Raw genomic sequence first — 120,519 nt, forward strand, 5'->3', positions numbered from 1 at the left:
TGTATTAGTTAGCAGTCTAAGGCCCTGTTTACACCTGGCAATAACTCTGTATATGTGTCTATATTCCGATGCGGCGCTAGAGCAAAGAAATAGGATGGACATTTTCGTGAGGGGGCAAACAATGCAGTGTATATTTGTTTACCTGTTATCAAATAAGTTTAACACAGCTGTGGACGGAGGGTACATGGACCCCTGCCGGTTAATAACGAGCGAATTTGGTCTTTGCAAACGGAGATGATGTACGTGTTTGTTTGCATATTGAGCGGGGAAGTGAGATCTGATAACACGTGGTCACTCTGGACGCATGTGGAGACGCATGTTAATGCCGGGTGTAAACAGGGCCTAAATCCTGCTTAATTATCACTGTGAAACAAAAATCCATTAAAACACCATGAATTACTCTTTCATTTACCCCTGAAAAAATATGGCCCATTGTAAGGGGTAAAAAAACTCCTTAAAATGGACAAACACTATTTTTGATTTTTTGTTATCAGATCATTTTAACACTTGCAAACACAAACATGGTGAAAACTATTAGTTACGTTGCCTTTAGATGCTGAAAATAATCTGAATCAAGCTGATGACTGAAGGTGAAATGAATCAGCAGCTTCAACCACTAAAACAACCAGAAGAAGAACAAACATGTAACTCACCTCACAAATAGTCTCATCTCTCTGATCACAGAACAGCAGCTCTGACCTTTGGAACAAAAAAACTGGAGCAAAAGTTAAATATTAACAGACAGTATAAATCTTCATCTAGGAAATATAATGAAATAGATTTCCACATACTTAGATGTATGCAGTATTCACTTGATTTTTGAGCTTTCGGTCATCAAAGCATACAGATAATAGAGTATATGTGTGTGTGTGTGTGTATATATATATATATAAGTATGCAATATACAAACATCGTTCATTCAACAGTGAAAATTAGCCCTTAACAGAAGCAAGACAAACATTTGAACTCTCTTCATGATTTGAAGTGATCAGTGTATCAGATGGACCAGCAGAAGCAAAAAAGTGATTTTACTGAAAGTAAAGTATGTTAGTGAAGGTAAAACTTATCACAACAGGCAACCAGTAATATAAATGGGTTCAGTTCATTCTATAAGATGTTTGAAAGCAATTTTTGCACAATAGAAAAAGTTTTTTTTCAGACAGAATGAGTCATCTCACTATAAAGCACTTTTATTTCACTTGTGGCTCATTTTGAGAGCACAAACCACATCGTTCACACACACACAGCACTTGTACAATGTACAATTACAATTCTTGAACCTTTTGTGCTGCAGATTTAAGGCAAAACATGACTCTTCTATCTCTTTGTGAGCTGGAAACAAATATGTCTGACAGCCCAGTGACACATTGGTCAAGTCAAGTGCTGGAAGGTAAAAAAAGTGCATCTGTCAGTCTTTTAGTGACTTTTTAAAGTCTAATGTATTATTGACATTTGGGCTGGCTTTGTGAGGCTGATGAGACATCTCTCTGTGCAACAATCAGAAAACACTTTCATTTTCATTAAACATTACATCACTGATTACATTAAACACTGAAACAACCAGTAATATTTCTGATCTTAACAGCAAGGTAAAATACATAAAATACATACATAAAAAACAATTTTAACACATAAAATCTCCCTTGTTACAAATTAAAAAGACAGTGTATTCAACTCATTTTGGAGAAGACCGTCACCTGTAATTACTACTTCCACAAAATGTGCAGCCTCATAGTGATTCACTTAAATGATGTGAACTGTGATCATTTTCATACTGTCTATTAATCAGAAACTCAAAGCTAAAGGGTGAGGGATATAAACACAATTTAAGACCCGTAAAACAAAAAAGGAAATGAAATTTCCAGCCAAGTTTTTTCCAGCACTAACACAGTCTCCCACAAAGATTATAACTAATTTTAAAACACTAAACAAACAAATTGTTCCTCTGTTCAATACATGGCTGCTTTGCCTCCAAGAGAAAAATGTACACAATGGAAATGTTTCCTGTTTGAACATCAAACGGTTGTGTTACAGCAACAGTTCAGCTGTAAACTGTACATTAGTTTCTATAATAGGCAGATGCATAGAGGTGTTTAAAATAACGTGTAAAACAAGTTAGTAGCTACAGGGCTACAGTATCATGAGTTGATTCAGAGTGTCTCTTATCATAGGATCGTTAAAAACTTCACATTAATCCCTTCTGTTTTCCATCATAACTGATATTAACACACAACTGTATTGTTGATATTGTATTCATGCTGTATTATGGCCTTCTTTTTGCAGACACGTGAACCTGGCAATTTTAGTTTAGATTGCTAGAAGCACTGGTAGGGACATAAATTCAGTTGACCGTTGACAGTATAGGACATATCCCGACCATCCGCATGCAGATATACACCCTTGGCTGCTCGTATGGATGCAGTGAAAGTCTGCTTATGTAAGCTGACAAAATAAAGCAGAGGACTGAGTGTGAAATTCAACAGCAGGATAGAGGGGCTCAGTGAACGTTGTTTTGAAGGTATGTAGGCGAGTCCAACTGTCAGAGGAAACTCTGTAGAAGGACAGAGTGCCAGCTGGCCAGTCCAGATAAACTCCCACCTGACTGGAGCGTGAGCAGAGTGAAGCTACACTGATACTCTTGTTGTTGTGCATAACATAACAACCCTCCTCAGAGGCAAACATACACCAAGACTTGTCGTTTTGACCCAGCTTGCAATCATTCCCATCCCCTTTTCTACCAATGGTTCTGTATGTTACCCCAATCTTAAATGGTTCCACCACCTCGATCTCCCAGTAGCAGCGCTTATCTAGACCCTGCTCACAAAGCACTTGTGGGCAGAGATCAAACCTCTCTGAGTGATTGCGATATGACTGCTCCTCTTCCATCCAGGTCACCTTTCTGTTCCCCTCAGAGAGATGGAGGTTCTTGTGGGCTGTGTTGGGGTCCAAAGTGAGCTCGCAGGCATCTGGAGGGAAAAAAACGCATAATTTCAGGAGCCAGTGGGATTTACTACAGATTACAGTTCATGTCATCATGATTTAACATACAAAACCTATGATTAGTCCATAAAAGATGACACCATTTAATAGATTAAACTACCCAATAGTACATATTGCAGTTGAAATTAGATCCAGCTCCACCAACTACAACAGTGAAATCCTACCTCCACATTAATGCATCAGTAACAACAATAAAGTAATATAATGTACAGCAATTATTACATGTGGGCTGTTTGTCTACATCCTTTCGAAACTTATCGCACATTTTGCTTATAATACCTCCGTACTCTTAGTAAAGTAAGATTTAACAAACCCCTAAACATTGTGGGCTAAACGTTACGGCTTGACAGAGGAGCACGTCCATAAGTGAGTTGAAGGGTCACAACTAGCTCAGACTAACAGCACAGAGGAGCAAATGCTGTAGATGTTTTTAAACAGCAGAGATTACAACTAGAACGTTGAAAAAATGACCCAAAGAAAGTGTTTTTGAGATTTATAGATATAGACGAAACCAAGTTACAATGATGTAAGTAGCCATGCTGCCACGCTTGTTGTTGTCTTAGAATAAGGCAAAATTAAAGGAACAGGCTTAATGTTTTTCAGAAATACAGATGAAATAAACACTGAATGAAAGATTTCATCAAATTACAGAAGCTAGTGGACAAGAGGATAGCCTGGATATGACTTGACTTCAGCTCTCTATATCGCGAACAGGGCAACACAAGTCATTAGGTAATGTCAACGTCAGCTAATGTTAGCTCATCATTTTAACTATCCAAATTAGAAATTAAACTTTTCACCTTGTTTTTTTTTTGCTGATGTTAGCATAACTTTGTTATTAGCCACATTAGCCATTTGCATGGCTGCTATTATTGTTGTCTGGCTTGCTCTTTCTGTTCACTCCCCTCAACTTAATATTATGCTGTTATTTGTCATCTGTAATGAGAGCTAGCGTTGCCATCAAAGGAAAAGGTTTCATTTTAATAGCTGTATTGGTGCAGGTAAAAGTGCAGTAAAATATTTTTGTTCACCCAATGGTCACACAACATTCAGCAAAATGTTCAGTATTATATTTAGGTAAAACTTATTACATTACTCACATTTCTTGAATCCCGGTTTCATTCGGTGACTTCCTCCGTGTTCAACACTGTGGAGAAAAATGTATTGAAACTTACAAAGAACAACCAATAAGCTAACACTGTATTGCTCTCAGAGCCTAGTAGAGTAAATCTATAGTATATGCATTATCTATTACTCTACAGTATTAGAAACACCGAAAATATTGTGCTCCATGGCTACCTTTGGTCAGATAATAAGTCACCTTTGCTGTTAGATATGTTGTGAGAACTGAACAATACTCTAAATGTTAGTAATAATTTCTATTGTCTATAGGATCCATGCACAGAGTAGCTCTGGTGTAAAACTCTTATATACAAACTAGTTTTATGGTTGGCAGTACAGTCCACCTCACTATAGTGAGGTGGACTGTACTACTGTTCACTAGAAAAGTCAGGAATGTTGTTTTCTGGTATTATAATTACTTGACTGTGGTGAGCGTGCAATGTGGATCGTCCCTCAGCTCAGAGAGCTGATCCTCTCCTGAAACTCCTGGATGGTTGTAGCTGAGGTCCAACTCTATCAGATGGGAGGGGTTTGATTTCAGGGCCTTCGCCAGAAAATTACAGCCCTTCTCTGTGATCTGACAACCTGACAACCTGAGAAAACACAGTGTTTGATTTATCAGCAGGCAGGTTCAAGATGTCTTTCATAAAGGAATATACATAGATTTCTAAATGAATGTAAAGATGGCAGGCTTAAAAGACTGATTTAGTATTATTGCACTCCTTGAACTTTGTCGGATTTACAATGGACAATGTAAATATAAAAGCATTAAAATTGATAACATATATACATTACCCACAATGCAACGTGACGGACAACAGTGCAGTCAGAAAAGGCTTTCTAGTACTTTTCACACATATGCAGTAATAAAGGCGTCCCCCTTTAAATAGGCCCTTGAAAAGATTTAGGTGCATGACAGCAGAAAGCTTTGTGAACCAGCTCAGACGGAAGTCCGAGACTGTGTGCAAAGAATAAACTTTGTCACACTCAAAAGGACTTTGGAGGAAGTTAGATCAGAAATAAAGTTTGGAAGTTGGGTTGCTGGTCTGATTAGTCATTATTAATATCATGCACAGAACACAAATATTTTCTGTTATGTTCCACTGTTTGAGGTTTGACTGACACTCTTTTAATTATGTCATCTTACTGTGTCCACTTCTTCTGCAGTGGTTTAATGGCCCCAACTTAAAAGCGCCACCAGTTGATAAACCAACTCCAAATATACAGCAGTTGATGGAAATGCACATTAAGTTGAATTTTCTTTTGCTGATATTTTAGAAATTTGTGCTAAATTTGGATGGAAACCTAGTTTTTGAACAGTTAGAACAGTGTAGCAACATTTAATTGCATACCTGTAAACATTTTGACCTTGCAGCTCTTTAAAATAACATCTACATATCTTGTTCACCCATTTACATAATGGTATGTTATCTATTATATAAATATGTATAAATACCTCAGTGTCTTCAGTCTGCACCATTGACTTGACAGTCCCTCAGCTCGACTCCAAAGTCTCTCAGGTCATTGTTGCTCAGATCCAGATCTCTTAGAGGTGAGTCGGGGAACTTGAGTCCAAAGGCCAAGTGCTTAACCCACTCTGCTGTCACTTTGCAGTCTGCTAGTCTGGGGATGTATAACAGGGTCATACTATGATAAAGAAAAGGTGCAACTGTTTAAAGATGTAATTCAATACTACAATGAAAGTAAACTTACATGGCTTTTCTGCTGCTCCTCACAGCTGGTATCAGTCTCCTTCTGCCTTCATCTGATGTGTTGTAACTCTTCAAGTCCAACACCTCCACATCATTCTTCGAAACCTGCAGCATGTAGGCCAGTGCAGAGCAATGCAGCGGAGTCAGTTCTGATTTCGAACGATCTGGCAATGTGAGATATTCCTGAATATCATCTTTGACTTTGTGGTCTCTCATCTCGACCATGGTCTGGAAGAGGTTGATGCAACTGTCTGGAGAGAGTGTCTTCCTTCGGATGGCTTTGAGGTAAGTCAGGATTTTCTTGTCAGTATCTTGGCTTTGGTCTGGCGATGTCAGCAGACCCTGAAGGACTTTCCGGTTGGCTTCAGCCATGAGGCCAAGGAGGAATCGTAAGAAGAAGTCCAGGTGGCCATTCTTCTCCTCCAGCACTTTGACGACTGTCATCTTTAGAAGATCAAGCAGCGTATGTTCTTTCTGCTCCAGATTGAGGAAGCTGCTGAGCTCAGTTGTATTTTTGTTTGTGAAGCAGTCATAGACATAAAGAGCTGCAAAGAACTCCTGTATGGTCAGGTGCACAAAGAAGAAGACTTTTTGCTGAGAAAATACTTTTTCTTCTCTAAGGACTGCATTGCAAAATCCAGAGTAGATAGCTGCTTCTTTTATGTCGATGCCACATTCTTCAAAGTCTTTCTCATAGAAGATGAGGTTGTTCTTCTGCAGTTGAACAAATGCAAGCTTGCCAAGTTTCATGAGAAATTCTTTCTGTGACTTTAGAAATAGCTCTTTGTTCTTCTCTGTCTTCTTGTCATATTTTCTGCTTCTGCGTTTTGTCTGGGCAAACAGGAAATTTGCCATCATCTCTGTAAGAGTTTGAGGAATTTCAACTTTCTCATCTTCCCCAAAGACCTCCTGAAATAATATGGCAGAAATCCAGCAGAAGATCGGAATCTGGCACATGATGTCGAGACTCTGGGAAGATCGGATGTGTGACGTGATCCTGTTGGCAAGGCTTAAGTCATGACTAAATTTCTTCCTGAAGTATTCCTCTTTTTGAGGATCATTGAACCCTCTTATTTCCGTCACCATGTCGACATGCTTTGCAGGGATCTGATTGGCTGCTGCTGGACGAGAAGTTATCCAGATGTTAGCATTAGGAAGAAGGTTACCCTGGATGAGGTTTACAATGAGATCACCAACAGACGTTACTTCACTGATAGACGTTACTGTCTTAACATTCTTGAAGTCCAGTTGAAGTCTGCTTTCATCCAGACCGTCCAGGATCACTATAACGCTGCCTTTGGTGATATCCTCTGACTCTTTCAGACTCTGGAGAGCAGGGTGGAATTCAGTCAGGAGCTCATGCAAGCTTTTCTCATCTGTTATCAAATTCAGCTCTCGAAAAGCAAGACAGAAAACAAAATCAATGTCCAGGTTTGCTTCTTCCTCAGCCCAGTCAAGAATGAACTTCTGCACAGCAAATGATTTTCCAATGCCTGCTACGCCCTTCGTCAGGACTGTCCTGGGCGGTTTCTCTTGACCAGGCAAAGCTTTGAAGATATCACTGAGGTTGACGACTGAGTCTAACGATGCTTGCTTTTTCATTTCAGGTTTGAAGTATCTGAACTCATGTTCTTCATGCAGCCCTGTACTCTCTCCAGTGGTGATGTAGAGTGATGTGTAGATTCTTTTTAGGGAGTTTTCTTGGTCATCAATACCTTCAGATGTTGAAGCAAATTTCTTTTGCATTGCTCTTTTAAAATTCTTTGCTTTCCCAACAAGGCTTTTATCTGTAACAATCAAGTATTTTTCATAAATATGATAAGTACCAGATAATCTGAAAGCTGCAGGATTTTACTCCAACAAAAGACTTCACACACTGATTAGCACTCTTTCAAGTTGAGAGGAAAAACTCATCAGTCAAATCAATCGCTGAGGTGAGCAGTTGGAATAAAAACTACAGGTATGACACATTGATATGGTAGTAGCACAGATCATTTCAAAGTCAATAGTGAAATTTACCTGTGTCTTTATATGTATTACCCTGGTGTTTTCTGAGTTTCTTTCCACATGCAGGGCAGGGGTAGTTTGCTGAGTCAGACTGGTCCCAGTTTGAGCTGATACACTGCTTGCATGACCAGTGTCCACATAAGAACTGGACTAGATCCCTCAAATCCTTCTCACACACTGAACAGCTGGATGGCTCCCCAGGCTGCTGTCTGTAGCGAGGACAACAAATGACACAAATTAATAACCTCTTTATTGGATGCAGTTTTCTTTTCTTGTATTATCATCAGCATCGTCTGTTTTCATGAAGGTCAGCAGGACAAGGAGGTTGGTGCTTTCGTCATCTAACAAGTGAGTCAATGCAACAAGAATACATTTGTATCTCTGGCACTGGTAGCTGTTTATCAAGGAACAACAGAAAAGGTGATAACTATATAATTTTACAAATAATACGTTAAGTTTTACAACTAATTAGTTACTTTCCCTCTTATTTTTGATTTAGGAATACTCACTATGATAAATCTGTTTGATATTGTTTGATGACACTTGCTGTATAAGCTATACATTCAGGGGCTAACCTGATTAGCATAGTTGAGCTAACAGATAACAACTGACCCAGTGCCAGAGCTGTCTGGGTGGAACTCGCACTTTCTAATTTACGTTCCACATGTGTGAAGACATAGACCTACTAGGAGTGTATTAGGTTAATTCAACAGTAATTATTTGAACAAAGAAACTAAGAATGTCAAGTACCAAAGTTAACGTTCTGTACCAAACATTTTGGGACAAATACATACATGAGATGCACAACATTTATGAATCACATTCACAAATGGCTTCACCATATCAATCTCCTTATGAATCGCTTATGCAGTAACCTTAGTATGCTTTTAAATGCAAGAAATTTAATTTACATAAAAACATTGGTTTCTCTTCAAGACCAAAGTTCAGCGGCTTGTGCATGGATCCATCTTTCTTCAAAGACACACCACTGGGAGCTGTGGACTAATAATGAAAGTTAATGCAGATCGTTTTTGACCCGCGCTGTGCATTAAAATGTTTTGAATATGTTGTGCATCAGCGTTACTGGATCATAATATAAGAATATAATATAAACTTAGTGCATTAACATATAAATATCTTCTTATCGTCACAACCAGATGGATTCGTTTATACACATTCTGGACCAATTTGTAATTCAAACCCCTCAATTCTTTAGTAATGAAAAAGAACCAATAAGAGTATTGAAAAATCTTTCTTCTGGAGTTTCGTTTATTCCACCAATGCAGTCAACAAAGCAACATAACTCATCACTATAACGACCATCTCTACTGTTATCAGATCATTTTAACACTCGCAAACACAAATATAATGAAAACTGTTAGTTACGTTACCTTTAGATGCTGAAAATAATCTGAATCAAGCTGATGACTGAAGGTGAAATTAATCAGCAGCTTCAACCAGGAAACCAACCAGAAGAACAAAACATGTAACTCACTTCACAAACAGTCTCAACTCTCTGTATTGATCTTAACGTGAAGTGTTCTTTAAGGAAATCTGATCACAGAACAGCAGCTCTGACCTTTGGAGCAAAAAACCCGGAACAAAAGTTAAATATTAACAGACAGTATAAATCTTTATCTAGGAAATATAATGAAATAGATTACCACATACTTAGATCTATGCATACAGATAATGGAGTAGATATTTGCTCTGATGAAGGTCTGACAGACCGAAAGCTCAAAAATAAAGTGAATACTGCATAGATCTAAGTATGTGGTAATCTATTTCATCAAGTTATCTGGACATGTTTGTACCGGGGGTGGGCTGGGCTCTCCCACCACACACACACACACAGACAAACAGAGCTGGCAGCAGAGCTAAGTGAGGCGAAGAAAGTGAAACTCTAATATTGCATTGTGTAAAATTTCAGTCTGGGGCCAGATTCTGAAATTAATGAAAATATGAAAACGCAAGGCAGTGTCTTTTATTATAATGAATCTTAATTTAAGTATGTATACTACTGTATTGTTCTATTTCATATTTTTTGTCACAGCAGATGTTATAACTTTTTGGCGGATAGCTATTATTAACCTCTTAAACTCCACAAGGACGCTGGCGTCCTCAGCTGACATGACTGTCTTTCAGAGGCTGTAGTGGGCTCAGTTTTAAAGCTATTACCATATGAAACTAGACGATCTAAGGCATCCATTGGCACCAACTATGTCATGCTAGTTTTTCGGGAAGGGGGCTGAATAAAGGGGTCTGGGGTATTTTTACATTGCTGTATTGGTAATTTTACTTGAGTAAAGGATCTGAATACTTCTTCCACCACTGACAGAGAGATAGTATAGCTAAGCTATATATTCGTTTTGAGAATTACTAACAGTATAGTAGTAATTTCTCAGTAAATAAGTTATTCAATGATTCACATTTCCCCCAGTATAATCCTGTTACAGTGGACGAGACTAGCATAAACATCATTATACCTGAATGAATAAGGACCTGCAATATCAGTGCATAACCATGGGTCTGGTTTGGCCCTGGTCAGGACTGTCACTGTGCTCTTTAACGGAGGTGGGGCAGTTAACAAGATGTAGCTACATTTGCCAAATCAGTTAGTTGTCATTGTTAAAGTTTTTGCTCTTATAAAACAGTACAAAACAGGGTTTGAACACAACTCTGATAAAGCAACAGTACAACGTGATGCCACAGTTTCAGAGAGCCATTTCTCAGCAGGGCCAAACACCAGAACTAACCGCAAACTACACAACCCGGCCAAAGCGTCTCACCTTAAACAAGATAACTGGCAGGATCATAAACGGCTATGGACTTTTGTGTAATGAAAAAATCTCTCCTTGTTCCTTTAAAAGAAATGAAGCACAGACACACAGTTTCCAAGGGAAATGTTACTTTCAGTTTTGTGCTATGTGCTGTGCTGTCAGCCAGACTGATGGATAGATGTACACTAATTCCTGCTTTAAAGTCATCAGTATAATAACCACTACAGGACAAGAATAACTTAAAATAACAAATAATAATGAATATCTCCTTAATTTAACCCTGAAAACATATGGTGCATTTGTTGGGTTTTTTCACATGTAAAAAATCCAAATGGACCAAAACCCAGTCAAGTGATTTGGTTTCTTAGTGAATCCAGGAGTATAATATAAAAATAATCTGAATGCAGAATTATTATTTTCTCTTTAGCTGATAATATTTCTGTTCTTTGACTAAAGTAATGATGTTGAATGCAGAACTCTCTTAGTTTATATCTTATGAACAGTTAGTGACACCTAGTGATAAATAAAACTCACTATATGATGTGACTCCTGTACATACAGCCAGATGATCACATACCTGAGCTGCTTAAATTAAAAATAGATGCTCATATTACATTTATTTAATGAGAAAATAAGTCAGAATAATTTTAAATGCAGTGCAGTTTAGTGAAAAGAATAAGTAATGTGATTATTATTTTTGCTTAATTTGTTTGTTTTCTGAGACATAAATCCAGTGTGTGGGAGCATTTTCTATATTAAGTCTTTTAATCTTCAATTACGAGTAAGATCATGTAATGATACATGTTCTTTGTGTCTTACAATACAATACAAACAATCTTTTGCTACTTTAATGTTTTACCATTTAAAGATCTCCTCCAGACGTGTTTTAAAACACATAAAATTACTCTGCTTTGAATAATAATTTGTGTCTGATATGTTTTTTTCCACAAAAAAGTGCAAGTTAGAAATTACATCCCAAAACACGTATTGGCTCGCTTTCCTCACCAGAACATAACAAATGAAAATCTCAGTTATATCTCCCAGCAGAACAAAAACACATTGCTCAAAGGTCCTTTATTTATTGATGTTTTAATACACACAGAAAATACATGAAAACATAATTGTAAGGTTCGATCCCAGTGACAATAAGCCTCACAGAAGCCAGAAAAATGCATTTGAGCTCATGGTGTCTCTCTCAGGATGAACTACCAGTGGAATAAAAGTGATTTATAGTGAGGTACCTCAGTCTGTCAGGTGGAAAATGTCCATCACGCTCGACTATCAGGAGTAAAAATGTGCTTTTACTGAAAGTAACGTATGTTAATAAAAGTAGTATCAAGTATAAATGGGTGTGAAAATAAGGCAGCTCATTCTTTAAAGTGTTTTAAAGCATTTTATCCACTTAACAGAGGGAACTTTTCATCTCATCTATTTCTGGAGATATCAGATATAACGAGTCATCTCACTGTAAAGCACTTTTATTCTGCTTGTAGTTCATTCTGAGAGCACAAATCAAATTGCCAGAATATCAGTCACACATGCAGCTTTAAAAATGATCATTCTTGAACTGTTTGTGCTGCAGAGCTCAAACAAAAACACCTGTGTGATTTATTTCTCACCTTAAATGTATTCAGACACTTTCTGTATTTCAATGGATTGAGTAGAAATGTGATTAAAAACAGTTTTTCCACTTTGTGAGCTGTAAACAAATATGACTGAAAGGTACATGTGTCAATCTGTTATTGAAATGTTAAAGTTTACTGTATTATTGACATTAGGGCTTTGTGAGGCGAACAAATCATCTCTCTATGCAGCATTCAGAACACACTTTCATTAAACATTACACTGATTACATTAAACACCAAAACAACTAGTAATATTTCTGCCATTAATAACAACATAAAAAACACGAAGCTGTTAAAATAAGACCACTTATGAAAATACAGAGTATGAATTAAAAAAAAAACACTTATTACACATCAAATCTCCCAGGTTACATGTTTACAGTGACTCAGTTTAGTACTCTGGATTTTAACAAGGTGCTTAACATGATGAAACTGATTGTATTGATACTGGTGTCTATCAAAGTTTCTATTTGTAAGAATCAGAAATTCCCTCTCATTAGTGACAGCTGTGGCCGTTAAATGAGCTGTAGTCAACATGCAGTTGCTTGCATCACCTGCGTAGTCATAGTGCAAGACTATTGCAGGTGATGTCTTTTTCCTCGCTTACACTTCTCATAATTAAATAGAAGATCTCGAACATTGTGTTTTGTGCTGTTACAGACAATCAAGAGAGTCAATAGTCTCCTTTTCTTACGTTACATTACTACCTGTTCACTCATTTGCAATAAAAACGATTAATACATGTAAATTGCTTCACAATTCTTACATATAGAACCTTTAAGTATAAACTCAAAGTTAAAAGGTGAAGGAAGTGTATACAATTAAAATTGACGATGATCTCCACAAGCCTCCAGTATACAGATGTAACAACAGTTCAAACTACTCTCTCCTCCTCTGTCATACACGGCAGCTTTGCCTCCTTTTAAACAGAAATCTTTAAACCATTCACATGTTCTGGTCGTTTATATTAAAGTGATAATTCAGTTGTTTACTGAACATTTGTTTCTATAATACGCATAGATACAAAGATAGTGGTTTTAAAATAACGTGTACCAGTAGTTGACAGCTTAAGGGCTTATTGAGCTGGATAAATCTGAGCTTCGTTACTCTGAGGTGATAGTGCAGAGAGGTTTTAAACAACAGATGTACCAAACAGCAGCTGTACTATGTGACATTATTGTCTTCTTATTTTGTATTGCCATAAATGAAAAGTCTGAACACTAGAATAATTCTGACCTAGATAAAAACGAAGGAAGCAGAAGCCAGGTAAAGAGGTAAATCTTCTAAGTAAAAACACGACAACATATCTATCTACGTTCATTTTTTTAGAAGTAAACAACTTATCCCTACAACGTACTGGTCTGCTTGCAGTTTTCCACTTATGACCAGCTGTTTCCATCACCAGAAAGGCGGAACATTACTACAGTTAGTTGGTCAAACCTGTACAATATAATATCAAGGCTCCTTTACACTGATTTTACACTGTGATTTTTGGCTGTCTGAGCCAAATACACACAAACCAGAACCATGGAGGTGGAATGGAAAGAAGTTTGTGGGAGAAAACCTTCCTCGCCTGCATCTTTAAAACATAAGACGTGATGATGTGTCTCTCTCATTAATTTTTTTTATATTTCCATTGTAGCGTTATGATTAACCACAACTTCACTGCACAGTTTGACAGCCTCAAACTGTCATCATACAGTCATACTGTGGCCAAGATTTTATTACAGCTGCCTCGCACAGTGTGACATGAAATAAACTTACATGATTGTTGCTGTCACTCAATCTAAAGGAGCCTTTAGTTTCAAACCTGTACATGTAAAAGTTATTGGTCAAGTCTATGACTTTAATCCTATACAGTAAAGCAGATATTAGAAGCTTCTGATGGTGCTATGCGTTTTTTTGTTTTTCTGATGCTTTATTTTTTTATCTTTTTTAAAAATCTTTTCTTCTTAGAGAGATACAGAAGATGTAATACATCTGCCTGATCTATACAAAATGACAACAACCACAGATCCCTTCACCCTCACATCCACATAATTTGATAGGAAAAGCTATAAAAAAATAGAAATAGAAAGAAATAACGGAATGATAAGTAATAATAAAAATACATTTTATACAGTGTGATGCTTGCTTTCATCATGAATGACTGCTTGTTGCTTGTTTTGCTGCATGTTTAAACAATATTTACATCCAGACTCAGAGTGTATTCTCCAACATGTAATTCTCCACATAGGTGATAAACGGCTTCACATCAGTAAGGCACTTAAGAGTGAATCTAACTTTCTCTAACGGCAGAAACCGCATTAGATCTCGAGTGTAGGTGGGTGGTGTTTCATCCATCCACTTAAGGAGGCTCAGTCATTAGTTTTGAGTTTTTATGACACATAATGGTGTAGGGGTTAAAAAAAAGAACAGCAGCAGGTTTCTGGAGTTGCTGCTGGCAGGGTGTAGGTTTGGCGTTAAGATGGGTCGGGACATGTTTTAAACCTGCACTTATGTGTTTGTGTGCACTTCATATTAGCTTTTATAGTTTTTTACACTTTCTATGGATTTTTAAAAAAAATCACATTTTACATTTTATTTTAGTGATATTATCTGAGACAGAGATGACAATTTTAATGAGAGTCAATCAAATATTCTGCAATAATTTCTAGTTTCTGGAAAAAGGTTTAAAAAATAAACCTACATGTGTTAAAAATGTCATGATACAAAAAGTAATAATTTTCTTTGTATGCAGTTGCAGGTGTCCTGTTAACCATTTTCCAGACATCTCTTTTATAATGTTGGTCTATGGTGAAATTGCTGTTTGGGACACTTTTGGGCAATTGGGACAAACTGGCATCAAGGCTGAGTGTTGGTGCTCTATCAGCTCTATTAATACATCCATGGACTAAACAACCCTAGAGCTGCAGCTCTCTCTCTGACTTCCCCTACTGCAAATGTAACTGACTACCTCTATCATCAATTCAACATGTTCAATCAGCCACCAACAATGATACATGCCTCAAAGTCCCTGTTGCATTCACACAGCTTACAGCAAGCTGGTGTGTTGGTCGTCTATATCTCGCTGCCTCCCTCTCACTCTCTCTCTCTCTCCATCCATATTACTTTCACATACTTTTTGCAAAGGCACACAAACCTGGCAACTCTGCTTTGAACGGATAGGCTACTGACGGATAGGAGCAGTTAATCCTTTGTGTTTTCTAAGATGACATGTCCCGACCATCCGCATGCAGATATACACCCTTGGCTGCTCATATGGATGCAGTGAAAGTCTGCTTATGTTAGCTGACAAAACAAAGCAGCCATGCTTGTTGTCGTCTTAGAATATGGCAAAATTAAAGGAATAGGCTTAATGTTTTTCAGAAATAGAGATGAAATAAACACCGAATGAAAGATTTAATCAAATTACAGAAGCTAGTGGACAAGAGGATAGCCTGGATATGACTTGACGTCAGCTGTCTATATTGCGAACAGGGCAACACACGTCATTAGTTAGGAGTGAGTGTGAACGTTGTTTTGAAGGTATGCAGGCGAGTCCGATTGTCAGAGGAAACTCTGTAGAAGGACAGAGTGCCAGCTGGCCAGTCCAGATAAACTCCCACCTGACTGGAGCGCGAGCAGAGTGAAGCTACATCTAACCTTTTGCTGTTGTGCATAACATAACAACCCTCCTCAGAGCAAACCAGACACCAAGACTTGTCGTTTTGACCCAGCTCGCAATCATTCCCATCCCCTTTTCTACCAATGGTTCTGTATGTTACCCCAATTTTAAATGGTTCCACCACCTCAATCTCCCAGTAGCAGCGCTTATCTAGACCCTGCTCACAAAGCACTTGTGGGCAGAGATCAAACCTCTCTGAGTGATCGGGATATGACTGCTCCTCTTCCACCCAGGTCACCTTTCTGTTACCCTCAGAGAGACAGAGGTTCTTGTGGGCTGTGTTGGGGTCCAAAGTGAGCTCGCAGGCATCTGGAGGGAAAAAAACGTGTAATTTCAGGAGCCAGTGGAATTTACTACAGATTACAGTTAATTTTCTAATTATGATTTAACATACAAAACCTATTAGTCTAGTCCTACTAGTCTATTAGTCATACTAGTCCATAAAAGATGACACTATTTAATAGATTAAACTACCCAATAGTACATATTGCAGTTGAAATTAGATCCAGCTCCACCAACTACAACAGTGAAATCCTACCTCCAGATTAATGCATCAGTAACAACAATAAAGTAATATAATGTACAGCAATTATTACATGTGGGCTGTTTGTCTACATCCTTTCGAAACTTATAGCACATTTTGCTAATAATACCTCCGTACTCTTGGTAAAGTAAGATTTAACAAACCCCTAGACATTGTGGGCTAAACGTTACGGCTTGACAGAGGAGCACGTCCATAAGCGAGTTGAAGGGTCACAACTAGCTCAGACTAACAGCACAGAGGAGCAAATGCTGTAGATGTTTTTAAACAGCAGAGATTACAACTAGAAAGTTGAAAAAAATGACTCAAAGAAAGTGTTTTTGAGATTTATAGATATAGACGAAACCAAGTTACAATGACGTAAGTAGCTACACTGCCATGCTTGTTGTCGTCTTAGAATATGGCAAAATTAAAGGAACAGGCTTAATGTTTTTCAGAAATAGAGATGAAATAAACACTGAATGAAAGATTTAATCAAATTACAGAAGCTAGTGGATAAGAGGATAGCCTGGATGTGGATATTTTTGTTCACCTAGTTATTTTAACTAATAATTGAAATGGTCACATAACATTCAGCAAAATGTTCAGTATTATATTTAAGTCCTCATCATCCATTTTTAGTTTCCACAGATACTCACATTTCTTGAATCCCGGTTTCATTCGGTGACTTCCACCATGTTCAACACTGTGGAGAAAAATGTATTGAAACTTTCAAAGAACAACCAATAAGCTAACACTGTATTGCTCTCAGAGCCTAGTAGAGTAAATCTATAGTATGTGCATTATCTATTACTCTACAGTATTAGCAACACCGAAAATATTGTGCTCCATGGCTACCTTTGGTCAGATAATAAGTCACCTTTGCCGTTAGACATGTTATGAGAACTGAACAATACTCTAAATGTTAGTAATAATTTCTATTGTCTATAGGATCCATGCACAGAGTAGCTCTGGTGTAAAACTCTTATATACAAACTAGTTTTAGTTGGCAGTACAATCCACTAATCCAGAAACAAATTGTCTCTCTGTTCACTAGAAAAGTCAGGAATGTTGTTTTCTAGTATTATAATTACTTGAGTGTGTTGAGCTTGTAATGTGGATCGTCCCTCAGCTCAGAGAGCTGATCCTCTCCTGAAACTCCTGGATGGTTGTAGCTGAGGTCCAACTCTATCAGATGGGAGGGGTTTGATTTCAGGGCCTTCGCCAGAGAATTACAGCCGGTCTCTGTGATCTGACAACCTGACAACCTGAGAAAACACAGTGTTTGATTTATCAGCAGGCAGGTTCAAGATGTCTTTCATTAAGGAATATACATAGATTTCTAAATTAATGTAAAGATGGCAGGCTTAAAAGACTGATTTAGTATTATTGCACTCCTTGAACTTTGTCGGATTTACAATGGACAATTTAAATATAAAAGCATTAAAATTGATATTATTATCCACAATGCAACTTGAAAGCAAACAGTTCTGTCAGAAAAGGCTTTCTAGTACTTTTCACACATATGCAATAATAAAGGAGTTCCCCTTTAAATGGGCCCTTGAAAAGAATTAGGTGCATGACAGCAGAAAGCTTTGAAGTCCAGCTCAGGCTGAAGAAGACTGTGTGCAAAGACTCATAAGGACTTTAGAGGAAGTTAAATCAGAAATAAAGTTTGGAAGTTGGGTTGCTAGTATGGACCTTGCAGCTCTTTAAAATAACATCTACATATCTTGTTCACCCGTTTACATAATGGTATGTTATCTATTATATAAATATGTATAAATACCTCAGTGTCTTCAGTCTGCACCATTGACTTGACAGTCCCTCATGGAGCAGCTCGACTCCAAAGTCTCTCAGGTCATTGTTGCTCAGGTCCAGATCTCTTAGAGGTGAGTCGGGGAACTTGAGTCCAAAGGCCAAGTGCTTAACCCACTCTGCTGTCACTTTGCAGTCTGATAGTCTGGGGATGTATAACAAGGTTATAATATGATAAAGAAAAGGTGCAACTGTTTAAAGATGTAATTCAGTACTACAACGAAAGTAAACTTACATGGCTTTTCTGCTGCTCCTCACAGCTGGTATCAGTCTCCTTCTGCCTTCATCTGATGTGTTGTAACTCTTCAAGTCCAACACCTCCACATCATTCTTCGAAACCTGCAGCATGTAGGCCAGTGCAGAGCAATGCAGCGGAGTCAGTTCTGATTTCGAACGATCTGGCAATTTGAGGTATTCCTGAATCTCATCTTTGACTTTGTGATCTCTCATCTCGACCATGGTCTGGAAGAGGTTGATGCAACTATCTGGAGAGAGGTTCTTCCTTCGGATGGCTTTAAGGTAAGTCAGGATTTTCTTGTCAGTATCTTGGCTTGGGTCTGACGATGTCAGCAGACCCTGAAGGACTTTCCGGTTGGCTTCAGCCATGAGGCTGAGGAGGAATCGTAAGAAGAAATCCAGGTGGCCGTTCTTCTCCTCCAGCACTTTGTCAACTGTCATCTTTAGAAGATCAAGCAGTGTATGTTCTTTCTGCTCCAGATTGAAGAAGCTGCTGAGCTCAGTTGTTTTCTTGTTTGTGAAGCAGTCACAGACATAAAGAGCTGCAAAAAACTCCTGTATGGTCAGATGCACAAAGAAGAACTTTTGCTGAGAAAACACTTTTTCTTCTCTAAGGACTGCAGTGCAAAATCCAGAGTAGATAGCTGCTTCTTTTATGTCGATGCCACATTCTTCAAAGTCTTCCTCATAGAAGATGAAGTTGTTCTTCAGCAGTTGAACAAATGCAAGCTTGCCAAGTTTTATGAGAAATTCTTTCTGTGACTTTAGAAATAGCTCTTCGTTCTCCTCTTTCTTCTTGTCATATTTTCTGCTTCTGCGTTTTGTCTGGGCAAACAGGAAATTTGCCATCATCTCTGTCAGATTTTGAGGAATTTCAACTTTTTCGTCTTCCCCAAAGACCTCCTGAAATAATATGGCAGAAATCCAGCAGAAGATCGGGGTCTGGCACATGATGTCGAGACTCTGGGAAGACCGGATGTGTGAAATGATCCTGTCGGCAAGGCTCGAGTCTTGACTAAATTTCTTCCTGAAGTATTCCTCTTTTTGAGGATCATTGAACCCTCTTATTTCCGTCACCATGTCGACATGCTTTGCAGGGATCTGATTGGCTGCTGCTGGACGGGAAGTTATCCAGATGTTAGCATTAGGAAGAAGGTTACCCTGGATGAGGTTTGCAAGGAGATCACCCACAGATGTTACTTCACTAACAGACGTTATTTTCTTAATGTTCTTGAAGTCCAGTTGAAGTCTGCTTTCATCCAGACCATCCAGGATCACTATAACCCTGCCTTTGGTGATATCCTCTGAATCTTTCAGACTCTTTGGAGCAGGGTGGAATTCAGTCAGGAGCTCATGCAAGCTTTTCTCATCTGTAATCAAATTCAGCTCTCGAAAAGCAAGACAGAAAACAAAATCAATGTCCAGGTTTGCTTCTTCCTCAGCCCAGTCAAGAATGAACTTCTGCACAGCAAATGATTTTCCAATGCCTGCTACGCCCTTCGTCAGGACTGTCCTGGGCGGTTTCTCTTGACCAGGCAAAGCTTTGAAGATATCACTGAGGTTGACGACTGAGTCAAACGATGCTTGCTTTTTCATTTCAGGTTTGAAGTATCTGAACTCATGTTCTTCATGCAGCCCTGTACTCTCTCCAGTGGTGATGTAGAGTGATGTGTAGATGCTGTTCATGGAGTTTTCTTGGTCATCAATACCTTCAGACACTGAAGCAAATTTCTTTTGCATTGCTCTTTTAAAATTCTTTGCTTTCCCAACGAGGCTTTTATCTGTAACAGTCAAAAAAGTTATTTAATTTTTAAAGTATTTTTCATAAATATGTTAAGTACCAGATAATCTGAAAACTGCAGGATTTTACTCCAACAAAAGACTTCACACACTGATTAGAACTCTTTCATGTTGAGAGGAAAAACTCACCAGTCAAATCAATTTCTGAAGTGAGCAGTTGAAATAAAAACCACAGATATGACAACCTGATATAGTAGTAGCACAGATCATTTGAAAGTTAATAGTTAAACCTACCTGTGTCTTCGTCTGTATTTCCCTGGTGTTTTATGAGTTTCTTTCCACATACAGGGCAGGGTTGGTCTGCTGGTGAATAAGACTGGTCCCAGTTTGAGCTGATACACTGTTTGCATGACCAGTGTCCACAGAAGAACTGGACTAGATCCCTTAAATCCTCCTTACACACTGAACAGCTGGATGGCTCCCCAGGCTGCTGTCTGTAGCAAGGACAACAAATGACACAAATAAATAACCTCTTTAATGAATGCGGTTTTCTTTTCTCGTATTATCATCATTATCGTTTTCTGTTTTCATGAGGGTCATGGGGACAAGGAGGTTGGTGGTGCCTTCATCTAACAAGTGAGTCAGTGCAACAGGAAAACGTTTGTAACTTGGCTCTGCTGGTTGTATTTCAGGGAGCAACAGAATAGGAGATAACGTTACAATTTTACAAGTAATACATTATGTTTTACAATTAATTCATTACTTTCCCTCTTGTTTTGATTTAGTAATTCTCACTATGATAACTCTGTTTGTTTGATACCATATTGTTTGATGACACTAGCTGTATAAGCTATACATCCAGGGGTTAACCTGATTAGCATAGTTGAGCTAACAGATAACAGCTGACCCAGTGCCAGAGCTGTCTGGGTGGAACTCACACTTTCAAATCTACGTTCCACATGTGTTAAGACATAGACCTACTAGGGGTGTATTAGGTTAACTCAACAGTAATTATTTGAACCAAGAAAAGAAGAATGTCAAGTACCAAACCAAACATTCTGTATCAAACATTTCAGGACAATTACAACATTTGTAAACCACAATAACACATGTCTTCACCACATCATATTCCTTATGAATCTCTGATGAAGTAACCTTAATACGCTTTTAAATGCAAGATATTTAATTTATGTAAAAACATCAAAATTACTTTAGTTCTTCTTCAAGACCAAAGTTGGGTGGCAGGAAGATGGATCCATCACTCTTCATAGACACATGACTGGGAGCTGTGGACTCAGCTGTACTCATCTGTGAACTAAAAGAAGAGATTAATGTCCACAAAAAAGTGACTTTCACTTATATACTGTACATTAGCCATGTTTCTAGTCCCAGGTATGTGTTGCACATGTAAACTAAATATCCTAGTTTCTGAGGGCCAACAGTGCTGGAAGAAGTATTCAGATCCTTTACTTAAGTAAAAGTACCAATACAACAATTTAAAACACTCCAATACTTTTTTCTCTACATAAAATGCCAGAAAAATTAATATAAGACCAATAATGCTAAAAAACAAAATGATTATTTCTTAAAATCCTGGGTGATGACATCATTTTGCTTCAAAGATATAACAATGAAACATTCAGCTATCTATCAAATAATAATGAAAATTATTAATGTTGGTCATTTTTGACCCGCGTTGTGCATTAAAATGTTTTGAATATGTTGTGCATCAGAGGGTCAGTGTAACTGGATTATAAGTATAAGAATATAATATAAACTTAGTGCAAAAACATGTAAATAATATCCTCTTATTGTCACACCCAGGTGGATTCATTTATGCACATTTTGGACCACTTCATTGTTTGTGTCTTACCTTTGTGTCTTTTCAAGACCAAAGTTGAGCGGCAGGAAAATGGATCGATCACTCTTCATAGACACATGACTGGGAGCTGTGGACTCAGCTGTACTCATCAGTGAGCTAAAAGAAGAGATTAATGTCTTTTTTAAAAAAGGGACTTATAAACACTTATAAACATTAGCCATGTTTCTGGCCCCGGGTATGTGTTGCACATGCACATGTGTACTGCATAACAAGTAAAAGTCCTGCATGAGAATCCTACTTAAGTAAAAGTACATAAGTATTATGAACTTGATGCAGTTAAAGTTTTGCAGTAAAAGTACATAAGTATTATGAGCTTGATGTAGTTAAAGTATTGCAGTAAAAGCACATAAGTATTATGAGCTTGATGTAGTTAAAGTATTGCAGTAAAAGTACATAAGTATTATGAGCTTGATGTAGTTAAAGTATTGCAGTAAAAGTATATAAGTATTATGAGCTTGATGTAGTTAAAGTATTGCAGTAAAAGTACATAAGTATTATGAGCTTGATGTAGTTAAAGTATTGCAGTAAAAGTACATAAGTATTATGAGCTTGATGTAGTTAAAGTATTGCAGTAAAAGTACATAAGTATTATGAGCTTGATGTAGTTAAAGTATTGCAGTAAAAGTACATAAGTATTATGAGCTTGATGTAGTTAAAGTATTGCAGTAAAAGTACATAAGTATTATGAGCTTGATGTAGTTAAAGTATTGCAGTAAAAGTACATAAGTATTATGAGCTTGATGTAGTTAAAGTATTGCAGTAAAAGTAGTGGTTTGGTCCCTCTGACTGATATATTATTATATATGACATCATTAGATTATTAATAGTGAAGCATCAGTGTTAGAGCAGCATGTTACTGTTGTAGCTGCTGGAGGTGGAGCTAGTTTACACTACTTTATATACAGTTAGCTAGTTTAGTCCAGTGGTTCCCAACCTAGGGGTCGGGCCCCTCCAAAGGGTCAGCAGATAAATCTGAGGGGTCGTGAGATGATTAATGGGAGAGGAAAGAAGAAAAAACAAAGTTTCTGTTTTCAGTTTTTGGACTTTTTCTCTAATCTTTGATTTTGCTGAAATATTGGATCATTTGAACATTTATTGAAATGATATGTGATAAAGTGATGTGTGTATTATAAAGGAAAGGTCACAAATTAATACATTTCAAGCATTAATTGTTTTTTGTATAGTCAGTGTTGTTGCAAAACAATAAATCTGAAACAAGTATGATTATTTTTTGTCATTTTTGACCCATGTTGTGCATTAAAAGGTTTTGAATATGTTGTGCATCAGAGGGTCAGTGTTACTGGATCATAAGTATAAAAATATAATATAAACTTAGTGCAAAAACATGTAAATAATATCTTCTTATTGTCACACCCAGGTGGATTCATTTATGCACATTCTGGACCACTTTTGTTCAACCTTACCTTTGTGTCTTTTTAAGACCAAAGTTGAGCGGCGGGAAGATGGATCGATCACGCTTCATAGACACATGACTGGGAGCTGTGGACTCAGCTGTACTCATCTGTGAGCTAAAAGAAGAGATTAATCTTTTTTTTTTAAATTGACTTTCACTTGTATACTGTACATTAACCATGTTTCTAGTTTGGTTTGTTTCATAAAAAGTATAAAGGTGGATTCTGCTGGACATTGAAAACAAATCAATACACTTAACTTCAGTTTGCTTATGTGGTTGCTGAATCCTTATAATAACCATTTAATCACTTGAAACATGATGTCAGGAACGCAAATACATAAACTACATACATAAATATAGACATTTGTGTAAATGTGAAGTACAAACTACCTGAACCTGAGACTCACTGAACTTAAAACATATTTTTTGTATTTGTTTTTCCCCCTTTCTTTATTGGCATAAAGAAACAATAACAAATTATTTTACCACAAAATTATCATACAGAAAACAAACATCATACAGTTTACAGAAGAAAAACCAAAAACTCAGAGGTAGAGAGAGTTACGGTTCATACGACTTTAAACAAAAACAAGTATTAATAGTGTTTACAGCCTTTTGATTAGAAGAAAAACAAATTACATCGATGTGATGTTTGATCTTTTTTTACTTTTAAATCTGCTTTTATGAATATGAAATTTAAACAATAAAAAAAGAAAAGATAGTAATAAACATATGAGAATTCAAATGAATGTTATCCTCTAGTTTGCCAAATGTTTCCAAAATAATAATATAATTTTCACTAATATGGCTGTTCACATTATTCCAAAAGTCTCCAAGAGTCTCATAAAAGTGCAGAAATGTAAAACTTATATCAATATCTTTCTGAATTTTTAAAAAACTATATCTTAGTTGTGTGAAATCTATGAATAAGTTGGAAAGGATCTTAATTTTGTTGAGCCAGGCCTTTTTCCTGCTCAAGTTGTTGACAAAATGATTCCAGTATGAGATTTATTGTTACTACAGAGATGCAAAGAAAAACAAAGACGGTAAAATTTATGATTAATTCTTGGTTGTTTCTGAAATAGCAAACAGAAACCAGAAGGGATTGAACTAAACACCTTTACATCATCCACAGGTGTTACAATGATGTTGTTGTTGATAAAAACTCCTCATCAGTAAACTATTCCTATTAAACAACTGATTCACCAGATTTATGTTGTTGTGGAGCCGAGATTATAAAAAAAGATGTCCTTATTATTTCACATGAAATATGTAGATGAGAAATTAGAGAACTTTACTGGGATTTTGTCAGTAAAAACTTCTTAGACTTCTTCACAGCTGCTCATTTGTGATAGGCTATTACATTACCTGATTGATGGATCACTGCAGGAGCTCATTGGCTCTTCAGACATGAAGGAGGACTGGTTGAAGGCTGTGAAGTCAGACCGCTTCCTCTTCCTCCTCTCTGCCATGTCTACTGCTGAGAGTCAAACAGGCAGGACAACTTTTCAAGACGAGAGCTTCAACGGGAAGAAAAAAAAACTTTTCAAGAGGTTTATAAAGGATAAAATCCAGCATGAGATTATTTATTATTTAGTCTGTTTTATCATTTCCCATCAGTTTGTTGTTACTTCTGGATAATTTTACAGTAGATGTATTATCAATAATATGTGCAGGAGGTCTGCAAGAGTCTGATTTGGTGCTGTGTGGGGGTCATTCAAAGTCAAGGTTAAAATTGTGCTAAATTTAAGTTTTAAAGCTGAAGTATAGTATTTTTAATATGCAGTAGGTGCCAAAATAGTCGGAATATAGATCTAGAATAGAATAATTAATAATTATATTAATTAATATTATAATCCAATCTAATGTAATACTTTCATTATAATTTCATGTGCTCGGGATTCTGTTGAAAAAAGTTTATTTGAAGCCTATAATAGAAATCTTCTACTCTGAATTTAACCAAGTTTAGGTACAAATCAGCAAAACCATATTAAACCTTCCTATTACAGTATAAGGTAACAACCTCTGTCATATCTTTACTGGTACCGTTTTTGACAAAGTCACATGAATTCCAGTTTGCTGCACTTCGGAATACAGAAAACGACACACCCGTATTTACTGCAGGAACTGGCTGCGAGCCACAAACACAAACACCAAGTCGTCTGTTCGGTCACACAAACACACTTTCAGCCTGTCCTTCCCGCCACAAGGTTGCAGCTGAGAATCATGAATGACTACTTACATTTATCTCCAAAATGTCTCCCTCCTTGTTCCTTTTTAAACCCAAATCATCTCTCTTAACGTTGTTGGCACAGAGACAGTCAGTACTGCGCAGGCAGAAAAGACGGAAATTCCCGTCGTTTATTTACATTTGGTTTAGTACCGCCTCCAGCACCAGCATAGACTCCACACTGTAAAACACTGAGTGCATACGAGTATGAGCAGGTGTTCATGATATAACGGTTATGTGTTGCACATGTAAACACCATATTCTAGTTTCTGGAGGCCTGTGTGAAACCAGCAGTGGTGGAAAAATTAGATCCTTTACTAACAGCAATGTAAAAATACTCCTTTACAAGTAAACGTCCTGCATGAAAAATCCTACTGAAGTAAAAGTACATAAGTGTTATGAGCTTGATGTAGTTAAAGTATTGCAGTAAAAGTACATAAGTATTAGGAGTTTTTGGACTTTTTCTCTAATCTTTGATTTTTGCTGAAATATTGGATCATTTGAACATTTATTGAAATTATATATATGATATAGTGATGTGGATATTATTAAAGGAAAGTCACAAATTAATACATGTCAAATACTAATTGTTTTTTGCATAGACAGTGTTGTTGCAAAAACAATAAATTCATAGCAACAGGTGTTACAGGGATGTTGTTCTGTAATGAAAAAAACTCCTCATCAGTAAACTATTCCTATTAAACAACTGATTCACCAGAATAATGTTGTTGTGACGATGCCATTAAAAAACAGATGTCCTTATTATTCCACATGAAATATGTAGATGAGAAATGAGAGAACTTTATTGGGATTTTGTCAGTAAAAACGTCTTACAGTGTGTTTTTCCATGACATCACAGCTGCTCATTTGTGATAGGCTATTACATTACCTGACTGATGACTCTTCAGACATGAAGGAGGACTAGCCGGAGGCTGCGGAGTCAGACCGCTTCCTCTTCTTCTTCTTTTCTGCCATGTCTACTGCTGAGGGCGAATCAGGCAGAACAACTTTTCAAGAGAGGAGCTTCAACGGGAAGAAAAAAAAACTGCTTTTCAAGAGGTTTTCAAAGGACAAATTCCAACAGGAGATTATTTATTATTTAGTCTGTTTTAGCATCTCCCATCAGTTTCCTGTTAATTCTGGATAATTTTACAAAAGATGTATTATCAATAATATGTACAGAAGGTCTGCAAGAGCCTGATTTGGTGCTGTGCAGATATCACTCAAAGTCAAGGTTAAAATTTGGCTAAATTTTAATTTAGTATATTTTAATATGCAGCAGGTTAACTAATTATATTAACCAGCTAATATTATAATCCAATTTAATACAATTTAATACAATACTTTCATTATGCTACTATTATACTACTACTCAGAATGCTGTTAATAAAAGTTATTAATAACATACAAACTTATGAAAGTTTGTATGTAGTTTAGAATAGAAATCTTCTACTCTGAATTTAGCCCATATACAGTTGTTGTCATAAGTCTACATACCCTGGCAGAATTTGTAAGATGTGTACCATTCATAGTGTTTATGGTTGTGACCATAAAGTTTAATTTTGGTCTCATCACTCGTAATGACTTTGTTCCAGAAGTTTTGAAGCTTGTCTAGGTGCTGTCTGGCACATTGTAAGCGGGCTGTTTTGTGGCGTTGGCGTAGTAACATCTTTTTTCTGGCAACTCAACCGTGCAGCCCATTTTTGTTCAAGTACCTCCTTATTGTGCATCAAGCAAATCTTTGTTGGTCTACCTGACTGTGGCTTGGTATCAACAGAACCCCGAATTTTCCACTTCTTTATTAGAGCTTGAAAACTACTGATTGGCATTTTCAAATCTTTGGATATCTTTTTATATCCTTTTCCTGATTTATAAAGTTCAACTGCCTTTTCTCACAGGTCCTTTGACCTGAGAAAAGGCAGTTGACTACTAGATCTACTTTATAGGCTGCTAGTGAAATGCAAACAATAGTTTCAGAAGTAGAAGCCAAAAAAGGCAGATTTAGCAGATAAATATGTCTGGAGCCTGGTTGTGAATTCTGTATACAGTCTGCATACCTGCTGCACCACCACGCAGTATGTCTGTAACAAAATGAAAAGTTGTTAAATGTGTAGATCTGTGGAATTGATCTAATAAAAACTCTACTGCTGCGCCAGGTGTGCATCATGTTTCAACTTTGCCCAAAACAGGCCGTGATGTAATGAAAGCAGAGCATCCCCCCCTGTAACACTACTGATCAGGCTGCTGGTTAACCATCTGCATATATCAAGGCCAAATCTGACATTCCAATTTGGAAATTCTGATATATAAGCTATTGTTATCTAAAAGTGGGAACAGGACAATTTTAATATATTAATAATTTCATTACATGTACAATGATGATTTATGGATTAAGACATCTTAGCTATCAGTTTTATAATTAGTAAATAAGTTGTGTATTATTAGCAATTTCACACTTTTTGTATATTTATATATATATTTAGTTATAATATACTGTTTACATTTAATACATATTGACTATATCATTTTTTAATACTGTGGGATGTTTATGATTTGATTTGTTTACACCAAAACGCTGACATCTATCTATAGATAGATAGATAGATAGATAGATCTTGTCTTTTCTGATCCATAGATGCTGTCTGGCCTCTATTTCTTTTACTCATGAATCAGAATTATGTAATTTTTTTATGATTAGTTATCACTATTGCACATAAAACACTTGAATTATGATTAACTTGGGTCTGTGAACCCAGTATGAATATTGTCACAGAACTAAAATAAAGTATTAAAAAAAAAAAAGATGAGTCTGCTGTGTTGTAATTTGTCATTGTGTAGCCAGACCTTCATTTTCTCAAAGCTCACAGAGGTTTGGAAAACATGTCTGAGTCACAACTTGGGTTAAAATCTTCATTGGTGGCATACAAGCATGTCTTATGTAACCAGGAAGTTATTTTTTATAAGTGGAAAACATTTCCACAGCTGATTGTTAAGATCAACTCTTCTGCAGTTCCTCTGAAGGCCACTAGATGCTGCTCCAGGACAGCTCTCACTGTACTGAAGTCAATGGAGAACCTTAATTTGCCTCTGGAAATATAGGATTCACATGATTATTGATTTACTCTCCATAATACGTTTTTCTACTCATGTGTCTCTCAGTGGTGATTTGAAAAAAAGAACCTGTTCAGGCTTACAAAGAGGAATATTGTGGTGTTGCCTTTATATTTATTCCCTAAATTGAGTTACATTGAGATTTTCTGGCTCTAGTAACTGACAAAGATGACAATGAGTGGTACATCGAACCCAAGCTTCAAAATGTCTCCTCAAGTGGTCTTCACAGATGTTACATCCATGTTTTTCTGTTGTTCGACTTGTCTCCTTCTTCCTCAGAGACGTGTTTTTGAAGACTTTGCCTGACTTTGTAATCGCTGGAGTGAAACTGTGCTGCGAATGATTAGTCGATCGACAACAAATTAATTCAAATTCTGGTAATCAAATAATCATAGTCAAAAAAAACCCTAAAATTTGATGATGTGAAGCTTTTCTGTGTCGTACATGATAGTAAACTGAATTTCTTTGGATTTTTGACTGTTGTTCGAGTAAAAACAAGACACTTGAGGATGTCACCCTGGGCTCAAGCATTTTTAACAATTTCCTGACATTTTATGGACAAAACAATTCATCGATGATGAAAATAATAATTAGTTGCAGTCCTGTACTTAAAGTAAGATGACAACAACACAGTTCCTGTTAATGACAGATGAGATGTAGATTTATTCTGGACCAGAAGAAAGTCAAGTCAAGAGTAGCTCAAGGACACTTCAGCACAGTTGGAGTGTAAAACCAAGAAAACAAACAACCTGCTTCCCCTTCTGATGAAAACACGAACTCTTCCTTCCTTTTCAACAGCTAGAGGTACATTTATCAAAATGACATCATTAGACATCAAAATACAGATTTCAAACACTTAAAACTCGATAATTATTTTAAAAATACCAAAGTTTCTCAACAAACATGGCTTTGACATCAGAGAGTGTAATCTCTTTCTCTTCTCTGCTTCCTTTGCTTCTTTTCCACAAATTTGAAGATGAGAGTTCAGTTCATGTTTATATTTTTATTCTGACTTTAATACAGAATCTGAGAGTGTCTTTGTCCACAGCCATGAAGCACATCAAGGGACGTAAATGAAGAGAAATAGCCCCGCCCCTTGCTGTGTGCTCCTGGTGATGTCACCATGTTAATGGATGTCACCTGCCCGCGAAGGCGAGCCATCGCTGTCGTCCTCCCAGGACGAGGAGGTGAACCCCGCAGGAGCGGAGATGGAGTGTGGGGCGGGGGTGTGGCCGAGGCCTTGGTACCGCCCACTGGAGGAGGGGGAGGAGGGCATTGATGTGGCTGCCACGGCAACGGGGTCCTGGGAGCTTGCTGTGAGGAGGCCGGTGTGCTCGGTGTGTTCGGGTCGGGCTGCCGAACCAAAATACATCTTGTTGGGACGACCAAGAAACGTCCGACCTGACGGAGGGTTAGAGAGTGTTTACCACGGCTGCAGATATATATTCTCAAATCAGGCAGTGTGAATACTGCAGGACTGCAATGATTAGTCGATTAATTGATTAGTTGATCAACAAAAAATGAATCAGCAACTATTTTGATAATGGAATAATTGCTTTCTTCTTTTTGTTAAAGCAAAAATTCCAAATATTTGCAGGTTTGAACTTCTCAAATGTAAGAATTTGCTTTTATTTGTCATACATGACTGTTTTGGACTGTTGGTCGGACAAAAAAAGACATTTGAAGACGTCTCTTTGGGCTGTGGGAAATTGCTCCCATATTTACTGACATTTTACATGATTATTTGATGAATCTAGAATATAATTGACTATTTCATTAATCAATAAAGAAAATAATTGTTAGTTCCAGCCCTAGAATGCTGAGTCAGACACTCACCAACATGGCGAACCTGCTCTGTGACATCAGCTCTGATGTCAGAGAAATCCCACATGGCCAGAAAGCTGTCGAAACACGATCCCTCCTCTGCTTCCTGGATCGGCAGATAAATAAGTCATAGATGGATGGATGGATGGATGGATGGATAGATAGATAGATAGATAGATAGACAGATAGATAGATAGTTTACCTGTACGTAGGGCTTGTAGGTGAAGGTGTAGTGGTGAGCAATGGCAGCCAGGAACATTTCTATGCAGATGATGAAGTCCTGGATGAACAGAGGCAGAAGAAGTATTCACAACTATTCCTCAAAGAAAAGCACTAATACAACAATATAAAAATACTCCATTACAAGTAAAAGTTCAGCAAAATGTAGTTAAAGTATCAAGTAAAAGTACTGATTAATGGGAGATCTACGTTTTCACTTAAGCTATAGGGTTCTAGTATATAGTTGATGCGTGCTTCAATAAAACTCTGTAGTCATACTATGTTGTTCAAATACAAATATGAAACATGGTAGCGAAAACACAGAACATGCATGTTTAGCCAATTGAATACATTGAAATACAATTATTTACAAATTTTTCTCTGTTCCATATATAGAGAGGAGGGGAAAGAAGAAAAAAATAATCCAAACATTTGCATTTATTTTTTGGACTTTTCCCTTTGCTGTTTTGTGAAATATTGAATCATTTTCATCTCTTTGGGCCTCAAACAGTTAATGAAATGAAACTATACACCTGAAACACGACAAGGAGACGCAACTAGACACTGCTTTTTTGTCACAAACCAAAACTGCTGGTTTAATCTTATAAACTTCATATGTTATCATCATATCAATATGTTTTTATTAAAAGTTCTTAACCTGAAAAGTAAGTTAGATAAATGTAGTGGATTGAAAAGTACAATATCTCCCTCTGAAATGTAACGGAGTGGACGTATAAAAACAAATAAAATGGAAATACTGAAGTAGGTACAAGTACCTTAAAAATGGATTTAAGTACAGCTCTTGAGTAAATGTACTTAGTTACTTTTCACCTCTGTGGTTCGATTATTCAATCAGTTAATCAATCAATAACTGATTTTCAGTTGCAGAAACACCATAGCTACCAACAACAAGAATCTGATTTAAGCCAAATGACAGCATTTTATAAATGTCAGTGCCCTGATTCTGCATGTTTTTATAGACAACCAATGATCAGCTGAGTGTATTCCAGTGTGAAAAGATTGTTTCTTCTGTCTCTCAGAACAACATTTCTGTCTGAATTAAAGCTTTTGTGGTCTTTTCTTTTTGTTCTCTGCTGTCAAGGTGAGAAATTACAACTGCCAGAACTCCTCTGGCAGCCAACATGGCAGTGAATAAATCAAATGTCAAAGGTCGCATGACTGTGAGGCAGCCATTTGGTTTGTGTGTTTATAAACGTGTGTACCTGCAGTCCAGTGGCCACGGCCTCCACACTGTCCCAGTCCCAGGTGTGTTTGTCCGAGATCACACCGACCTTCACCAGGAACGCTATAAACACAGCTTGCCTGCAGAGAGACAAAGAGAGACAGAGAGATGAATACATCAGCACAGTTTCCCTCCCTCCTTCCCTCCCCCTCCCAGTCCATCCATCCTTACCAGAAGGAGACAAACACCACCAGTTTGACGCAGAGGAACTTGCCCACAGGCCTGATGGGAGTCAGCTCTTCTCTGAGAGATCGGTAGAGCAACACCAGGCAGTACATGGCAAACTGACGACAGAGAGAGAGAGACTCATTTACACTTCAACACATATGACACAAGCCAGCAGAACACATTAACGCCTATGAATGATAACATCCTGCAGGTCGATCAGGAACTATAATGTCACCAGAATTTTGTCCAAAACTGTTGTATCTGTATGTTGGTTTGAATTAAAGTATGTCTTTTCAATTTGCAAGTGCTTTCCATGTTGGGACATGTTGTGAGTTGTGTGTCTCCATGTGGTATAGACAGCATTTTGCCCCTAGTGGTCAGAACATTTATTGCTTGTTTTGCTCCAACTGCCCCTAGTGGTCTTAAAGGTGCTTGCAGCTTTCCTTTTTATTAAAGGCTTTTTTTTATTTTTTTTATATTTATATTATTATTATTAATCTAGAATTGATTTTTATGCCACACTCCACCCATGGATGAGGGCATAAAAATCAATTCTAGGTTGATAATAATATTGGCACACACAACACAAGAGGAACAAACACAAAATAATAAGATGAGGACAACAACAATGACAAAGACAGAAATACTAAAAAACTTGAGCATCATCCCAGCAGGTGTTAACAAAATCATAGACAAACCAAAAAAATGAGTGAAGATGTCGGTTTGATTCAGTTTACTTGTTGAACTGAATCATACTGAATTCAAAATTTGTTAAATTGTCTGTGAATTCTTTACGCTTTGAGTGTGGGGAAAAGTAACAGCTGGAAAGTGTAAGCTGGGTTGGGGTTAGGACTAAGACATTAACATGACAATACAATACAATCCTCACAATCACAGTGTGCGTGATGCGTTTTTACCAGCTGTGATATGTTGTTAATTATGACCAGGTATGACCAGGCGTTTTTGAAGCTGAAATTGGCTTCATCATAAACCCCACAGAGCTGACAGATCCTGCAGACACAGATGGAAACAAAAAATCAAACATTCAGCTTCTTACACAACAGGAACTTCAACCTGTTACTGTGTTTTCAGATGACACCCCTTCTGTCAAATTTCTTTTGTATTATCATTGCTATTATTATCATAATTACATCATTTTGCATTCACATATTTTTCATTTAGTCACCACTGTTAAATTCAAGGGCATTTAGTTTGTATGAGCCAATGCCTGGTCCTGACCTTTGACCTTCAAAACACAGCAAGTAGCCACTGTTGTTTACTTTTGGAGAGCTGATGTGACTACACCATTATAGACAGTGCTATTAGCATACATGTTACCACAGGTCACATACAGTGTTATCACCATGGTTACAGTTAGCTACTTTGCTAACTATTATTATATGTTACCATGGTGTGATTAACATGCAGTGTTATCACTATAGTTACAGGTTACAGTGAGTACCGTGTGAAACACTATCACAGTAAACTACTTACAATGTTGTCACCATGGTTACAGTAGGAAAATTCTCAATCACCGTAGTTAAAATGAGAATCTTACAACGCTGTGAACCTGGTTACAGTAAGAAACGTACAGTCACGTCACCATGGTTACGGTAAGAAACATAGAGTGGTGTTACCATGGTTACAGTGGGAAATATGCAGAGCTGTCACCATGGTTACAGTAGGAGACATACAGTGGTGTTACCATGGTTATAGTAGGAAACTCCCAGAGCAGTCACCATGGTTACAGTAAGAAACTTGCAAAGTTGACACCATGGTTACAGTAGGAAACATACAGTGATGTCACCATGGTTACAGTAGGAAACCTTCAGTTGTGTCACCATGGTTACAAAAGGAAACATACAGTGGTGTTGCATGGTTGCAGTAGGAAACTTGCAGAGCAGTTACCAAGGTTACAGTAAGAAACCTGCAAAGCTGTCACCATGGTTACAGTAGGAAACATACAGTGGTGTCTGTCAACGTGGTTACAGTGACAAACCCATGGTGGTGTTACCTTGGTCACAGAAGGAAACTTACAATGCTATCACCGTGGTAACTGGTCTGACCACAGTGTACTGGAGGACTCCCAGCTTACACCTGAACAGCAGCACTCTAACAGAGAAAGAGGAACGTTTTAGTATCCATACATACATACATCAGTCCATCATATACTGTGTCCCCACTGGTGTATATCTTACTCTCCCATGGGCCATGGGGGGCAGCAGCAGAGCGGGGGCAGGTGGGGCTGCTGCTGTTGGACCTCCAGCATGAGCACCAGGCTGGGGTACTGGTTACTGAGGAAGTTCAGCAGGAACACCAGGAAGTTGTAGATGACATAGGCCTCGTAGCACTCCCTGCACGTGTCCACGTAGATGGCCAGGTTAGGATAACGCAGAGCCAGCCACTGGAGAGGGGAGGAGGAAGAAGTGATAGGATGTAGAGAGAGATGAAGGAGGGGAAGTAAACAGGATTATTTTTAATATGTAGTCATGATAAAACATTAATAAAAGATTTTGTTCAGGCCAAGATTATACAAAGTCATAAGAAAGAAAGATCAAGTACCAAAGATCATTTCATTAACTGTAATGGAGTTAAGTGATATCAGACTGTAAAAGAAGAAAACAGTCAAAAACACAGAAGTGTGTGTGTTTCTGTGTAACTCGATGACTGGTCTTGTGACATCGTCCCATCGTCTCCAATTAAGTCCTGTTGCCATGGCTACGTAGTGGAACTCCTCTGTGTGTGTGTTTGTGTGTGAATGTGTGTAATAATGACTCACACTGTCCAAACTGTAAATTGGCACCATCCATAGTATCCTGCAGGAGAAAGACAGAGAGTGCGTCATCTTATGTAACCAATATACTTGGTGTGTTTGTGTATATATGTGTATCATGCGCTCTGTTGCCTCTGAAAAGTAATGAAAGTTAAAGGAACAGTTTACCCAAAATGATGTTAAATTGTGAAAGCTGTGGTGCAAACTCGCTGTGTGTTTTGGCCAAAAGAACCCAACAATGAGTCTTCTTTTCTTTCCTTATTGAGGTGAAAAAATCCTTTAAACTAACTTAAAGAGTGTGAGTGTGTGTGTCTCCACCTGATGATTGGTTTCTGCAGCTCAGGCTGTGTGTAGTGAACCATATGCTGCAGAATCCCCCAAAGTGAAATTGGGATTGTCAGAAAGACAAAGACGCCGGCTATGAACCAGGCTTTACTGTGAGTCCCAACCTGGCAGAGAGAGAGACAGAAAGACATGAACCCTAACAGCTTAAAAGTAGCCTAAATCAAAATGTAACATCCAACTTTGCACATTTACTCAAGTACTGTATTTAAGTGCAATTTTGAGGTACTTGTACTTTACTTTAGTAGTTCCACTTGATGCTACTTTATACCTCCAGTCCACAACATTTCAGAGGGAAACATTGTACTGTCTACTCCACTACATTTACAACTACATTTTGCTGTTAATATTTACATTGCTGTATTGGTACTTTTACTAACGTAAAGGATCTGATCTTCCAACACTGCAAATTTGTAAGACAGAAGTGTACCTTGTCTTTCTGCAGCTCCCAGATGCAGAGCGGCAGCACGGCCACCAGCAGAAGAGCATAGAGAACCAGAACCAGCGGGCGAATCCACCTCCTCCACTCTGCACACGTACACGGCATGATGGCTGCTTTACCCTCAGCGTCGACTACAGGCACATCCTAAACCACAGGCCACACCTGAGGAACAACGAGACAGATTATGTGTAATTGATGACACATCTTTTCTTTTATCTTCCATTTTTTCTTACTTTTAACAAGGTACAGTATCCATGTTTCATTGAACACAAGCTCATAAACCTGTGGTGGGGTTTGATTGGATGGGTAAAACTGATGAATAAACAGTCAGGGTAGAGAGACAAGTTGTCCAGATTTGTTTGGTTTGATCAATCTAGTTCTTTCAAAGTCTTTAACACAAAATAACCAAAACATTCTTTGGATTTTACAAAATTTAGCACAAACCAACCAACCAGAGGTACAACGACTTGTTTTTTAAAATTCTGTCGAAGTTGACGCATCCGAATAAGAAAAATATTGGACCATTACCACCTAGTGGTCAACAAAACTAATGTTTGTTATTGGCCAACAGCGTATTTGTGTGTCACTTTGAAATGTTCAATCAAATCCAATTCACCAAATGAAAAAAAAAATATATATATAATAATAATATATTTTTAAAGGATAATTCTAGATATATATTTTTATGGACTGTGATTAAATAAAAAATGTGTCTGCATCTATGAAAGTGGAAGCTAGCATCACTAGCTAACATATTACATGTTTCCATTCAAGTAAATTGAATTTGGTGGAATAGCCTATACTGTGTTCAAAAACAATAGCCCAGTTCACGTTAGTCCATAAAATGTGAAATTACACAGTTTTAAATATTATTCCTTATTTTTTTTATCAATGAAAGTTGAATAGTTAGACTTTAGTTAACTGCTAGCTAGTTTTACAGGAATTATGCTACTGAATCATCAAACATTACAGTATAATGTATGTGGCAGTAAAAACACATATATTTAGGTCCTATATTACATTACATAATATTATAATTACCCCATATACAATAAAATGCAATAAAATATTATATTATTCTCTAAATAATTACCATAAAGTGCAGTAGGTCACGATAAACATATCAATAAACAGTACAGACCAGATCATAGAAATATGACAGTGTATTTTTCGAACATAAATATGAAGATTTGTCATTTTTATCTGCCAGGTCGTCAAAATATGTGGTTGCAGGAATAAATTAGCTAAAATACGATGAGATAAATGTTGAATCTTAGCAGAGCTGAAGATGACGGTTGGCCTGTTTTCGTCTCCTGTCCTGTTTCTGTTACCAGGCAACGCATCTCCTCCGCCCAACCGCACACCGCCAACTGACGTTTGATCCGCTCACCGGCTGATCACCGGCCCCGATGATCGATCACACCGATCCGTTTAATCCGTCACCGTAGGCCGAACAACACACAGCCGATCCGCCGGCGTCAGGGTGCTGCAGCAGTCCGTGTTTGTCCTCCTGTTTCCCCGTGTTGACGCGCTCACGTCACCGGGAGGAATCTCAACCATCTCTCTCTCCATCAGTCACGTGTTTGGAGGAAAAGCGGCACAAATTTAATTATCTTAATCTAATGATATTTTAATCCACATTCAGGCCATACTGCTCACTCAGAAATACTTTTTTTGACATCGTTTGCATTTTTCATATCCTATTTATTTTACATTTTCTGTAACTTTTATTTCGTGACACGAACGTGTAAATGCTTCTTCATAGCCCACACAGTCCTACAGTGATGGAGAGTAACTAAGTACATTTACTCACGTACTGTACTTTTAAGTACAATTTTGAGGTACTTGTACTTTACTTGAGTATTTCCATGTGATGCTACTTTATACTTCCACTCCACTACATTTCAGAGGGAAATATTGTACTTTCTACTCCACTACATTTATTTGACAACTTTAGTTACTTTTCAGATGAAGATTTGACACAATGGATAATATAATAAGCTTTTAAAATACAACACATTGTTAAAGATGAAACCAGTGGTTTCCAACCTTTTTGGCTTTTGACGTCTTACAAAAAGCAGTGTGTAGTCGGGGTCACATTTCACATGTCTATGAGTTGTTAACAGCTCCACCAAATAGTGATTTTTCCCTCTAAACTTCTCACATGCTTTCATTTCAATAAATGTTCAAATGATCCAATATTTCACCACAAATCAAAGATTAGAGAAAAAGTCCAAAAACTGAGAACAGATTTGTGTATCACAAATTTGTTTTTTCTTCTTTCCTCTCCCATTAATCATCTCACCACCCCTCAGATTTATCTGCTGACCTTTTGGAGGGGCCCGACCCCTAGGTTGGGAACCACTGGACTAAACTAGCTAACTGTATATAAAGTAGTGTAAACTAGCTCCACCTCCAGCAGCTACAACAGTAACATGCTGCTCTAACACTGATGCTTCACTATTAATAATCTAATGATGTCATATATAATAATATATCAGTCAGAGGGACCAAACCACTACTTTTACTGCAATACTTTAACTACATCAAGCTCATAATACTTATGTACTTTTACTGTAATAGGATTTTTCATGCAGGACTTTTACTTGTAATGGAGTATTTTTACATTGATGTATTGATACTTTTACTTAAGTAAAGGATCTGAATACTTCTTCCACCACTGCAGTTCTAGCAGATGAATAGTGAAGATAGATTACACTATAACACTATAACAAAAACCACAATATAAGCAACATTTACAGAGACAAACACCATATCTTGAGGACCCTGAGTTACAGCAAACATATTGTATACAATCCTCCTGAAATGACAGTTTATTACAATCCAAAGGAGTAGGCTGTCCAAAAACAATATCCAAATTAATAGTCAAAAAAGCTGTATTGAGCCAAATTACATAAGACTTTTGGATTTTTTTTAGAGGTGCACTTTAACAATAATGACCTAGTAATACACCCACAGTATACTTGAATTATAGGCAACTAACAGAAAAAATAAACACAACTCATCTTTTAGACAGCAAAAAATATTCACAATTTGTCAACAATTATCTTATATAATTATTTATTTACAGCAGTTTTACAGTATATTATGATGACCTTTGGCTCTTACACCTCCTCCTCCTCCAGCTGGACCATCAACAGAGGGAAGTGTGCAGACAAGGACACAGGTTTATCAGGTTGTTTACGTTTCAGCTGAACCACAGTTCAATACAACTTTGGCCCAGACGAAAATCTCAACAACAATTGGATGTATTGGCATTGTGAGCATGTTAACATGGTGATGTAAGCATTTAGTTCAAAGCGTAGCTGTGGAGTCTGTAGAGAGCTTCAGCTGGAAACCATATGACCGTGTGTGTGTGTGTGTGTGTGTGTTTACAACAGCTCTTAATTGTGGGCAGCGTACTGGAAAATTAATAAAAGATAATTTGATTTAGCTCTCAAGTTTAAAGTGTGTGCAATTTAGTCGACTGAGGCAGAAACATCATCAGTATTTTGTTTATTCTGTCAACAGCTTCGTGTTTATTTTGGCATGTAATACACATTTCAGTCACTAGAGGCTACTAGTGAGGCTTTAAACTTCAGACTTATTTTTATTTCTTTACAGGTAGAGTTGTAATTGAATATTTTACATATAAAACATAATAATAAATACACAACGTGGCCAAAAGTAAGTGGACAGCTGAACATTAAGCCCATGCACAGACCATATAGTGTACAATATATCACTATAAAATAATTTGCACTTAATAAAAATACATTTATATTTAGAACTGCATAAATACACCATGAAAAGGTAAAAATGATTGATATAGAGGTGTTTATCAGCTGTTTCACGCACACACAATGTCTCGCTCCATCTTTTTGTCTTCTCTCCCAAACACAACAATGTCTCTTTCAGCGTCTGCGTCAGACGTCCTCGTTGTTTGAACTGCTGATTGCAGATGAGGGCGACTCTCTCTCTCTCTCACTCACTCTCTCTCTCTCTCTCTCTCTCTCTCACTCTCACTCAGTGGTCAGTGTGTTTGTATTGCTGGCTCGTCCCATGGTGGAGAGGCAGCATACTGTTAGAGAGAGAGCCAGAATAACACCAACAACACAGACAGGACTGGAGAGAGAGACAGAGAGAGAGACAGAGAGAAAGAGGGAGAGGCAGTTTGATTAAAGGGGTACTCCAGCTATTTAGTATGGCAATTCTATAAAGTTTGTCGACTCACAAGAGACAGATTTAAAAAGAATGGTTGAAAGTGATGCTGCAGAGGTCAAGATATCCTATCATTTAGTCCCTAGTATATACTGTATATTAAACTCTATATACACCATATCCTACAATTCCCATAATGCAACCCAATACTGTCATTTCAAAGAGTGCCACAATGTTACATGACTCATGACATGAAATATCTGGCTCTTTGGTAAAAAGTTGAAGGTACAAGACTGAGGACATAAAAACTTCAGGGTAGAAGTTAACTACGACTCCCAGCTGCAACAACTAAGCATTTGAATCCATCAATGATGCCAAAATGAAGGACAAAACATGATTTCTCAGAAACAAAGTTGAAATAATTGAAACTGGTGGTTATAACATAAACCTATAATGTTGTTACATTATCCATGAGAGTCCTGTGTTACTATGTTAAGTAATATTGAAGATATGTTTAAAAAAAATTAATGGAAATAAGGAGAGACACTTCCCCTCCCACCTAGCAACTCGATTTGACCCTCCCTTTCTGGTAAATCCTCATGTACCACATCCGCAGCAACGCAGGCTTTAAAGGCTCTAAATTTGTAATCTGAGCCCAAGCTGTCCTTGCTGACACCACTATGACATCATCAGGGTTATTTTCTCAGACTTTATTAAGCTCCTGTAGAGCCCCAGAATACACATACATGAGTAAACTGACCTTGTAAAGTCAGTGGAGTGCCCCTTTAACCCAACATGTCACTGCTCACTTCCCGCAAGTCTTTTATCAAAGGTCACAACCTTTCTATGTTTAGATGTCTGAACTACCCTTTCTACCCACACAAACTCTGCAATCTTGATAGAGTCTTCCTCTCTGTGTCTGTTGTATCTATATCTCACGCCCTCTGACCCAGTGACCTTGTTGCGATGTCACACTGACTGGGGGAAAAGCAGAGACTCTTAGCTCTTTACTATCCTCAACACTGTAGTTGTGTTTTTACCTTGAAGCAGTTTTTGAACTTCTTGGAGACGAAGTAGAGGATTATGGGGTTGATGCAGGAGTTGATGGTTGCCATGTTGATGCTGAAGTAGTCCAGCACCAAGAGGAAACTACAACAAGAACACATAACTTTAAAAACTGAAGGAAGAGAAGACAACAACAGTGAAAATACAAAGAGTAAAAGTGAAATAAATGATTATTAAGATGATTTGTAAACTGCAAACAGAGAAGAGATAACAATCACAAAAACTATGAGAGAGGAAAAGTGTAGGGCACGTACTTTAACAGGTCGCAGCGGTGTGCATCATTGGATTTGTAGGCGGTCCACTTCAGCAAGCGACTCAGATGGAGCGGAAACCAGCACAGAGCAAAGATCAACACCAGGCAGAACACAGCTTTAGCTACTTCTCTACGCTGTGGAGAGAAATTTGCCTCAGAAACATGCTTGTGTAACATCGTCATCTCAAATCATGCTCCTCATATCCTACCATATGTACTTGTGTGTTTGTGTTTGTATGTGCACCTGTTTGAGGTGTTCACTCAGTGCGATCCTCAGACTTCCTTTCTGATGTCTGAGCATCTCACCGGTCATCAGGCTGTAAAAAACAACAGAACAGGCCAGAGGAACGCAGAAGTAGAAGCCAAACAGCCACCAGTCCTTTGCATCCCGGTAAAACTGGAACACAAAGAAACACACTTTCAGAGAGATGTTTTTTTACCTTTTTAATTTTTATTTAACCTTTATTTAACCAGGAAAAGTTTCATTGCATCCTGGCCAAGACAGGCAGCAGCACAATTAACAGGGTTGCAGACATAAAAAAAACATGTAACAATTTACAATGAAAGTAAAGAATAAATTAAAGAATCACAAAATATCAAAAATATTCATCAATATTCATCATAAATCATCAACATCAGGGATCAAACAGGGGCAATGTGAGTCAGTCAAAACATCTACAGCCACATGTGCTTCCAGGTCATTTAGAATTACTTTAAAGTAGCGCAGTGCCCGTTCAAAACGTTCCTGTTGGGAACAGGCCGATTGCTTTGTCTCTGGCCGCCACTTCAGCACATTAAAAAACTTAATACAGTCGATGTGAGGTGTGAATGAGTATATACACCAACAACATGAAAGAAACTAACATTCTATTATAGACAGATGATATAAATAATAGGCTACGTACTCTGATAGCAAATACGTGTTATTTTATCATTTCAAATAAGATTAGGGCTGCACTTAAAAATAAAATAATGTGCATCCTAAAATAAAGTCATACTGGGCTCTTACATTGCTCCTATTTTCTGTGCCTTCAGTTTGGATTTGAGCGGGTATATTTGCTCCAAAGATTTGTGCTTTGTCTGTAGTTGTGCTTCACAATCGCCACGGTCTCAGAGCAGATGAGACAAACTGCTTTTGAACTGCCCGTGGAAAGTATTTGCTCTGTTTTACGTGCTGAACTACAGTCACTGTGTATTGGGCTCCGAGCACTTCTAAAATGCAAGTGACCTATGCTCAACAATGTACCTGAATGCCTCCCGTGTAGTGACTCGCTACTGATGTGCTAAACGTGCTGTTAATGCTACGCTTTCTGTCTAGACATTGGGTATAAGTCACTGGTCTATCTGACATACTGCAGTCAGTTGGCCCTGGAGTTCTGCCCTGACCCTGCACAGAGCGAAGGGGCTCACTGATAGCTGGTTTATTCAAAGTTTATTAATATTAAATGTATTGCATGTCCAAATTGCACTAAATTCGACACCGCACTCCCTTTGTTCCCCAGCAATGCACCCACCAAGTGTGGAGTTGATCAGTTGAACGGTTCAAGAGGTACGCCGAAGACATACAGACAGACATTCCTTCCTTTAGTAGATAGATGCATTCAGTAAGACCACCTCCTGAAAATTCAGGTAATTTTGCAATTGATTCCAAGCAGAGGGAACAGCATTATTCAATGAAAGCCTGTTTGTAAAGTACTACCTATGGCCTGTTCAGTGTTATGTTTTCGATTGTTGTGTGTGTATGTTAGGGATGTGCAGAGAGCCCAGTATTTGTATTATCATCTGTTTGTATCTGATTATTGCTTTGCACTTTGCATTTATTGCCTATTTTTTACAACCTAACTTTGTGGAAAGGAGAAGGGGAACAACAGGTTATGGAGGGTCCCTTGGAAACACTTCACTTGTGTCAGTAGTTCAGCTCTATCTCTGGGGAACACACACAACTCCGGGAGTGATGTCCAAATAAGGAAATGTGCGTCATGTAGCAGGTGGATGTGACTCCCCTCGTTGAGACCTGCTGTGTTTGACATGTTTTTTTTTGTTCTTTTCTTTCAAAGAAATTTTCAAATATTTGTATGAAACAAATATTCATAAAAAGCACACTATTTGTGCTTCGCCAAATAACGTATTTGTATTCAGGCACACCCCTAGTGTGTGTGTGTGTGTGTGTTTGTGATGTAATGTTCAAGTGCCTTGTTCTATTGCTACCCATATAGCATGGCTGTGGCTCAGTCAACAATGAATCATCATCCATGCTTCATTATCTCCATAGGGAAATGATATCATGTCTCCCCATCCGCCTCCCCTCTCTGTAACCAGGAAGTCCCTTAAGATTGAAATCTCTTTTCCAAGGGAGACCTGACTAAGGCAGCACACCAGTTTCAGTTTAAGTAGAAAATAAAACACAACAGATAGGGATTACATACATCAAACACACAAGGAAGAGACTAAATCCAGCTCAAATAAGGCAGTTGCAATTCTGTTACATGGATTTTTAACATGGCTGTAAATTGTTCTTTATATTATATATGACATCATTAGATTATTAATACTGAAGCATCAGTGTTAGAGCAGCATGTTACTGTTATAGCTGCTGGAGGCGGAGCTAGTTTGAGCCACTTTATATACAGTTAAACCATAAATGAGCGTAAAACAGCTGTCAGCAAGAAACAGAAAGCTTGTTTACTTTTCCACTGCAGCATAACTAATCTGTTTCGGTAATAGTTTCCACTGCAGCATGACTAAACTGTTTCAGTAATAGTTTTGCCAATGAGCCATTGTTGGATGTTTACTTTTTTCTAAAAAAAAAAAGACAAAAATATTATTTTCTACCTTTTCTTTTTTTTCCTGCTGTACCGTATTCTTGCCGATAGTCACGATCCTTACTCAGCATGGAAACAACATCAGAGCTAATGTGCGCTCATGCAAGGTGCCAGGAGTAAACAGCATAGCTCGGAGCTCCTTTTATTTATACAGGGACTTTACTGTGGAACAGCCTTCCATTTAGCATCAAACTGTCAGAATCCAGAGGGGTTTTTAGCAGTCAGGTCTAGGCTCATCTCTGGAGTAAGATGACCAGTTAGGTTGTGTGCATATATTGTGTTTTTTCATTATTTATTATTTGTAAAATGCTTTAGGATGTACTGATTGTGACTAAAAGTTTCACGTCTGTTGTTTTTATATTGAGGTTGTCTTTGAATTTTTGTTGCTTATTGTTTTAGAGGATTCTGTGGATAGTATGTGTTATTGTCTGCCCTGTTTCTCTGACATCGGGGACTATGTTGGAAACAAGTGTTCTCACTTTTACATATTATCCCTTGGATTCATTGTCTTCTATATTCATAAAATCAATCAATCAATCAATCAATGAATCAATCAATCAACCAATCAACCAATCAATCAATCTATAAATAAGAATATGCCAATGGTTAAGTCTACAGGTGGACAAGACAGACCATACAACCCGAGCATACAAAGAGGAATGGCGAGTAAGGGCTTTAAAATTTGAAATGAACCTCAGTGCTCCATGGTAGACTGTATTCTGCACGTGTAGGCATGTTTATAACATCGCCATAATCCAGCACAGACATAAAGTTGGCAGCAACAACTCTACTTTTGGCCTCAAAGGAAAAGCAAGACTTGTTTCTAAAGTAAAGACCCAATTTCAAATGTTCTTAACTATCTAAATAACAGGCTGTTTTGTAACAGTTTAACAGCTTCTTGGCACTCAACAACTGTTTTGATGTTTTCAAGTCAAGATTTACAACACACCACAGCACTGAGATTGCTCTTGTGAAGGTCTTGAATGACGTCCACTTAAACACAGACAGTGCCAAAATGTCAGTCTTGGTATTACCAGATCTCAGTGATGCATTCGACACAGTTGACCACAACATACTGTTAGACAGGCTGGAAAACTGGCTGGGTTTCTACTACTTAAAGGACAGGGATTACTTTGTATCGACTGGTAACTACACATCTGAGCATACAAACATGACATGTAGAGTTCCCCAAGGCTCCATTCTGGGGCCTCTTCTGTTCAACATCTACATGCTCCCACTTACTCAGATGATGGAAAACAACCTCTCTAAACTCTCTTACAATCTAATGCAATCCAACACAACGGTTCTGCCATAAAGTCTTCTTTTATGAAGCTTACACATTTTCAGTTTTTGTTGACATTGTTAGAAAGGTAATAATTCTACCTAACTTTATTATTAAGGTTGTAGTGGGTCATGGTGGTGTACTGGAGAGAATTATATTGAGTGTTCCTATTATTTAAGTGTTGCTGATATTTCGTCCATCCTATTAATATAAATGAGGGTGGCAAAATATTGTAGAGAACCCAACTTTAATTTTATACTATCTGGTTTGCACAAGTTATCATTCTATGTGAACAAGATTAAAAAATATATAATCTTGTAGGATTTCTGGGGCTCCAGAGAACACTGAAAAAACTTTGAAGGTTTCTAAAGGCAAAATAACTTTCACAACATTTCCTCATAATGGAAAGATTTTTTTTTTTTTAATTTTACATTCTAGAACCCCTATAAAGGTACATACATATTGTAGTACAGCACAACATGTCTTACTAATTCTAGAATTCTTCTGACATTCTAGAACCCTCAAAAATTCTTGAGTATCATATTGCAATCTAAAGCTTTTCTAAACGTGGCAGAACCCTCAACCCCCTTAACAACCCTCATAAAAATATTTAAAACTCTGTAACTTTCACTGGACGTGGTAGAACCCTCTTGTATTATTGTAGATGCATATTATCAAGAACCACTTTTTGCTCCTTTAACTCAACTGCCTTGTTACAACAGGGTTTAATTTCAATATTCAAAAAATATATAAATCCAAAATTTTTTTTTGAAAAGGCCATGTTTAAAGACTGATAGCAGGTTAGCAGACCCAGATTGAGACGTGAGTGTCTGGGTTGAGTGTGTTTAGCCAAGTCATGACCTGGAGACATAAACAGGAAATTATGCTTCAAACTATCTGAGTTACAGGGACTTCGCCCTGAAACACAACAAAAAAGAGATTGCGGAAATGGGCCTAAGAGTACATTTATTTTCCCTAGAGAGACCATCCATCATCTAGATAAGATGAGATCAAGCCCCCAGTGTACCCTATGCCTTTACTCATGACCTATTACGTTATATTACTGAGAGTCATCTTACGGGAATTAATTGTTTAAATTTAACTTGTTATAGAACTTTCTGTCATGGAAATTCAAATTTAGATCATGCACGAAACTGTTGAAACTAACATAGTATGCCTTAATATAAACTAGGCCAACTTCAAAATTTAATTTATATATTTATTCATGGTTGTCAAACAACAAAAGCTGCACCACAGCGAAGTGGCCATACTAAATGAAAGTAATGTGATGATGTTACGCAAGGTTTTTGAAAGGGTTGTTCTTTCCCAACAACTTTTTTGCCACTGAGAGTTTAATTTCAGTTCTTTGGTTATACATTTCTAAATAATTTCTTTTTTGTTTTTTTAAAAGTGTCCTTAAAATGGTTCTACTTTAGAATTGTTGGAGCAGAGATTCCCAACCAGGGTACCTGTACCCCAGGGGGCTCTTCTTAAAGAAATGGAGGAAAATTGCTGAAAAATTAGCTAAAAGCAATGAATAAATAGCTGAAAGAGTTCACAAAAGCTTACAAATAAATAGCTGAAATTGTTACCTAAAGTAAAGGATAAACAATTCAACTTTTTAGCTAATAGTAAAGGATAAACTGTTGAAATAGTTAGTTAAAATTAATGGACAAATGGTTGAAACATTCCGTTTCTACCACTGCATTTGGTAGTAGAAAACTTGACAAAACTGACCAAATACTGACAGCTCTGTTATACTCTATGAACATTAAAATTGAACATTATTGTAACAATATCCACTTGTAATTAATTGAAATGTCCTGTTTAGAATCTATGCAAATGGACACATTTGGAACATGTTGGGTGGGGTCGTTAAAGGGGTGCTTGAGGTTATCTGACAAGGCTGTGGTGGTGCATCTGACAAAAAAGGTTGTCAGTCTCTGTTAGAGCATGGCAGAGCTCGAGAAAAACCCAATAAAGGTTCCTTGAAACACCATAACAGGTTCTGCAGTGATCCAAGCCTGAAGCCCTCTAGCTCTGTATTAAACCTGTAGGGAGGTTTATAGAAGCTGGTGCGGCTGCCACCCACAACTCTGCTCATTAGCTCTGTGTACAGAGCACAAGATATCCATCAACACATAAACACATACATGTTGTATACACTCTCCCTTCCCTCTCCTGCCCACATGCAAACAGACACTTCCGGTCACATTCTGTAAACACACACATACACTCACAATCATGAAAGGTGTCTTGGGCTGCAACATGCAGGTCATCATGGTAACGTTCTTGTAGTCGAAGGTGACCATGTTGAAGCCGATGGCCTCGGGCACCGCCAGCACCACGGACAGCAGCCAGATCGCCACGATCTCCAACGCCGTAACGGTGGGAACACCTGTGCCCTGCACTCGTGACCAAGACGCCACTGCACGATACCTGAGTACAAGGGCATTGATTTTAGTTTATTTTATCACAAGAAATTGTCAGTTCAAGGAAACAGGTCACTTGTTAAAATGAATACTTTTATGGTTTTTGCAGAAGTAGCACAATTGTCACATGTAAACATGACTTAATCATATCTAATTGGATGCAAATGTATTTATCAAGTTTTCAAGTAAAACACACCAACCAGCAAAATAATGTTTGGTTTGTTCTTTTACTGTACAAATTTTTTGGTCCAACTGATTTAATAGCACACATGGTTCTTACTCGTATATGTTATGTGCTCATGCAGAATTGTTGAAAGCAAACAAACTGTCACTAAGTAGGCTCTATTACAAAATATTATTATTAGTATTATTAGTATTATTTTCAGTAAACAAAAAGAATTTCTAAATAACTGATCAAAGACCTCACTTGAGAATAACGGTAAGTCTAAAGCCCAAAAAGCTAGGACTAATAATTGATTACAGCTTAAAGAACACATTGATTATGTCAAAACCTTCTCATATGTTCCCTGTAGGCTGTGTGGTTCATATCCTTTTAATTTGTGATTTAAAGTTTGACATTGTGTTTCATGTTTTTAATGCATTATGTAAAGCACTTTGAATTTCCTTTGTGCATGAAATGTGCTACACAAACTAAATTGAGGGTCAAGGCTTGGTTTTAGGCTAAAGGTTAGAACTAAGTTTGGGTTATGGTTATGATTAAGGGCCAGGGAATACTAATTACAGGTGTGAGTTACCTGTCCACACTCAGGGCACACAGGTTGAGGACGGTGATGCCGACTGAAGCTTTCTGCAGGAAGGGAAACAGCTTACAGAGGAAGAGGCCAACTGCACTGTCTGCAAACGGCCACCGCATGGCCAGGAGCTGCACACACGCACACACACACACATACACACACAGCATTATCAGATTAACATAATATCACAGTGGCTGCATGTGTGTTATCAGTGTCAGCGTGTGTTTGGTGTGTTATCACAGTCAGTAGGATATTTTGGTGCTTTTATCAGTGCAACACTCAACCTCCAGAGTGAGACACACAACACACACAGCCAACATGGGGATGTGTTGTGTACCCATAATGCATTTCTGCTCCTCTGCAACCCAGTAACCTCTACATCCCAGTCCTATTGAGAGGTTAAACTAGAAAAAGTGCAGCTGGTAGTGATGGTAAATAAAAAAGAAAAAAAAAACATTTATCATAATTAAAATATATAGAGGTGCTTGTATTTATCTTATAGTATCCAGTTTAGGGATGAGATTGAGTGACACACTTAACTGACTTTATTATCAAATGTTTAACTCTTTAGCCAGTGGTGGACTGTAACATAGTACATGTACTCAAGTACTGTGCCAACTTTGAGGTACTTGCACTTTACTAGAGTATTTCCATTTTATGCTAGAGTACTTTATACTTCAAAGGAAATATTCTACTTTTTACTCCACTACATTTATTTGACAGCTACAGTATAGTTATTGGTTACTTTTCTGATTAAGATTTTACATAAATAAACATATTCTACTCATATATCATTAAATACAACACATTGTTTAATCATTGGTTTCCAACTTTTTCGTCTTTTGAACTCTCAAAAAACAACAGCGCGATTTCACAAATAGTGATTTTACTTCCAAACTTCTCACTCAGTTTCATTTAAATAATTGTTAAAGGCCAAAAGAGATCCAATATCCAGTAATGATCCAATATTTCACAAAACAAAAAATAAATTCTGTTCAGACTCCAAAAAATGAATACAAATTATTTCTTATTTTTTCCTCTCCCATTAATCATCTCACAACCCTTCAGATTTATCTGGTGACCTTTGGAGGGGCCCAACCCCTAGGTTGGAGACCACTGGACTAAACTATCTAACTGTATATAAAGTAGTTGAAACTAGCTCCACCTCCAGCAACTACAACAGTAACATGCTGCTCTAACACTGATGCTTCACTATTAATAATCTAATGATGTCATATATAATAATATATCAGTCAGAGGGACCAAACCACTACTTTTACTGCAATACTTGAACTACATCAAGCTCATAATACTTATGTACTTTTACTGCAATACTTGAACTACATCAAGCTCATAATACTTATGTACTTTTACTGCAATACTTTAACTACATTTTACTGCTAATACTTATTTTACTGAAGTAGGATTTTTTATGTAGGATTTTTACTCGTAATGGAGTATTTTCACATTGCTGTATTGGTACTTTTACTTAAGTAAAGGATCTGAATACTTCTTCCACCACTGCAGTTATAGTGGGTAAATAGTAAAGATAGATTATACTGTAACACTGTAACAAAAACCACAATATAAGCTAAATTTACAGAGACAAACACCATATCTTGAGACCCTATTGTAGAGGGACCACGAGTTATAGCAAACATATTGTATACAATCCTCCTGTAACGACAGTTTATTACAATCCAAAGTAGTGGCCTGTCCAAACAAATGTAATCCAAAGGACAAAGGTCCAAATTAATGGTCAAAAAAGATGTATCGAGGACTTTGACTTAGTGTTTTTGCATTCCTGTATTGGTACTTTTACTTAAGTAAAGGATCTGAGTACACCAGCTCAGGTATCAGTGAATAAACAAAGATATCTGAAGCGAGAAACATCTAAACAAACAAATATGTAAATATAACATTTGAATACCTAAACCTAACCCTAACATTAACGACATACTAAAGTACCTTGTAGACGTTGATTGGAATGTCGATGGCGATGTAGATCAAGTCTCCCAGAGCCAGGCTCGCTATCAGAGCATTGGGTCCATTCCTCATGCTTTTGTTTTGGCAGATAATCCTCAGCAGGGTGGCGTTTCCTATGATCCCCACAGCAAATATCAAACAGGACAGCACCACGTTGATGTACTTGAAGGCTGTCTTGATTGATGTGGCCTGCACGCAGCTAGGGAGCCTTTCCGAGTGCTTACGGACTGTCATGGAGGAGTTGGAGGAAGACGAGTGAGGTTTTCTTTCATGTTTGTGTTTCAACTCAAACGCGTGTTTTGACTTTCTTGGTTCGGGCTCCAGAGAGGACAGGGGTTTGTTCACTGTCTCTTGCACCAGATGTGGCTCTCGCTCTAAGATCCTTGCTAATATTGGTGGGTCGGTGCCATAGAAACCAGGCAGGTCTGGTATCATCAGATCTGATAGAGACGGCTCAGATGAAATGTTACTGTGGCAACCAACTGGATTGGAAAACAATGTCAAACACCAAACTACCAGGAGCAAGGTAAACATCCCAGGTATGGAGGGAACTCTGGAACCCATTCTGGATCTCACCGTGATTCCTGAATCCACTGCTTTGACCCCAGAAACCATCAGAGACTACTGAACCAATTCCTGAACCAAATGTAAATCTAGAGTCCACTCTGGAACCTGCTGTGTTTCTGGAACTTGGTTTTATTACAGAATGGATTCCGAAACCAGTTCTAGAACCTGCTCTGATTCCAGAACCTGTTGTAAAATGCCACAGCTGTGACTCCAGAATCAGTTTGCAAATAAGTTCTAGAGGCTCTAGATGTTCTCAGGGTTGACGTCAAGAGTGGACCAGAAGGTGTTCAAGGTTCTTGGATGAATTTGGTGCGAAAATCTGGAAAGCAAGATGCAAATGAAGCAGGTGATTGATTAGCAAGCACAGATTGAAAGGATGACTAATAACACTGTTGCCAATTATACCAGTTTTTCCTTTTTAATGTTTAAAAACTGAGGTTAAAAATATTGTCAGTTGACCTTTTAATCCATTATCCACTCAGTGGACATAGCGGAAAGTCAGTTTTCTAAATGTGTCCATGAATGAGATGATTCAAGTTGTCTTGTTTATGTAACCAGATGCCATTTTTCAGCTGTGTGAGTGCAGGTTTTCACCTAAAAAATATTTAACACGCTTTCAAACAGAAAAGGGAATTTAAAATGGCTACAACAGCTTTTGATTGAAATGTAAACCCACATACACACAGCTCACTGTGGCACATGTGTGGACACCACTGACTTTAAGTGAGTAAAATTTTCCTCAGGACTCCATCAGATCTTTCATGACATCTTGAGTCATGGAGTCAAAAAGTGCATTTTTGTCGTGCCAGTTTTAGAAATCAATGCCTCTGGTTTCCATGTGTCTGATCTTCATTTCTTACAGTATATGGAGAGTTGGTTCATGTCAGTGTTGGGTTTATACATGTCAGAGGTCTGAACTGAATTTGCCTCTCTGAATTCTAGACGCCTTTAAAGAAATGCTACACTAAAAAACACAACACTAAACACTAAAACTTTTTTCTACTTCCTCTACTTCTCAGTAACTGATTTTTGGTTCCTTGGGGATGGGAGACAAACTGTAAACATTGGAAAATTATCACCTCATTAAGTTAATACACTACATCCAGTGCAAATGCATAACTTGTTAGCCAACAGTTGCTTATTTCCACATCCAGCAGTTACGGAGCAAAATCATTATTCATTTGGAGTCATGTTTCTGTCCACCTGGTAAACATAAGTCCAATATTCACTCTCTTTCAGCTCTGTTTTTGTTCTCTACCAACTCCTGAGGGAAATATCTGACTCTTTAGCTGCTAAATGCTCCACTATGTTCACCAGCTAGTCTACAGCTATCTGTTTCTGTTTGCTGTTTGGTGCTGAGCAGATAGTGTACTGTAGATTTGTCAGAGCTTTTTTCACAGAAAGCAGTGCTATGAGAGCACTGAGAGTGAACCAAAACAAAGAAAGAAAGAAACATTGATTAAAACAGCTTTAAACCAGCAGCTCCACTAGTTTGAACTCATAAATGGTCTTGTAACAAACTCAAACCTTGGACTAATTGGACTGTAGATCGTTAAATCTTTTTATCTTTTTATCTGTTTATTTGGAAGGAATGTCGGGAGCAGTGGGCCAACAGTCCACAACCCAAAGATATCCAGTCTACCATCATAGAGGACTAAAGAAACCAGAAAACATTCACATATGAAAAGCTGAAATCAGAGAATCATTTCCTAAAGAATGACTCCCAATGATTAGTCAAAATAGTTGACGATTCTTTTAATAATTGGCAACTAGTTGTCTAATCATTGCAGCTCTAGTTTTGATTACAGCTGAACAAAGTATTTATGTCTCATCTAATTGTCATTTTCCTTACTGTAAAAACTAAAGCACATAATAAACTAAACTTTTTGTGAAACTTCACAGTCCAACCACATAGTTCAACTGAAAAAAATGGGCTTAAAGTAAATATTTTCGGATATGGATTCTGCACAATTTCTTAAAGCAATGCCTGTTAAATATGGTCTCATTCAAACATAGAGCAACAATTCTCAGTCTTTTGGAAATAAATTCCTCCTCTTCAAAATTCAAAATTGCATCTGGATGAAATATTAAAGCAACAAGAGAAAAATATATATATATAAAAAATCTCACCTGTGTCTTTGTGTCTCTTTGTCTCCTTCTGTGGCTTTTAGTTAAATGAAAAGCTTCAGAAATTTTAGCTACAGTGTGAAAAAGAAGAAGAGGATGAATAAGAGAAGAGTGTGCTCTGTTCGGTTGAGACAAAACTAATAAAGTCAGACTTTCTCTCTCTGATAGTTGTGTCTCCCCCTCCTTCTCCTCTTCATTTCCTCTTTCTCCTCCCTCCAATATCTTCTCTCTCTCTCATTGGGTGTCTCTTCACACCTTCTCTCCTCTTCTCGTCTTCTCTGCTCCTTCTCTCCCTCCTCTGTTGTCTTTTGTCACCTCCTCTCCTTTCTTTCCTCCCTCCTCTTCTCGTCTTTCAGTCGGTAACAGTGGAACATCTCATAAACACTCTGACATACAGCGATAGTTAGTTTTAACCTGTTTTTCCCACTTAAGGATTTGTTGATAAAAAAAACAATGTTGTGGAAATTAAGGCAGTAAAATTTAATACTGTGTTTGAACGGCAAATTGGACTTTATTGGAGTGTTTGAACTGAAGTGATGCCAGACTCCAGATTCAGTTTATTACACCACCAAGTCCCCCTCTCTATCAGACTTTATTGTTCACCTCTGAAACCATTTCCTTACTTTCTGATTTAAATGTATTTTAACAAGGAATTAATTTCTTTACTGTCGGTTTCATACAGTTCCACCATTTAGTTAAACGTCTCAGCCATCAAAGTGATATTTTATTTGTTTTTGATTAGTTTTTGTGAAAAGGTCACCCATTTTTGCAAGAATAGGGCCTTAGATATCTGAGGATGATTGGAGTGATATATGGGGAAAGCCAGACCTCGACTTCCAACTCAAGATCCAGATGAGAGGTCTGTTAGAGGAACATGATATGATATTTTGTGACTCCAACTCTTGAAATTTATACAAAGTGGTTCTCAGGGACAGTGATCTCATTAAAATACTTTTGGGCTGCAACTACCAATGAAATAAACTGTTTGGAGAAATCGACCTTTACCTAAATGACCTTTACCTACGATATGATCAGCATTTAAAATACCAGAAAATATGTAGAGCTGCAATGATCAGTCAATTATTCAATTATTTGCTAACCATTTTTAAGAAAAAAATGTCCAAATTTCTTTATTCCAGCTTCTCAAATGTGAATATTTTCTGGTTTCTTTACTCTTCTATGACAGTAAACTGATTATTTTTGGGTTGTCAATGAAACAAGACATTTGAAGATGTCATCTTGGGCTTTGGGAAACAGTGATCAATATTTCTCACCATTTTCTGACATTTTATTGATCAAACAAGTGAATTGACAGATTAATCAATGATGAAAATAATCGTTAGTTGCATAAAACATGGTGCTTATAAGATGTAAGCCATTACATATGTCATTGAAAGACCCTGTTCCTGTATATGCATTATGTTGCTCATGTCAGCCTGATCTTTTTACCTGAAAATATCAATTCAAAAAAAGTTTGTAGGGTACAGAAAACATTCTGAAAACAATGGTTTAACATTTACAGGGGTTAAAATATATTCCTTTACAATATTATTAAACCTGCAATAACTAATGTTTTGGACACTTGGGGCCAGCTGTAAACACAACACTGACATGTGATTTCACTTTTGAAACAGGAAATTGTCACATTGTTTCTCTTACAAATGAAAAGTTGATTTTTCAACAATAAGATGCACCGTTGCTCAACTGACTACACACAGGAGTTCTGCTGCTGCAGTCTTACTTGGTCTGGTATGACCACCTTTTGTTGGCTAATGTTAGCTTATGTTAGCTAACCTTAAGTAGATTTTTCTATATAACAGACATTATTCAGTAGAATCTCTAGTTATGTTATTATTATAGTAGATCTTAGCATTTAGCAAGTTAAATAGGGTCACTTTAAATTAATTTGTTCAACTTGTTAGCCAACAGTTGCTTATTTCCACATCCAGCAGTTATGGAGCAACATTGTCATTCATTTGGAGTCGTGTTTCTGTCCACCTGTCCACCTAGCTGGCTCTTTAGCTGCTAAATGCTCCACTATATTCACCAGCTAGTCTACACCTAACTGTGTCTGTTTGCTGTTTGGTGCTGAGCACGTAGTGTACAGTGGCTTTTTACAGCTTTTTTCTGAAAACAGCTGCCTGCTGTGGTCCAAAACGACACTATGAGAGCGCTGAGAGTGAATCAACACAGTAAAGTTGCAGCCAAACAGCTAAAACATGAGCTGAAAGATGCTAAAGCATTTTGAAGAGCTGAGGGGAACTGCAAAGTCATCACTGCAGTCACGTGACCATATATAAATATTGATTATAGCTGCTTATCATATCATAAACATATCTCAATTTAGGCCTTTTATGAGCTTGGACAGTTTTGACAGTCAATGTACAATTTTTCACTTGTGTATGATTGAAACTGTGGCTTTGAAAACTAATTCGTCTCCAAGATGCTTTCTGTTTTTGTTTTCTGGGATGATCCTGGAGCTTTCTCACCACCGTCCATGATCTGCTGTGACGCAGCAGAGGTTTAAACATCTGTCAGTGACACGCAGCCTGTGTTATGTCTTCGTGGCAGCAACACATGCTGTGCATGTTGTGTTTACACATCTTTAACAAACGTGTGGTAGTCACAGCCACACCTACAGATGTTTATCTATCCATCCCCTCTTTCATCTAAACATAAAATATGATAAACTATAATATTAAGTATAAAAATCTGTCTATCTATCTACTCTGTATCCATCCATCATCCATCCATCCTTCTGTGATGGAAAATGTTCATGCAAGAGCAAGAAACTGCTGTGAACTTTGACTTTCTCTCAGCCAACTGTTTTTTATTCATCTGACCTTTGACCCTGGGGAGTTGAGATTCACTCAATGTCAAGGCTAAATTTGGTTTTTACAAAGAAGTCATTTTGTGTTAACTGAGTATCAGTGGAGACATGTGGACCGCCAGTGTGTCTGTGTGTTGTTTGTTTGTTGCAGTACCTGCAGAGATAAACAGTCGAAGGCTCTACGTGACTTGAACCATGCAGGCAGATAATGGGATCTCTCTGAAACACACACACACACACACACACACACACACACACACACACACACACACACACACACACACATGCACACTCAAATACACACAACATCCTGATGTGCACACAGCTTAGAGCTATTGAGCAACACAGTAGTAGACAGCCAAAATTGCATCTGAATGAAATGTTAAAGCAGCAAGAGGAAACAAGATAGAAAGAAGTAAAACAAATCTCAGCTGTTTGTGCCTCTTTGTGTTTTTCAGTTAAATGAAAAAGCTCAGGAACACTTGTTCACTCACTCACAAGTGGTGGAAAGTAACAAAGTACCTTTACTCAAGTACTGTACTTAAGAACAATTTTGAGGTACTTGTGCTTTACTTGAGTATTTCCATGTGATGCTACTTTATACTTTCTACTCCACTACATTTATTTAACAGCTTTAGTTACTTTTCAGATGAAGATTTGACACAATGGATAATATAACAAGCTTTTAAAATACAACACATTGTTAAAGATGAAACCAGTGGTTTCCAACATTTTTGGCGTTTGACGTCTTGCAAAAAGCAATATCTCACGACCCCTCAGAATTATCTCGTGACCCTTTGGAGGGGATCGACCCCTGGGTTGGGAACCACTAGACTAAACTTGCTAGCTATATATAAAGTAGGTCAAACTAGCTCCACCTCCAGCAGCTACAACAGTAACATGCTGCTCTAACACTGATGCTTCACTATTAATAATCTAATGATTATATAATATTGTATTAGTCAATACTTTAACTACATCAAGCTCATAATACTTGCACTTTTATTTAGGATTTTTCACACAGGACTTTTACTTGTAATGGAGCATTTTTACATTGATGTATTGTCAGTTTTACTTAAGTAAAGGATCTGAATACTTCTTTGACCTCCATCACTCACATCTCTTTACATATTTATGGGTAAGTCTGGCAACTAATCAACAAATCTCATGTGCAGAGTTAAACCAACAATGAATTGATCTACTTACAAGTATTGCATGTGTATCCAAATTGTGATACATCTTATTCCTCTGTGTCGTAGACCTCTGTTGTTGTCCACAAACTATTAAAAAAACATCAATGAGCCACAGAGTGACGTGTTCTTTCACCACAAAGATGACGGTTATTGTAGTTTGTTTAGAAGTGGCTCCAAAGACTAATAAAAATCACATTTTCAGTCTCCGGAGAGTAGTTCCGTGTAATGTGGACACCACTGAGCATGTGGAAATGTGGTTCCGTTTACAGTGCTTTGTTAGCTTGTTGTGTTACATTTCACAATTTATCGTTGGTTTGGCTCTGAACATGACATTTGTTGACAATAATAAATTATTTATATTTAGAAAATCTTTAGATTTCACCAACTACCAATATGCATTACTGCCCTCTGCAGTCAGCAGAAATGTGTATCCCATCACTCCCGTGCTCGTGGTGTCCATGTGCCTCATTGTGAGCGTGCTGCATTACATAAGGTACAAACATGCTGATCAAAACATTGCACAGTACCTTTACAGTAATAAAACAGGGATTTTCATCATCACTAAGAAACACTTTTAATTAACTTAAAATTAGTGAGCTAAACTTTAAGGGGAAAAATTTATTTACTTTGTGCTTTTTTTAGAGAAAGGTTGTGGTTTTTCTGTTGATTTACAATACTTTCAGGTTGTTGTTTTTTTGTTTGTTTGTTTGTTTGTTTGTTGTTTCGGAAGCATCATCCACCATCTTGTGGCCATTAGAGGAACTGCAGCATGATACTTGAGCATTGGTTTTTTGCCACTCAGCAAATACAGCAGACACACACAGAATTTAATTCTTACTATTAAAGACAGGAATCATCAGGATAGTGCTGCTATTGATAACAACTCCCCCCTTTACTAATGTCAAATGGTTTAGTCCACCTGTGTATCTTAGATCCGGGAGTGCTCCATTGTCGAGCGTTTTGGGCACTCACAACCACCAAATGTGAAAACACAACTGAAAATAGTCTATTAATACACCACTAAAACACACTTTCACACTACATGCAGTCATTTTGTCTGCTGTTAATATAAAAATATTGATCAGTGCAACTCCAAGCAATTATGTATGAGTATAATTAAATAGAAATTTATCAGAGCAATAATAAAAATGTTGCTGTAGTTTTGTTGTAGATGTGTAGCAGTAGTAGCAGTAAAAATACTAGTTTTAGTTTGTAGCAGTAATAGAAGAAAATAATATAGTTAATTGCAGAGAAGAAAGGAATATACTGCACTTTAAGTGGACTTATTTGAAGCAGAAACACTACGTTTTGATGACCTCTTGCAATGTAACATGCAGTGAGTTTATCAGACCACCAACTGTTTGCAATTTAGTCTATGTTATTAGTCTCCACTATTATAAGTGTTGTAAAAACATGGTTTAATTCTCACTTCTCTCTTCAAAAACAGTGCTGGTTAATGGACAAATTACACTTGAAGCTAATTAGAATGAGAAGAACAAACAAGCCATATCTAAAGAGTCTAAATTTCACAGTAAATCAAACCCAGACACTCGGTGAACATGTAACACAGACAGACAGGAAACAGCCTCTGTGTCTCAGCTGCTGCTGATTTCCACCATGAACGTGAAACTTTATTAGAAATTCTGTGACTCTTTGAAGTAAAGAAACACATCCACAACCGCAGAACGAGCGCAGTCACACACTGACCGAGTTTCCATGCCAGCTGTGGTGAGATGGAAAAGTTTCACTCCAACAACTTCTGACATACTGCGAGTTTGTACAAAATATTGATTTGTTCTAACAACTCAACAATAAAACCTTTTTATTTCTCATGCAGATGCTTATGTGAAGGTGTTTTAATATACAACTTGGCCTTTACCATATTGTTGTTTTCAAATGTGTTTATTGCTGATTTGATCATTTTTATCCAATTATCAATCATTTTAGTTCAAGTTTTGTATGTTTTAATTTTGTCTTAATGTTTGTTTTTTGCAAGAGAAAGGATTTTTGTTATCATTGGTGACTTTGTTTCAGCTTATTGGGAAATGTTTCATTATTTTGAAATGGAACCAGGCAGCAGTCAGTGTTTAAAGAAGGTGAAATGTGATACCTTAGTCAATTTTATTATTTTATAATATAAAAGCTTACATTTGTATATGTAAATTTAATGAGACAATTCTCAATTTCTCCTCCATGAATTATATAAGCCCTTATATAAACACATACAGCACCAGTTCTCCTGCATCTTGGAGAAGTTGCCACAGTTCTTCTGTGGATTTAGACGTTTTAGCTGCTTCTGTCTCTTCATATAATCCCAGACTAACTCCCTGATGTTGAGATCAGGGCTCTGTGGGGGCCAAACCATCTGTTGCAGGACTCCTTGTTCTTTTTGTCATTGAAGAGAGTTTTTTATGACTCTGGCTAGATGTTTAGAATCGTTGTCATGCTGCAGAATGAATATGTGACTGATCAGACACCTCTCTGATGGTGTTGCATAATGACATAATAGATAGATAGATAGATAGATAGATAGATAGATAGATAGATAGATAGATAGATAGATAGATAGATAGGTAGATAGATAGATAGATAGATAGATAGATAGGTAGATAGATAGATAGATAGATTTGTGTTACAGCAGCTATCACCTAAATGACAAGAAATGCAAAAAAACACATGTAACTTACAAAAACACACATAATGAGGTGTGTGTGTGTGTGTGTGTGTGTGTGTGTGTGTGTGTGTGTGTGTGTGTGTGTGTGTGTGTGTGTGTGTGTGTGGGTGGGTGGGTGGGTGGGTGTGAATTACCAAAATATATATATACAAAAGTACAATACTAAATAAAAATAAGTAGAATAAAAGAAGTAGAATAAAAATAGAATAGATTTTTAAACTTTAAGGCAAGATATTGCCAATAACGTGCAAAATAAATGTAAAATGTACTGTATTTATATTTTTTTAACTTAAAAAGTAATTTGATTATAATTTGATATGTGAAAATAATATTTAATGTCATCACATTGTCATTGTTTATTCAATATATCGACGTTAATAAAGTTCAGGTGGTTAAAAATAGTGACACCTTTGGCTTTCCATACAGCGTTCAGCCGTTCAGCCGTTGTTAGTGTCGGAATGCGGCCTGGTCTTTGTTGCCATGGCGACGGCGTAACTCGGCTGCTAGCAGCGATGGTAAGAAACATGGAAAACAAATCATCTCCGGTACGTCAATATTTCTGTTGTTGTGAGTGTGTTTTACTGTTTGTACAGAAAGCAACTTGTGTCATAAGAAAAACTCAGTCTGTTAAATACAAGTTTTCTTAAAATATAACGTTAGTAAACTGAATTTGAAACGGTGACGTCTTATAACGTTTAGCCAGTTAATTAACGCTACAACTACTTTACTCAGGCAACCTTTTCCCCAACTGACTCATTTTAGGTTTATTAGCCTTTTTCCAACTGAGTGAAAGGATGTGTAACAAATACAGAAATAACCTGTTCAGTGATGGGTGTTATTATCCCTAATTTGATCTATAAAGGTCTTTCTAGCTTTTCCCGGAGCTTTCAGCCATATTCTGAGGTCTTCATTGAGCTCAGTATCTGCTGTGACAATCCAGAGCACTTTAAAGACTTCTTATCCGTGTTATTTTAAAAGTTAAGCATGAAACTTCATTTCTGAACTTGGAAATAAGTTTGACAAAACAATCCTAACTTTCCAGTGCTTTCAACAGTATTTCACGGTCTTCATCAGTGAATGGAGTTTGCTCTGATAGTTGATAATCAGATGGTTTCACGGTTTTTGCAGCCAGCTACTTAAAACTATAAGAGAACAATAGTTGCTCTTGTACATCAGCATTAACTCTTTATGTGCTGTTTATTACTGTCACATTCACTTCAATGTTTTATTTTATTTCATTTAACAGAAAACACGGATCACATTACCGGAGCAGAAGGTTTGTTAACAGGATACAGCGATGAAACATGTTGTATTAAAATAATAAAGTATATCAGTAACCTGCACATTTAGCAGTGTAACAGTAAGGCAGATTTTTTAAAGTTATGCTAAAGCTAATGAGATCATGGGAAATGAACATGAAAAAGGAGATTATTATTTAAATTGAAAAACAAAAATTCAACAAGACTAGGGCTGCAACAAACAATTATTTTCATTATCAATTAATCTGTCTATTATTTTCTTGATTAATTGATGAAGTTTTTTAGTCTGTAAAATGTTGAAAATGGTGTAAAACTACTGAATACTCACAGCCCGAGATGCAAACTAAAGTGTCTTGTTTTGTCCGGACCAACATGAAGATATTTCATTTTTCTATCAAAGGAGACTAAAGAAACTGGAAAATACATTTGAGAAGCTGGAACCAGAAAATTTAAACATTTTTTCTTAAAAAATGACTAAAAACAACGAGTCAGTTATCACAGTTGGCAATGAATTTTCCATTTATTGACTAATCGATGAATCGACTAACCGTTGCTACTCTAAACAAGACTCCAGATGATGTTTGTTTGGTGTTTATTTGTCTGCTGGGTGTCGTCCTCTCTCTCCTCCAGGTTGACCCACAGGTGAAGATGAATGCAGGCGGTAACACCAGGCGGTTTCTACCGGAAATTAACAGCAACAAACAGAGGAGAGATGCTCAGCGCAGGTAGAGTTCAGCTGTAAACACAGACAGATGAATGATGTCACAGGTGTATGTTTTATTTCAGTAAGCGGTAACTACAGTAGATGTAAAGTCTCACACGATTAAAACACTGGAAATTGATGTTTATTCTACTGATGAGTTGCATAATTTCATAATATTTAAAAATGAAACGTGTGTGTCTTTTTTGGCGGCAGGATGAAGGTGGGGTCTCTTCAAACTGCATCTGTATTGGATAAATCAGCTCAGATCCTCTCCAGGGAAGAAATTGCACAGTGAGTTCGGTCTCCATGGTAACCAGGTGCACTAGAAAGTTTATCTTTATATTACAGTTGACTTTTTTCCATCCGTCAGTGGAAAAAAATCAAGAGATGTTAGTCTGCGTGTTGGTTTTTTAATCAGTGTACTTTAATATGAAATGTAGGAAGTCTTACTGCAGCTGTGAGATTACTGATATTCATTAAACAGAAACGTTAGAGCGCCCCCCCTCTGCTACACCAAGTAATAACCTGCAGAGCACAGAGATCATGACTCTCAGCAGACTTATTATATTTAAATTTCACTGTCACGTTTTAATAATCTGCGGTTATTAAACATCTGCTTAATAACGTCTGCTGTTTTTCCTTCTCTGACGTCTCTTTGTCTCTCTGTCCAGGTGCAGAAACAGTCTAAAGCAGAACATCTGTGTGGAGACGCTTCAAGAAGGTTATCACAGGTATCTCATAACTGTTTGTTGTTGTTTTGTCTCATTTATTCATTATGAAGTGGCTCGTTTTATTATGCTAAATTAGAGGATGAGTCTGGTGACATTTTATATTTTTCTTATTGTCAACAATGAATCTACTCCACTATAAGGTATTATCTGTGTATCCAAAGCCTGTTAGAGCTCCATTATTATACCAAAAGTACTTAAAAAACGTCAATGAGCAACATAACTTTTCTTGACCGATAATGTTTTATCCATCTTCCATCATCGTCGTGTTTGGCCACAGTGCAGGTTAGTCTCTGTAACATCTGCTCTTCTCACCGTGACGACACATCTGGATTTTGTTCATTAAGAAATAGTTCCAGCGTTTAACTCCCCTTAAAAACACAGATTGTCATTTTCACATTTTTGTTTGTGTACAAATTAAACAAACATGATACAACATGTTAATATAGTGACTTTTAGAAGTGACAGAGCAACGCTAGCAGTTTCCCCCTGCTTCCAGTCTTTATGCTAAGCTAAGCTAACCACGTCCAGCCGTGTGAGAGTTAAAATAATCATTTTATTGAAGTCTCATGTGAGCAGACAATCTCTCTCTCTGTCATATTCTGTACACACACAACTATTCATTCACTTTTTCTGCTGCAAAGTTCACTATGAAAGGTGGTGACATGAAACTGCAGCTTAAAGCAAGTTTATTTGTAGCACCTTTCAACAACAAGACAATTCAAATTGCTTATATGAAACATAAAAGGCATCCAGAAACAGAGCAGACCTCGTGTTTTCTGGGAGTTTATTCAGATATTTGGTGCATTAAGACTGAACTCTGCTTCTCTGTGTTTAGTTTTGACTACTCAGTTTCTCTCTCACAGATCGTTCTCCGAGTTGTTCTCCCTGCTGCGCCGTGATCAGGATCAGAGGGCGACGGCTGAACCAGGTACAGATGTTTTGTTTCAGAGTCCTCTGGAGGAACAACGAGACAAACTGGAGACCATGAAGCTGCACCTGAGCCTGGCGGAGAAGGCTGAAAGGACCGGTACGAACTCACACGGATCAATATCATTTGTTTCAATATAAAATAAATAAATACAGGTAGTTTCTGCTAACAGGAAGGTGTCTGTGTGTGCAGGTTCCTGGTCGATGATGCACGAACAGCGTCTGTTTTTGGGTCGATATTTCTCGGCTCCGGAGGATCTTTGGCTCAGTAAACATTTCTACCTCAGCTGCACCGAGAGGCAGCAAGGAAGCCGCTCCAGACCGGCCACCGAGGCCCGGGCCTGCCTGGCCGAGCTCTACCTTCACCAAGGTGGCTGCAAATAGTGATAGTTCTCATTATCGATGATCAAAGATGTCGATCGGTGTTTCTCAGAGGCCAAGATGACGTCTTCAAATGTCTTGTTTTGACCAAAGATATTCAGTTTACTGTCATAAAGGACGAAAGAAACCAGAAAATATTCACATTTAAGAAGCTGGAATCAGAGAATTTGGACCTTTTCTTCTTAAAAAATGACTCCAAGCATTTAAACGATTATCAAAATAATTGGTGATTAATTTAATAGTTGGCATCTAATCGATTAATCCACTAATAGCTGCAGCTGTAACACTCACATACACACATATATATATATATAGATGGGTATCAAAGAAAAGTGTCTCACTGAGGTGTTTTTCCACCAGAAGTTTCCAGCACAACTTCAAAGCGCAGAGTTTCCAAATCTCTGAACTCTACTGGAGGGATGACCTGCGTTCTTCCGTTAAGCGCCATCTAACAAAATCTCTCATAGATGTCCAGTTGGGTTGAGATCTGTTTCCTCTCCGTCCGTCAGGTGAGCTGGAGGAGGCGAGGCAGCAGGCGGAGCTGTGCATCAAGCTGGCGGAGGACGGCGGCTGGCTGGACTCGTACGGTCATCCCCTGAGGCTCCGGGCTCGCCAGGCGCTGTGGAGGATCTTCAACTGTATGGCCGACGCTCCGCTGGCCGACGCGGACTACAGCGAGGCCCTGACGCTGCTCCACAAGGGCTACAGAATGGCCACAGAGTGTAGGTGGTGTTTGAGTTCAGAGATTTATAACATGTATCATAACACATGAATACAGGTCAGAGACGGCAACCAGCGAGGAAAAAACTCTCCAAAAAGAGACAAAAAGACTGAATATAATCTAAACTCAGCTGTTTATGTGTCTGGTTGAAGATGTATTTACAGTACTGATGTTTCAGCTGAAGACAAACAGATCGAAGGGGAAGCTGCTTATCGACTAGGACTGACCTATCAGAGAGCAGGAGACCACGACAAAGCCAAACAGGTACCTGAGTGTGTGTGTGTGTGTGTGTGTGTGTGTGTGTGTGTGTGTGTGTGTGTGTGTGTGTCTGTATGAGTTTCTTTTGTTTGTTTTCATTTGAAAAGACCAAAACCAACGATGTGTTAATCCGTCTCTGAATGTTTTCCCTGACTGTCTCTCAGCTCAGCGTTTGTTCCTGCTGAGGCCCCATGTTTTTTAAAAAGAGGGTCATAAATGTGTAGTTTCATTTTTAAAAAGGGTTAAATATTATTTCCTAAAACAGCTGGACACAGGAAACAGGAAAACACTAAATTGAGGACTATTTTCAGTGGCGGATGAATCAACATTTGGTGTTTTAGGCCCTGTTTACACCTGGTATTAACATCCAATCACAAGTGGACAACTCTAAATACAGGTGTGCCCAAGACACATCAAGGACGGATTGAGATCCGATCACTCAGACCACATTTGGAGGTGGTCTGGGCCACATGTGACCACATTCATTTATCAGTATAAACGCAATGCGTCCTGGACCACATTGAAGGACCGCCTACTCAACTGGCGTCCTCTATTTTCTATTTTGTCTCTGAATGGATAGATGCGGCTGCGGGGAGATCACTGCATATAATTCTCTCTCACACACACCTGGTTCTCTCGCCGGTTAATAACGAACAAATTTGGTCTTTGCAAACGGACGATGTCCATGTTTATCTGCATACTGAGCGGGGAAGTGAGATCTGATCACAAGTGGTCACTCAGGATGCATGTTAACGCCAGGTGCAAACAGACGCACTTAAAGCTGTCCACTTGTGATCGGATGTTAATATCAGGAGTAAACAGGGTTTTTAGAGCAGCAGGACGTATGTGTGTGTGGGCTCGAGTCAAAATAAACTACAATAATGAAGGACGGTGTTGCTCACTGATGTGTTTTCAATAGTTTGTGGAGCTCGACAGCACAGAGGAATAAAATATATCAGACTTTAGATATTTAGACTTTAGACATAATAAATCTAAGAAGATAAATTCATTGTTGGTTTTGGTCTTTTCATGAGATTTGTTGACACCAGACTTATCCTTTAAGATGATGTGATTGTGTGTTTGTGTGTCCAGTTCTTCAACACTTACATGCAGATTTGCGGCACACTTGAGGATCCAGACGGACTGGGAAAGGCTTACAAGGCTATGGCCAAGTCTACACAGAGGTTCACACACACACACACACACACACACACACACACACACACACACACACACACACACACACACACACACAGTTATCATTTAGTCCTTTTTACACACATTCAACATCCATGAATCTATCAGTAGCTGCTCAGTACAGATGTTTATTTTGTGTGTTTCAGTGAGGGAAACATAGACGAGACGGTCCGGTGTCTGGAACAGTTGGCCGACATCTCCCGTAGCAACGGACTACAACGCAGCCTGGCAGATGCCCACCTGTGTCTGGGCAAAATCTACTTCACCAGTGTATGACACACACACACACACACACACACACACACACACACACACACACACACATTAGATAAGCAACAGTTATTTGATTCATGATAAGTCAAGTTTTAAGTCATTAAATGAGTCGATTAGTCGAATGAAAGAAAATTAATCGGCAACTATTTTGATGATTAATTAATGATTTTAGTCATTTTTCAAGCAAAGTTCTTTTGTTTCAGTTTCCCAAATGTGATAATTTGCAGTTTTTCTTTGTCTTATATAACAATAAATTGAATATTATATGAACAGATTACTGTGTCCTTGTAGCAGTAATCGCCTCTTTTACAAAATTACCTTTAAAACACACAGTTGAAGTTATTATTAGCTTCTAAAGCACTTAATTTACCAAATATGAACATTTTCATTTATTTGTTTTGATTAAATTGTTGAGATGAACTTCAGGTGACGTCCTGTTTTCTCAGAATGGAAATACATTCACATTAAATCACCTAAATAGATAAATAGTTGTTGTTTTCCCTGCGTGTCTCCGTAGCGTCAGTATGAGAGAGCCAGTCAGTACTTCCTGCAGAGTTATGAAGTCGCCTGTAACCTTGGAGACATGGCTCTGCTGCAGGAAGTTCAGGTACTCTTCATCTTTTTACATGTCGTCATCGTCACCAACAACAAACTTCTCTGTGTTTCCTCACATGTGTTGACAGCTGTTCTTCTGTCCGTCAGGTTTGGGTCGGCAGCGCTCGCGCTCACTCCTTCATCAGGAAGTACAGCGCTGACGTGGTGTCGGAGACGCCCGCCGCCCTGCGACGACTGCTGGTCTGGAAGGAGACCAGAGGAGGTCAGGAGCTCAGTACAGACTCCACAGATTACACTGCTGCTGCCTGCTGCTCCACATCAGATAAAGATACTGTTCTATAAAAGTGATCGATCGGTGAACGAAATGTAGAAAAACACTGAAGCCAAGAAACATTTTTCACGCAAACATAAAAAGTAAATAAAATCCAGATGATGCCTTCGTAGCTGTTTGATATATTATATTATTATATATTATAAATGTATTATTATATAATCAGATTTCCTTGTAAACAGTCAAATTAGTGACTGAAACCTGTGAGACGAGCCAATCAGAGCACAGATAATAACAGCCGTGATGTTGAACTTGAACTCTGAGTGAGAGAAAAATGAGAAGCTGCAACACCAAACAGAAACAGTTTGCTAGTTAGGAGGGAAAGTTTTGGATTGATTAAGTAAATATCAGAACTTGATTTTAATGATACAATAAAATGTACTTACATGGAATCTGTTGGGGAACAACTTCCTGTTGTACAGTTGTAAACACTAGTATAAACGACTGAACGTCTACTCAAATTTTATCACTTTTTTTGTAATAGCGACACTTTTAATGATCTATTTCGCTGTACTCCTGTGTACAGAAATGTGACCAAATGAATTAAAATATAGAAAAATAGGATTTAACAGGAAAATACGTCATCAGTGCAGGACGTGGTGGTTGTCTTGGTGACAGCACGCCAACGACCAATGACTTTGTCCTGCCGATCTCAACAGTTGGAATAGTCCGAACATATAAATTAGTGATTGAAGCATTTTTGCATGCGGGGCCATTGAATGGAGGGTGAAGAGCTCTACTGCAGGAGATTATTGTTTTATATTCAGATGACAGATTTGCAGTAAATTAGCTTAAAATGATTAAATCTAAGAATTCAGAGTTTTAATCATAATCACTCAAACGCATGTTGAACCTGGTGGATTTACTCTGAAACTGAAACATCAAACATTTGTTATAACGACATCAAAAAATTATTTTATTACACTTAATAAAACTATGATACCAACTTTGTGTTCACTGTTATACAGAATAAAAATGTTTAAAATAAATATAATTTATCATCTTGTTGTTTGTTTGTAAAAACTGCTGTATGTTGGTTTTATACTGATTTAGATATAAATGAATCAGTGAATTTTTAGGAGACTTGTGTCATTATAAAAGAGTTTATATTTGAATTATAACTTATAATAATTATAATAATAATCATCATCTGCTTTTGACCATTGAATTATGTTGGGAAACTAAACTACACTGGTGAAATTTTTATAATTAAAAATAAATTCACACTCATTTAATGTTTATTTTACTTTTTTAACGTATTTTAATTTGAAGTTTTGGATTTGAACATTCCTGGTTAATATTTTGTACTTTTCATTTAATTGTTAATTAATTTAAAATTTAAACCTGTAGCAGCTCTTCTCATTAAAAATGTATTTTACACAATTTTTATTGTAAATTTTTCTTTCTTTTTTATATTATTTAGGATTACTTCATTTTGTGTATATTTTTGACTGTTATGCACCACAACACTAAAGCAAATTCCTTGTTTGTGCAAATCTACTTGGTAATAAAACCAAGAGCACCAATCTGCAGACAGAATGGCGGACATGGAGGCAGACATCTTGGAAGTTTAAACAACGTTTCAAGTGATAACCCAAACCATGATCTTTCCCAAACACTAACCACTAAACCTAACCAGACCTTAACCACAGCGTTGTTATACCATAAAACATCATTACTTTTTAACAGTGATTTGTAACGGTTTGGGAGAGCAGGGTCGTTCTGCAGTGCGTTACTATGGCTGCTAGATGGCGTAAACGTAACTATAGGTCGTATTTTGATGGTTGAATTTTACAGCTATACTGTCATGTAAATATTAGTTATGTTGATTATTTATTTTATGATTTATTTCTTTATTCCTTAGGTTGAAATTCACTAAAATTAGGTATATTTTTCATATTATTTCTTTCTTCCTTTTTTTTATTTTATATTTTATTTCCTTATTCATTTAGGTTGAAGTTCATTAAAATTATACAGATATATATATTTCGTGATTATTTCTTTTAATATACAAATATAATAAATACATATATTATTTCTTCTTAAATCATACACCAACTTTTGAAATACATGACCTGTGTTTGCTGTAATTCTATGTTTATTTTTTATGTTTATTCATGTTTCTCTCATTTGAAACACGGTAATTGAAAAAAGCCGCTGCGCATCTCCTTCAGTCTTTACGGCCTCGTCGTGGCCCATGTGTCCGGAAAAGTCTCCGTTCGTTGAGCTTCTTGTTTTCTGACAGAAAAGCCCTCAGGAGAAGAAGCTGCGGAGTTGTGAAACTTGGGTCCGGCTGGTGAGACGGGGCCGGCGGGGTGATCCGGTGGATCACGGGGCTGAAACATGGGCCTCCTGGCGAGGCTGCGGAAGGAATGGTTCATCATCGGGATAGTGCTGGTCATCTTATCGGCCAAACTGCAGCCAAGCTTCGGCGTCAAAGGAGGTCAGTCAGCCGGAGTTTAGTCACTTTGCATTAAGTATTAACCATCACTAACATGTAATGTTGTCAGTACACATATGTTGAAGGTGATCCAGCTGTGCAACAACCAACAGATGTTGTGTTATATTAACTAGCAGGAGTTGCCACTTTTTGCATGTTGGTGCCAGACTTGGAGCAGAGTTTCACCTCTTTATCTTTACTGTTTGCTTCTGGTCACACATGGCTTCACAGACAGAGACCTGACATCGTAAAATAAAATGTTTGGACCCACTGAAAAGATCGACATGAGTGTATTTAATTAGCGGGAACTTTACTTTTAATAATCACCAACTTTCAGACTTTGGTTTAACTCTGTTTCGCGCTTTGCGACCCAGGACGGAAAATGTGGGAGTTACAAAAAAAATCATTAAAATGTTGAGTTTCTACTTATATACGTGTTAGTTTGTGGACATTATATATGCCGAAGTAAATTTTGAATCTTGGTGATTACGTTCAGATGTAAATTAATGGTTTAATTAATACGCATGTTTGTCAAAAGGTGATGTTACTGTGAATTTAAGGATTTTTTAAACGGAGTTCCGTTTTTCGCATATAGGAGAGAAAGTGGAGCTAATAGGCTTCCTCTGTTAGAGTGTGTGTGTGTGTGTGTGTGTGTGTTTCCTCCCTCTCTGCCTCCCTGCCTTACCTGGCTCTGTAGTGACACGTTGCATTCAGCAGAAATGTCAACACACACACACACACACACACACACACACACACCCACACACATATCAGATCATGGTGTCTTTTGGGGACATTACATAGACTGACATTCATTTCCTGGAGGCTTACCCTAACCCTAACCATAACCACTGACCCAAAAATCAGCTTTTCCCAAGTGGGGACGTTGCTTTTGTCCCCACTTGGACAAGCTGTCCCCTATGAACTGGTCCTCAGTCTGAAATTTGTCCCCAAAAGTAGCCTATGACAGTCTACCCACACACACACACCCACACACACACACACACACACACACACACACACACACACACCCCCCTCTCAGTTGGGTGTCACTTCACATCTTCAGTGTGTCTGCAGGTCATAAAAAGCATTGATTTAGGCTTCAGTCTCAGAATATTTCATCTTATTCTCAAAATATCGTAATTTTTTTTTCTCATAATTTAAACTAGTTTTTCCTCAAAATATCTTGACTTTTTTTTTTTGTAAATTTTTGACTTTATTCTCAAAATATTCTGTCAACGTTTTGTCTTGTAACTTCCCAGCCTGCCGCTGGAAAAAGTCAGTAATGTCAGTTATAAAATGTTTTTAATTTTAACAAAACTTGCTGAAAAATGTTCTGTTGTTTCAGTCTTCTGAATTTAAATAAATTAGTTATTTTTTAAGTAATTAATCTATCCATCCAGTCTTTTTCTGCTGCTTATCCATGATTAATGAGTCATTAGTTATATTTAGGGGAATGACTGTTATATCCTGCCAGGCTAATTGTCAGGTAATTGAAAAAAGTGAAATTAATTTAAATAAACTGACATTTATTTCACATTGCACTTGGTTAATAACCCGAGACCTTATTATCTTTAATTGTTTTTATTGAAATTTTTCATGAATTAAATTGTATTCTGTGTATTAAAAATGTCTTTTAAAAGTCTTAAATTTTACTCATATTTAATCTATGCAGTGGATTTTATCAGGTGTGACCCATCAGAAACGGCCACAGGTGATTTGGGACCACATCTTGAGAAACTCTGATGTCATGAGTGGAAGTTGTAATAAAGATAAAAAGAGTTTATCTCAGTTGTAATTTCACTTGTTATCACCTTACATGATAAGTGTAATCTGTGAGGCGTTCAGGGACGGCAGCGTCACCTTTAGATCAGCTCCTGTGCTGCTACTGTCAGTTGCTGCCTTCAGGTGCGGCTCGTAAACTCCTGTATCAAAGAGCAGGAGTTGCAGTCGAACAGATCCTGTAAGAGAAATTAAGACTACAGCTAATGATTATTTTCATTATTGATTAATCGGCTCATTATTTTCTCTTGAAAATCTTGAAGAATGTCTGTTAAATAAAATATTCTGGTATCTTTTGAAAAATAGAAATTACAGGATTTAGTTGGTTTGTTTTAAACCATAATTTTACACAATAGGATGAGTTTATTTTACTAGAGCTGGTGTCAAATGTCTTGTTCAAAGACCAAATGATAAATCGATTTAACTGAGAAAATAATCAGCAGATTAATCAATAAAGAAAGTAATCATTAGTTGCACATTGAATCTACATCACTCATTTGGCAGATAAAAGCTGACAAACTGTTCTCACCTGTTTATTACAATTAAAGTCTCGCAATATTACAAACTTTTTTTCTCAAAAATATTTGAATTTTTTATGTTAATTTTTTACTTTACCCCCAAAATGTCATAATGTTTTTCTTGTAAAATTACAAACTTTTTTATCAAAATATTCAGACTTTTTTTGGTACATTTTCGACTTTAGTTTCAAAAAATTTTGTCTTTATACTTGAAATATCAACTCTTTTCTCAAAATATTCTGATTTTTTTTTCTTCTTTTTTTGTTTTTGTTTGGATTTTTTTGGTAAAATTTTTTTACTCTCCAACTTTGTTCTAAAAAAACCAACTTTTTTCCTTTTATATTGCAGTTTTTTCTCAACATATTTTGACTTTGTTTTAGATTTTTGACTATGTTCTTAAAATATGTCTTTTCTTTTTTTATATTACGACTTTTTTTCTCAAAATATTCAATATTTTTTGTCAATTTTAGTCTCAAACTTTTGCAGCTTTACTCCAGAAATATCTTCTTGGAGTTTTTTTTTTTCTTGAGATATTTCAACTTTTCTTTCAAAACATTTAGAATTTATTCTCAAAATCTCAGATGATTTTTTAACAGTGTGATGCAGCAGTTTGATGTTGTAAACCAGGAGATGAGTAATAACTTATGTGTCATACAGGCTTCAGTTGAACTGGTGACCTGATGTTGTATTAACATGTAGTCGGTGCTTGATGATGACGGTTACCATGGTCACCACTGTAAATACGTCTGTCTGTCTCTCTCAGGTCCATTGAAGCCAGAGATCACGGTCGCGTACGTCGCCGTCTCGCTCATCTTCTTCAACAGCGGCCTTTCACTGAAAACAGAGGTAAGAAAGCCTGAAGCAGAGTCAGCAGAGCGTCTGAAAAACTTCATATATCAGAGTGACGGACGCAGCTGCTGGTTGGAGAAGATTAATGTGAGTAATGAAAGTCTGTTTCCTGTGTGTTTCTGCAGGAGTTGACCAGCGCTTTGCTTCACGTTCGGCTTCATCTGTTTGTTCAGTCGTTCACACTGATCTTCTTCCCGCTGGCCGTGTGGCTGCTGCTCAAAGTGCTCGCACTGACCGCCATCGACCAATGGCTGCTCAGAGGGTAGGAAGACTCTGTGTGTGTGTGTGTGTGTGTGTGTTAATGTGTGTGAATGCCGTCCTTTATTCGAGTCCCTGCCTGACTGTACCTGAAGGCCGAGTTATGAACGGACACAAAGACTCATTCACTGCTGCTACAGGCGATGCAGTGTGCGTCTGAAAAGAGACAAATTCATGTTAAACTCAAATAATTGTGTCATTGAAAGCAGCACAAACTTTTACTCACTGCAGCTTCGTCTCTTATGGTTTAATGACGCTCCAAACCACACGGAGGCGCTTTGAAATCAAAGAATAAGAAACAGGAGGAACCATGAGGAGTGTTTTCCTTTCAGCTAACGAGCCTGTTAGCTTATATACCTGACCTGGAAATCAATCGAGGTCCGCCAACATTGAGGATGTTCCGATCAAATTCCCAGGAAAGGCGTAGTGGCATCATGGAGTATTGCAACTCCTGGATTTATCACGTGATGCACACTGACCCAAAACGCATGTTTCCTACATACACAATTATTGGAAAAGAAGCAGCTTTAAATGGTGAATAAACTTTACTGAGCGTCACAACCCCCGAAATTACTGTTTTCATCATCAGAATTTGAACCATTTGGTTTAATAACGTTTGGAAAGTCTAGAGGAGCCGTATGATTAAATTATTTTATCCCATTCGTGTGCGAGGAGCCAACAGGAAGTCAGCTGCCGGTTCGGTTAGCGAAGGTTCTGGACGTGCACGCTCTCAACGGGCTAGAGATGGAGACTAGTTAGCATGATGTGTTCGCCCAAAAACACAGAAGCATGTGGAAACATCTGGGTACATTTAATGGTCGGAAGCATGAATAATTATTTCATTCATAGAACAACAAGACTGCTAGCATGAGGCTTTATTTACTTACTTTTACTTTGAGCTAAATGCTAACATGTGGATGTTTAGCAGCTATAATGTTGATCAAGTTAGAATCCTAACATTTACTAATTAGCACTAAACACAAAGTTCAGTTGAGGCTGATGTGAAGGTCTTAGCTTCGCAGGTTTTGGTTGTAAACATCCAACAAACGTATCAAAGAAATTATGACGTAGCGATGGCGCCAGATGAAACGTCAGGTCACCAAAGGGATTGAAACTCATCTTCAGGGGAAGATGAATGTGTGAACCAACTTTGACAACAATGTATCCAGTAGTTGTTGAGACATTTCATTAAAAACAACAAATGTCGACCTCGTGGTGACGCTAGAGATAAAGTCAGAGGAAGGAGGATTCGTCCTCTGGAGACAATGAATCTCTGCACAAGATTTAATGACGGTTCATCTAATAGTTGTTGAGAAGTTTCAGTTTGGACCAAAGTGGTCGACTGACTGATGATTTTGTCAACTTTTTCTTCATCAGCCAAAGATGTTTTTTCTTTTCTTGGCTCGTTCAGGTAAAACGAGGTTGAAATATTAAACTAAAAGGCTCCTGGATGACAGTCGTGGTTATTATTAATCATCTTGAACCTGAAGAGTTTCAGACTCACTGTAGCTGCAGTCTAACAAACTAATTATAGGTTTTATTTGGAATATTAAAACCTGATCTTATTGCTTTCTAACATCTGTTCTTTCATAATTGGTCTTATAGTGTGTGTGTGTGTGTGTGTGTGTGTCAGCTCCAGACTCTGACCTCTGACCTCTGAAGGAAGGAGGCAGAATAAGGACAGTTAGGGGAAAGAAAAAGTCTTTTCTCATCATCCTCCTCTTCATCTTTATCCTGTTGTTGTGGTTGCCTAGGTTACAGACGGTGGGCTGCATGCCGCCTCCAGTCTCCTCTGCTGTTATTCTCACCAAAGCTGTCGGAGGCAACGAGGTAACACACACACACACACACACACACACACACACACGTTAGCAGTTTGTTTCCTCCAGTGTTTGACAAATCATGTAAAGTAATAAACAGTATATTGGTGTGTTGTTGTCATGGTGACTGACTGTGTGTGTGTTTCTAGGCTGCTGCCATCTTCAACTCAGCATTTGGAAGCTTCCTGGTAAGATGTTCATGTGTGGTTCAGATTTTGGACAGTGAGCATGTTGAGTCCAGGTTGAGACGTGGTTTTAGGGAATCTATATGTGTAGAATATATAATGAAGCTGGACTTTTCCGGGCTTCTGGGCTCTGCGGGGAGTCGAACCTGTAACTGTGTCTTTGTGTCCTGCAGGGAATCGTAGTGACTCCAGTGCTGCTGCTGCTGTTTGTAAGTCAGACCTGCTGAGCTTTTTTTTTTTTACACTGAATACACATAAACTGTGACACCACGTTCATAAATATACCTTACCTGCCTCGACACAGTTAGCTGTAGACTAGCTGGTGAACATAGTGGAGCGTTTAGCTGCTAAACAGGCAGATATTTCCCTCAGGAGCTGGTGGAGACCAAAAACAGAGCTAAAAGAGAGTGAATATTGGACTTATGTTCACCAGGTGGACAGAAACACGACTCTAAACTAGCTTTTAGAGCTTTTCTACTGATGAGAGCTGTGAGATTGAACCAAAACAGTAAAGTTGTGGACTATAAAACCAAAACAATGAACTGAAAGAGACTAAAACGCTGAAGGGACCTGCAGGTGGTGATAATCTCTGTGGATTCATCACTACAAGCAACATCTTTCACATTCATTGTCATTTCTCACACTGTTAATATAAAAATATTTATTAATGCAGCTTTAATTTACATTAATACAAATCAAACTGAGCTCAAAGTACTTTATACACTAAAGCTGAATATTAATCATATTTATTACAAATTGAATGTTTAGTCTGCTGCATCGTCTTCTGACGGTTCTCTGGTTATATGTAACTGCAGATAAATACATATAAATATATATGATGAGTGTTTGGTTCTCCTCCTCTTCCTCCTCCAGCTTGGCTCTTCCTCCTCCGTTCCCTTCACCTCCATCTTCTCTCAGCTCTTCATGACGGTTGTGGTGCCTCTGATCCTGGGTCAGGTAGGACTCTGTGTGTTTGTGTGTGTGTGTGTGTGTGTGTGTGAAATGTTTAAATGTGTCTGAATACATTGAAAGCTGTCGTGTCCGTCCGTGCGCGCAGGTGTGTCGAGGTTTCCTCAGGGAGTATCTGGAGCGGAGAAAGCCTCCGTTCGGCGCCATCAGCAGCGCCGTCCTCCTCATGATCATCTACACCACCTTCTGTGACACCTTCAGTAACCCCAACATCGAGCTGGACCCCACAAGCCTGCTGCTGGTCGTCCTCATCAGTCAGTACACTGTTTTTATTTGTCTCTATGGAAGTAAATTAATGCCACGCAAGTTAAAAAACAAACAAACGATATTTTAATTAAGTGGAGAAGTTTTAGAAAAAGCTGAATTCAACTGAAAGAAGGTTGTGAAGAACATCCAAAAACACATTTTTAAGTTTAGTTCAACTTCCAGTACAAACACAAAGCAGTGAAACTGGTTTTGTACCTGAAAGACTTGAAAGACTAAATAGTTGATTATAATCAGGCCAACCAGTTACTGACACAAAAAACTTCCCAGTCACAAAACTTTAAAGAGGGAAATAATTTAAAATAATAATTTAAAATATAAATATAACTTTAAAATTTAACTTTAGGGCTCCAACTAACGTAATCTGTCAAATATATATAAAATATAAAAGTCTCCTTTTGTCTACAAACCCAAAGATATTCAGTTTATTCACATTTAAGAGGCTGAAATCAGAGAATTTGGACGTTTTTTCTTAAAAATATGACAAAGGATTAATTGATTATCAGAATAGTAATAAAGATAAATTAGAAGATAAATAATTTTCACATATTACGAGATTCTTCTTCATATTAAACAGAAAGTTATAACTGTTGGATTTAATTCCAACAACATTATTACAGGTTTGATACTAATGTAATAAATTCATTGATCCAGTTAAATCAGTTTAACATGACGGGTAATAAAAATAAATAAAACTTTATGATTTTAGTTGAATATTAAAGTGAAATCTTTCTCTCTCTGCAGTTTTCTCCATCCAGCTCAGCTTCATGCTGCTCACGTTTGCCTTTTCTACCAGGTGAGTCTCCTCTTCTTCTTCCTCTGTTATTCCCTCCTCCTCCTCCTCCTCCTCCTCCTCCTCTTCCTCGCTTTCTTTCTATCAGTTTCACATTTTTACTTACAAGTCTCAGCTGTCAGGCAAGTGTAGCGTATCAGCCTGAATATAAAACCACTCCTGCTTTTCCAACACCTGTTATTTGTGAAAAATACTTTTCCTTTTTCAAACTGTCTTTTTATCTTTTTAATTTTCTTCCTCTGCGGCAGAAAAAACACGTTAAACGAGCTTCAGAAACTCCTGCAGGTTAAACAAAACTTGCAACGTTAAGTCTACAAAACAATCATCTAGACCTCAAATCAAAAACACCTCCCACTTTTTCAAATGTAATTTCCTGACCCGACATCATCCTGTGGTCGTCCAAGACCGGGAAGATCGTTATGACAGAAGTTACCGTGCCAACGAGAGGAAGAGAGCCAAGTACGACACCTTGATGGCCGACTGCCGACAACACGGCTGGTTCCCAGTCGAGGTGGGACGTCGAGGTTTTCCGGCTCAGTCTGTACGGCGGAAGTTTATCTCTCCAGGGGTGACAGGCTGAACGCGGAGAACAGTAGTGCAGAAGATCTCGGCGGCTGCAGAGCGAGCATCCTGTTGGGTGCAGGATGAGGAGAGAGAGCTGATCCGAGCGATGGGGTCGAAACACTAGAGAACAGATGGCCTCGACCCGGGATGTCGGTGGTTTAACATACTGCAGAATATTCAGGCCAATATGTTAGAAAGCAACGTTGGAATTACATTAAATATGAATTACATGTTGCAGTAAAATCAAAACATCTTCTTTCCTCTCAGCTGCAACATATTTCTTCATTTTTATCCACCAAATGTCTTTTTTTTAATAACTTTTAATCGATAAAAGCAAAAACTGCCTCAAGTTCATCATACTGGGAATAAAAATATTTAGATAGAAACTTCCAGTATCAGTATGAAGGAAGAGTGGAAAACAAAAGTGTCTGATATTTAGATTAAAGGACGAGTTCACTGGTTTTCACAACAGTCAACAGTGTCCACATGAACAGTGAAAGAGGTTTTCCTCGCTGTAATCATTCCTCCTGTTCATACTGGATATTAAAAGATCCTTCAAATGTGTTTTTAATGGAAGTGATGGAGGCCAAAATCCACAGTGTGTCCACACAGTCATTTAAAAGTTGATGTGAAGCTTCTATTCAGCTTCATCAGTCTGAGTTAGTCATATCAAGTGGATATCTGACACATTTACAGTCTTTTTAACATCAAATTCCCTCTTTGTGTTTCCTCGGACAGTGTTTCCCTGTTGAGCTGCAGGTGGAAGTATAGTAACAAAAAGAGGAACTTTGGCACTAAAAAGACTGTAATGTTGAAAGATATCTACTTGATTTGACTCATTTGGACGCTGAAGCTTCATATTAGCTTCAGATAAACTTTTAAATACATTTTGGCTTCTGACTGTTGTTTTAAGACAGATTTGAGACATTGTGAACTCGTCCTTTAAGAAGTATAAAGATGGCAGCATTTAAACAGATCTCAAGGTTATCTGTAGGCACAGTAAGAGGTCAGAGGTCACAGCACTCAGACAGTAGATGGAGCAGAGTGTCTGAGGATGGATGACGTTAAATGCTGAACAGATTTTAAAGCTCTGTGAGGCGGATTTGTGATTTTTTTGGGCGTTCGAATTCAGATTTACATGACTCGTAACTTCCTGTTTGTCTCTGCAGGTCGGGCTCAGGATTCAGCCCTGCGGACACAGTCGCCATCGTGTTCTGCTCTACACACAAGTCACTCACTCTGGGTACGCACACACACACACACACACACACACATTGGATTTGTGTGATAAGTAAAATTTAAGATACAGAAACAAACTGTATGTTAAAGTGGAGCTGCATCAGAGTTTGTTTCCAGCTGTTCTATGTGTAAAAGGTTAGTATAAAGCTATATAAACTGCCTTAAGTGATGTCACTTGAGTCAGCGTCGGTTGTGGCTGAAGACTACAGGTTTTAAAATTATAAACATCTGGAGGTGTAGAGTTAGAAAGAATAAACTGGATTTGAATATCTGCCAGTTTTAAGTATAAAAAAAGTATAAAAATATCTTCTTCTTCCTCCTTCCAGGTATCCCCATGTTGAAGATCGTGTTTGAAGGCTACGAGCATCTCTCTCTGATCTCGGTCCCTCTGTTGATCTATCACCCGGCTCAGATCCTGCTCGGCTCCGTCCTCGTGCCGACCATCCGCAGCTGGATGACCAGCCGGCAGAAGGTACGATACAGACTCACGTTCACGTCCTGCAGACTCAACCGAACCTTCGCTTAACTTCAAACCAAGTCTTCATCTGGAAATGTTATTATCAACGTTATGGGGATTTGATTTTTGTCCCCACAACAGGAATAATACCTGGTTCACACACTTCTAAATTCAATTATATAATCGAATTGTAAAGAAAAAAACAAAAAAAACAGACAGATAGACAGAAGTCACTTTCATTGATTAAGAATTAAATGTCCGTCAAACTGAAACAAGCGAATAATTCAACAACCGTGTGATGATGATGATGATGATTGCGGAGAGTTCACACGTTTGGAAACACCAGTATGAATATTACCAAACCTTTATAAAAAATGAGGCTATCGAACATTATATCAATGATGAATCATTGATTTGATCTCAGTCTGAGAGAGCACCAATCACAGCGCAGAGAGAGAGAGACGGTGTTTAAATGAAGTTTTAAGGTATAAGACATTATTTTATTTGTTTACTTTGTGAAGTTTAGGTATGTAGATGTTTTAAAAGACATGTTTACATTGAGATAAATATACAAGTAGTTATGTCTTTCGTTAATGAGCAAAAATAGATAATCGAATGGTGTTTTTTAAATTTTTTTTAGAAGTAACTGAACGTCATTTTTTGCCAGTTTTGACAGGCCTGACACACACACACACTCAGGTTTGATCTGATCCGGTTTGAGGCCTCATTCCAACATTAATCTCTTCACCTTGTTCTCCTCTACAGTCTAGTCTGTTGTTGCGATAGGGCCGCATGCCAACACTGCTGCCCCGAGTGAGTAACTGACTCCAGAAAACGGACTCTTATTTAATTGATTTAATTAATAAAAAAAGTTACCTGTAATTCTTCTTTTTGCCTTTTATAATCTGAGCGGGGGATCTGATGTGATCATGTGATCTTGTGACGGTGGGTCCAGCAGGCTCCTCTCCCTCGATGCTGATGAGGGTTTTAAAAACGAGCCTCCCTCCTGCTGGACTCACTGCTGCAAACTCACCAGCTTCACTTTGATTCAGCACCAGTAGGGTTTTACTGGTTTAATGGTGGAGGGTGTGATGATGATGACAATCACTTCAAATGAAATCTTCTGTATATTATAATGTTGAAAACTACGTTATTGTAGCTTCTGTTCAGTCAAACTGTTGGATTTAATAATTTTGACAGATATGATTGGGGCTGAAGCAATTAATCGAGCAGTTGATCGATTTAATCAATAATTTTAGTAATAATCGAATAATCCTTTAAGTCATTTATTAATAAATGAAAACGATTTGCTGGTTCCATCTTCTCAAATATGATAAAATGTATTATATCATTCTAAACTAATTATTTCCTTTGTGTTTTGGACTTTTGATTTAAAAAAAAAAAACAGAAAACAGGCGTTTGAAGACGTCACTTTGGGCTCCAGGAAACTGTCAGCGACTATTTTCTAACATTTTAAAGGACTAAATGATTAATTGATCAATCAAGAACATAATGTTTAGGTGCAGCCCTTAAAAAGACAATTACATCTGATTGACAAGAGCCGTGACACTGTTTACATAAAAGTTGGTAAACTCTTCAAGTAAAGGCGTGGACTGCCCGTCCACCTCAAGGTGTAATTATCAGTCTTTACAGCTTGTGTACCTGGTGTGGAAGTTAGTATGCACACAGACTATCTCAGTGGGCTGTATCTGTAATAAACTAAATATATCAGCCAGGCTCTGCTTCCTTGTCTGAAGCGCCTCCACATGGTTAAATTTGGTATTGCAGCAGAAATGTGTTACCTGGTTTCAGAACAGGGCTGCAACTAACAATTACTTTATTTAATGATTTAATCTGAAGTATATTTTTCTGATTAACCCATAAGAACCCATTTCTCCTTAAAGGAAAATTATGGGGAATATAAAACAGACCAAATGGACCACAAGGAATTCTACCTTCAGTGTCAAAGATCTGTAATGTAACATATATTTAATTTCCCAAACTTGTTTTATATCAGTTTGTTCAAGAAATGTGGTCAGAACAGGTTAAATATGATACAGGACGTCTTATTAAAGCATCAGAATTGTTAAATGGGTTGAAACCTACCTTTAGTAACAAAAAACAAGCTTTTTAAAATTAGCTAGTTCTGTCACATTTGCTGACCAGGCACACTGCCGCCATCATGGAAGTGATGTCATGGGTACACAGATTCACACATTGTCACATGACTGCACCAGGATGTTCAGTAGATGTCACTTAGGGGACTTCATGAGTTAAAATCAAGGATAAAAGCTGTATAAGGAATTTTTCCAGAACATTGAAAGGGTTGGTGACACCTGTGTCACCATGGGTTCTTATGGGTTAATTGTTTTAGACTATGAAATGTCAAAAAGTTGTCTTTACAGTTAATCAAGGCTCAGAGTGACGTCTTCAGATGTTTTGTTTTGTCCGACCAACAGTCCAAAACCCAAAGACATTCAGTTTAAAATGCTATATGACAAAAGAAAAGCAGCAAATCCTCACATATTAGATTATCAGAAGTGAGGGTGAAAAAATCATATAAATAATCATTAAACAAAAAGAATGAATTTTAATATGGTTTAAAGTGATATTTATATGAAAATATCTCATTTGAAATAATGTCATATTGTAATTGAAAGACCACAGTTGTGGAACATGAACAAAAGTGGTATTTGGACCCATAAAATGCTTCATAAATTTTATTAAATCACATTATTTAGTGATTATTCTTTATGTCAAGATGTGTAATAACACTGTATATATTTATCATATGTACACCCATATGTAGTCATTTTGCAAGATTTTGAGTGTAAATTATACAGACTTCTTTCTTATTTTTCGAGTTTTAATATACCAAATTTGATAAAATCACTACAATAACCATCTCAATCAATTCCTTATGCCAAAATTATATAGAAAAATGGGGTCATTTGTCTCTGTATGATGTCTTGTTCAAAAGTTATGTCAATTTTCAATTTCCGCCAGAAATCCAAGATGGCCGCCAAACGGACCCATGGGACAATATTTTGGGAACATGAAAATATGTTTACTAGACACCTTGAGGATTACAAAAAGTTAGAAAGATATATCAGTGGTTTGCATGGGGACCCCCCCCTTCCTACTAGACTATATGAGAAGCTGGAACCAGAATTTGGTGACTGCAACTAATAATCAGTTATCAAAATGGTTGTTGATCATTTTTCTGTCAATCGATTAATATTTCAGCTCCATTTTTCTTCATCCTTTACCTCGATTACAGAACTGTGCTTCTCTTTTTTGTCACATATAAGATATAAAGATACTACAGAAAGCCAACAGTAACCTCGCTGAAGAGTCCTCGCTGCACGATTTAGATGAAAAATTTGTGATTGTTTTACTTTTGACAGCAATTTAATTAATTCCAGTGTGGACAGAAGATACAGCACATGTTCAAACTTTCACCCTACATGCTGATGGTGGTGGATTCAATGACCAGACTTCTGTTTATTGTTCTGAATCTCTCACTCTGCTTCTTTACTTTCATTCTCTCTGTCCAGGCGGTGAAACTAACAGCCCTGCAGCCCATCTGACGAGGATGAAATGAGTGTTTTTGGTGTGTGAGTGTGTGTGTGTTTGCTGTGATACAAAACGGACTAAGGCGGAGGGATACAGCAGCCTTTACGTGCCTTATTACAACCAACCAACAGAGACCTCAGCGTGGCGGAGGGCACGAGGATCACCAGTCGCCTCAATATTCTCCGTTTCTACGACAACAACAAAAAATTAACTCTCCTATTTCCATCACATATATATTCTTTTATATTTAAAAGAAGAAAAAGTACATGTTTTATTTTTATATGGAGTACCCCAAAAAATCCTGCAAAATGAAGGACAGCTGTTTTCAAACAGATGTGAAAAACAGCACCTGCCAGCAGGAACAGGAAGGATGGAGTTACTGGGACCATTCTTTTTTTTTATTTTTCTTGCTATTTTCTACTTTTTTTCTACTCTATCTCTCCTCTAGCTTTCACTGCCAAGACAAATGTGGACGTTTGTTACATTTATGTTCTTGATAGATCAAACTAATGCTGGATTATCTGACATTTAATATACAGTATAACGAGGTCAAACTTGGCTGTTTTTTTTGTTTTGTTTTTTTTGACGCTTTCTGAAATAACTTTTTTTTATCTGAAATGACGTTTGTGGGGATGATGTTGAGTTGATGAATGATTTATCCAAATGATGAAGGTAAAACATGATTACTGAGACAGTCTCTTTTCCTGCCTTATTCACACAGTTACTTCATCTGTTTTAATTTGTTTGTCTTAATCAAATTCCTTATATTCTGATCAAGTATGTGATCCATATATCAATGACTTGGACCAATAAGGAGGCACAATGAGGGTTCCTAACATTCAGATTTCATCCTGCACAGAAAAAAGCAGAAAATCTAATTTAAATAGTTAAAAACTACAAATAATATTTTTGAAAAATGATGATGCCAAATGTACAAATGTGAATTTGTAAATTTTTATGAAGATGGTGACTCATTCTAAGTGTAACTGACTGATATGGTCCTGTTGCCATATGTCAGTTTGATATTTTCATATAGATCATTGACCAAAATCTTGCAAGGGGACGTATTCTGCACATTTCCAGGTCTATATTTATATCTCGAGGCTCTACTGGAATATCTTTGCATGATTTACAGTTTAAAAAACTCCTTATTTATCTTGTACTGGCTCTTTATGCAGCCCCTCAGTTCAGCCTCTGTCTGAAACAGGCCGTTTTAGCTCCTGTCTCGTGAAGGCCCGCCTCCTGATGAGTTCATTGGCCAGCTTCAGGAAGCTTCCTCCAACTCCAGAGGCTACGTAAACAAAGAGTAGTTGTCAGGTTTCACTTCTTTTTCTTGTTCTTTACTCAAAGTGGCAACTTCTCAAATACATCTGTACATGTTTGAGCCCGAATCCTATCTGAAATGTGACAGTGGACAACGGCAACAACCGTCAGCAACAAAGATTACAGGACAGACTGCCATTTATGGACATGCAGCTTGTCAGGAAAGTTTAAAAAAAAAAAACAAAACTTTGCAAATGAAGCATTAAGAGCAGGTTTTGTCTTTCAGGAAGCATTTTTATATGCATTGTTACATACCATCCAACATCATAACAGGATATAAATGACAGAAAAACACAAAAAGCATGACATATCCCCTTCAAATTCAGCACAAAAAATAAAAACACAAATGGAAAACATTCAATATAAGGGCATGTCTTTGCTTAGCCTTACTCCCTTGTGGAGGTTAACATGAATTCTGATTTCCAAACCTTCTTATTGACATTTTTGAGGGCCTTCATGTTACATTAGGGCTCAACCCCCAGCAGACATATTGGAGGTTCTCATTTCTGTGAACTGCTGATTGGGTTTCTGTCGTAGTAAGTTGTGTAAGGATATAACTGCGATGCTATACTGCCCAGATGTTGAGCTTTGGTCATCTGACAAAAGCTGATCATATATGGGGGAATTCTAACCCTTGTGTCTGCTTTAAAGATTAATGGGAATGTCCTTCTTGATGTTTCTCCAACTGTCCACTGATTCCTGGTCATGTGACTGTGACACCTTCCAAGTCGATGTTGTGACCAAAGTTCCTCACTTAGGTCACATTGACTCTGAGATGTGGTTGAAAGCTAAGACAAAAAGTAGATGGTTTCACTAGCTTCTTGTCAAAGTCAAGAATTAATCTCTATGTTTGTTACCGTCAGTGTCTTTGCCATTGTGGTGTGGTGTCCTGACCAACCGGTAGGAGTCACTGGCGCCGCAGGATTCAGTTGTCTTCATTTGGTACCAAGTTTGAGATACTTCTTCTGAGAATTGAACTTTTGTATTTTGTATTTTTGTAGCTGTGGATGATGATGTTTGGTCCTGCACCACCTGTGGACCATAGAGCTGTTTTGCTTTTCCTTGGTGGTCCCTTGCTGGGAATCAGGGAGTAGTCCCACCCCCTTATAGGTAGATCTTGAACATTTAATGATGAGGATGTTTTTAAACCTGCCCTGTTCAGTCCGGTTGAGTCGGACTCTGGCTTGTTTTCCGCCTTGGTGCGATTTGTTTGGGCAGATCTGAACAGCAATTGTACTCAGTCGCAGACCAAAACAACTGTAACAAGACCCTTTGAGGAAGTGGTCTGGCTACAAACAAAATCTGGAGCAGTTTGTTTGTGATGGGAACATGATCCGACCCAACTAAACGGTTCCCATAGCCAGGAGCTATGGGGGCCTTATGTCCTGGCTGGGAGCATGCTGGGATGCAGATGAGCAAAATCAGCAGTTGCTAGCAGCTAGCTGGAGAATGATTTGTAGTCCGACATGGACTAACAATAAAGTACATTGCATTTTTTTATATTTGGCAGATTTTTTGGCATTTTGGTTCACTCTTTCTGTCTCAATGTGAAAATTAAATAAACCAAACTGATTTGAATGAGAGCAAACAAACATAGGTTTGAAAACACCTTAAAACCATTGTAACTCCAGGTTCTCTGAAAAACATGAAGAGGACCAGTTGAGTGCCCTGCTAGCTGCGCATGAGAAACAAAAACCAATGTCTTGACTTAAAATGAATGCATCCTTCAAACCTGACATATCAGAGTGTACATTTTGACAGCGAATGTTACTGAAGGGATCAACGGACACAATGCGCAGTTTCAGCTCTATACTGCCTCTTTTAGTAGAGATTTACACATCACAAACTGTCAGACTGTTTCTCCATGATGGAGTCATGGAGCCACTGATGTCTCACAGCACAAATGTCATTTCATTGGTCATCATGTTGCTCTGTCCAGTAACAGTTTACAGTCAGAAATTGTCTGTTCACAGTTAAATTGTTTTACCAGTCATGTGTTTTCAGAAGAAAGATGAAGAGGATTTATGTGGGTTTGTTATTCTACTTGTTTATAGAAAAGCATAAGAAAATAAACCTACAAACTGTGAAAACTGTGGTTTTTTTCTTGCATTATACTGTCACATTTTGAGCAGGTAAGTAGTGTAATGGCAGGGTATTTAAACCTGCTACAAAGGTACTACTTTACTGTACTTCACTCGGTTTCCACACACCAAAAGCCATAAGCAAAGCATCCCTCAGTAGACTGCTTCTTGGGTTTTTCGGAACTCAGAGCAGCTTGTTTTTTTTTAAATTTCTAATAATTGTATAATGAATGTAAGGTTAGCCTTTTCCCCAAATTTGTGTAAGCAATGAGAAAAATAGTCTTTTCCTCAAAGGAAAGATTAAATGTTTATAGAGTATACATACAGACAGGTGACAAATTAAAGGAAAAACCGGTACAGGTCTGAATGCTTGACCTCTACAGTGATGGGATCTGGTGGCACTTATGCTTTGGGGGGCATTTTGCTTGCATGGTTTGGGTCCACTTGCCCACTTAGAGGGTAGGGTCACTGCTAATCAATACAAAGTTGTTCTGAGTGATCACCTTTATCCTATGATGAAACTTTTCGATCCTGATGAGAGTGGTCTCTTCCAGGATGTCAATGTCCCAATTCACAGAACACGAGGGGTCACTGAATGGTTTGCTGAGTATGAAAATGATGTGAATCATATGCCATGGCCTTCACAGTCACCAGATCTCAACCCAAATGAACACCTATGGGAGATTTAGGGCCAACGTGACAGCACTCTCCACAACCATCATCAAAACACTACATGAGGGAAGAACAGTGTTCATCTCTCCAGAAGAGTTCCAGAAACTTAAAGAATTATTGTCAAGGCACATTGAAACTGTTCTGGCAGCACATGGTGGCCCAAAACTTAATAAGACGCTAATGTTGGTTTTTCCATTAATTTGTCACCCGTCTGCATACATGTGTATTGGATGGTGAACTTTTAAATTATGATGCGCTGTTAATCCTGCACAGTACATACTAGAGAAAAGCAGCATGAGCACCATTATATTGTATTCTTTCATGCACCCACAAGAGATTACAGTGCTTTAAATTTGTTTTTCATTCTTTCTCCTGTAGTCTTAACAGCCGTGTACCTAATGAGCACTCCTCTATATCACATTAAGACAACTTTCCTCCTCAGGGCCGGTTTGGATATATAAACTTTGGTATAAAAAAGACCAAATTAGAAAAAAAACCTCCAAATGCAAAAGGAAGTGTTGGCAGCTCAATAATTTCACTGACCCAACTTTTTTTCGACAGATGGCTCCTCTGTCACTTTATTTGGATGAAGCAATAGCAAAACAAGCCTGTGGAAGTCCTGCCAACACACCCTGGAGACCTCTTCTAACACACAACCAGACCCAGGTGATTTGAAAGAACTAAGAAACAAGCACTGCCATCCATGAAGCCACATACTGCAGGAGCTAAAATAAAGAAATACACAATGCATAATACTTAAAATATACTTTATTTTTAAGTGCATCCATATGACTCAACATAACAATTTACCAAAGAAAAGACATTAGTAACAGTAGTTGGAGATACACTTGATGAAATCTGCTTAATGAATAAACTTGGATTTGAACAGACCAGATTAATGTTTCTATGTGTTCTTCTGAGGTAAAGAGTATACTATATATATGTGTGTGTGTGTGTGTGTGTGTGTGTGTGTGTGCATATGTATATGTGTGTGTGTGTGTGTGTGTATATATATATATATTGAAATAATTGAATTATCCCATAGAGCTGGACTCGCCAGCCCTTGTGTCACTATTCTGTGTGAGTGTGTGTTTATGCATTTTCTATCCATCTTTGTGATGCAAAAACATACAAAAAGTGCCCACCAAATGAAATGGTGTATGTCATCCTAGCCTTGTATTTACATGTCCTACTTTCTATCAAGAGGCAGATTATAGTTTTAGTTGTCTAAACATGTTGGAGGCAGAAATCCCTAGAGGCAAAAATAGTTAGCCAAGAACAATTTCTTGAGCACCATTTGGTAAACTTGAGAAGGAAAAATAAAACTGTAGTTATTCATGGAAACAGGATTAAAACTCCTAAAATCTACAAATGGTCCCTGCAGGTTCCACTGATTATTACACTTTAAAAGTGGCTGAAACAAACAACATACTACCAGTTTTGACATTATTGGTAGTGGGGCCAAAAGTATAAAATTCTGTCGCAAAGTTGATATTTTGGCCCAAGGGTGGCACATGTCAAAAACTCATGGAGCCAAAATAAGAAAAGGTTTATCTGCCTGAGAGCATGAATGTGCTCAGTAGATTTCACTGCAGTATAGCATAACATTTGTACAAGTATGAGTTTGGCCTTATGGTGGTGTTAGACTAAATGGGCACCAAAAATGGTTCATCTTCTGGGGATCATGAATATGCACAGCAAATATCAAGGAAATCTGTAGGGTAGTTTTTGAGATACTTTGTCAGGCACCAAAGAGTTACCTGGGTGTGTTGCTAAACAAAAGGGGAGGGGTCCTCTGGAAACCCTGGCAAACTGGACTGTAGTTGTCCATCTTGCATCTTGAATCTTGAATCAATCAATCTTGCTCTTAACTGCATTGACCATCATTGAGCATCGTTACTGCACCCAAAATATGTAACAATGACCTTGTTTCATTTATTCATGAGCATTGTTTTCATGATTTTAGAATACTGTAAAATAGCTTAGCTAAGAAGATAATTGGAAAGGCATGCTAGGCTAACTAGCTATCAATAACCGAGGTTACTTTGTGTATTTATGCTATGTTTTACAATTAGTAATAGAATGCTATACTTCATAATATCAACTTGTTTCGCTAATGTCTTGTATTTTCTCTTTGACTCAGTTAGCCTTAAGCAGTAGATTATTTCTGCCCTCACAGCAGCTCTGACTTCAAGAAATATTTTGGTTAAGTATCTTAAACTTAAATCTGTTTATATGTATTTCAGTCTCCAGGTGCTGCTAGAATATCATACTCTGCCAGAAGCACAAAACTGTTCTCTCTGATTCTCCGCACTCTGACCAAATCTCCACACTCCTGGACATGGATCAGCCCTCTCTCTCCTGTTCCATACTCTCTCTCCCTGTCATTCAGTGTCACCTCTGTCCGTTTGCCACAGGTCTGATGGTACACGTACCTTATCCCAACCACCAGCACCATGCCCAGGCCAGCTGAGCAGCCCAGCAGCATGCCCACCTCCCAGGTACTGTGTCTAGGGATAATGTCTGGATACTTCCCTTCTTTGTCTGGAGTTCTAGAGGGATTGGAGGGACGTTTAGGGTTGGTATCACTCTCGGGAGGGTTTGGTTTTAATTCATGTCCAGCATTTAGTACAAGGTTTGGATGGGGTACAGGGTTTGGGTGAACCACTGAACTTGGTGTTGGTGGGTTGAGGTTGGGCTCAGGGTCAGATGATGCAATGGGGTTCTGGATTAGCAACCTCTGACCTAAAGTGAGTTTCTGGGAGGGAAAAGGCAATGAAGAGGATGTAAAGGGGTTGTAGAGAGAGCGACGGGGAGCTGGAGAGGGTCCTGGGTGAGGGGAGGTAGACTGCGAGGGTATGAAAGAAGAAGAGGTGGCGGATGAGATGAAAGAAGATGAGGAACCCAGTGAGAGGGAAGATGTTGAGTTAGAAGTAGAGGTAGGTGAGGAAGAAGGAGGAGGTGAAGGGGGAGAATAAGTAGAAGAAAGTGAAGAGGTTGATGAGGCAATGGAGAGGGAGGATGAGGAGGAGAGGAATGGGAAGATGTTGGAAGAAGAGGGTGAGGAAAATGTGGTGGATTGGGGAGATTCAAAAGGAGAAGATGTAGATACAGGGACTGGGGAAAAGAGGGAAGCTGATGATGGATAGTTGGAGGAGCTAGAGGAAGGTATTGAAGAGGAGGTAAAGGAGGATGGCCTGGGGGAAGCAGAGGAAGGATGGGCAGGGGGAGAATGAGGAGGAATAGATATCGGGGAAGGAGAGGGAAGAGCAGAAAGCACTGGAGCTGTTTTTGGTTGGTTTCTCATGGAGGAGGAAGAGGAATGGGTGAGTAATTTTGACCTGAAAGTTGGACGTATGGATACCAGGGTTGAATCTCCAGAAGGATAAAGGGGAGTGGTAGAGCTAATGGAAGAGAAAGGCAAAGTATGGGTGGAAGAAGAGGCTGAAGAGTGAAGGTTAGTCAGATGAGTAGGCTTGGGAGAAGAAGCAGTGCCTGAGGGAACAGAGGCAAAGATTGGGCTGGTGGTTTTTATCATCGTTTGTGACTGAACATCTTTGACCTCTATACCCTCATCTGGTGTGAAGGTTGCATCAAACCTTGATGTGAAGAGCAGAAGATTAAACAATTTAGGAGTAAATGGGGGTTGAGATTGCTTCCACCCAAAGGTATGTGCCTGTGATGCACCAGTTTGGGGATGGAACTGGGACCACGGTTTGGGGGAGATACTTGAAGCCACAAGTGGGATGTCAGAATGGGTATGATCTGTTTGAAGAAAGCTAGCTCGGCCCGGAATTTGAGCTGGGTTATTTTGTGGCAGGGCTTGAGTTTGAGTTTGAGTGCTGCTCAGAGTTCCAGGAGTTTGTCGCTGAGGTTGAGGTGGACTGGTTTGTCTTAGTCTACTTTTGGGGGCAAACGGACTATTTTCTGGCTGAGGTTTGGGTAAATCACTTGCAGGCTGGTGGTGGGATGTGATATTCAGGACTTTGTTGGGTAGTTTGTTAGGTAGGGCCTGAGTGAGAGATGAAGTTGTGTGGGACTGGAGAAAGGACTGATAGGTAGGAGATTTGGATGGGAGAATGGAGTTTGGAGAAGAGGTTTGGGGCTGGGAAACTGTCTTAGGTGAAGATGTTTGAGAGAAGAGAAAGGTCTTAAATGTACCAGTTTGGGAATTGAGAAGAGGTTTGGATGGAGAAGTTTGAACCTGAAGAAAAGGCTTGGGTGAAGAAATTTGGGACTGAAATAAAGGTTTGATGTAAGGATTTGGGGACTGGGGGCTAGACTGGCTACTCATTCCATATTTGATTAGACTAACTTGGGATTTAGATAGACTAGTCATCCAGAGCTGCAAAGAACTGCTTTGGGTCTCAAACCTTACAAAACTAGTTTGGTCCTGGATTGGTCTTGTTGGATTCTGAGATGTTGGCATTGAAGGTTTTATATTGTGGAAGATTTGATTGCTTGAAGGTATAGATGTGGTGGTTTTGGGGTTTGATGTTATGTCCCTTGTTTCAGGATTGGTGGACAGTTTTAAATCCTGCAAATTAATCTTTGCCTCTTTTCTTTTCATCTTACTACCCTTCAGAGGAGGGAGGGGAGTAAAGAAGCGTGGCAAGGAAGGAGGACTGGTTGACTTTTGCACTGAGATGTTTGCCAATAGAGTGGAAGTTGCTTTTACCTCTTTAGCCTCATCTGATGAGAAAGAGGCTGTGAATGGAAGGTGGGTGGATGAGAAAAAAGAGCTCTTGGGGTCTTTGGTATGAGTAACAAGGTTTCCTGTGTTAGTGCCTGCCTCTTCAGTCACACCTGAAAGGGATCCTGAAGTTACATAGATGTCAGTCTCACTGCTTTCAGTAGAATTTTGAAGAGACCCTAAAGTAACAGAGATGTTCCTTTTGTTGATGGCCTGATTTGTCAGGTGATTAACTGCAAGGGATGCTAAAGTTGCAGAGCTGTTCATCTCCAAGATTGAACGAGTGACTTCTGTTGGTGTTTCCAGAGATTTGTAGCTTTGTGTTCCACTGCTTGTTGTCGTAGGGGGTTGTAAGGTAGTAGGAGGGTTAGCTATCTCGTTGCCAGTTTGTTTGAATGATACTCTATGTGTTCTGAGAGCTGCAAGAGAGGAAGATGAGAGAAGAGAAGGTATTAGTTAGGATGAAGTGTGGATAGAGGGACAGAAAGTTAGGCATTTCAGGATGCCTAGTTTGTGTTTGGCTTTGGCCTGGAGTTCCTTTTTTTTACTTATAAATAATCACAAATCATAAATAAATCATCAACAACTTACAAGCTGATTGAATACCTGGCGGAGCAGTAACTTTATCCTCCTGCACTGCAAAAATTGAACTCCCTTCATCCACCCCTGTGATGTTACTTTCACTCCAAGGACTACGACTCCCATCACGCACCACTGCAGACTCAATACCTGCCCAGTACACAAAGTAGGACTGCACCACTGTGATGCTGGAAGGACAAAGAAGTTTGTGTTTTGATAAAAAAAATTATGCAATTGTCCAAAAAGATATGTACATAATAAACCGATTGTCCAATAAATATTTGATTGCTAGATAGTGGTGATTTCCAACCCTTAACTTGTACTAATGATAAGCCCATACTTACTAGAACCGTATGTCTCCCATCGGTGTATCAGGAGCCCTCCACACAAACGAGAGGTTTCTCTTTGGCTGTTTGTCAGAGTGTGTGAGGGTGTCACCCTCCGAGAGGCAGCGCAGGCTGTGAGTGCCGGGGGGAGTGAGGGTCCAGGAGCCACCCACCAGTACTGGTCCCACTCTCATAGATTTTACCCCAGCTCCAACTCCAGCTCTGGCCCTGGCCTTTACCCCGGCCCCAGCTCCAGCCTCCCTTGTACCCTCCATACTGCGAGCCTGGAGCAGGAAGCCCATGAAGTCCCGAGAGCTGCGAACAGTTACTGAGGGCAGAGATATGAATGGAAACAAATAAAACCACTCAAAATCCAGGCAAAATTAACGTGAATTAAGCTCAACACAATAAAAAATAAAATAAGTTTTTATTTATTTTATTTTTTTCTTCTACCACTAACTTTCCACACAGGTTATTTTTACTTGATATGTACCTGAATGAAACCTAGAAGTTAGTTAATCGAGCTGTGAGTTAATTAACAGATATTTAGTACACGTGACAAACTGTCTTGGCAGGCAGAAGTTCGTTAGCCCTTAGTAAATTAATTAATAGTTAGTTATTGCTTGTGACCAACTGTGTTGACAAGTGTAAGTTAGTCTTTAGTTGTTTAAACAATGACTTAACAGTTAAAATTACTATCTGTTACTAGTTGTCACAGCAAGTAAGTTGGTCATTAATTGGTTAGTTAATTACTACCTGTGACTAACTGCCCCGGTAGGTACGAAGAGGCGGACGTGCGCAGAGTGACGTGGCTGCGCTGCGGGTCCTGGGGTTGAGCGCGGATGTGACCGGGAGTCATTTCCTGACAGGAGGCGTGGTTGGCACCACGGGAGAACGACAGGGTGGATGGAGCCAGCGACAATAAGACGACACCCACCCCAAAACAATGGAGGGAGGACTTCATCTATACACACACATAAACACACACACACACACACACACACACACACACATATATTTTCTGTTGCAATTTAATCAAAGCAAAGACAGACAGTAGACGCAATTCACATGACATTTTCCTTAAGTGAGAAAATTTAGTCTGAATACTTGAAAGACTGCTTAGAAAAATGTGATTTCTACCATTTAAAATAAAATCTGACTGCTGGCATGAAGATTGAGGACATTTTATGTTATTTGGAAATTGATATTTGTATTTTAAAAAAAACAATTTGTCAGACTTTTACTTTTTTTTTTCTCACTCCAAACAAACTGAACTACAGTTCTCAGTTTTTAGGGGAAGAGGGATTGAAGGGTAAGGCTGGCGATATTCTTTATTTTTCTTATCGTCAACCAATCCTATGAAAAGACCAAAACAATGTGTTAGTCCATCTTTCAATAAGTTCCAACTTCCTCAGCTTGTGTGTTGCTCTCACCCCCAAACCTGTTTGTTAAAACTTAAGTAAATCTATAAATGAAGCATATACTTTCATTTTTTTAAATGGTTGTGTAATTTCCTGAAAAAGCTGGCCACTGTAGTTTTTAGCGAACATTACTCAAACAGGAGGAAATAGCGCATTTATTGGGGACTATTTTCAGTGGTGGATGAATCTACATTTGGTGCTCTGAGTATTTTCAGCAGCGGGATGATGTGGGTTTGAATCAAAACAAACTACAGTTCCCACTTCATCATCATAAAGGAACATGTCACCCAGTGCGTAGTATCAGTGTGTCTCACTGACGTGTTTTTAATAGTTTTTGGACAACAATGGAGCTCTACAACACAGAGGAATAAGATATATCAGGCTTTGGATATACAAACAAAACTTGATAGAATAATCAATTCATTGTTGGTTTTCATCTTTTCATGGAATTAGTGGACAATTAGAAATACAAAATATCACCAGACTTACCCTTTAATAATCTTGGCTTGTTTATGAAAATATCTGTCAGGTTCTCATAGCATAAGTGCATCCTGCAAATATTCAAATATTTACTCATGTTGCAGTAAATCCAAAATTAGATACAAATTTAAAATAAAATTTAAAAAAATAGTTAAAAAACAAGATATTTGTGAGAGACTATGACAAATTAACCAGATCCAATAAACAGTTAATAAAGGAAACATCTATAACTTCCATTAAATAAGATTGAACAAAAGATCCAAATAAGATCATCCAAAAAAATGTTAAATCAAAATTTTGGCTAACTCTCTCTTAATTTTGACTTTTTTGTTGACCCCTTTTTCTTTTCTTTCTTGTTTTCATTATTTTCTGACCTTTTTGGGTCTTTTTTGTGTTGTTGTCATCTTTAAGCAGGACATTCATGTTAATGAGATGTTACATATTAAACAAATATTATCTAAATGAAAAAAATTACAAATAATTGAATAAATGGTACAGAAGTAAACAGGATAGATGTAAGTTTTGATTAAGTCTGCTCTTAAGCTTTCCTACCTTCTGGTTCAATAACGATGTTCAGAAAATGTTCAGCACCTCAACAGCCTGATGCTCCTCTTCTTCTTCGTCAGTTTATGAATAATCACTGTCGCAGTCTTCCACTTTAGTTGTTGTGGTGTTCGGTGTGTAAAAGCCTCTGGACTGTTTGATTCCCAAAGTGTTTAAAGTGTGTGAAGATGAGCTTGAAGTTTGGAGGGATCCTGGGGTCCAGGATTTGGAGGTGGTGTTGGGGGGATGTAGAACCAGAATATGTAGAGCTGCAGGTCGGATCCCCGAGCACATTACATTTAGAATAGTAGAAGAAGAATAGTATGCTATTATATGTTTGTGTGTGGTTGTGTGTATGTATGGAAGCCATTATGTGCCACGGTTGCAACCTTTTTGTTTTCATATGGTTACATTTTATATCTTTATCTTGATTAATCAATTAGTCAGTTGACAGAAATTTGATAATAGTTCAATTGTTGTTTTTTTTCAGCAATAATTCAAACATTCCCCAGTTCGAGCTTCTCAGTTTTAAGGATGTGATCTGTGATATGAAAACTGACTTTGCGGTTTGGACTGTTGGTCGGATAAAATGAGGAATTCAAAGACATCAGGAAATTATATTATTAATTGTTTTAATTGTATTTTTTTTACTATTTGCTGACATTTTACAAACTATAAGTTCAATTGAGAAAAATGATAAGCAGATGAATTGAAACATTTGCAGCGCTAGGTGTTAAACACACTTGGATAGACCATGAGGTACAGAATCTTGTTATCTTAAGATAATGAAACAAATGTTGGATATCTCAAGATAACATTGTTAAATATTTAAAATCATTACTTCTTCTTCTTCATATCAGGTTTAACAAACTAAATATAAGAACCACGTGCTACCTCAAAATAATGACTTAACTTTTTGTCATTGTCTTGCTGTTGGTTCAAGTTTCCATCAGTTTTCATTGTTGCTGCTGTTTTTAGTCACGCTAGCTGTGTATCTATGTTTAGTGTCAGTCATACCTTGAACGTTATATCTGCTAACATCAGCATGTTTATATTGTGGGCATGTAACCACCACTCACAGAGCCTCGGGCATGGCTGTATAGACTCTATAGCTTTCATTTCCCTGAATCCATCTGTGTTGATTTTTTTTTTATGTATCAGAATAGCAACACCAATTTTTAAATTTGTTAATTTATATTTCATTCATCATCTTTTTGTTTTTGTTCAATAACATTTTAGCAGTTTGTTTTTCCAAAAGTAGAACAAACATTTTAAGAAAAGGAAATTCAGTAAAAGTACCTAGGTGTAGCATTTGATCATTTCTGACTTATTCTTCTTATACAAAAACACACAAAGGTGATCAGAAATGACCTAAATCTAGAAACTCTGTTTAGATAGAATTTCAGCCTTGTGGGGCCATGAGGTCATGAGAGTACCATTATGTAACTCAAACTTTCTGTAGTATCTCTTGTTACACTGCAGAAAGAAAGGCTTCTTTTCTAGTGGAGGCATTTCTATGAGATTAGGACCCCAAACACACACAAACTAACAGGATGTACACCAGCTGTAGCCGCCTCTCTCCAGGATCCCCTGAGCATTTCTACTGGTTTCTTCTCTCTTGCCTCCCTACCTCACTCCCCTCCCTCTGCCTCTACATAATTGCCTGACACTCGTAACCACAGCCTACAGGCAGTGCTAATGAAAACTGTCTTTGTGATTACCAGGATGAAATGCAGTCAAACCTGACTGAGGTGCCCTACATGCATCCATAATCCAACATGCAAATAACTTGTGCAAACCTGTCTTAGCTTTCTTTGAGAATATGTATTCATGCAAGTTCAGACTTTGAAAGCTAGTATCCCCAAAGACTCAACGCTTGACAGAGAGCTGTTGTGGATGACGGAAGAGAGAGCTCATTTTCCAAGAAGATCTCTAACCGAACTCAGGTAGGTGCACAGAGTCTCAGTAGTCTCAAAAAATAATGTAGGTAACACTTGACCTTATGTAGCATGTAACAAGCTTCCTGTGCTTTACCTGAAAGTTTTGTGCTACATTTTACATTTCAGAGGTAAATATTATACTTTTTACTCCTCTACATTTATCTGACAATCATAGTTATTGGTTACTTTGCAGACTGAGATTTTACATATAAAAAAGCATATGATGAGTTTATAAAATACAACATTTTTTGGTTTGTAACTCTTACAGAAGTCAGTGTCTAGTTATGTCTGTTTGTTTCTTCGTGTTTCAGATGTTTATGAGTTGTTAAAAGTTCCACCAAAAAAAGATTTCCCTTTCTAAACTTCTCAGATTGTTTAATGTCAATAAGCATTTGAGACCCAAAGAAGGAAAATTCTCAGATATTTCACGAAACAGCAAATATTGGAGAAAAGTTGAAAAAATAAATCCACATTTTTTTCGTATACTTTTGTTTTTTCTTCTTTCCTCTCCCATTAATCATCTCATGACCCCTCAGATTTATCTGGTGACCCTTTGGAGGGGCCGACCCCTAGGTTAGGAACCACTGGACCAAATTATGTGACTGTATGTAAAGTATATAAAAATGCTGCTTACACAGTGCTAGTGGCTCGTACTTGACATTTATACTCGCTGATAATACTACTGTACTTGTACCTACAGTAAGGTGGAATTTAAATGGGACTTTTACTTGTAACAGAGTATTTCAACATTTATTGTTACTTTTACTCAAGTAAATAATCTGAATACTGGCTTCATCAGCTGTTAGAGTTTGCTCAGTTGTCACTGAGAGTTAAAAATAAGCATTATAATATATATTATAATTTATCATAAATAAATGAATACTTGATTATTAAATGTAATACAATACATACATTAGTATTAATTAATAAAACAAACATATATTAATAAATGCTTCAGGTTTTTATTTATATAAAATATAATCACATACATTAGTATGTGTACATAGCATTGTTTGCACAGAGCTCATTCAATCAGAATCAAGTTTCATTCAGCCTCCCTTTTATTAAGACAAGACAAAATCTGGTCTGTTCTGGTCTGTTCTGCAAACAGAACAGCGTGTTCCCATTCCTACATGTATCCCACAAATGTATTTGTTTTACATTTTGCTGATGTCAATATAAACTGTTGTTTTTGTAGAAAAGAAAATTAATCAGTCACTCATCATTTTGTCAATTATAACCTCAGGGACAAATTTTGCTCAGATTTTAGTTGTCATTTCCATCATAAAATAACTTTAAACTCTATTAAAGATGTTATAACACACGTTAAATGGCAACCAGCCTTTCTTCAGATAATTGTAAGTGTGCAAAATATAATATAAAAGCTTCATTCAGAATACCAATACTAACAAATATAATAATAACCTCTCAAAAGTTACAAAAAATAAATAAATAAAAACAATTCAGCAATACAGTTAAATAAAATAAAGAAAATATAAGCACAGAGAATGAAATAGAATAAAATACACAACAATAGGTAAAGGTAAGAAATGGTAAAAAATGTTAAAAAAACAAAAACAAAAAAAAACAAAACAAACAACAACAACAACAAAAAAAAAACAATATTAGAACCGGTATGATAAAACATCAACATTAAATAACACACGTGTCATTGCCAGCAGATTAACAACAGCATTGCTCCAAGTAGTAAACTGTACAGATTCTAATAAAACACTTCTCTGTCATTAACTTCTGTCACTGATCTTGCAGCATCCCTCCCTTCTATGCAGCTGTGGCTCAGGAGGTAGAGCAGGTCGTCCACCAATCAGAAGGTCAGTGGCTTGATCCCCAAATCCTCCTGTTCGCATATTGAAGTGTCCTTGGGCAAGATACTGAACCCCACGTTGCTCCCAATGGTTACAACAGCACCCCGTGTGGTAGCTCGCTGCCATCAGTGTGCAAGAGTGTGTGTGTGAATGGGTGAGTGAACAGCAGAAACACTGTATAGTGCTTTGGATAATTAATGCTGCATTTACCTTTTTTATTTCTATACTACTTAAAGGATAAAACTATATTCATCACCTACTATAGCAGTTTCCTACATTACCAGTCAAAAGTTCCCTTTCACTTGAGTGAGAAATTGTGTTCAAACTTTTGACTGGTAAAGTATATTTTTCTTATTGTCAACAAATCTCGTGTTGTGCAGAGCCAAATCATCATGTTTTCAGTCTCTGGAGAGTAGTTCTGCGTAAGTTCACTAGCTTGTTGTGCTACATATCACAACCTCTTGACTTTGTACTAAAGTTATTTACAGTGTAGTACAAAGTCAAGATATGATTTTATGTCTTTTCCTGCATTTTCATGGCTGTTATTTTTATTCTACATTGTGCTCAACAATGTTTCCATACTTTCCTTACTGTCAAACAATCAGATATTAATAGTGAATGTGTTAAAACAGCCAGTGATGTTGCTGCGAAAACGTTATTAAAACATCTCAAAAAGCAGCTTTAATTGCGTCAACTTGCTGCGGTAAATCATTTAAAGTCCATGTAAAGCAATAATAAATATGTGTTCTGAGTTCATCACACCACAGACAAATGCGTTATTAATCACCCAGCCAAATTTGAATGATTTTTTTAAAAAATCGCCAAGTTTATAAAATCAAGTTTCAAAATTGTGGAAAAAACGCTGGGGGCTCGTCCACTGAAGGCACTGAAAGCACGGCCCAACTGAACAGTCTCTGAGTTAACAACTCTCATATCAAACTATAGAAATACACAATTTAAAATAGGCTTTGTTTGTACGTGCACGGCAGTGGTTCTCAACCCTTTTTGGGCCAGCGCCCCCATATCCATTATCCAGGTCCCTTGCCGCCCCCCATCAATGAAAATGTAGGCTGATTGTCTCCCCTGAATATTAATGTTGACTATTATTCTGTTATATCATTAAATATCATGTCATTGGATGCCAAATAACTCGTTGGAATATCATTATCATTAGTGTCCCATGCAGGGAGCAAAGAGCCATGTGAATAGAAATTATATTTACGAGTGTTAAACAAATGCAACAGTTAGAAATTTGACATTAAAACTTTAATTAGGTCTTGTTACTGATCACGAACAGCAGCCAATCAGAAAGCAGTAATTTGGTGCCGATGCCAAACAAGAAGCATTCTTATCAATTGTTCCAATGGAAAAAAAGAGCAGCCTACCAAGGAAAAAGTCTGAGGCTACTGGGAAAAAGCAGAAAGATATGTATCCATAGCTAAGGTGTTCAATAGAGGTCCACACGGGTTTTGGAGTTACAGTGACATTCCAATATTTATTTAAAAAATGTACTGTGTGCCCTAAAAAATAATAATCGCAAAAAATTGGTAAAACAGACTTATAGTGAATGGATTTGAACTGCAATTTTCTCATCCTCCCATATACAACAGAGATACAACAGACTGCATTAATGTCATCTTGTCACTTTTTATTCCTTGTTGGTGTAACGCACACATCAGACTTTACGATTCAACTAATAAAGATTTATAACGTCTGTTAATATTTAACTTTTGTTGCAGGTGTTTCATTCTTGAGGTCAGTGCCGTTGTTTGGTTATCAGATTCCCTGAAAGAACATTTCAGATTAAAGGTTAATACAGGGAGTTGAAACTGTTTGTCGATCAACAGACGTTAAAAACCTCCAGCTCTGAGTTATATGGTTGTTCCTCTTCTGGTTGTTTCACTGGTTGAAGCCGCTGATTAATTTTACCTTCATTCATCAGCTTGATTCAGATTATTTTCAGCATCTAAAGGTAATGTAACCAATAGTTTTCATCATGTTTCTGTCTGCAGGTGTTAATGATATGACAACAGTAGAGATGGTTGTTATACTGATGAGTTATGTTGCTTTATTGACTGCATTGGTGGAATGAACGAAACACCAGGAGAAAGAAGTTAGAGTATTTATCAATACTCTTATCAGTTCTTTTTCATTACTAAAGAATTGAAGCAGCAGAATGAGGATACCAATAAGAAATAATATTAATTGACACACAAAACAGTCACACTCAGACAAAATGCAAAAATTACACCTGTGTAATTAATGCCAAATTTTATTTTTAGACTTGTCACAAACTGGCACAGAAATTTTGATAAAACAGGAGACACACAAACGTTAAATGTAAACCAGGAAACAAAGCTAAGCTAGCTAGCTAAATAGAATATTTGTATCTGCGATGTTAAATTATATAAACACAGAAGCACAAACACTTGATTTTGCGTCACAAAGTGAAGCCTGTTTTTTATCCAGCTCCTTTTTCTTCTCCTCCCCTTTGCGCTGACAACCATAACGTTTTTTTTTGTGAGGATATTAAACTACTGCAGATACTTCCGCAGTACAACGTTCATCTTATAACCAGTGCAAAGAGAGCACACAGGTAGGTTTTCTCTTTAAATTTACATTAGTTTTGATCAACTTAAGTTTATGTTTTTGATGTTTTGGGACAAAGATTGAGTCAACTAAGAAATAAAAAATGTCCTTTTTATTTGTATTTCACTGTTACATGTTTTTTGTGATGAAGTTAGATCAGCACTCTGCATCCTCAGTGTCAGGTGTGCTTGTTAAAGTTTTTGGTATTGTTTTCTGCATTGAGTAATGTTCAGCTATATCATAATGAATATCAACCACAATCCTAAATTTCAGTCAAGGCAACAAGGTTTCAAGTTGAAATATAAAAAAATACGTTAAACTGTTAAACGGCATCTTGAAAAGGGATACACAAAAGTTCTTACTCTTAATTTCCATCATGTAAAGAGACAGAAATACAGAAAAAAAATGTCTGATTAAATGATGTTCCAACATACAAAACTTACTTTTGCAATTCAAATACTATGGAGTAACTGTTGTAGGTAAATAGAATATTTGCATTGATTAACACAACAGTTGAGATGTTAACTGATAGAAATACGTTAACTCACACGCTTGGTGTTGCTTCAGTGTTGAAACCGTGTGACGTACACAACAGTATATCAGCAACAAGTTTTATAGATTTTTTTTACAAGAATACTAAACTATTGTGGATACTTCTGCAGTACAAGGTACAACGCACTCTTCAACCTCAGCGTCAGGTGTGCTCGTTACTGTTTTTGATATTGTTTTTTTATGCAGAAAATGTTCAGCTATATCATAATGAATACGGAGCACAATCCTAAAATTTAGTCAAGACAACAAAGTTTCAAGTGGAAATTTTAAATATATTTGAAAAACTTAACACAAAAGCTCTTACTCTTAATTTCAGTCATGTAAGAGAGGCAAACATACAGAAAATAATATACTAATACATTAAATAGAGTGCCAAGGTACCACCTTTCTGTAGTGAGGTTGAAAGTACCTACCAAGGAAAAAGTCTGAGGCTACTGGGAAAAAGCAGAAAGATATGTATCCATAGCTAAGGTGTTCAATAGAATACTGGCGGCCTTTTTTCTTGGTCTGCGCCATTTTGCTGATATGATATGATTGTTGTTGTTTTAAGATGTTATCCAGTTGATTAAATAGTCACACCTGCAGCAGTCAAATAAAATAACCAGGTAAGAGGTCCACACGGGTTTTGGAGTTACAGTGACATTCCAATATTTATTTAAAAAATGTACTGTGTGCCCTAAAAAATAATAATCGCAAAACAGTAAACAGGTAAAACAGACTTATAGTGAATGGATTTGAACTGTAATTTTCTCATCCTCCCACAGTCAGGCTGTAGCCACTAGCCAGCCGTACAGACGACTATGGTTAGAATTTTATCTTTATCTTATCTACAAACAATTTATTTGTCCCATTTTGCAGATATCACAGAGATACAACAGACTGCATTAATGTCATCCTTTCACTTTTTATTCCTTGTTGGAATAAAACGCACACATTAGACTTTATGATTCAACTGATAAAGATTTAGAACATCTGTTAATATTTAATTTTTGTTGCAGATGTTTCATTCTTGAGGTCAGTGCCGTTGCTTGGTTATCAGATTGCCTTAAAGAACATTTCAGATTAAAGGTTAATACAGGGAGTTGAAACTGTTTGTCGATCAACAGACGTTAAAAACCTCCAGCTCTGAGTTATATGTTTGTTCCTCTTCTGGTTGTTTCACTGGTTGAAGCCGCTGATTAATTTTACCTTCATTCATCAGCTTGATTCAGATTATTTTCAGCATCTAAAGGTAATGTAACCAATAGTTTTCATCATGTTTCTGTCTGCAGGTGTTAATGATCTGATAACAGTAGAGATGGTTGTTATACTGATGAGTTATGTTGCTTTATTGACTGCATTGGTGGAATGAACGAAACACCAGGAGAAAGAAGTTAGAGTATTTATCAATACTCTTATCAGTTCTTTTTCATTACTAAAGAATTGAAGCAGCAGAATGAGGATACCAATAAGAAATAATATTAATCGACACACAAAACATTCACAATCAGACAAAATGCAAAAATCAAACCTGTGTAATTAATGCCAAATTTTATTTTTAGACTTGTCACAAACTGTCGCAGAAATTTTGATAAAACGGAGCACAATCCTAAAATTTAGTCAAGACAACAAAGTTTCAAGTGGAAATTTTAAATATATTTGAAAAACTTAACACAAAAGCTCTTACTCTTAATTTCAGTCATGTAAGAGAGGCAAACATACAGAAAATAATATACTAATACATTAAATAGAGTGCCAAGGTACCACCTTTCTGTAGTGAGGTTGAAAGTAAGAGTGAGGATATACCACGTAATCATACCTTTTCCATCTTTTCAAACTTATAAAAAACTGTTTATTCTGCTCTGTTCTGCAATTTTTTGTGTACAAACACTTGACTTTTTTGTCATTAACCCTCTCAAGCTCATTAGCTTTCATCTCTATCTATAATCTCTCTTTTACTTCCTTGTACACAAGCACATGTATACGCATGTTTTCTGTGCTTGTTTGTGTTCTTGGGTCATCATTTATATGTGTGTGTGTGTGTGTGTGTGTGTGTGTTTATACTTTATTACTCACATCGTGGGGACACTAGTCTGTACAGTCACATTGTGGGGACTCACCTCCCATTTAGGGTGGAGACTTGGTTTAAAATTAAGGATAGGTCACTGGTGGAAAGTAAATAAGTATATTTACAATTATTTCCATGTGATGTTACTTTATACTTCCACTTCACTACATTTCAGAGGGAAATATTGTACTTTCTACTCCACTACATTTATTTGACAGCTTTAGTTACTTCTCAGATGAAGATTTGACACAATGGATAATATAACAAGCTTTTAAAATACAACACATTGTTAAAGATGAAACCAGTGGTTTCCAACCTTTTTGGCTTTTGACGTCTTACAAAAAGCAGTGTGTAGTCAGGGTCACATTTCACATGTCTATGAGTTGTTAACAGCTCCACCAAATAGTGATTTTTCCCTCTAAACTTCTCACATGCTTTCATTTCAATAAATGTTCAAATGATCCAATATTTCACTGAAATCATAGATTAGGGAAAAAGTCTAAAAGCTGTGTATCAGAACTTAGTTTTTTTTTCCTTTTTTTTGCCTAATTAATTAATTTATCATCTCATGACCCTTCAGATTTATCTGGTGACCCTTTGGAGGGGCCCGACCCCTAGGTTGGGAACCGCTGGACTAAACTAGCTAACTGTATATAAAGTAGTGTAAACTAGCTCCACCTCCAGCGGCTACAACAGTAACATTCTGCCCTAACACTGATGCTTCAGTATTAATTGTTTCGTACAGCTGCAGGTGGACCCATATGCAAAAAGTAAACACAGATAAGGAAACAGGAATAAGGTAAACAGACATTTATTGCTGAGCACAGTGAAGACAGGCTGCAGGTTCGGGGAAGCTTGAGCAGGTAGCTGAGAGCCAGGAACTGAGCTGGGGCAGGGGCAGTTAGGGGCTGAGGAAGCGGTCCCAACAGGGATCTGAAGAAGCTGAGTAGTGCAGGGTTCCAGGGCTGAGCAGACGAGTGGCAGGGAACAGGGTCCGGAGTCAGAGCAGGCAGGACTACAAAGGAAACGGCGAAGAACAACAAAAACAGAAGAACAAAAGGCTGAATAGCAAAACTGGGAATAAGTTGGCTAGAAACATAGTAAGTAGCAGGGTCTACAATCTGGCAGGGTGGAGTATTTGTAGAAACTTGATTACAGAGACCAGGTGCAGCTGGTGTGCTTCTGCTCTGACTCCGGTACACCTGCAGACAATCACACACATACAGGGAGGGAGAGGGAGACAGACTCTCAGGGAGTGGCAGCTGAACTGGAGGTAGAGGGTGTGGCAGATGATGTCCCGGGGGCAGATGTAACATTAATAATCTAATGATGCCATATATAATAATATATCAGTCAGAGGGACCAAACCACTACTTTTACTGCAATACTTAAACTATAGTTTGCTGCCAATACTTATGTACTTTTACTTAAGTAGGATTTTTCATGCAGGACTTTTACTTGTAATGGAGTATTTTTACAACGGTACATTGGTACTTTTACTTTAGTAAAGGATCTGAATACTTCTTCCACCACTGAGTAAGGTTAGGGTTACATTAAGGTGCGGTTCCAGGAAATTAATGTAAGTCAATTTAATGTCTTCTGAAGTGATGGAAACATGAATGTTCGTGTTACAGGTAGAGGATGTTGTGTGTGCTGGTTCCTCTCCTCCTGTTTGTCGTTACTGAGACTTCCGCCTCGCTGTCCCTATCAGGTAAGAGGAACAATCAGATGCAAACTCATACCTTTCCTCACACCATCTGTCTTGTACGTATTATAATTAAGGAATACTTCACCCAAATGCAACAGTAGACTCCTCATATATTTTAAAACCTTCTACTTAATAATTTGTCCGTAGGGAATGAGTCAGCCTCTTCCTGCCCACCTCGATGGCACCTGTTTGGGCAGCGATGCTTCGCTTTCTACCCCGTGTGGAGCTCCTGGAGCAATGCTAATGTAAACAAAATAAAACACATAATATACAAATCATAATACATGAGATTTAAATATTTCGTGGTTTCCTTATGGTTTAATGTGCGTTTGTCTTTGTCAGTCTATGTGCTCTCAGACAGGTGGTAACCTCGTATCGCTCCGCACACCAGAGGAGAGGCAGTTTGTGAGTCAGCTAGCAAATACAAACACTTCTGTCTGGCTGGGTGGATACCAGATACCACAGGTAAAGTGTTTTATCGCTGTTATACTTGCATTTAGTGGCAGTTAAAGGTACCTCTGATTTTGTTTGAAAATCTAAAAAAGCTTGTTGTCCTTGTGTAACTTTCTGAAGATGGTTGCGTGGAAGTACACTGAGAGCCACTTGAAACCAAATCCCTTGAGTGCATACCACATACTTGTCCAATAAAGCTGATTCTGATTCTGAATACTTTAACCAGGGTGGAGCTCTGCCTAAAAAAACATTGCTCTAATGTAACAAGTATCTCTTTTTGTCTCTGTTAATCTCTCTGAAGAATGACTCTTGGTTTTGGAGTGACAACTCCACCTTCAGGATCAGCAGCTGGGTCAATCAAAGGCAGAAGGAGACCAGAGTCGGTGGAGCTTGCATGGAAATGACACCAAAAAGTAAAAAAAAAAAAATTATTGTAGTTTATAGATGAAAAATTATAGATCTATTACAAGGCAACTTTTTTTACGAAATGTCAAGATGTATGTGAATAATTAAGAAGAATTTATCATGATTTGTTTTTTGTGTTGTATAATACTTGTGATACAGCTAGCAGCTCTGTTAGGCACAGTGATACCTTGAGCTAAATGCAAATTTTAACATGATAATATACTCACAGTTACAGTATAGTGTTTACTATGTTCACCAGTTTACTTTAGCGTGTTGTCATGTTAACATTCACTAATTAGCACTGAACGCAAAGTACAGCTGAGGCTGATGGGAATATCATCAGTTTTGTTGGTATTTCATCATAAACCAACATATTGGGCAACTTTAAATTTAGACCAGATAATGGTGCTAGAGCTAAAGTTATTACAGTTAATTGTGAGGGGGGACGTCAATGTGTGGACCAAACTTCAGGGCAATATATCTAATAGTTGTTCAGACCTTTCAGTCTGTGCTGATGGCGCTAAAGGAAAAGTCAGGGGGTCACCAAAGTCAAAAAGGATTCATTCTCTGTGCACCATGAATGTCTGTACAAAATTTAATGGCAATCCATCCAATGTTAATATATCTCAGTTTGGACCAAAAAACTGACATTGTCATGCTATCATGGCTACAAATACATGCTTGATCTTGTATTGTGTTTCTTAAGAATGTCTAAAAATGGACCTGAAACAAAATCCCTTGTAAAAATAATGGAATAACATAGAGACATAAAGTTTGGTGTAAACAAATGAACATTTGTGTTTGTTTGTGTTCAGGTGGAGAACTGCATAGCGCCACCTGTGGAGAACTCAGATTCTACATCTGCTCCAAAGCCAGGTAACCACCAATCCCAGTAGATGTAATGGTGGTGGTAAAATGTTTGTAGTGTGTTTCTTCAGAATTCAAAAATTGTGGTAGTTTTCAAATAAACCAAAAAAATACTTCATTAGATGTTGTGGATACATCACAGCATTTTCATTAATTGAACATTAAACAAACAAGAAGTTAGGTAAGCTAGCTAGGCTACACAAGCGTTAATCTTATTGATACAAATCATTTTAAAGGAAATAGTTCAACATTTTGGAAAATATACTTATTCACTTTCTTTCCAGGAGTTACATGAGAAGATCAATACTACTTACATTTTTGTATGCTAAATATTAAGCTAGAGCCTGCAGGTGATTAGCTTAGCTTAGCACAAAGACTGGGAGCAGGGGAAAACGAGGAGGCAATCAAGGTACTTAAAGTAGCGAAATTAAGCAATGTTTTTATACAAAGAACATTGCAGACTGAAATACAGGAACTAAACGTTGGAAATATTTCAAACAGCACATTAAGCTACTTTGTGGTCCTCTTGACTCAAACAAGAAGTGCTGGCTAATGATAGCACTATAATGTGACCTGAAAACACTTAATTAGCATAAATTAGGTTAATTTTTCAGTGTCAGGGTTTGAAAACCCCACAAACAAACAAAGAAATGTAAAAACAATGAATTGTGATTTTATGGGGAGTAACACACAAGGACTATTTCTTGTCCAAGTGTAGTGACTTCTGGGGATTTATATCTATCAGCCATTAATCTATGAGATCAGAGAAGTTTCTTGGGCATTAAAAACTATGTATGCGTGCGTATTTCAACACAATAAAAATCACTGGGTTGAAATTTTACACAGTTTTGGGTCACTATAGCACCAGCACAATACTGGATTAATGTTACCCAGAAAGCCACTCAAGACAAGAGGTTGTTTTGACCCAGTTTTTGGTGTTATTTTTCATTTTACTGTTGGAAAAACTAAAGCTTTATAATATACTCTTCTCTTTTTAAACTTACATGTCACAGTTTGTTATTGATTGTTAATACCTGGTGAAACCTTTGAATGTCATATGCACATTGTTTTGTACAACAAACAATACATTTTTTAGCTAAAGCGTGTTGTGTGACACTGGGTCAAAATAACAGATGTCTACAGGGTAACCCAATGTTGTATTGGTGCTATGGAGTTATCTGTGGTGAAGGTCAGTGAATTGAAGCAGTAGATGCTTGGGGCCTGGGAGGTTTGAGGTAACAAAATCTTTACTTCCCCTGCAGCTTTATGTGATATCCTATGTGTCGATGATGTATTAAATCCCAGCATGTATTGTGATCGACCACATGTGTTACCTACCTTTTTTGTCTGAACTTAAGGCTCACGTCTCCCTCTTGTATTATGTGCAGATTGACATGTTCTTGAATTACACTGTCATTTTACATTAGCCTAAACACTGTCATCTCCTCTGTCCTTCTCCACCTCCAGTTCTGCTGTTTTCCCCAGCAGCAGTAAACCAGTTGAGCCAGGTGAGCATTAATGTATCATGCATAACTGGATTAACCATTTTTCTAATTTTAGAGAGTTACATGGTGGGACTATTTCTTGGTCGGTGGTCAAATAATATTTAATTAAATACTTTTACTAGTACAATTTCAAGGTACTTGTACTTGAGGGTTTCCATTGTATGCTACTTGATACTTCCACTTCACTACATTTCAAAGGGAAATATTTTGTACTCCACTACATTTATTTGATAGCTTTAGTTACTGTTCAGATTGATGTTTTACATTTAAAAACACATAGTAATCTTCTGAAATACAACAGATTGTTAAAGATTGAACCAGTGCTTACACAAAGCAGTGAAGCGGCTCTTCTGTCATGTTTCAGGCTGTGTGAGTTGTATGCAATTCCACTAAAGAGACATTTTCCCTCTAAACTTCTCATATCAATTCATTCAAAAAGCCATTTGAGGCCCAAAGAGGATAAAGTCCAATATTTAAAAAAAAAAAAAAACAAAACATTAGTCTAAAAATTATTTTTTTAATTATTTCTTTCTTCCCTCCCGTTAATCATCTCACGACTCCTCATATTTATCTGGTGACCGCTTGGAGGGGCCCGACCCCTAGGTTGGGAACCACGGGACTAAATTATCTGACTGTATATAAAGTACATAAAAATGCCGCTTACACAGTGATGGTGACTAGTACTTTTACATTTATACTTAAAGTATATACTTTATATATTTTACTGTATATAAAGTAGTTCAAATTAGCTTTCACTGTTTTATTTCAGTAATATAAGATCAGTGTATGTTTCTCTCTCTCAGGCATTGTCCCCGGTGTGAGTTTGTTTGATGTTGTGTGGGGTCACAGCCACTTGTTGGCGGAGGAGATTCTCCGTTCTTCTTCATTCCTTAAAGAGGTGTGGTCCGGTCAGCTGACGGAGCGCTGCTACACCAGCTTCACCCAGCAGGAGGCGGTTTATCTGCACCGAGTCAGCCACACACTGGAGGTCAGATGTCATCCATTTTGGCTTTTCTCTGTCTGAAATATCTCAACAACCATCAGATGCAGTGCCACAAAATGTTGTGCAGACACTCATGTTCCTCAGTGGATGAATTCTAATGACTTTGGTGATTCTTTGACTTTCCCTCTAGCGCCAGCGTCAGGTCAAAATTTCAATTTGTCCACGTATCCTGTGAAATATCACATCTTATTAATGGACTGACACAAGATTTTTTACAGATATTCATGGTTAGCAGACATATTATCTTAATGACTTTGGTGATCCCTGACCTTTCCTCTAGCGCCACCATGAGGTTTTATTTTTGATTTTGAGTGAAATTTTTCTATAACTATTCGATGGATTGTCAAGTACCTGCAAACAGTGGTGGAAGAAATATTTAGATCCTTTACTTGAGTAAAAGTACCAATAAAGCAATGTAAAAATACTCCATTACATGTAAAAGTCCTGCATGAAAAATCCTATTACAGTAAAAGTACATAAGTATTATGAGCTTGATGTAGTTAAAGTATTGCAGTAAAAGTACATAAGTATTATGAGCTTGATGTAGTTCAAGTATTGCAGTAAAAGTACATAAGTATTATGAGCTTGATGTAGTTCAAGTATTGCAGTAAAAGTAGTGGTTTGGTCCCTCTGACTGATATATTATTATATATGAGATTATTAATAGTGAAGCATCAGTGTTAGAGCAGCATGTTACTGTTGTAGCTGCTGGAGGTGGAGCTAGTTTCAACTACTTTATATACAGTTAGCTAGTTTAGTCCACTGGTTCCCAACCTAGGGGCTGGGGCCCCTCCAAAGGGTCAGCAGATAAATCTGAGGGGTCGTGAGATGATTAATGGGAGAGGAAAGAAGAAAAAACAAAGTTCTGATACACAAATCTGTTTTCAGTTTTTGGACTTTTTCTCTAATCTTTGATTTTTGCTGAAATATTGGATCATTTGAACATTTATTGAAATGAAAGCATGTGAGAAGTTTAGAGGGAAAAATCACTATTTGGTGGAGCTGTTAACAACTCATAGACATGTGAAATGTGACCCCGACTACACACTGCTTTTTGTAAGACGTCAAAAGCCAAAAAGGTTGAAAACCACTGGTTTCATCTTTAACAATGTGTTGTATTTTAAAAGCTTGTTATATTATCCATTGTGTCAAATCTTCATCTGAGAAGTAACTAAAGCTGTCAAATAAATGTAGTGGAGTAGAAAGTACAATATTTCCCTCTGAAATGTAGTGAAGTGGAAGTATAAAGTAGCAACACATGGAAATACTAAAGTAAAGTACAAGTACCTCAAAAATTTACTTAAGTATAGTACTTAAGTTAATGTACTTAGTTACTTTCCACCGAGTGGCCAGTAGTAAGTGTTAGCATGCTAAACTAAGACTTGTAGCACTTCTTTTTCATAATCTTTCAGACACTTCTTTGTGTTTTCTTACAGTAACAAAATGCATTTTTCCTGCCACATACTTAAATTGTGCATATTAGCTTTTACCCGATACAGAAAATATCACTGATATCACAATATCACTGTTCTTTTTTCTTTCTATTTTTATATTTATATCTTAAGAATTATAATGATAGTGACTAAGATGGTAAGTATTGAACGTGTACGTGTCTGTTCAGTAATATGGTCAAGAGGCCTGATAGTGATCCAGATCATCAGATCAGTGCATCACAAGCAAAAATCCTAAATATCTGATATTGTATAAAGCTGTAGGCAGAGAGAACAAACCAAGCTCTGGTTTGAGTGACGAGACGTTTGCTCTGTGCTGCAAATGTGATTTTGTTCCCCTATCTGAGGTGAATTGGTGTGATTGGTGGTGATGTAAGTGTCCTGTTTCTTCCTGCAGGCCCTGATTAGTACTAGCCTCCAGGGAGCAGATGACATGAGATCACTGCTGCTGGACGCACTTAAACGCTACAGAAGCAGAAACCAGGTGAGACTGGATGCATCTTCACAGAGCATTTTTGACCACTAAGAGTCAGAATAACAGCCTGGTCAGATTAAATTGACCCACTGATCAGAAGAAATCAGAAGAAATTTAATGTCAAAGAGGAGAGTTGGATCAAATCTTCATTGTCTCCTCCTCCAGAGTGCCATTGTCTCACCTCTCCCAAAGTGGCTCAAATACTCCCTCCAGTCTTTCCACTCTGTGGTTTTGGAGGAGCCGGTCTATTGGCTGGTGGCTCTGTCGGCCCGGGCCTGCCTCCATAAGTTCCTGGTGGAGGAGCTGCTCCTCTCTGAGCCCATACTGGTTTCTGGGCCTGAGGCCAACAGCTTCTACCAGCAGTGGAGGAGAGACAGTATGAAGGACGTCGACTGGATGAACAGGTAAATGTTATAACAGTTCTGTAACGCATTTAACACATGTTTGTTCCACGTAGGTATACTTTAATTAGCAGGTTTTATTCCATAATTAGATAGAAGGAGACTGATTGATTTATTGAAAGGGGCATTCCCATTTATTATACACATGAAGGTCAGTTCACTCATTGGTTCATATTACTCCACCTGCTTCCTGGGAGTACCTGTGCCCAATTCTCCAAGTCACTATGGGCATTTTCAAACCTAAAGTTTGTTTTGTACGGTCCGAATTAGCGGATGAGTTGGTAACTCACCTGGTTTAGTCTCTTTTCACATAGAAAAAAGATTAAAGTGAACCAAAATGCATCACTAAAAGCCAGGTGAGTTCACGTGAATGAGAGGGTGGTCCTTAATAAACTCCTATCTGCCAAATATCAAGAAGGCAATGTACTTTTTTTAGCAGCCCAGGTTGGACCTCAACTGCTGCTAGCAGCTCTTGATTTAGCACACCTGGCTATGGAAGCCATTTAGCTTGAACTTAGTTGGGTCAGAGGTTGGATCACGTTCCCACCACAAACGAATCGCTCCAGAATTCTTATGTGACTGGACCAAGACCACTTCATCTAAAGGGTCTCTGAGCAATTGTTTTGGAAAAAAAGGACAGATTTAAAAATTTTCAAGTGTGTCTTAAACCAACAGTCAGTGAATCCTTTTTTTCTTGCTGTAATCATTCGTCCTGTTCATACTGACCATTAGAAGATCCCTTCATAATGCACTTACAATGGAAGTGATGGGGGACAAAATCCACAGTCCTCCTTCTGTGCAAAAATTTATTTAAAAGTTTATCTGAAGTTAATATGAAGCTTCAATGTCCAAATGAGTCAAATCAAGTAGATATCTTTCAACGTTGCCAAAGTTCCTCTTTTTGTTACTATACTTCCACCTGCAGCTCAACAGAGAAACACTGTCAGAGGAAACACAAAGAGGGAATTTGATGCTAAAAATGTGTCAGATATCCACTTGATATGACTAACTCAGACTGCTGAAGCCTCATATAAGCTTCACATCAACTTTTAAATGACTGTGTGGACACACTGTGGATTTTGGCCTCCATCACTTACATTGAAAGTACATTTGAAGGATCTGCTGCGTTAATTTTGACTCTGTCTTTTTTTAAATCTGCCTCCCACAAGTGTGTGACATGTTTAAGCTCAGGAGCCAAACTTTTTCCAAATTCATGAAAGGTATTTTGGGAGGAATATCTCTGAAAACTTTTTTTTTTTTTTGAAGAACAAAAGATTGTGATCGAGTAAAACAGGATAAGAGAAACAGTGTTTTTTTCTGTTTTTTACTTGTTTGTGACAGGTACAGAAAGGTTTTAGAGAAACACCAGGATCACATGGACGAGTATCAAGCCATCAACATCTTCAGAGAGCACATGATGAACCAGAAGAGTCTCTACCGGGCTGTGTAAGAACAAATCAATATTTACAGCTATTGATCTATCTGTCTGTGGGGGGTCAATGTGGGTCTGAATGTGTGTGTTTCTCCTGCAGAGGCTGTGATTAGAGGATGATGAATGTTGATGAGGTAAAGGTGAGTCATGCATAAAAAATGCAAAAAAATATCCATCTTAACAAGTAATTTAGTGTCATTTTCTTAGTTATTTTTTAAAATTCAGCTGTTAATAATCTCAAACTCTATTTTTGTATTTTCAGTATTTTTCCAAATGAAAGCAATAGGCTTTTGAAACGAGACTGAAACAGACCTCTCCATCAGGATCAAGGAAATAACCTCATATATCTTCTACAAGGTTTTCTTGTAGTCACAAAACCTCATGCGAGAAATGTTGAATTTAAGGTTCACTATACTTTCAATGCATTGTTTGCATTGAAACAAAATACCTGTTTGTATTATTTCTAATAGGGGTGTCACAATATACTGGTATTGACAATAATGGTGATATTTGAAATATTCATATCATGTTAATAATACACATCTGATAATACCATGTGAATAATCCAGCACCTCTTAAATAATTTCCGTTTCTTTCATTTCTCACTTTCCCCCCGGGGGAAAAATTGGACAAGCTGCCCACAATTAACTGGTCTTAAATCTGAAATATGTCGTGTAAGTGTAATTGTTTTTTTTGTAATTTGTGTAGTGAAAATCTGATATTGTGACAGCCCTAATATCCAATAATGCCAGTCTATTACTACTTACTGTATATATATAATATGTTGTCATATACATCAACAATAAAGGGAAATAAAAGTTAGTGAGACTTTCTGTTCATTTGTGTTTTTGTTTATATCTTCGTGTGATGTTTACACTCAGAGATAAGTAATCACAAACAGAAACAAACAGCTGTCTCTGTCTCCCCCTGCAGGCTGACACAGGACACTGCACTCCAGAAGTATTTCACTTACTACTGTACAGATACTACTATCACTAGTACTTTATTCTGCTGTTACTGATACTGTTACCACTACTTTTTAAACTATTATTACTATCACCAATATGATCTACTAGTACTGCTGCTACTACCACTATTACTGCCACTAACTTACTAGAACAACTGTTGGTTTTACTGCTTCTACTACTATTACTACAACTAGGCTCCCATAACTTTTACTACTTCGTATGTACTACTGCTTCTAAAAATACTACTACTGTTTATATATGTATTACTAATAGTGGTTGTAATAACTTCAACTACTACTACCACCAATACTTTAGTACTACCATTATAACAATCATTATTCCACTACTTCCTTATACTACTACCACCAATAATTTTACTATCTCCATTACAACTTTAACTACATTTGCTACTACTACTACTATTATTACTGCCACTAACCTACTAGAACAACTGTTGTTTATACTACAACAGCTACCACAAGTAGGCTGACAACACTTTTACTACTTCTGTACTCATGCATGTACTACTGCTTCTACAAATACTATCACTGTTTATATGTATTACTACTACTGGTTGTGATAACTTGTACTGGTACTATCACTGCTAATATTAAAACTGTTTCTTAAACTACTACTACCACTAATACTTGAATACTACCATTATAACAATCACTTATTCACTACTTCCTATACTTCTACTACGACCACCAATACTTTTGCTATCTTAACAACTACTATTCTACTACTGTAGTACATTTACTTCTACTATTCTAATTATCATTACCTCTGCTACAAGGGCTACTCCCACTATTACTGCTAATATTTCAAGTATTTTTAGCACCACCATTATAAAAAAAACAACTACTACTCTACTATTACCACTACTATAACCACTACTTCCTAAACATCTACTACTACTATTACCAATACTTCTACTACTACTGCTACTACCACTGTTACTGCCTTTACTACTACTACTATACTTATTCCTATACTTCTGCTTCTACAAATACTGTATTACCACTACTGGGTGTAATAACTTGTACTACTACTATTGCTGCTACTGCTTGTACTTTTACTACTGCCATTATAACAATCACAACAACTGCTCTACTATTACCACTACTTCCTATATTTCTACTACTACCACCAATACTTTTACTATCTCCATTAAAGCTATGACTACATCTACCAGTACTGCTATTACAATTATTACTGCCACTAACTTACTAGAACAACTGTTGCTTAAACTTCTACTGCTACCTCTACTACTATTACAACAAGTAGGCTCCTATTAAGTTAACTGTAACTGTACTCATGCTTCTATACTACTGTTTCTACAAATACTATTACTGTTTATATCTCTATTACAACTACTGGTTGTCATAGCTTGTACTGCTACTATTACTGCAATAATACTATTGTTTATGGAAATACTACTACCACTGATACTTTCAATATTTTCAATCACATCTACTCTACTGTACTATCATTACTTTCAGTACTACCATTATAACAATCACAACTACTACTCTACTACTGTAGTACATTTACTTCTACTATTCTAACTATCACTACTTCTATGACAAGGGCTACTCCCACTATTACTCCTTTTACTACTACTGCTGATACTGCGTCTGCTAGTCTATTAGCCAATACTAAAACTATTATTACTCCTACTTTTGCTGTTTCTAGCACTACTATTACTTATAATATTATATAATATTACTAACCACTCAGTTGACAAAAATCCCATAAAAACAAAGAAATATATGAGAGACAGTACGGAGAAAAAGAAAAAAAAATAGACATCAAGAAACAATGTGATGACAATTTCCTTTTAAAATTTTCAAAATATAACAAGCTCTTGATAACATGTACTTCCATATCTTTTTGTTCTCTTGTTAAATTTTAGCTTATCTTTATCTTCTATTTCTTTTTAAGTCATCATTGTAAATCTTTTGATATCATCTTGTGTAGCCAGATGAAGCATTTTTTTAACGGAATAGTATGTCCCTGGTTTTATTTCATGGTTTCTGCTGTGTACTGGTTTCTACTGGCAGTGGTGTTAGTATTCAGATCCTTTTAAAAGTCCTGAATTGAAAATGTTACTTAAGTAAAAGTACAGTAGTATTTTCTGCTAAATGTACTTCAAGTAACAAAAAGTACTTAATATGCAGACTGCCTTCTTTTGGATTGTTATTGAGTGTTATTATTGTATTATATTGTTTGTTTTTAACACTCACAAATACATTTAAGAGTATTTTAATGCTGTAGTTCATCAATGTGGAGCCAATTTTAGGTATTTTGGGTAGATTAATAGTAATAGTACTGCACCATATTATATTAAGTGTATCATCTGTTTTTTTATAATAATAATATAATAATAATAACTTTCACACAAAGTGCACTGCAATTTTTTAAAAAGACAGCAGGAAAAGTGATTATTCTTAAAAAACATTTACAAATTCTGATATCTGCATTTTAGATCAACAGCTAAACTGAATTGCACAAGAAAGGAAACACTTGAAAATTGGTCAAAAGCCTTATAAAGCAATATATGTAACCTCAAATGTGTGGCTGTAGAATGGTAAAAAGGACTGATGTATCTCTATCACCTCATATTAAATATGTGTGACTTTAATGTGGGTGCATATGTGTATGTATGTGTGTGTACATCTATACACTGTACGTGTGTTGAGCCTCCATTTATCTACATGTGTGGATAAGTATCTCTAATACATGTAGAACTATACAAGCTTTATTTATTAATTATTATTATTTATTATTTACATATATCTTATTTTGTTTCCTTTCTTGTCCATTTCTTTTTGACTTGTTTTTTCTTGTTTTTTGGGGGGGCTCATTTGCTTTTTGAGTTGTTAGCTATGTATTTTTTTATCCAAATGGAAAAACAAAACTCATACATATGCTTGTGTACAGGGGAGTAAAATAAAGAACATAGATAAAGATGAAAGTTAATGAGCTTGAGCATGTTAATAGGAAAAAAAAAGTTAATTGTTTGTACACAAAAAATACAGAATGGAGCAGAATGAACAAGTTTTTTCTGAGTTTGAAAGGATATAAAGAGTGTTAGTACATCCTACAGAAAGGTGGTACTGAACATTGGCTCTCTAGTTAATGTAACAATACATCATTTTCTATGTTTGTCTCTCTTACATGACAGAAATTAAGTGCAAGAACTTTTGTGTATCCTTTTTCAAGATGCCTTTTGAATTTTTTACATATTTTTAAAATTTTCACTTGAAACTTTGTTGACTGATTTTTAGGATTGTGATTGGTATTCACTGAACATTATTCAACACAGCAAACAATACCAAAAACAGTCACAAGCACACCTGAAGCTGAGGTTGAAGACTTCTGAACCAACATTATCACAAAAAAAGTGTAATAGTGAAATACAAATGAGATTTTTTTCTTGTAGAAAAGGAGATTTTGAAACTGAAGTACCTCAAATTTGTGCTTAAGTACACTATAAAATGTAAGTTGTTGTTTCAACTTAAAATTATGAGTGAAAGAGCTGCCTTAAAATTTTACATGAAGTCAACAAATACAAATAGTTCTTCTAACGCTACCAAAAGTTGTCTTGACCAGATATTGCATGTTGTATAAACCTTGGCCTTCGTTTGGTGGATTTAGATTTGTTAATTTCCTTCAACTCTTCAGGCAGTTGTTTGGAATTGTAAATCTAATTCAGATTAATTTTGATTGTCCTTTATATTTTATTAATTTGAAGAGTCAGTTTTTCATCTAAAAACTTGCAGCTTTGGTTGTTGCTGTTGTTCTGTAGAGTCAGTACAAAGATAACATATTATACTATCATTGTAGTGTTCGGGGGTAGAGACTGAATTCAATACTAACCTTCATCATGGTTTGCATTGTTTTTATTATGAAAACAAATAACCATGACGTATTTTAATGTGTATTAAAGACATTCAACAAGTTTCCATCATGTATGTTTTCTTCAAACTACAAAAAAGATCTCTGGAGAGTTTTTAAAGGACCAGTGTGTAGGATATAGTGGCATCTAGTGGTGAAGTTGCAGATTGCAACCAACTGAATACCCCTCCCCTTCCAACCTAGGGTGGCTGCAAAACTCGTGAAAAAAGTGGAAGGCCCTCTCTAGAGCCAGTGTTTGGTTTGTCTGTTCTGGGCTACTGTAGAAACATGGCGGTGCAATATGGCAGGCTCCATGGAAGAGGACCTGCTCCCTCTGTAGTTATAAAGGGCTCATTCAAATATTCTTATTTTCAGGTGATAGACTTAGTGGATTTCGCTGCAGGTGATCGCTGTTCGCTTCCTGTTTCCAACCACGAGGACAGTTTTTGAAAAAAGGTAACTATGACTGTCGTGGTGTTTACTGTTGCCATGACGACAAAGGTTGCCTAACTTTAAGGAAGTAATAACTTTAACCCACACCATGTTTCAAGGGATCATTTTAACCCAAACCATGATCTTTCCCTAACCCTAACCAGACCTTAACCACAGCGTTGTTGCATCATAAAAAAAATCATTATTCTTTAACAGTGTAACAGTTTTGGGAAGCACCAAGCAGCAACCTCTGGGGCTGTAAAATGAAGCCAATGCCGAAGTGCCAAAAGCTGCAGTTCCTCGAATGGCCACTTGAGGCTCCAGAAGCGAGTCAGATCCCATAGACCCCCATGTTAAAATGTCCAACTTTACAGCAGAAATAAACATGTTTACAGCCTGGAACAAAAAAACATTTTGGTCTCTATAGCTATTTTTTTTATAACTCATCCATTAAAATTGTATTACACTGTAAAGTTATGTATAATTAAGGACATGGCTGCTTTGAGTGTCAGGTTGCTAGCTGCTAGGTGGCTTGTTTCAGCAACAAGGCTTCATTAGGCCCACCTCAGCTCCACCTCTTTGCCCATTTTGGATTAGCCAGGAGTTAGGCAGAGTCAAGCACTGCCAAGATGGTGACAGCCAGAGCCACCCACTTCGAGCTTCAAAACCACTCTTCAGAAACCAGTGGGTGACGTCACGGTGGTGGCTTGTTTCAGCAACCACCTACATCCATTTTTTTTAGAGTCTATGGAAAGCACAGACAAATAATGCTGTCCTGCCGATAGAGGCGCCTAATTAGAAAACACTCCTATGGGTCATTCTGGAGTCACATGGTCAAATGATTTATTTGGTCGTTTAATTTGGAGGACTTGTTGAGTCAAAAGACTTCAAATCGATACCACTAAATTCCTGTATGATATTTTACAGTGCACAGTAGTTGAGTAGATGTACTTAGTTACTTTCCACCACCACTGGTTTCTACTGGTCGCTCTTTATGTATGGAAACAGCTAAACTGAACTTCAGTGAATGTATGGACACACACACACACACACACACACATACACACACACAGACAGTCATGGTCCCATCACTTTAGAGGACATTACATTGACTTGCATTAATTTCCTGAAAACTTATCCTAACCTTAACCATAACCACCTGACCCCAACCCTTACCCTAACCTTAAAATAACCCTAAACTTAAACTTGACTTTAAACCAAGTCTTCCACCATAAAATTAATGATTTACGTTAATGAGACTTGCTTTTTGTCCCCAAACGAGAGGCGAGTCCCCACATGACCATGTAAACAGATTTACGTCCGGACAACATGAGGAATACCTGGACCACACACACACACACACACACACACACA

At 37.5% G+C, this 120,519-nt stretch overlaps 7 protein-coding genes across 13 annotated transcripts; 3 read left to right on the top strand and 4 right to left on the bottom strand.

Annotated features, from left to right (window-relative positions):
* Window positions 1-2,154: 2,154 nt before the first annotated feature.
* On the bottom strand, window positions 2,155-23,632 carry LOC121889980 (protein NLRC3-like). The gene is made up of 10 exons (XM_042402227.1): window positions 23,535-23,632; window positions 22,102-22,206; window positions 21,439-21,543; window positions 20,523-20,779; window positions 18,487-20,269; window positions 18,223-18,396; window positions 17,528-17,701; window positions 17,093-17,139; window positions 15,779-16,222; window positions 2,155-2,522 (listed from the first exon to the last, which is right to left on the bottom strand). Exons 1-10 carry the CDS (start codon window positions 23,630-23,632, stop codon window positions 2,434-2,436), a joined length of 3,276 nt encoding a protein of 1,091 aa, XP_042258161.1. The 3' UTR covers window positions 2,155-2,433.
* A 5,866-nt stretch (window positions 23,633-29,498) lies between these two features.
* Window positions 29,499-37,432, bottom strand: LOC121889642 (transmembrane protein 184C-like). 4 transcript variants are annotated; one of them, XM_042401773.1, is made up of 12 exons: window positions 37,267-37,432; window positions 35,865-36,038; window positions 35,411-35,541; window positions 35,099-35,135; window positions 34,518-34,723; window positions 34,357-34,431; window positions 33,237-33,330; window positions 32,323-32,435; window positions 32,132-32,231; window positions 30,892-30,969; window positions 30,702-30,795; window positions 29,499-30,266 (listed from the first exon to the last, which is right to left on the bottom strand). In XM_042401773.1, exons 2-12 carry the CDS (start codon window positions 35,979-35,981, stop codon window positions 29,992-29,994), a joined length of 1,320 nt encoding a protein of 439 aa, XP_042257707.1. In that variant the 5' UTR covers window positions 35,982-36,038; window positions 37,267-37,432; the 3' UTR covers window positions 29,499-29,991. The 4 variants fall into 4 exon arrangements, with proteins under 4 accessions (XP_042257707.1, XP_042257708.1, XP_042257710.1 ...); XM_042401774.1 differs by having other exon boundaries at window positions 37,208-37,432; XM_042401776.1 differs by lacking the exon at window positions 37,267-37,432 and adding an exon at window positions 37,057-37,200.
* Window positions 37,433-39,902: 2,470 nt separating this feature from the next.
* LOC121889981 (endothelin receptor type B-like) lies at window positions 39,903-51,067 on the bottom strand. Its single transcript, XM_042402229.1, has 7 exons — window positions 50,615-51,067; window positions 48,647-48,774; window positions 47,700-47,898; window positions 41,600-41,752; window positions 41,357-41,490; window positions 41,078-41,186; window positions 39,903-40,001 (listed from the first exon to the last, which is right to left on the bottom strand). The coding sequence occupies exons 1-7, from the start codon at window positions 51,065-51,067 to the stop codon at window positions 39,903-39,905; spliced, it is 1,275 nt and encodes a 424-aa protein (XP_042258163.1).
* A 9,426-nt stretch (window positions 51,068-60,493) lies between these two features.
* On the top strand, window positions 60,494-69,689 carry ttc29 (tetratricopeptide repeat domain 29). 3 transcript variants are annotated; one of them, XM_042401760.1, is made up of 14 exons: window positions 60,494-60,568; window positions 61,270-61,299; window positions 61,913-62,007; window positions 62,199-62,276; window positions 62,657-62,716; window positions 63,580-63,743; window positions 63,837-64,013; window positions 64,534-64,746; window positions 64,924-65,009; window positions 66,096-66,187; window positions 66,347-66,470; window positions 66,991-67,080; window positions 67,176-67,290; window positions 69,605-69,689. In XM_042401760.1, the coding sequence occupies exons 1-14, from the start codon at window positions 60,536-60,538 to the stop codon at window positions 69,637-69,639; spliced, it is 1,392 nt and encodes a 463-aa protein (XP_042257694.1). In that variant the 5' UTR covers window positions 60,494-60,535; the 3' UTR covers window positions 69,640-69,689. The 3 variants fall into 3 exon arrangements, with proteins under 3 accessions (XP_042257694.1, XP_042257692.1, XP_042257693.1); XM_042401758.1 differs by lacking the exon at window positions 69,605-69,689 and having other exon boundaries at window positions 67,176-68,530; XM_042401759.1 differs by lacking the exons at window positions 61,270-61,299; window positions 69,605-69,689 and having other exon boundaries at window positions 60,509-60,568; window positions 67,176-68,530.
* Window positions 69,690-69,702: 13 nt separating this feature from the next.
* slc10a7 (solute carrier family 10 member 7) lies at window positions 69,703-83,763 on the top strand. 2 transcript variants are annotated; one of them, XM_042401828.1, is made up of 13 exons: window positions 69,703-69,802; window positions 72,863-72,945; window positions 73,074-73,210; window positions 74,961-75,036; window positions 75,176-75,214; window positions 75,385-75,420; window positions 76,085-76,168; window positions 76,269-76,434; window positions 77,189-77,240; window positions 78,971-79,044; window positions 79,367-79,512; window positions 80,263-80,310; window positions 83,055-83,763. In XM_042401828.1, exons 1-12 carry the CDS (start codon window positions 69,703-69,705, stop codon window positions 80,281-80,283), a joined length of 1,014 nt encoding a protein of 337 aa, XP_042257762.1. In that variant the 3' UTR covers window positions 80,284-80,310; window positions 83,055-83,763. The 2 variants fall into 2 exon arrangements, with proteins under 2 accessions (XP_042257762.1, XP_042257761.1); XM_042401827.1 differs by lacking the exon at window positions 80,263-80,310.
* A 5,404-nt stretch (window positions 83,764-89,167) lies between these two features.
* On the bottom strand, window positions 89,168-93,711 carry LOC121889982 (reelin domain-containing protein 1-like). The gene is made up of 4 exons (XM_042402230.1): window positions 93,504-93,711; window positions 92,766-93,075; window positions 92,449-92,609; window positions 89,168-90,644 (listed from the first exon to the last, which is right to left on the bottom strand). The coding sequence occupies exons 1-4, from the start codon at window positions 93,709-93,711 to the stop codon at window positions 89,392-89,394; spliced, it is 1,932 nt and encodes a 643-aa protein (XP_042258164.1). The 3' UTR covers window positions 89,168-89,391.
* Window positions 93,712-101,266: 7,555 nt separating this feature from the next.
* LOC121889660 lies at window positions 101,267-114,667 on the top strand. Its single transcript, XM_042401812.1, has 13 exons — window positions 101,267-101,553; window positions 105,780-105,856; window positions 106,001-106,098; window positions 106,196-106,318; window positions 106,608-106,719; window positions 107,527-107,587; window positions 109,046-109,086; window positions 109,887-110,071; window positions 111,935-112,021; window positions 112,178-112,416; window positions 113,755-113,859; window positions 113,946-113,985; window positions 114,108-114,667. The coding sequence occupies exons 2-12, from the start codon at window positions 105,787-105,789 to the stop codon at window positions 113,956-113,958; spliced, it is 1,134 nt and encodes a 377-aa protein (XP_042257746.1). The 5' UTR covers window positions 101,267-101,553; window positions 105,780-105,786; the 3' UTR covers window positions 113,959-113,985; window positions 114,108-114,667.
* The last annotated feature ends 5,852 nt before the right edge of the window (window positions 114,668-120,519 follow it).

This window comes from Thunnus maccoyii, chromosome 22 (assembly GCF_910596095.1).
Source record: "Thunnus maccoyii chromosome 22, fThuMac1.1, whole genome shotgun sequence".
Classification (NCBI taxonomy): Eukaryota; Metazoa; Chordata; class Actinopteri; order Scombriformes; family Scombridae; genus Thunnus; species Thunnus maccoyii.

Excerpts from the sequence above, each read along its gene's own strand:
- LOC121889980 (XM_042402227.1), bottom strand. The coding sequence starts at position 23,632 with ATGAGTACAGCTGAGTCCACAGCTCCCAGTCATGTGTCTATGAAGCGT. Across the intron at positions 22,207-23,534 it reads GGTCTTAAAAAGACACAAAG|CTCACTGATGAGTACAGCTG; the intron begins GTAAGGTTGAAC and ends CTCTTCTTTTAG. Across the intron at positions 17,702-18,222 it reads TGCAGACTGAAGACACTGAG|GTTGTCAGGTTGTCAGATCA; the intron begins GTATTTATACAT and ends GTGTTTTCTCAG.
- LOC121889642 (XM_042401773.1), bottom strand. The coding sequence starts at position 35,981 with ATGCCGTGTACGTGTGCAGAGTGGAGGAGGTGGATTCGCCCGCTGGTT. Across the intron at positions 32,232-32,322 it reads GTGGTGTTTGTCTCCTTCTG|GCAAGCTGTGTTTATAGCGT; the intron begins GTAAGGATGGAT and ends GTCTCTCTGCAG. Across the intron at positions 30,267-30,701 it reads AGAGCAGGTTCGCCATGTTG|GTCGGACGTTTCTTGGTCGT; the intron begins GTGAGTGTCTGA and ends ACCCTCCGTCAG.
- slc10a7 (XM_042401827.1), top strand. The coding sequence starts at position 69,703 with ATGGGCCTCCTGGCGAGGCTGCGGAAGGAATGGTTCATCATCGGGATA. Across the intron at positions 72,946-73,073 it reads GCCTTTCACTGAAAACAGAG|GAGTTGACCAGCGCTTTGCT; the intron begins GTAAGAAAGCCT and ends GTGTTTCTGCAG. Across the intron at positions 76,169-76,268 it reads TGCCTCTGATCCTGGGTCAG|GTGTGTCGAGGTTTCCTCAG; the intron begins GTAGGACTCTGT and ends CCGTGCGCGCAG.
- LOC121889982 (XM_042402230.1), bottom strand. The coding sequence starts at position 93,711 with ATGAAGTCCTCCCTCCATTGTTTTGGGGTGGGTGTCGTCTTATTGTCG. Across the intron at positions 93,076-93,503 it reads ACCGGGGCAGTTAGTCACAG|TAACTGTTCGCAGCTCTCGG; the intron begins GTAGTAATTAAC and ends CTCTGCCCTCAG. Across the intron at positions 92,610-92,765 it reads ATGGGAGACATACGGTTCTA|CATCACAGTGGTGCAGTCCT; the intron begins GTAAGTATGGGC and ends TTGTCCTTCCAG.
- LOC121889660 (XM_042401812.1), top strand. The coding sequence starts at position 105,787 with ATGTTGTGTGTGCTGGTTCCTCTCCTCCTGTTTGTCGTTACTGAGACT. Across the intron at positions 106,720-107,526 it reads CATGGAAATGACACCAAAAA|GTGGAGAACTGCATAGCGCC; the intron begins GTAAAAAAAAAA and ends GTTTGTGTTCAG. Across the intron at positions 112,022-112,177 it reads GCTACAGAAGCAGAAACCAG|AGTGCCATTGTCTCACCTCT; the intron begins GTGAGACTGGAT and ends CTCCTCCTCCAG.
- LOC121889981 (XM_042402229.1), bottom strand. The coding sequence starts at position 51,067 with ATGATACCAGACCTGCCTGGTTTCTATGGCACCGACCCACCAATATTA. Across the intron at positions 41,753-47,699 it reads CCAAGACACCTTTCATGATT|TTTTACCGGGATGCAAAGGA; the intron begins GTGAGTGTATGT and ends TTTGTGTTCCAG. Across the intron at positions 41,491-41,599 it reads TGAGTGAACACCTCAAACAG|CGTAGAGAAGTAGCTAAAGC; the intron begins GTGCACATACAA and ends TTCTCTCCACAG.
- ttc29 (XM_042401758.1), top strand. The coding sequence starts at position 60,536 with ATGGTAAGAAACATGGAAAACAAATCATCTCCG. Across the intron at positions 62,008-62,198 it reads AGGAGAGATGCTCAGCGCAG|GATGAAGGTGGGGTCTCTTC; the intron begins GTAGAGTTCAGC and ends TTTTGGCGGCAG. Across the intron at positions 62,277-62,656 it reads TCCAGGGAAGAAATTGCACA|GTGCAGAAACAGTCTAAAGC; the intron begins GTGAGTTCGGTC and ends CTCTCTGTCCAG.